Source organism: Bactrocera tryoni, chromosome 3 (genome assembly GCF_016617805.1).
Source record: "Bactrocera tryoni isolate S06 chromosome 3, CSIRO_BtryS06_freeze2, whole genome shotgun sequence".
Taxonomy (NCBI): domain Eukaryota; kingdom Metazoa; phylum Arthropoda; class Insecta; order Diptera; family Tephritidae; genus Bactrocera; species Bactrocera tryoni.
Window position 1 is genome coordinate 34,897,143 of NC_052501.1, and position 144,179 is coordinate 35,041,321.

The window sequence follows — 144,179 nt, forward strand, 5'->3', positions numbered from 1 at the left end:
GAATCTATAACATCATTAATTAACGTTAAATATTTATAATCTCATATTTAAACCACAATTAACTTATTCTTTCAGCCTCCAGCAATTTGAAGAGTTCTATCTACTTCTAAAATTATTCGTTTCATTTATATTTGTTTATTGCAATTATTATCATCCGATTGTACGGCTCTTTCAGAAATTGTACTTTCACAACGTGTGTAGTTGCTATTATGAATTCATTCGTTCTGTTTGTTTGGACGTAGTTTTTGCTGTCAATGCAAAATTTGTAGATACAAATAAAAACACAAACACAGAGGAAGATATAAAACTGGCGGGCGGGCATTGTTATATTTAATTTATGTTTTGAACTAAAAAAAAACTATTTGATGAGCACTTCAAGAAATAAAATCAAATATGTTTTCGCCTAAAAAATGTTTAGATGCTCCGAATGATTATGAATTTCCATTTACTCCTTACGAAATACAGAAGGAGCTAATGGAAGCCGTTTACGATACTTTGACCCAAAAGTCAATTGGTATATTTGAGAGTCCAACAGGAACAGGAAAATCATTGACTTTAACGTGTTCTGTTTTAAAATGGATTGAAGATCGTGAGGTAACATATTTCGTAATATATTGTTGTCCTATTAATATTTTTTTTTAAGAATTTGGAGCGAAAAGATTTGGCAGAACGTATTTCTAGCCTAGACCTAGAAGTTAAACGTATTGGGAGTACTGTTGATGTGGTGGAAGATTGGATAACTGCCAGCTATGAAGCTACGGAGAAAAAGAAACAACTTGCGATCCACCGCCGTTTCCAAAAAATGTTGCAGTTACATCATGACCGATTGAAAGAAATGTATGAGCATCAAATAGAGTTTCAAAAAGAACGCCAGAATAATAATTCGAAAAAAATGGTACTAGTAAGTGATTTAAACCAAGAGGATGAGCTGACTGATATCGTTGATTGGGATGAGCACTCTGCGAATTTTGATAGGCAAGACCAAGATGTCCACGATGAAGAAGAAAAATATCGTCCGATTCAGGTAACAACCTCATATGTAATTGTAGAAAATTGTTGCATTTATTTCATAGAATGCATAATTTATAATATCCTATAATATCATATCATTTATATAAATTATTTTTTTTAATTTGAAATTCATTGGATAAATATATATAAAACAAATTAATCATTGGAGCCCTAAGATTCAAAATATCGGAGTATGAATCGCAGATACAGTCTTTTATAGAATATGTTTTTCTCTCTACAACATAAATCAATTGCATTTGTTTTCCAGGTATTTTTCTGCAGTCGTACTCATTCTCAGCTAGCGCAAGTCGTAAGAGAAGTAAAACGCACGCCCTACGGCCGCCGAATACGATGTGTGTCCTTAGCATCTCGACAGCAATTATGTATAAATCCGCAAGTGAAAAAATTGCCTAACGTAAGTGTCATTAACGAAAAGTGCTTAGATATGGCTCCAAAAAATAAAGAAGGCAAAGAGAATGTAGGGACCAAATGTTGTAAATATCGCAAAGTTAATTTGATGCAGAATCTAAGCGAAACTGCTCTGTTTAATATAATGGACATCGAGGAGTTGGTGACGGAAGGTGAATCAGTAAATGCGTGTCCATATTACGCGGCAAGAGAAGCTGCGAAGTCAGCACAACTTATAATGCTCACATATCAAATGCTTCTGCATCGGCAGACGCGTCTCCAGGCAGGCATCGACTTGCGAGGTGCCATTGTGATTATAGACGAGGCACACAATTTGCTAGATACAATTGCTCATTTGCATAGCTGCGAGTTGACTTTGCAGCAACTATTATTAGTACAACAACAACTTACTAAATATAAAATGCGGTACTTAAAACGGTTCAGTGCAGTCAGTTTACTTAAAATCAACCAACTGATATTCATTGTAAAACGACTTGTAAAAATACTACAAACTGACACACCTGTCTCTGCAGGAAAAATGTCACCAATTTCTAGAGTTCTTCGCACATACGAACTTACTGCAGAAGCTGAATTTTATAACATTGACTTATTTACTTTGCTACAGTTTTGTGAGAAATCCCGACTGGCCCAAAAATTGCAAGGGTTTTCCGAAAAGCCAGATTTTTCAAAAGCATCAGTAGATGAACAGTTGGAAAGTTCAGCTACAAAACAGCTCCTTAAACAAATTGAGACTTTGCAAAAAAATAATCTTAAGAATAAAACTGCCTTTGAGAAAATAGATGTTGTAAATAAAGTAAATAATAAAAGAAGTTTCAATACCGTAACACCAATTAGCGCACCATTCCGCGCTCTCCTCACGTTTATTCAATCATTAACTGAAAAAGCGGAGGATGGACGTGTTGTTTTAAGGGTCGATGGAACTGGTGTTGTCGGCAACAGTACGCTTAAGTACATTTTATTAAATCCTGGTGCTCACTTCGCCGATGTTATCCAAGATGCTCGCTCTGTAAGTATTTCTAGCAATGTTTTTTTTATATATATTTAACATTTACAACATAATAAATATTACTAGATAATTGTGGCTGGAGGCACAATGCAACCGACCAGAGAACTGACCGAGCAATTATTTAGTGCATGTCCCAATCGAGTTCGGGAGCATTTTTATGATCACGTAGTGTCATCCGATGCAGTACTACCTCTAATAGTTGCACAAGGGACAACAGGTCGCCGACTTTGTTTCAATTATACTGAGCGCAGTACTAAAGATATGGTAAGAATTCAATTAATTGTTCATATCGGGTATCATTGGGTACAGAAGGTTAATTCACGTTGGTTTGTCAGAAATGAGAAGAGTATTAGATACGTTGTTTTCAAACGAATTATTGGTTTTATCTGAAATAAGTAATTGTGTCGAAGAATTTAATCGGCTGCAATATCGTATATATCTTTAGAACACTTCTTTCGGAAAACCTGTATGGTTCGTTAGAAGAGTTTAAGGATGAACTCAATGGAACAACGGTTGAAAACTATAAGTTGGTAAAAATGCACCGGTACATAAATACATAAATTTGTACTATTTGTAGTGAACAAGCGCCTAGTGACACTGTGACATTTTAGGTTTGTGGCAAAAGCAATGTTTTCGTGTTTGTAACACCTTTCGGTCATTGACGGGTATAACCACGATTATATTTGTTTACTAAGATTAAATAGTAGTTCATATAGTAATACGGCTAAGCAAATCTAATAGGATTGACTAAATTGGAAGTGATCATTTGCAAATTACACTTGAGAGCCTATTTGAAGAAATTCTAATACGGTTTATTAATCTTATAGATACATTCCTATATGTACTTCAAAACATTGATTTCCTTACGTTTGTATAACTAACTAATGAGACGATTTGTTTTTTAATTATTGTAGCTTACCGAATGTGGCATGATTATTCAAAATGTTTGCAATGTAATACCAGCAGGAATTGTCTGCTTTTTTCCTTCGTACGAATATTTAGACCTAATATATAATTATTTGCAAAAGTGCGGCATATTGGAGAGAATAGCGACGAAAAAACGTGTATTTTCCGAGACTCGTGCAGCTGAGGCGACAGGCTCGTCGGTCGAGAAGCTTTTAAATGACTACAGTGCGGCGATAAAAGCGCAAGGTGGTGGTGGAGCGCTTCTTTTCAGCGTTGTCGGAGGAAAATTGAGTGAGGGCCTTAACTTTGCGGATGATCTGGGAAGGTGTGTTATTGTCGTGGGCATGCCTTATCCAAATCGTCAATCTGTTGAGTTACAGGAGCGTATGCGGTATTTAGATGAGACACTGGGCCCTGGTAACGGCAATGAATATTATGAGAATCTTTGCTTGAAAGCGGTTAATCAATGCATCGGAAGGTCTGTGCGGCATATCAACGATTACGCTTGCGTTTTGCTTTTGGACGAGCGTTATTGCAGGGCTGATATTCAAGCGAAGTTGCCACAGTGGATAACACGTAGCTTGCAGATACCGAAAACTTTTGGCGCAGTGCAAGCGGCAATGGCAAGATTCTTTAAAAATATCAAATCTAAAAAATTGGAAACGGTATAATATTAGATATAATAACCTTTATCAGTATTTCAGTCTTAATATTACATCTAAAAACTGTTGAAAAGTATTAGTATTTATAAATCTTCGTAATAAGTAATAATTGGATGTGAATAACGCTTTTGTATTTTAAGTTATTTTTGTATTTTCTTCGGTAATTTTATATTGTTTTTTGTCTTTATTCTGTCTTAAAATCATTGAACATTTTAAAGGAGAGAAATTTAACGGTTGTTCAATTCACAACCTGTCGTAAAGCATTGTAAAATCGTAAAATTATAAATTTTTACACTTGTTTTTTTTATAATTTTACGATTTTACGATGCTTTACGACAGGTTGTGAATTGCTCAGGTATTCTTTGTCGGTTCATTTGTACATGGAAGTAAAAAAATACTATGTGTTTTTTATATTGGATTATAATATATGTATGTCAAAGTATTAAAAGTTATTTATTTAAATTACAATTATTTGGCATATTTTTATAGATAAAAAATAAAATTTAATGTACATACTATGTACTTTTTAAGATATACCAAGGCTTAATCGCGCAGGAGCTACTTTTCTCATTTCGATATTTCTATTTCAAAGTTTTATTAAAGAAACATGTTATACATTAACTTTTGCTCTGGGAAAAATTTTTCTAAACACACACAAATAGAAAAAAACTGCAAGTTTTTGCTCTTTTGTTATCACATTAATAAAATACTAGGAAGTATTTTTAAGAATAATACATACCAATTTTAAAAGCAATCATAAAATCAGTAACATTTAAAAATTGCCTCAGCATTCGCTGAAATCAGCTTTTGAATCATTCTCCACAAAAACCACTTCTGATTTTTGTCCCGTTCGAATGCCTTATATTTTTGAATTATTTTGAAAATGAAAATTGTTGCAAAATCAATCATAACACTGTATACATACATAATAATTGTAGGATTTTTTTTTTTGTAATAATTGTAGGATTTTTTTGTTTTTTTTTAATAATTGTAGGATTTTTTTTTTGTTTTTTTTTAATAATTGTAGGATGTTTTTGTTTGAATAGTTTTAGGGCTTTGTTGAAAAGAACTACTCGTACGGTTTTAATAAGTAATTTAGATCCAAAAAATGGTTTCTTAAATTTTTTTTGTATTTATTTAACTTTCGATTTATACAGAACATTAGTAATTTTAACCAAGTTTTATTATTCAACAGATGAGAATGGTGAGAATGTCAATTGCGCCTAGCCGAACAAACCCCATTCGATGGGATTACGAATGCGTTGAAATGTTCTCTCATTAGAATTTCTTTCAGTCTCTGGTTGTCGGTGTTACAGTTAAAACACGCGCGCGGGATTTCCTGTCTGTTCGATAAGCGTTGAGCGAGCGCAGCAAATCGCAGTGAATTTTTTTGGGACGTTGTGGCAGACGTAATGAAAATTAACTTACATAAAAACTCGAATTTTCAATAATTTTAAAATATTAAAATAAACGGAATTGGATACAATTATCATGAAAACAATAGTTCAAACCCATATACCTATGTATGTGTATGTTTTTGTACAACGGACACAGAACATTAGAGTAGCTTGAAAGAAAAAAACAAGAAAAGAATGAAATGCCTTTAGATATAGAGACCTACCAAGGAAGCAACAATTAATTTCACTTTTAACAAAGGGAATATCATACAAAAATATTAACGGTGTGTGTGACTGTGAATGTGGATTTGGGGGAAGAACAATAAGTGGGTAACTTTCACAAGCCCATTCTTTGGGGTGGTTGTATGTGCGTATGTGTGGTTCGCCTAATTTCAGTCTGTGTTGTCAGAATATTGATTTTCTTAAGTCACTGTTATACATACACAAACAAACATTGTAGAGCATGCACGTAGTGACAATGTTTGTAGAAGTGTAAGAGTAGGTTACATACATGCTCACCTGAAATTAATGCAATAAAAAGAGTTTTGGAAATGAACCCATCAACGAATCTATAGTATAAATTCATAAATCGTTTTTAAACCAAAATATATACTTTTATCTTAAAGTTGATTTTAATAGAATATTAATTCTCTTTTTTGACAACTTAACACTTTGGTGTGTGCAGTGAATTCAAATCTATTTCAACCCACATTCTTTCACACTGACTTCGATTTGGCGCGTACCGATTTTCAAAGTACATATGAACTGGTGTCTGATAAGCTTATAGACCAATAATAGGGGCAAGGGACGTAGTCGTTTCTTGATATAAACAAATAAAACCGATATTCATGACCCAGAGCGTCGAGCTGTTGTGGACTAAACGCGTATGCATGCAAGTAACTGACTTTGCCTTTAATGAAACAGTGACCGAAGGCATGAAAAAGTCGGTACTTCTGCAAGGGATGACGATTTCCAATTTGGGTAAGTAGTAATAATTCTTATTATTTCAAAAGTATCTCACTATTGCTTAAGAATTTGATTGTTATTTAATTTATAACATTTAAGTACTAATTTATAATCATCATAAATTTATATACAACTGTTTCTGTAAATTAACAAATAACCAGTGTCTGAATTTGAAAACTTAAAGGAGAATTTTTTTTTCAAACAGATAGTTAATACATGATCTGGAGTGTATTTTAAAGCTTAAAGTCCACTTTTGCTGTTAATGTAGATTATATTGCTTCAATTGAATCTTTCGGATGATTTAAGGGGTAAGGGGTAGTTAGAATTTTCAAAAAAATATTTTTTTTTGCATTTTCGTTAAGTGTAATATCTTAAAAATATTCCCTGAAAAATTCACGTTGATCCGATAATTAGTTTTTGAGTTATTCGACAAATAACAAAGAGAGCTCGAGCACTTCAAAGCGCTAGTGTGAAACTTTAACGCGTTTTTCTCAAAACTATGTTTTTTGAACCGGTGACAACTGCAACTCGAAAACCGTTTAGTAGATTTTAATGAAATTTATACAGCTTTTATAATACATAATAAACTCGGGCCTGATCGAAGGATTTTTATTTTTTCGAAAATTTCGATTTTTTAAGACCAAATTCAATTCAGTTGATATTTTCGCAAAAATTTAGAAAAAAATTTCCTAAGGCCGCCATTTTATTAATTTTGAAAAAAAAATCCTTCGACCAGGCCCACGATTATCTATTCATAAAACTAATTTTTTTTGTCCGACTGATTTTAGATGAATCTCCAAGAACTTATGCTTGTCACCGCAAGTACCTTTTTTTGGAACAGGGTCAACAAAAACAACTATAACTTTGGAAATTAATGTTTTTTTTTTAATTTTCGTGACTTCAAGTCAACACATCCTATAATAATGCCATATTACTACTTTTGTAAAATAACATGATTTAATAGTAAAAAAAAAATTACTGAAAACTCAAATTTTTTCTTGCCTCTGACTACCCCTAACCCCTTAAGTAGATGTATGAGAAATCTATTGTTCGGCTACAAATTTCTCTTGACGCTATTTAGCACCTTGTTTTGGGAGACTGCACTTGTATAATTTCCGGATATCAGTATATAGTATAACAGATTTCTATTTAAAAAGGATTTATTCTATTGAAATTAGTGTCACGCTATACACATTCGTCTTGTTCATTTTCTATTTCACTTATTAGATAGCCGGAATATTATGTATACTAGAAGGGAATATTCGTCCATAATTGAGTCGCATGCAGTGTTCAGTCACCAGTTACTACATATGTAAGTTTATTTTATTTAATTCAGGTTAATTTGTGCAAAATTACAGAACTTGTAGTTTCAAATTCAGAACGTTTTGATTTATACATGCACATGCATGTAATGTATGTATAATATACATTTGAACATATACACCCAGTAATGATACCTTATAATCTGAGCTTACGATCGATAGTAGGAATTTATTTTCTCAGTAACAGTTTAAAATATTTAGTTTTGTTTTTAAATTATTTTGAATTTTACATATCTGGGAATCGATATGTCGATATGTTAAGCTCAAGTAGGGAACTAACAATGAATATCGTTCGTAGGCGTGTCTGAACAGTGAGTCTTTACATACTTACATATAAGAAGTATAACCTCATACTGAAGATGTTACTGGTTTTCTGTAAGCGTTGGCACAAAGGTGGATGAAGATGGAAAGAAGTACGTATGTAGATAGAAAATATAGTCAAGGTCTCAAAAGTAGTAGTACATTGCGGTTAGTTTTAGACCGCTTCCGAACATTGCTGAATTTTCATTGGAAGTTTGAACATTTCACAACTAGTCGTATTAGCAGTCGTGCAAGTCTCTTCATCCAATTTGGATTTTCGGTGTGTGGTGTTTGTAGACGTACTTGCATGCATTTTTATTCTAGCATAATAGGTAGATTTATATTTATATGTGCGATTTGTGTACATGCATCCGAATCTGCACGATTTCACATACATTTCGCCTCTGATTGGGGCTTTATTCATATGATCATTAGTTAATCACATCTCCTCCGCTTCAACTTGCAGGCATACAATAGAAGTGAATTGATTTAGTGACAGGCAGCTTCCACGACACGACGGATTTAGAACGTGAATCAAATTAACAGCGCGGGTGCGTGCGAGATCGCTTACATAGTAGTAAAGAACTAAATAGTGACAGTGCAAAATGGCGGTGGCGACAAAAGGCAATGTTTTCGGCGTTACCAGTGGCAGCCTCTTCGTATATGGCCTGACGTTTGCGTTTTGGGCGCTTTCACTTGGAATACAACAAATTGACGCCCAAAATCCACCGCAACAACAGGTGTGTCCCGAGCAGAATGATATTGCACCCTGTATCTGTACGGTGAAGAAGAATGGTTTGGATATTTTGTGTGAAACCACGGACTTGGTACATATAACAAAATCAATGGGCACCTTGAAGGGGCAGAGTCCCATCATTTTCTATTTGAAATTACGTCACAACAACCTACCTAAACTGCAAGGATTTGTTTTTCTTGCGCTTGACATCCGCCATTTGACAATTCACAACAGTAGTTTAGCAGCCATTGAGGAAAATGCGCTCAGCTCATTAGGTAAGTGCGAGCATTTTTCACCTATAACTATTTACAATGTTGTGGAAATATTTCTTACAGGTAACGGACTCACACAGTTGGATATTTCGCAGAATCAAATGAAGACAGTACCATCGGCAGCCTTAAAGCATCTTTACCACTTGTTAATACTGAATTTGAATCACAACAAAATTAGTGTTATCCATAATAATGCGTTCGAAGGTTTGGATACTTTGGAAATACTTACGTTATACGAGAACAAAATTGTCACCATAGAGCCCGAAGCTTTCCGAGGACTTGAAAAGTAAGTGTGTTTAGTGGTGCGTTTGCATTAAACATAATTCTAAATAAGCATCGGTCTTCAAAAAATTGCGACTGTAATTCAGAGATGATTTCGTTATATTTTGAAATTTGTACCCCAACGAACAAGTTATAGCAATATTTTATAAAATTATATATTGCATTCCAGGAATTTTGAATAAGTTGAAAAAGTTCTTCAATATTACTTGGGCACTTTTCTCTTAAGGAGGCTTTGACTGTATTCTTTTGTACACTTGGCCGTGTTTTTAGGGTCGTTGTTCTGCATAAATATCAACGTAAGTGGCATATTGTCTTCTGCGTACTGTAGTATCAATTCTTGTAGTATTGTAACATAATCGGTTGCCTTCATAGTCCCCTGTATCCTATGCAGCGGCCCCAGACCATTGTATGAAAACTATCCCTAAACTATAATGTTTCCTACACAATGCTTAACGGTCTTTATCGCATATTTAGGGTTGTAGGCTGCATTCTACGGTCTTCTTACATAATAAATACACGATCAGAATTTTGTTTTGCCAGACGAGATAAAGTTACGCCATTGCTCTTTAGGCATGAAGAACATATCCTTAAGCAAACTTAAGCTTTCGTTGCACGTTCAACATAGGCACTTTTCTCGGGCTTCGGTTCTTCAGATTTTCCTTTATAAGTAATTTGCGGATAGTAGATGGGTCAACATCAATATTCAATCACATTTTATTTATTTTGACGAAATAAATGTATTTTTCTTAACATTGCGAAATTTTTTTTTTTTGGACAGACATCTCTCTCTTAACAACTCATTAACAACTCTTAACAAGTAACATTTAATAATTATAAACTTTAATCTAATTCTTAATTTCGGCTGTTGAAATTTTCGTTTCTGTAGCTGAGCAGCTTAAGATCGCAACGCTTAAAACTCTCTTGCCTTTTATGACTCGGCTAACTCCGCTCGTTCGCGGATTGCGCCCCTCGCGTCGGTTGGGCGGGAGGAGGGTAATCGTTGGGTATTATTATTATTATTGTTATATTTGACTTCCTACCGCGTGTTTCAATCTGGGGAACACATTTTATTGCTTGTTCAACTATGGTTTTGGATACATTCAGCTAGTTCGCTACTTTTCTGTCCGAATTTTCTTGTTTCACTAAATATTTAATCTGTTCTGGAGTTTTCGGATCGTCGTGCTTATCATTTCCCATATCTATTCTATAAAAATTGGTTTTAATTGATTAATATTAAAACTAAAAGTATTATTTTTGCCTTATCTCTGCAAAAAAACACGTTTCATTAAAACAAAATGGCTTTTTACTAAATGTGTGCAAATACTTTGCATTTGTCTAACCGAATTTATTTTTATAAATAATGAGTCATAAAAAATGTGGTTTACTGGCGGAAATTTTCATGACTTACTACAATTTTATTCTTGTTTTGTTTTTATGCATCCCTGTCCTTATTATTTTTCACATAACTGTATGCTCTTTGGAGCGTAGTAATGCTATTTCTTTCCGGTCAACTGTTCGTATGTCTAAATCGACTGAAGAAATATAAATAGAAGTTTTAATTTAAATGTTATAATTTAAATTTCGCTGTAACATAAACATACATATATGATAATACTACTACATACATCCATAATTAAATAAAAAAACGCCTTTTATGACTTTTTATTTAATTTAGAAAACTGAAACGTTTAAATCTGGGAGGAAATGATCTTACTGCGGTACCACAACAGGCTCTCTCTATACTTGACACCCTGAAGAAATTGGAAATTCAGGAGAATAAAATCGGAAGCATTCGTGAAGGCGATTTTGCAGGTGTTGTATTATAATAGAAAACCGGTTTTGGAATTTGTAAAATGTTTAAAATACTTAATAACACAATTTAAGGAATGGAAAGTTTGGACTCTTTGATTTTGGCGCACAACATGATCACCACTGTACCTGCCAATGTGTTTTCCCATCTAAGTATTTTGAATTCATTGGAATTAGAGGGGAATAAAATAGAAATCATAAACAAGGATGCTTTCAAGGGATTGGAAGGTTGATGTTATTTTATTATATGCATAGTGTATTTTTAGTTTTCAATATAAACTTTTAAAATAAATATTTTAGAAAATCTACAATATCTCCGCTTGGGTGATAACAATATTCAGTCTATACCCAGCGAAGCTTTGCGTCCACTGCATCGGCTGCGTCACCTAGATTTAAGAAATAACAACATAAGTTTTATACAAGAAGACGCTTTCGCTGGTTATGGAGACTCACTGACGTTCCTCAATTTCCAAAAGAATGAGTATGTTGGCTACTAACTACATAAATTTGCTAACGGTACATATTTTATATTTTTTATATTTTTAGCCTGAAAGTTTTACCGAGCATGATTTTTGAAAATCTGAATTCACTCGAAACCCTCAACATCCAAAACAACAAGCTGTCGCGGATACCTCAAGATATCATGGAGCCAATCACCGACACGCTGCGCATAATTGACATCACAGGTAAACTCACTTGAAATACCTAAAATGCTGCTATTTATAATATTAAACACTCCAAACCGTGCATAGATAATCCGTTGGTTTGCTCGTGTGAGCTCACCTGGTTCCCGAAGCTTTTGCAAGATCTGAAGAACAGAGATGACGAAATGGCACAAAAAAAGAAGCCCACTTGTCTCATGCCAATAGAAAATCGACAATACTATGTACAAACAATGCCATTGGAGAAGATGCATTGTGGTGGCAAAAACTCTGCTCCCACCGTAGTCAGCAGTGCAGTGCTCACCAACGTAGCCCTCAGCATATTGGCCGCAGTGAGTAGGTTTTAAGTTTCCACGCTAAGTCGCCACGATGAGGAGCAAGTTTACTGGAATTTAAAAAATTATTGCAAAAGATTGCATTAGAAGCGTGTTCGCTATTACACGCAGGGACGAAATACATTCATACATAAATATATATACATACATTGGTACCACGCCACAAAAGTGGTACTGTTGAAGAGTGTCATAGATACGCGCACATACATAATTGCTGAGAAGAATTTGAGTACATTGTTGAAAATTGTATATGCATACATATCAAACGGATGCCATTAGGCTCATACACACATACATATCAAATAAGTACTAAGGTTTTGTGAAAAGTTTACGATAGCCTGTAAGAGAAATGCATTAGTTATACACTGACGGTTACTTTTTGACACATTTTTTTGCCGTAAGGGAGAACAATTGAAACTAAACAGCTACATGAACTGTATTTATTGCAACTAAATATAGATGTATGTTTACGCCTATTATTCCTATTCTAATGTTTATGAAAAAGTATTTGCTAAATATTTGCTGAAGCTATACATATGTTATAATTTTTACATCATATACATATGTACATGTATATATTGGATATACATACTATAAAACGATTTAATATCAAAGGGAAGCTACTAATGCAAAATCAATGTCGTCGTTGTGAGATACAATCATTTTTGGGTTTGTGTATATTTAACAAATGAAAACTATAAATTTAAAATCTAAATTAAGATAGTTCACTTCAAATTCTATGCTTCTTACAAAACATAGCTAAGTGTGTATTTACGTTTATCACATTAAAAAATAAGAAAATTTCTAAAACTAAAAAGTTTTGTGCGTGTTAAATATATGTAAATGCACCAACATGTTATAAGAACTGATTACGGAATAAGTAGTTTGTGCTCATAATATGAGCATGAGAGTTGGAAAAATATATTATCGAGCTACATACATACATATGCATTTTAGAATCGGAAAAATGCATTTGGTGAAATGTGCTCCAAGTAATCTCAAAATTTCATTTGCTAAATTTACTTAAAATAATCGCTTTAATTTAAATTATTACGTAAAATGCTAATTTGCTTTGGCTGTATAAAATACTCGAAACAACTTTGTTAAATTTTATTAATTTTTTTATTTTATTAAAGAAAGCGATCAAATGTTTAATTGTAATATTATATTATTGTAATTGTATATTATTCCATAAAAGGATGTAAGTTATACTCATTCGTAACTTGTATATGTTCCTATGTAATAACTGTTTATTGAATTATTTACACTAGAAATGCTGTTTGCGAAATGTTACAAAAATATTTTGACAGTCTGTTTAACGTATTAAAACTCTCTGGCTTCATTAGCTTTTTGTTAAGAAATAAAAAAGTTATAAATACATACATACATATCAGCATGCGCCATGCAGTTGTAAAGTCGAGATTAAAAGATGAAAGTACGTTTTCATAAACATTTTCCAGATGAATTTATTTTCGTGTAAAATGCAAAATCAGTTGTTGATTGTTTGAGATTATATTAATGTGTACGAACACATACATATGTAAGTAAATACAAACACATACTCGTATGTACAATTAAAATATAAGGCAACACATTTTTAGTATTTAAATTTTTTACGAGTAAGCTCTATAAAATATATGCATTGTAATGAGTAATGGCATAGAATCTTTGAGATATGAAATTATGAAAATATTTTCAAAACAGTTGGGTCCATAATCGAAGGTTGTATGTTTGTACTCAGAAACATAATTTTATTATACACTCAAATATACAAGTGTAGGAATTGAAACATATTGAAACTTTTTGAAATTTCGTTTAAGTAAGATTTATGAAAGTAAAATTCTTAATTTGTACTCACATTATCATTTCATTCATCCAATATACAAATGTATTAAGTTATTATCAAAAGTTATTTCATAATTACGAAAAATCGTATATCTTTAATTTCAAACTTATCTGAATTATTATTTATTTTTTGTAATTAGAGTAATATATTTTCTGTATATGCTACATGCTAGCAAACTTATGAGCAGCTTTATCAAATAGGGTCAGATTTGGCAGCTCCTAGTTTGATAATGTGATAAGCATATTCCTCGATTTCCGTTCCGTTTTTGAAATGATAAAAATATACTTGTATTGAGTTAAAGAATAATAAAGAACAGCCTGTTTAGTCTTAACAACAGTTGTGAGCGTTTTATTCAGTCATTGTAATATAGGAGATTTTGATAAATCCTCTATAAAACAGCAATAGCATAATTGTTTTTATATTCACGAGTTTTGTTCATATAACGGTTACATGTATCACGTAAAACTCGTCGAAATTGATAAAATCAAAAATTATCAGAATGGCGAGATCAGAGAATCAACCTATATCCTTCATGTTATAATTGGGCGTATGCATAAGGTAAGTTGAGGAATCGACTTTCTTTCTTAGTACTGTAAAAATAAAGTTTTATTTTTTTCATTAAATTGTATTATATCCATACTTGTATATTTTGAACTGAATGTATTTGGTTGTTTTATTAAAAAGATGTTTTTATTGAAGGTAAAAAAATTCATTCGATTTAAAGAAGTTTTCTAATCTACGAATAAGATTCGTTATATTGGGCGATCACTGCAATGAATTATTTGTTGATTGTACTCTATGAAATACTCACTAAAAAGACAATTCTCTTGTTTACTGATCCTGGGCGTAACTCGGCCGATATTTGGTATATTTTTTAACTATAATAGTAACCTGCATTATATGTATATATTATTAATATCACTAGAACAACCTTGCTCTGCAATATTAAAGCAGTGACGTGCTGTGTATATTTAACCTTTATACAGAATCTAAATATGAGCTTCGATAGAAAATTAAGCAATTTTTAATTAAAATAAAAGGAAGGATATTGTGGTTATTATATCAAATTGCTTTAAAATATAATGTCTTCGGCACCATGAATCCATTAAAGGGGCTTGCGATCGGCACCGTATATGCGCCCATATTTGGAAAAGCAATCAAATCTCCACACGATAGATTTGGCAAGTACGCATCCTCAATGATCTGTGTAATTTCGATAAAGAAGATAAGAATGTTAATTGATTTATGTTTGGTCCGAGATGTTTTAAACTTAGAATCGTTACACACCTTGTCTAATGCATCACAGGTGGGACCCCATATTAAAGTCTTAAACTTTTTAAGATTTTCGTCTTCCTCCTAACAATGGTATATTAATTCTTTAAATTCTATTATGAAATCACAATGAAGACTTTTCATACCAAGAAGTGTTCCACAGTGACTTCCTGATGATCATACAAAACACAATTGAACGATCCATATACACCGTCATTTATGTAGTACATTTTCACATCCACCTTCTTACCGGCTCGCACTTCTCGCTTGGCGTGAATCTTACAAACCAGGGTGTAGGCTGAAGCTACGAAAAAGCGACCAGGCTCGGCAATTATTTCAACCTTTTCGTCCGGAAAGTATTTATTCAAAGACATGTTGACAATTTCCGCAATCTTGAAAATAAAGAATGGATTAGTATTAATAAGAAATTGAAAAGTAATGATAATGTCTAGCGCTTAGTCACGGCAGTTGTAGTTATCGGTACTCACGGTAGCAAATTTCTTATCGTCAGCTCCTGGGAATCCACCGCCAATGTCCAACAACTTCATGTCGAAACCAAGCAATTCTCCGAACTTGAACAAATTCTTTGCTGTAGCAATGGCTCGGTTATAGGCTGGATAGTCACTGCAGCCGGAGCCAACGTGAAAACTGGTTCCAATCACCTGGTGTATGCGATATTAATTTTTGGTTGGTATAGTTTTGAATTTAGTTTCAATTTTATACTCACGGAAAGCCCCAAACTTTTTGCAAGGAGCATCAATGCCGCAGCATCTTCTTCAGCATTACAGCCGAATTTATCGCCCAGTGGGCATTGTGCTACTTTGGCCTCACACCGAAAACGTATCACCAAACTTAAAATAAAATTGCTAGGCAGTTAGAAAATTCTTTGAAATACTGAGGTAGTATTTAAGGTTATTTGATGGTTTATACCAATTTTTTCTAAATATTTCAAGTTTATTGGGTAAACAGTACGTTAAATTTTCTTTCTTGACTATTATTGAAACAAAAAAATAAAGCGGAAATTTTGTAAACTTATAGAGGGAAATACAGAGACTGGTATAATATTATTAAAGAGTGGAGTTGAAAACCTTCAAAGTGCATAACTTAAATGGAAGCCTACACACATTAAATTGTGTTTATTTAAACATTCCACAGGATTTGGAATATTATTTATTATGTTGGTCTATAAATATATTCGTACAGTTTACCATGGGATGACGTAACTTGATTATTATTCTATTGTTCCAATAACAATAACATGCCTTGGAGAGCGAATGTCTTTAAGCATCCGTTTCAGTATACTACATTCATCAACACCATTTTTTAATGGTAAACTCATACTCAACTTTTACAAGCTCAGAAAATAAAAAGATAAAAAGTTTCATATTGACGAAAGATTTGATGAGGTTTCGAGAACCACAATTGAACTGTTGAACCACCGATCCTTTGTGGTGTCAAGAACTCCTAGATATGGATTCAAAGGCGTGAGTCTCTTCTTCTCATAGTTGTTATCCGAGTTATTTGATACACAAACAAAAAGTATGACGTTGTTGCTCATTGTGTAAGTATAAAAGAGAAATGATTAATAAAAATTCAAAGTGTATTAAAAACTTTGTTAAAACCATTGACGTTATGCGTAAAATACCAAATTCTACAAATTCTAAGCCGATTTTGAACGCATCGTATACTTTATGAGAAACTTTTTCATTTTTGAATTCTCTCTAAGGTTTGACCTTGCATTTCCGCGACGTCAGTTGAAAGAAAATAAAATACCATTTTAATACTTAAAATTTAGCTCGGCAGAGATTGGATCTTTGTAATGGTAGTCAGTCACTGACCCATCTGTGTACAGATATATGCATGGGCAACAAATAAGCTAGAAAACTGAAGTGTTCGTAAGAGTTTTAGAATGTTGTCGGCCGTGTTCTTTATAATTAATACTGTAGGAATATGTTTATAGAAATATTTTCCTCAAACATACTATAATCACATTGTTTATAGACATATTTTTTATCGTATAAGCAGACATCAGACTTATTGCCTTACTTTGATTCCGGATAGTGCTCAAATATTTTATAGATCTCGAATTCCGTGTCCACAGTGCTTGCCATAATATTTTTCTCTTTAGCATACTGGAGGTGACTCGGTGGCTTGCAAGGATTGGCAAATATGATGTCTTCGGATTTGGCACCCGCTTCCAGGGCCTATGTCAAATCTTTTTAATATATTTATTTAGTTAATCGGCATTTACTTACAAGTTTTATCTCATTTTTGGAAGCGCAGTCAAACCCGGCCCCCAAATCAGCTAGCTCCTTCACAATCAACGCATCGTCATTGCACTTAACAGCTGTAAAACAAAACTGAAGATGTGATCTTGTCTCTTGACATTTTCAAGTAAAGAAATAAGCAATTTTCGACGATATTTTGTACCTTGTGTTTTAAGACACCTGCCATAGTTTGGAAACATTTCAATGATGAGTGTAGAAGTTTCAAAAATAATATAAAAATAATAATTGGTGTGTATGAACCTTAAGTTTATTTGAAAAAGGCTTCATCCAAATACTATTAAAGCGTTTTTCACAAGCAATCAATGAGAAATCTAGAAAAAATGTTATCTAAACTAAAAACTTTCAAATACTTAAGCTATAAAGAACAAGGCACGTTCGCTATGGGCGATTTAAAGATACTATGACCAACTTATTCGAAACTAGACCGCATGTATAAGATTTTACCCAGACATATGATTTTAACTTAAGCCATTTAAATTTAAAATTTACATAAATACACTTATGATTTAAATATTTTTGAGAATATGTATGACTTTGTAAAACTGTTTTTCTACATATGCAATTATGGGTATTATATACATATGTATGTATATGTATGAATTTTTATGTACAAAATTGTGATCTTTCATCCTAAAATTCATATGTTTGCCTATTTTTGCTAAATTACACAGTCGCTGCTAAACATGTAGTAGTATTAAATATTATTTGTTGAACATTATTCGTAATCAATTGTACATAAATGTACATATATATCTATTACATCAAAATGCCCGTGCTTAGCTCACCATAGTAAGGTTTGACACGCGGCATGTGCTTAATCCAGGTTTTATACTTTTGGGAGAGAGTAGAAAGATTGCAGATATTTAACGCCTCTTCCATTTCTTCAACGTCAACTTCCTTAACGACTCCTTTAAGGTCTAAAACTCCCTCGTATGAGTTTATTTCCCCGAATTTGTACATGATTGCTGCGTCAAGTCTGAACAACGCACAATATGAACGCGAACTGATTAAACCTAGAAATTCAGTATTAGAAACAAGCATTCTTATCACTTAAATATTTTCAATATTGAAGACGCATATATTAGCAAATATGCCTATATGTATTTAATAACGAATGCATTCCCAATAGGAAATGTAGAAGAATGCTAACAAAGGTAATTGCATTTCTTTTCGTGTTTATACACTGAGCAGGGTACATTAGGTTTGCGAAGTTTGTAACACCTAGAAGGAAACGTCGGAGACTTTATAATGTAGACGCATAATGTACAATGACGAGCTGCGTTTATTCTATAAACTAAAACTTTCTATAAACTTGCCTTAGAGAATATGGATCTAAAAATTTGTTCTGGAAAAATCTTTTCGTACAATGGAAGTAGCACCGTCCACATTTATGTAGGTGAAAACCTACAACAACTTGGCCAATTTCAATTGAATTATGGGCTGAGTTGAAACTCGAAAAGAGTATTTCCATGACAACTATGTGTAAAATCTGCTTAATACTTCCTCTTGCCCCCATTCACCTAATACGAGTATGTATAAGAATTGTCGAACTTCCGCTTGACTTTATACCACATAGTGGCCAATATTCGAGTTATCTTAATGAAACGAAAAGAGCATATTTTTTTTGGTAATGGTATGTTGTATTGTCAACAATGGTTAAAATCGGGTCAATATGTATGTCCATAAACTTACGGGAATTTTAATTTTTGTCAAAAAATATTTATCCGTTTGTCTACATTAATGTCGTCGTTTTCAAAATCCTGTAAAATGACGGACGTTTAAGGTTATTTTTATTTTTGGAAATACCATATGGAGGCTGGGTCATCGTTATACTCGTAGTATTGGTGCTGGCCAAGAATTCCTGAACATATTATATGATCTAAACGAAAATCGCCAAGCTCATAAAAACACGTCACACATTAGCGGCTACTACAGCAAAGTTAGTAATGAATACAGCTAAAAATTGTATCGTACTTCAGTAGCATGTATCATATGTATATAAACATAATAAAAAAAAATTAACGATTGGACACTCCAACACATCCCTTACTACAAAAACATTCAAATACATTTTCAAACAGGTTATGGATGTGGAGCTCATAATGATTACAATACAGTTGTGAATGAGATATGCCAGATCGAATTCGCAAATATTTATTGAATTAGCTAATTTTGTCAAATGTGCGAAGTAGCAAAAGAGAGTAAAAATCAGTGTTAAAAATATTTTAAACTTATACATCTATAATTACATACATTCACGCATATTACATACATAAATAACCGGAATATAATAATAGCCAAAAATTTTAAAAATAATTTCCTGTACTAAGTTCAGTTCAGTTAGGAAGCTTTAAAACAAGCGTTTCTCGAGTGTTTTCGTTGTGGCAAAGCAGTTTCTTCTTCCTTACGTTATTATGATGCGTACCTTTATGCGTCTGCGCTGCAACCAAATCATATAAATATGTATGTATGTATATGCGTGTCATGCGAGTCTGTCAATGAAGCACAGTGACCATTATGTGTCAGTGGAGTCCCTTTTTAACAGCTTTTCTCACCCACAGCTCCATGCATTTATGCGTGCCAAAATGTCGCCGAAGGCATACGACTACGCAATGGCCTCGGCCTCAGTGGCACCAATCGGTTACAGGCGGCAGCATTAGTAAATATTTGCTCAGACTTTGCGGTTACCAGCAAAGCAATCGTTAAGTCGTGATTGGAATTTCGGAATATTTTCCTTGACATTCATGGCTCCTTGCCGGCGCCTAATGCTTTCTTAGTCTGATACACTCAGACCACGAGGTTTAACAAAGTGCAACAGAATCCAGATCCTAAATCGAGGATACGAGAGGATATGAAGATTTGGAAGTATGTATGACAGGTGTTCGCTGGAATGTTCTTGTTGCATACTGTCGATTAACCTAAGGAGATCCAAGAATGGCACAGTTACTGAAAATAACAAAAAAGTCATGTTTGAAGGTGAGTAATTATACAATAGTTCCGATAGGAAAAAGTGAAAGTTTAGTGTCTGTGAAAAAATCAATAATAGAAAAGCAGCGAAAACGAAAACAAAACTTTCAGGATGTGCAATAATGAGTCGGGTGGACGTCTGTTCTTTAGTATCCTACTGAACACCTGTATGTAGGTGCGCATGTGATTGTATGTGTTATTTGTAATGAATGTGCAAATCTCACGTGTAAAATATAGTAAACAATGAATTTGCATGCACGCCTTGACCGCAAACACAAATCAATAAAAATAATAAGAGCAGAAAAATAGGGTAAATTAAAATCGAGAAGTAAAATTGAAACATAGTTTGTCTTACCTAATCCCCGCTAACAGAATGAATTTAACGGTTTTTTGAAAATTTCGGAAAAAATTAATAAACTAATTTTCAAGTTTAAAAGATTATATATAAGATAATAGATTATATAATAACAAAAACATTTCGAAGAGTTAAGTGCAAGCGGAACCAAACACTAAGCTTTGCTATACCTATTAATACCCTTCGTGGTTACAAAGTGCTGCTATAATAGCACCCTTAACTGCAAGGGGTTAAATAGACCTGAGGGCTTAAAACAATGTCTACTAATTATTTTGAAGTCTTTCTTCACAGTAGCAAACCATGCCTCGATTATACAACAAAGTCTTATTGTATAATATTGAACTCCTGTTTTGATAATGTCAAAACAATTTTTAGTTAACTAATCTCTTACATGGAGAGCCTATGGTCCAGTATTTGGTCTAATATATAATTTTCCCAAGTTGATAATATAAGGACCCCAAAAATGGTTGGCTAAAACATTGCTGACTGACTATGTATTGTGCCGATTGGACTCAGATGTGTAATTACGTATCCATGTTTCATACTTTGTCACAAATAGAGAATCTCCTTAATTAAGCGTTTGATCATTGTCAGAGTTTCTTTAAAGGCCGAATACAGTCGTAATTTGAAATTCCACGACTTTTATTCAGGTTCTTTGACTTAACTGACTCTCGTGGCCTTCCTGACCAGAACTACAACCACTAAATACAAGTAAACACGCTAGAAGCACTATAATTCACACTCAACATGATACAAAAAGCCACATAATGTCAAAAAGGAATATTGTGCTTGACAACTCCCCCTTTTAGGTGAAATACCATAGTCTAACAACTACTCAACTAAATTTCATACTTAGTCATTGGTGGCGTAAACAGTTAAAATTGGTCCACGCATTACCAAGCTCGCTTATACAAGGAGCGTTCCAAAGTAAGCAGGACTTTTTCGACTGGTGCGTTAGAATCAGCTATCTTTATCGCTTGTCCAGTGAGAATTTCTAACATTTCATTGATTGGAAGTGAAGTTATTGCGTTTTAAGTGTCAGTATGTTTGTGAGACTTCTTCCTTTTCGGAAAAATGCATTTACCCATGAAAGGAAAGCGTTATGCAGACGTAGAGGCCTTTCAAAAGGCTTTCATCGGCATACTGGCGGCCATACCGGCCAACGAGCTAAAACACTCGTTCGACATGCTTTTGGACCGTGCAAAAAACTGTATTAAAGTAGAAGAAGACTATTTTGAATAAAATAAATTGATTTTGCCGAAAAAAACATTTTTTATGTTTTTTTAAGTCCTATTTACTTTGGTAAGCACCTTGTACTTCATAAAATGATTTTCGGTTCTTCCACCGAACTCGATGCCGAGCATGTGGTCAATTTTTGAGTTATCTTAATGGATATCTGTGTATTTGAGTCGAACAATACTTGACACGGACAGTCAAAATCACGTAATTCCTATTAGTGTACGCTGTATTAGTTTGGCTCGGAGAAACGCCCCGAAAGTTTAACAAAAAAAAAAATCAGTTATTGATGCTGTCATTTGAATTTACACAAAACGATCTTTCAAGAATGCGAAAAATTGCTTTAATAAATATTGTGTGGATATTATATGTATATCCGGTGCAGCCAAAGTTAATATTTTTATATGTGTTCGTGTTCTCATGAAATTCAAACAAACTCTTGTATGTACAGAGAAAGTATCAACTGTTTATAGTTACCAATGCCTACAAATCTAAAAGTGGGCACATAGCCGAAGGACTAAATGAACTTAAATTAAAAAAGTAAGGAAGGGCTAAGTTCGGATGTATCCGAACATTTCATACACCTGCAACTTCTAAGGACTAAAGCCAGGGAAGTCCTTTCAGGGTGTAGGGCGAGTTTTCACCTGATTTTATTAATTTTAAGCACAAAGATGCACCGTCATAAGAAAAACACGATCTCTCAATTTCATTAAGATAACTCACATATTGGCCGATATATGCGGTATAAAGTCTCCTGGAAGTTCGAAAATCCTTGTATTAGGTATATGGAATCTAAGGGAGGGACTCTATGGAAGCGATTCATTCGATTTAATACACTGACAAAACCTTTGTCAGGAATGGATTATCACTGCATTTATTTATATATCTCATACTTTGACCAATATTTGTCGTAAAAAGTCAACTATAGGGACTAGGGTCCACATATTCGGATACCTAGAGTTTTGGCCTGATTTGGATCACTTCTGGTCATATGGTGGCATATGTACTTCAAAGGCTCTATTCGTGCAAAGTCATTATGAATAAGGTTTTTGAGGAGGCTTTCTTAGAGGTGTCTAGGAACCTATTTTTCAGAGTATCAAACGAAAAAAAAAAATTTTTTTTTGATCCACCTTAATGGATGTTTGACGATGGATATCTCGTAAACGCTTAACTTAATCGAAAAATCATAGGAGACCATTTTTATAGAGCAGTAAATTTCCTACAAAACTCTGAGTTTCATCATTCTTAATCATTTTTTTTCATTGAGTTATAAAATTCATAAGAAATAAAAAATTTTCCCACAAATAATCAAACTTTAACTGTGAATATCTTTTAAACGTTTGGGTTTACGAAAAAATCGTGGTGACCGTTTTTGTAGAGCATTCAATTTCCTACGAAATCTAAGGAACAAGATATTTTTTCAAGTAGTTGGAAGCGAGATATAAATTTTTCTATCTGATAATAAGAACAAATAGAAAACTGTATGTAGGAGGACCTTCCCGTTACAATTAAAAACTCATGTTTGGAGAGGCATTCTTAGAGGTGTCTAGGAACCTATTTTTCGAAACGAAAAAAAAAAAAATTTTTTTGAGTCTCTCTAATGTACATATGTACGTGTATGAAAATTTAATTTTTTTGATTCTGAAAATTTTCAATTGATAACACTATAAAAAATAGTATTGGGATACAATTTTGGCGTTTGAGAACTCGTATAAAAGGGACATTTCGAAAAAAAAATTTGACATTGCTAATTTAATAAATGCATTATTAAATAAAATTAACTTCATTTAAAAATAATATTGATTTATAACGGTCTGAATTTGTAACAGTACCTATGACTGTACTAAATAATTATATAAATAATCCAACTTTTACAGAGTTTCGAAATTTGTACTTTGTACGTTCAAAATTTACAATTTTTTTTTATAACGTGTAAACCGACCTTACAAACCGACCGACAAAATGTTAAAGCTTGTTTAATTTCAATTGTTTGATGAGTAATTTGTTTAACTTTTTTCAATCCATTCTTTTTATAAATCGATGCATTTTCACTAAATATACTTGTTGTTTTAGATATTTCGCAAGATGACACCTTTCAAACCGATGTCTGCTATAAAACTTGAAGAAGAAGACGAAATATTCAATGATAATCCCGACGCGCCTTCGCACTATGAAGAACCGTCATTACGAAAAACGCAATATACCCAGGAAAACGAAACTAGTAATCAAAAATGCAATTTCAAGGAAAATAATCCCGTCCAAGACTACGAAACATCATCGGCATACGAGGCTGACGTAGAAAATTTAAGTTTAACCGATATCGAGAGTAACACGATGCTGCAAAGTCTGACGACACGCTTGTTTCTAACCTCTGACGGCTATGAATTTCAACGATTAGAGCAACCGCGCGGCGACACTGTTTCTGATGAAATAGTATATGAGCCCGAAAACGCTACACACTCCATTGTCTTCGAAAAAGTGCGATATAAAAAGCATATACGCTATTTCCGTCGCACTCCGTCCAATTTGAGTTTAGACAACGTTGATGATAACAAACACAATGAGAGCACACCAAACGCCGATCCGCTCACTGATCCACCAAAACGCACTCGCAATGCCGCCGAAGCAAAACGCAGCCACAACGGCGGCAGCATGCGTCAACCACCAGCCGTCCAGTCTTTTCCACAAAATATACCCGCATATGTGCCTATAAATGTAATGAAATTGGAAATTAAGAATCCGGGGAAATTCGAAAGCGTGGTTATAGCAGAGCAGCGTGACCGCTTTGATAAATTGATGCCCGTTGTTAAATGGGACATCAATGGCAACTCGCTGGACGATGATTTTTACATCGATGACAGTTGGAATGATTCCACGGATATGAATTGGAATAATTCAAGCGAAAAACGTGTTTCCCAATTTAAATTAGATAGCGAGTCACAAAAGTCTAGCTTTCGCTCCAGTTCGACGACACTGGAAACATGGCTGGATGAAGACTTGCTGGGCAGCTCCCTCAACGAACGACGCCAATTCGCTGGTGGCAATCTATGTCGGTCCAAGGTTTAAAGCAACGCTGCATTGCATAATCGTGAAGTTGTGAATCCAATGTATTATTACAAGTATTTAATAGTATTCCATTTGTTAACATTGTTCATATATCTACCTGCAACGGATATACTCGTATAGCTTATATTTACATGCATACATAAAAACTTTTTACCTAACATATAGTACATACATATGTATCTAAGAATGAAATTGTGTCTTAAATTAAGCAATAATATGTACTTATTATTACTTTATTTGCATTATATAGTATGTATGTATATACATATTTCATCTCAGCGCTCCTCTAATTTATACCACCACTATATGAATACACATATATATACATACATTCATATACGAAATATAATATTTGAAATTTCATTTGTCTTTAGAAACGATCTCGATCTGATCTTCAGTATATTTAAACCGTAAGCAGGCTAGTCCATATAAACTTCGCGCGCAAACCCAATCGATAAAGATTTATTTCCCAGATTGGTGCAACTTTTCTTGTGTTCGTGTGGAGTTTGATCTCTATATGCGATTTAGTGTGTACTTGACCGATTTCGAACACGTAAAAGAGTTTAAAACTGACGTTGAGCAACACGAAAAGCTCCGTCAGGATCGGGAAGGACCTCTCCGAGCCGTTCGATACCAAACGAGGTTTCAGACAAGGCGACTCCCTATTGTGCGACTTCTTCAATCTGCTGCTGGAGAAAATAGTTCGAGCAGGTACAATCTTTTATAAGAGTGTGCAGATGCTGGCGTATGCCGATGATATTGATATCATCTGCCTCAACTCCCGCGCGTTAGTTCTGCTTTCTCCAGACTGGACAAGGAAGCAAAACAAATGGGTCTGGCAGTGAACGAGGGCAAGTAGAAATATCTCCTGTCATCAAACAAACAGTCATCGCACTCGCGACTTGGCTCTCACGTCACTGTTAACAGTCATAACTTTGAAGTTGTAGATAGTTTCGTATATTTGGGAACCATCATAAATATCACCAACAATGTCAGCCTGGAAATCCAACTCAGGATAACTCTTGCCAATAGGTGCTACTTCGGACTGAGTAGGCAATTGAAAAGTAAAGTCCTCTCTCGACGAACAAAAACCAAACTCTATAATTCGCTCATAATTCCCGTCCTGCTACATGGTGCAGAGGCTTGGACGATGACATCAACTGATGAGTCGACGTTGAGAGTTTTCAAGAGAAAATTTCTGGGAAAGATTAATGGTCCTTTGCGCATTGGCCACGGCGAATATCGCATTCGATGGAACGATGAGCAGTATGAGATATACGACGGCATTGACATAGTTCAGCGAATTAAAAGACAGCGGCTACGCTGTCTGGGTCATGTTGTCCGGATGGACGAAAACACTACAGCTCTGAAAGTATTCGACGCAGTACCCGCCAGTGGAAGCAGAGGAAGAGGAAGACCTTCACTCCTTTGGAAGGACCAGGTGGAGAAGGACCTGGCTACGCTTGGAATATCCAATTGGCGAAAAGAAGAAACGACTGGCGCGCTGTTGTTAACTCGGCTATAATCGCGTAAGCGGTGTCAACGCCAATTAAGAAGAAGAAGAAAAGAGTTTAAAAACTAGTTTGCTAAAAATTTGTGTTTCCAATGATATCACGGTAACGGTTGGAAATGGAACCGACGTGTTTGAGAGTCTACTCGTTTGTTGGAATTGCCGAATCTAGTGATCATCTCCAATTTTCATAACATATTGAACTAAACAAATAATAAGGACTTTTGATGAAATGTGTATCGTTGCGGATTTTCAGCGAAATACGTTCCTATAGTGTTATCTATTAGGTTGCCAATCTCAAGTAATTTATGTCACGATTTTCAGCGAAGAAGAAGTGAAGATAACATTTAACCCAGTCATAATTATGTACATATATACGAACAAGTAAGAAAAGGCTATGTTTCATATTCTTACACTTGCAGAGATCAAAGCCACGAAAATACCTTCAACTGCAAAACGTCAACCAAAGGATAGGAATTCAAGCAATTTTATATATACATATGTAGATACATACATATATAACTCGTACACTGACCGACATATGCGGAATAAGATTTGTAAGAATAAGGAAAATCTGTATATGTGGTATAGGGGAGTTGGGCTAACAGTGAACATATTTTCGGCTTTAACAACCGTACATATATCCAATATAATACCTTGAGTTAGTTTTGCTAAGATAGTTATATTACATTTTGACCACTATATATGGTATAAAGCCAACCGAAAGTTTGAAAATCTTGCATTGGGTACATGTAGGTAGGGTTGGTAGTTCGTGTATTTTTGGCACTACTACATATTAATACCGGAAAAAATGCTCTCTGAGTTTTAGTAAAGTACCTCATATACTATTACCAATCTACATACGTAAGTAGTAAAGTAAACCAAATAGAGTTAGGGCCAACTCACATATTTGCCGATATACAAGTCAGCAGGAAGTTCAAAAATCTTTCTATTAGGTATATGGGGGCTAAAGAAATTATTGTTCCAATTCATCCCATTTTTGACATACAAGCTTAATATTATCAGAATAGTAAAAGAATCACATGGATTTAAAAATTGTGTTATATGGTAAGAAGGCGTGGTTGTTATCTGATTTCGCTCATTCATAAGGCAGCATTTGAGAGTTACATGCGTAATGATATTAAAATGTAAAAATTGGTCGCTGCAAGCTCAACAGAGACTGCAGTGGACTTTGGTATAAAATATGATGATACCCTAATCAGCAAATCAACTCTTGTAAGGATCTTAGAAACAATGGACATCCATTTTTATGTTATTAACAATCTAGAAAACCTAGTTCTAACTTACGTAAAAGAGAATATGCCATTGCGATGGGTCTATCAACATGATAATGTCCCAAGACATATCTGGAAAGGATGTCAGAAGTACTAGTTTCAGAACAAAAATATTAATATAATGGATTAGTCGTGTGGTCCCACTTACTGCCGCGCTCACTCTCTATGTACTCCAGATGTACCAAAGTAAGTAAAAATCGTGGAGGAACACTTTATACCAAATGTAAATTTCTCCACAGCAATTAAATTTTCGTATAACTAATTATATTTTCTTATATTTTTTCGAAACGGTTGTTTATAACCAAGTTGTGAATTTGTTAAAATCTCGAACCATTCACAAATATTTGTCGAAAATAAATTAGAGAAAAATACTTTTGTAAAAATTGTATGCATACATTTCTGTGTTCGATATGGTTGTTTTTAGTATTTCGAACACGTCTTTATATACATATGTACATACATACTTATGTAACCCGTTGATGGAACGTCAAAGTAGACAAAAAAAAATACTTTAGTTTTAATTTAGAATTAACTGCGGACAATCGATCTGGTCTGCAAAGCTTCAGAACTACACCTATCTTTTAGAAAGAACTTTCAGATAGAGCGCATAGGTATTATTTCCTTAAGACATGGCGAAATCATTAAATATATTCCTGATAATATAAATTGATCTAGACATCTCTATATCTCATTTGAAGACGTGATTAATATATTTCTGACCAAATTCTGACAATTGATTCTTCGGAGGGCATAAGTACGTAAAAAAGACCAGTTGAGCTTATCGTTCATACTTGGTCATTGCACTCATGTATCTGAGTATTTATATTTTTTAAAGGACTACGCGAGCGTTGCGTTTATGGTTGGGTATACACGGGTGATTCTAGTGCATAGCATACCAACTTCGCTAATTAATAATAATTGAAAATATATGCCTCTAGAAAGATATTTACATATCTAAAGTGAATATATGAAAGTATACATACATACATACATTTAGCGCAAACTAACTACAAAAGTGGCACAACTCGAAAAAGGGAAAAAGCACAGTCAACACAAAAGTAAACCTAATGGTGATTTTACTGTTAAGGGGGTATTCTGGTCTAGAAATTTTAAAAAATCGAAATTTATTTTTATATTTTCAAAGTTTAACTATTCAAGATATGTGCACAAGAGGATTTTTCAAAATTCAAATTATTTTCGGAGATATAGGCATTTTTCTGAACCGGCATCCAAACTGGTGCGGCCGGAACTAATCGAACAAAAGACTTTACGCGAAACTTTAAACGCGTTTTTCTCAAAACTGACTTTTTCGGAACGATACCCACGATTTCTCAGATTCTACTGGACCGATTTACTTGAAATTTTTATAGAGTCTTCTTTATAAACTTGTCTATGGTTGGAACTAGCCCCATCCCCAATTTTTTTTTTATTATTTTTAAAATATTCGAAATAGTCAGAAAAAGTGATCCCAAAAAACTTTTTTTCCAGGCAGTCGCCATTCTGTGAAACAATTTTTTTCCCACTTTTCCGTAGTTCCGGCCATTGCGACATTATTTTGGATTAATAATCTTTTTTTTTGGTTTCAGATAACTAGGATGAAATCATGGGTATGGTCACGTGGAAATTTTTAGAGACCCCCCACTTCGTCAACTCATAATTTTTAAAATTTTTTACTTACTCTTCTAAAATTAACAAATAACTAATAAAAAAATGGATAGTAAAAATATTAATTGCCTTTTTTTACGACACTTTGAAAATTAACTGAAATTCATGCTTCTAGACCAGAATACTCCCTTAAGTGTGATAGTGATGACATTAAAATTTCTTGGGTAGATAGATAAGTTTACTACGAATTGATATATTGAAAAATGTATTTCGAAAACTTTTGAGTTGTGACTCTTTTATATTTCACGTACGACATGCATGTATACACATATCTATCTACAAGTACATACATACATATGTATGTATGTATGGACGTTTTAATGTTGTAAATCATATTAAAAACTTCCATATATTTTTTATATGAGCAAAGTGGTGCACATAGATATCTTGTTTGTAATAATGTATATGTACATATCGTCACCTGAAATGCAAAATAACGTATCATCAAAAAATTCGAAATTGAGTATCTTATTGATTACAATTCACTACTTCAAATTACATACATAGTATTACATACATATGTCCAACATTTTCAGGTTCTGCGCTCAGCTATAAACCAGTTTTAACCAATATTAAAAATTGTTTTCACTCTTGTTCCATTTTATTTCGCGTTTCATTCACGCCACTGTAAATTTTCGAAAATGTTGTTACGTTATTTTGCATTTTAGGTGACGATATGTCCTTCTGAGGACCATTACTGCCAAAAGTTATTCGACGTAAAAGCAAGACGTAGTAGCCACGACACACGTACAAACCATACATACAAATATTAATCATAAAGCGACGTAAAAGTGCGCCCTGCACGTGCCAATCGCGCGTGAGAAACGTCTGTTCATTGCCTTTCCCACGCTTACAATTATTTTGTTTGAGGTTACTTGGATGCGTTCAATATTTTCGTACTGCTTTTACCGTCTTGCCGTGGCCCTAGGCGAGAGGCAACTTGGTTTAATTCAGCAAATGTTTTTTGGGGTGGCTCGTCGCCTCGACAATACTTGTGCCTGTATGTGTTAGTGTGGTATTATTTGATTTTGAACAAATAAAAAAGCGAATATGCACTCATGGTGATTACTCAGAGATCACAAACATCACAAGTCCAGTTGGGGGTGTTTGATGCACTTACTGTGTGAACATAACAAAAAGACATACTCATACATATACTACGTATATAAGTGGTAGTAGCTCACGAGTGAAGAGTGTAAGTCATAACTGGTAAGGTAAGGATCAGTTGAAAAAGAGATTATCTTCATTTATTTATTGTTCTTTTATCGGATGCATACTTGTTGACATACACATACTTATGTGTATATGTAAGTAAGTATGTATGTATGTATGTATATGTTTTGAGTGTAAGTTGAGTAAAGCGACAAAATGGTGGACCTGTTGTATAACAGTAAATAACTAAAGTAACACAGGGCTACAAAGCATTCGCTGGTAACCTTATAAATTTAGCGATAATTAACATTCGATATCGAAACTACTAATTTTCACGTTTTATCTGATTCATGTTCTCAACAGAATGATAAGTGCAATATGTGCACTTCATATAAAACAAGCTGACGTCACAGATTTCATTCATAATTACAAGTGCCTTTCTTTCAATGGATAAGAACTTAGAATTTAAAATTTGAACCAAATAAACTAAATAATTAACGCAGCAAAACGAAGTTACAGAAACAAAACTCATCCATATGCTTTCAAATAAAATAATATTTTTTTTATTTTAATAATAAATTATTTTGTTAAATATTATTGTTATTCTAAGCGTTTACAAAGCGAAGCATCGAAACCAGAGCTTTAACTCATTAATTCACCTTTGGACTCTTTCAATTGCTGCATTCACGCTAAATTTTTTAACCACATTCAAAGCTAGACCACGTTTTCAGGGTTTGGATCTGTGTATAACATCTTTCCCAAACACTACATTTTATTCTCAAATATTTCGTAATCTTAACACAATATTCTGTAGTAATACATAAGTATGTATATCTCCTGTTGTCTTATTGAGTCGTTTTAAATACACTTCAAAACAAGTAAGGAAGGGCTCAGTTCGGATGCAACCGAACATTTTATACTCTTGAAACTTGGAAGAATCGAAGCCAGGGAAATACTTTAAGGTGTAAAAACAATCATATAGAGTAAAGTCAACCGAATGTTCGATAATCCTGATAAAGGTTATAAGGGGGGTAAGTCAAGTTTTCGCTCAAATTTATCCATTTTAGGCACAAAGATACACTGTTACGAATAAAACACGCTCTCTTATTTTCACTGAGGTAACTCACATTTTAGTCACCCTGCAGCTCGAAAAACTTTATATTAACTACATGGGAACCAAGGAAAGTATTGGTCCGATTCAACCCACTTTTGACAAACAGACATACCATTATATCAGCAGGATTATCCCATAATTTTAGTTATATAAATCACACATTGATCGACATTTTCGATCAACCATAGGTACCGGGGTCTAAATATTCAATACCTAGGGGCTTGAACACTGTTTATTGAATTTTAACAATTTTTGGTCATAAGGTGGTACACACAAAAGACATTATTCTTGCAAAGTTTTGTCCCATTACATTGATTGCTTTTTGCTTTGTGTACTGGAAACTAAACGAATCAAATGGAATTTTAAATTGTGCTAAATGGGAAGTAGGCGTGTTCCCATAAACAAATACCATCTCGGTGGTAAAATTTAATGTTTCTGGTGTATTTAGTTATTGATTTTTCGCGCTTTTAATGGTGTTCAATAGTACCGTTATTTCGGGAGTAAGCGGGGTTATCCTCCGATTTCATCCATGTTCACGCTGCTGGTAGAAGTTGTTATAAATTTTGTACTCAGCAAATTTGGTTATTGTACCTTAAGTGTAAACTTAAAAGAAGGCGGTGCCGCGCCCACTTAAAAAAAAAATTGCCCAAAGGTGCCCCTCGCTACTGTGATCCTCTGTACCAAATTACAGCTTCATATCTTTAGTGCTTAGTTATGGCACTTTATATGTTTTCGGTTAATGGCAATTTGTGGGCGTGACAGTAATTCCGACAGTAATCTACGAACTCGTAATTTTCTTTGAGCTGAGAAACCTGTATACTAAGTTTTATTTGGATATCTCAATTTTTACTCAAGTTGCAGCTTGCACGGACGGACGGACAGACAGACAGTCAACTGGATTTCAACCTTTTCGCCATCCTGATCATTTATATATGTATATATAACTCTATATCTATCATGCTTATTTTTGGGTGATACGTACAACCGTTAGGTGAAGAAAACTATAATACTCTGTAGCAACTGGTTGCAAGAATATAAAAAAGCGGTGAGAGAACCAGTGAACCTCTTCATGATAAGGATAAACCCACTTTAAGGTTTGGTAAGTCTAATGTGCTTTACTACTTTCATCCAATTACTACTGTCACGTAATACAAGTAACTTTCTGTGGGTGCGTGTGAGGATATCTAGAGTCATATATTTGTAGTCCTAACTACCGCTTCTCGGAGAAATTATCTCAAATTTCGTGTAAAGCAGTTACACACCAAATTACAGGTTCTTAAAGCTTTCCACTAACCCACTTTTAAGCACAACCTTAAATTAGCACATAATTCTTTTATGGTTTTAACCGTGACAATTTACTACATGTGCATTTCGATAGAATAAACAAGAAAAACCCAGCTATGTACGTACATATGTATGTACAGCAATTTCCAATCGGCTGCGATGTCTGGTCGGACCCGATTGACCCTCTTTTGAATCTCTTGAGGACTTCCACGTGAAACTCGGCGTTGACGGTTTGTCCAGGAGGAACACATTCATAGCGGACGATGCCTTACGTACCTCTGCTCTAACGAAAGCTGCATTTTCGTCGCGCGAAAATGTTTGTCCTGACTCTCCAGGTGCTCGGAGACAACTGATCAGCCGGTAGGTTAGTTAGGATCGCCCTCTACCGAATCCAGCCGGTGCGCGCACGCTGCGAAGTAGAACAGTCGCGGCGGAAGTAAATCAGTCCTATTACTCTCCGGATAAACCCTGTATCTGCTATAATGGTCCTACTCAAAAAAAAAAAATCAGGATTGTAGCGGTGCCTGGATAATAATTCGTACCAAACTTTATGAAGATATTTCGACAAATACAAAAGTTTTCCAAACAGAACATGATTTTATGGTTAATTTTGAATGGCAGCTATATGCCATAGTGGTCCTATATCAGCGGTTCCGACAAATAAGCAACTTCTTGGAGAGAAAAAGACGTGTTGCAAAACTTAGATCAATATCTCAAAAGCTGAGGGACTAGTTCGCTTTTATACAGACAGACGTTCGGAAAGACGGATAGGTCTTAATCAATTCAGCTTGTCATACTAATCATTTATATATAAATATACTTCGTAGGGTCTTCAACGATTCCTTCTGGACGTCTCAAACTTCGTGAAAAACTTAATAAACCATGTGCAGGCTATAAAAACCTCAAATATGTGATATGTTTATTTTGGAATAACGCGCATTGATGGCACGACAGTGTTTGTTCCTTAAAAGTGACTTTAGCTAGTAATTTCAATGATTAACCAATATTAATAGGAACTGGTTGGATTATATAATTAACAAGAGCCATCCTTCGATCAGCGTATGTTTAGTTTTAAAATCGGCTTCTTATTAGCTATAAATATCGCCAAATTCTTTACGAACCGTTCCCATTTAATTACTTCATGAAGTTAAGTCTGAATGTACCAGAAGATTTCAAGAATAATGGCCAGTAATTTGCATTCTAAAACACCGTCTAATATTATCTACCTATCTTAATAACTATTCTTGTGAAGACGTGGAACTGTAAAACATATTTATGAGCCTATTTAGATCGCACTCATATTTCAGTATAAGACTGCATTTTTGAAAATATATTTACGAAAAATACATATATCTGTTTGTATCATCGAGTAAAGTTATTTAATAACAAGTGTAGCCAGAGTTATACTCTTGAAAATTACAAGGATCAAAGCACGCGAAATACGCACAGTTGTTAGCAAAACTTTCTATTAAACAAGTGAGGAAGGTCTATTACTAGAAAAACATTTTTAGGGTTCCTCCTAAGTGAATTTGTTTATTGTAATTTATGAGATATGTACATTAAACCCATTAAAATTTAAAATTTTTAGCCAAGAGGTGCCCTTTGCTACTACAATCTCACGTACCAAATTACAGGTTTATAATTAATTTAATGCTTAGTTATGGCATTTTTTGAGTTTTCGATCAATGGCGATTGTGAACGTGGCAGGCATCCGATTACGCCTATCCACGAACTCATGCTCACTTTTTTCTAAGGAATGTCCACGGACGGAGTAACAACCACTTAGATCTAAACTCGTCTCAGAATCCAGATTTTTTATTTATCCATAACTAGATTACCGTTACGTGAACAAAACTATTGTACCCCGTAGCCACATGTTGCAAGAGTATACACATTTTGGTGGATTATTATTTTAAAAAATAGATAAAAAAGAATAGGTTTGATTCAGCAAGCAGACTTGGTCACCGTTGTAGTATAGTCTACTGTAATGAGGAAAATAGATTATACATTTAACTAAACTAACCATTCTCCATGATTAATGAAAGCTGTGAATAAACATATACATATACATATATATACATATACAGACACAGGGGATCTTACGAAAATTAAACAGCTAATTTGCATAAATTTTTCTTATAAAGGGCAATAGTTTGACTACAGACTTGATGACATTTGTAACCACAACACAATTAATCTCAGAGACACGTACATTACCTAACACACATATATGAGGCATCAGGCTCTTCGGAGTCATTTATTTTTTTCAATTTAAAATTCCAATTGTATGTACATATTTTCGAATGTATTTCCAATGTAGAGAGGATACAATTGGTAGTGAAAAAGAAAAAACTTGTTTCAAATTACACTCCAAATGAAATGGTTCTTTGTATTCAATTAGTCACATCACTCAAGTTGGAGAGGGGCGAGCTGCGGCTGTGACCATTATTGTGAGACTAAAAAACGTTTAAAAGGTAAACTGTGCTAAATTAGGAAAACATGCATTAACAGTTACTTCACACAACATATCTAGCTATTAAGTGTTGAGCACTTAAAAGCTGAAATGCGTAAATGCCCAGATTAAATTGTACACAGAAATAAGATTGTGTGGGACCATTTCAATTGTGGCATGTGAAAATTGATCACTTAATAGCTTTTGAGAATCAAAAGTAATCAATAAAAAAATTATTAACTTCTGTTCAACTCCTAGCTATCCCAAACATAGAGAACAAAGGGACCACTAATAATTCAGCTTATTCGTCGTAGCAAAACTGCATACATACATGTACTACATGTTCATGCTGATGTTATGATTTTCCGAAAATATTTTCGTAACTTTGATTCTTGAAAAGTAAAGAGTTGATAAAAATTAGCAATCAACGTCCTGCCCGTTAGAGTTTTTTACGTATGTATCGTACGGAGTGATGCAGCGAATTGATGAGAATGGATGAGGCAAGGAATAGCGATCATCCTGTTCAAGTATTCCCAAAACACGAAGAAAGAGCTTCGGCAATTATCGAATGATTGATACGTTCGATGCGATTGATTCAAAATGCTTTCCACTGACAAATATGTATGTATACACACACATACATACATACATGTGCAAGTGGATATTGTTGAGCCACTCAAAGGCTCGTTTGCACACGTTTCGCCAATTTGATTTTAATTTTTAATTGCAAACGAACACGTCATTGTTTCGTTAACCGTTCGTGAAACCAATGACAGTCGCCGCTTTGGCTTTGAAGTGTCATTGTCAAGGTATCGATTCCCTCCTATCAGCCACTCCACACAGATGAACGAGTGGTTGTTGCTATTGTATGCCCTTGCACTGCTCCGTCGCTTCGTGGTTGCGCGTGACACACAATGACCGCAGATCCCCTGCAGCGCTAAATTTTCTTTCTATCGACATATTTGTAACTGCAGAAAGGCTAGTCGCAAGGAAAATGCACACAAACAGAGTATTGTCACAGAATCTCTAATTCTAAGCGCATCTGTATATTTATACACGAACTGCACTTGTGTTCATAGCTACGTATGTTCGTATGTGTATGTACTTGTATGTGGGCACTTGTAGGCATGAATTTCCAATGACCTTAATTTACATTTTATCACATTTACATTATATACGTTTGTTGGTGTGTATGAAATTCGAAACACATTGACAAGTGCAAAAAATTAAAATTATTTATGATTGCAAATATTGTGTATAATAAATAATTCAGAAACTGTGACCCAAATCGCCAGCGGCTCTCTGCTTGCGATCGTTGCACTTTTGGACATCGCACCCACTTAAATGACCTATTTTAAATGGACGTGACCCGAACATAATTGCAGCGATATATTTAATTAGCGTGCATTGTTCGAAACAAATGCTTTTAGCGGGATGGCTGTAGAGAATATTTTAAGAGATTTGAAATTTAATTGAGTGCTATGGGGCACCGCTTTTAACATCAATATTTGATATATTTAATTGTTCACCAAAGAATATACATATGTACATATACTTGTATGTGAAACGTATGACATTTTAAGCAAGTTTCAGTTCATCTTCAAATTTTTCTGGAAATCTATCTATCTATCTATATATGTATATAAAGAAGAAAGTATGTCTGTATGTTCCGGGTAGGCTCCGAAACGGCTGGAACAATTTTAATGAAACTTTCAGGAAATTTTTAGATTGACCTGACGAGTAATCCTGTAAAGTTTTGGTGACGATCGGAGCACTTTTTTTTGAACTGCCAAATACAGTTTTTATTTACTCGTACTATGATGATATTCTATTGTTTTATAACCCAAATTTGTGTTGACATATGTGTTGTGGATATACATATGTATATGTCAATATGAAACATATTTAAGTACAATGGAGTATATTGAAATATACTGAAGTATATTAAAGTAAATAATTAAGGATTTTTAGGAATTCCAGGTAAGTTGCAGCGCCGCGAATGTATCCGTTTACTGATGCGTTTTCAATTGATTGTTACAACGGAAAATTGTAGATTTCTTCCCCAATCATGTTTCTTCACAGACTCATTGTAATAAATAGAAAATGCCACCCAAACAAGCAAGTATTGGTAAAAAAAAAACCTCCGATTCATAAAATGTTAAGGAAAAACAAGTAAGGAAGAGCTAAGTTCGGGTGTCACCGAACATTTTATACTCTCGCATGATAAAGTGATAATGGAGATTTCATTATCCGTCATTTACATATTTTTTCATTTTGCTGTAAAATTAATTAGATTAGTAGTTCCTGAGATATACCATATGCAGCTTCCTTCTGCCATTTCTTCCGTAAAATTTTGTGATTCTGACGTTTTTTATTAGTCGGTTAACGCACTTATAGTGATTTTCAACATAACCTTTGTATGGGAAAAAAATTACTTCCAAATATGCCTCTCCCTAATGCGATCCTTTGTGCCAAATTTCACTTTAATATCTTTATTTATGGCTTAGTTATGACACTTTATAGGTTTTCGGTTTTCGCCATTTTGTGGGCGTGGCAGTGTTACGATTTTGCCCATCTTCGAACTTAGTCTTCTTATGGAGCCAAGAAATACGAGTACCAAGTTTCATCATGATATCTCAATTTTTACTCAAGTTACAGCTTGCACGGACGGACGGACGGACAGACATCCGGATTTCAACTCTACTTGTCACCCTGATCACTTTGGTATATATAACCCTATATCTGACTCTTTTAGTTTTAGGGCTTACAAACAACCGTTATGTGAACAAAACTATAATACTCTCCTCAGCAACTTTGTTGCGAGAGTATAAAAATATTCACTTTTAGACAGTAATTTCTTGTTATTTTACATTTATATATTATTGTTTATCACACATCTTGAATAAAAACGGTTCTTGTATCTAAAAAAAAAGTTTTCTAATTATAATCTATAGTGAAATTGTAGAAAAAATATAAAAATCATCGAAAAATTGCTCTATTTTCTTCGAAAGCAAACTTTAACCGGAAAAATAAAATTTTTCCTTATTTTTGCCACAGGAGAAACTAAAATTTTACATGTAGATGTCAGACCCAAAAATCGTGTTGACCGGTGTCATCATTAAAAAGTAATTAAATAGAAGTATTATCACCCTAGAAATGTCATATCAATAATTTTAAATTATAGATCAATGTTCATTTTTTCTAATATTTAAAAAAGAGTTGCTGGCGTAGTTTCAAACATCTTTGGCTTGAGAACATCTGGAAATACAAAATATTTTATGTTTACTGTCGAACGTGATCATGTTGACTACTTGAAGATGTTGAGAGATTAGTCTGAATTGTTCATTTTAAAATTTCATGCACATCAGGTCATTATAATTATTCCTTATTTGTAATCAACATTAATAGTTTAAAAATACCTGTCGTTTCATAAGTATTTATTAATGTCCTTAATTCACAGATAATTCACATTTACGATGCCCAAGCCATGCGTCGTACTTTCAATTCTGGCATTAACTTGAGCCTGAAATCCTTTATATCCATGATAAGAACGATATTCTATTTACTAACATGTATAGTACATAAATGGGTGTAGGTAATAATCTTCACCCGCTCGAAACGAGAATAGAAGAAAATGATTATGAGATAATTGAATAAACTAATATAATTAAGAGATAAATTAAATATTTAATGTTGTAATTTTATTGTAAAAAAAGAAAAAACGTTAACTTCGGCTGCACCGAAGCTAATATACCCTTCACAGATTACATTGGTGCCTTAGAAAATAATTTATACCAAATTTCGTAAATATATCTGGTCAAATGCAAAAGTTTTCCATACAAGAATTTGATTCCGGTCGTTCAGTTTGTATGGTAGCTATATGCTATAGTTAACCGATCTGACCAATTTCTTCGGAGATTACATTGTTGCCTTAGAAAATAATCTATGCCAAATTTGGTGAAGATATATTGTCAAATGTGAAAGTTTTCCATACAAGAATTTGATTCCGATCGTTCAGTTTATATGGCAGCTGTATGTTATAGTGGTCCGATATCGGCCGTTCCGACAAATGAGCAGCTTCTTGAAGAGAAAATGACGTTTGCAAAATTTCAAAACTGAGGGACTAGTTCGTATATATACAGACAGACGGACAGACAGACAGACGGACATGGCTAAATCGACTCAGCTCAAAATACTGATCATTTATATATATACTTTATAGGGTCTCCGACGCTTCCTTCTGGGTGTTACAAACTTCGTGAACAAACTTAATATACCCTGTTCAGGGTATAAAAAGCAAGATCTAACCCGGCGAAGCGAGCTGGGTACGTTAGTATACTATATAATACATTTTTACCCAATAATTATTGAATAATTAAAAAATAGCTGTAGCGCCACTCTTCTATTCACTTTACTACCATTTATGAAATGTACGATTCGTAGTGTTCCCAGATCATAATCGAATATTTCCTTTGGCTCAGAGTGTATTTTTTTCCTTTTGGAAAAAATAACGATTTTTTTCAGTTTCGGACTTAATTTATAGTTTCTTCTTAAATCTAACTCAAAAAAGTATGAAAATTAATAAGCAACGAACAGACGGGCACAACTAAATTGACTCAGCTCGTCCCGCTGATCACTTACAGTACATAATTATGTATATATTTTTTTGGGGTTTCCACGATTTTTCAATGACAAACTTAATATACTTTATTTAAGGTATAATACTCGTAATATAACAATTTAATGACGAGGAAAAAAATAACACGTTGTTCTAGAAATATATCGTTATTTGAAGCGGAGTAATGTTTAAGTCGAAGTGATTTATTTTTATTTCGAAGCTCTAGACTAAGATTTTTAGAATTCAATAAAGGTATAAGCATTTGGTACATTTCCAGGTCTAAATAAAACTAAAGGCAGTACGAAATGCAGAATCTAAGCGAGTTTTGCAAAAATTAAAAGCTGTGTTATGCATTGTGTGCAACTGGTGGTCTCTAAATTATGTCAATACGAAGTTACATATACATATATTAGGCGTACGAATTTCACAATCTTCAAAGGCAAAAAAAAATAGCTATTCCTTAATTTTATGAGAATAATGGGAATAATTTTCAACAGAACCTCCTAAGATAGCAGCCATGTAAAGTAAATTTGAAGTTCAAAAGGATTTATATTAGACGAATGGTCGGTTTAATTGGACCCAATTCAATTCATTTTTGAGATGGAGACATACTATTATAAGAAAAGTGTTCTCTCCAAACTTCACAGTGACCGATATTTTCGATAAAATAATAGTAGGAACTGGGGTCCACATATTCAGTATCTGGGGGCTTGAATAGTTTTGGTACGTTTGGACAATTTTTCGTCATATAGTGACACACCTCAAAGACACTTTTCGTGCAAAGTTTTATTCGTTTATTGATTTATTTTTACACCGTAATGTCGGAATGTCAGAATAATATTGCATACCAAAATTCGTTGTAATCGGTTAAGTCGAGATAAGGTTTTTCACTTGAATGTAGGCGGGGTCACGCCCAACTTTCAAATTTGAAATCAACTCCTACAAGGCCCTCTCTTATGATCCAGAAAGTAATACGACTGAGTCGATTTAAACAATTTATTGAATCAACCGTTACAATTCTTTAAAAACTTTTAAAGTAGGCTCCTTCTGCAATTTCCAAGCATTGAAGGCGTTACGCAAGGCATTCCCCGGAATAGCCTTGAGAGCCGAGATGCATGCTGCTTGAATCCCCCTCTCTCAAAAGGCCTCTTTGTCTCGGGATCATACTCAAAGATCCATGAATCGTCACCTGGGATTAAGTTATTCAAAAATTGGGGCTCACTTTCACACATATTAAAATTTTCTTGGCACACTTCCACTCGCCGAAATTTGTGGTCGTCAGTGAGCACTTTTGGAACCATCTTCGCGCACACGTTGCGCATGTTCAAGTGCTCCGTCACAATGTCATGAACCTACGATTTTGATAAATTTAGCATCTGAGCAAATAAACGAATACTTAGTCGACGGTCTGAGTTCAAAACTTTATGCACACGAATCACATTGTCGGTGTTTGTCGAAGGCGAAGGTCTCCCAGCTCGGTCTTCATCAGCGATCTCTTCCCGGCCCTCCAAAAACACCTGGTGCCACCGAAACACACCACTTCTTGCTAAAGCAACATCTGGGTAAGCCTGCTTGATCATACGCAATGCAGATTTATCGAGTTTCAAACAGAATTTAATCACGTACCTCTGCTCTAACGAACGATGCATTTTCGGCTTGCACCACTCACAGAAACACGTCGCGCGAAAATGTTTGTCCTGACTCTCCAGGTGCTCGGAGACAACTGAGCAGCCGCTCGTTCGTTCGCTAGATCCAGACTGGATCATCCAGTCAGTGCGCGCAAGTTAATACAACCAGTGATATGTACATGAACATATCTATTATTTGTCATAAATGTGTAACATGACACTTCCGACCCATATAGACCATTCCTAGAATGTAAGATTAATATTTGAATCTAGGCTTAAGCAAAATATTGTATTTAAAAAGACGAAATAAAGAAAACGAGGCAGTTTCCCACGAGATTTGGCGCTGTTATTAATTCGCACGCTGCGAAGTACAGTCGCTGTGGAAGAAAATCAGTTGTTTTACTTTCCGGACAAACCCTGTATAACTCCATATATGCTTATCCTGATTAGGTTTAGGTGATGCAAACAACCGTTAGGTGAACAAAACTGTTATACTCTGTAGTAATATGTTGCAAAAGTATAAAAATTAAGCTACCAATATATAGTATGTTCTCTTTGTGCGCTGGACTATTGGTTTACTTAAAAAAAGTTTAGTGTAAAATGTAGTAAAATAGTGTACTTACAAAGACAATTCGCTTAGCATTATAAATACTACTTATGTCGAAAAATACATATCAATATCCAGGTGAGTCTGACTACTGAATGTTAAGCCGTTCCCACGACAGTCCCGTCGAAGTAACCGGAACGGACCTGGATTTTTATCCGGCCAAGGACTGTCAACTCGGCATCTCGAAAGTACATCAGGAATGTTTGTCTGCCGCTAAAGTAGCAACAACAACCGGAAGCTAACAACAAGTCTTTCTAGCTCCTCCTCATACGCTGTGAAAATTGTCGAAATTAGAGAAACACGCGAACACCCGATATAACAGTTATTTTGAAAACTATTAGTGCAATAACTTACTCACAAGGCTTTAAACCAGGCCTGTCCAACATACGGCCCCCGGGCCACCATCCGGCCCGCATAGGCCCTTCATCCGGCCCGCCATCTCTTATAGTCTTTGGGCATCCCAGTTGTATAGGCCTGAAACACGTGATGGATAAAGTAGAGTAAGTAAATAAGACAGTTAATTTTATACGCGCAAGAGGGCTTAACCACAGACAGTTCCAGGCTTTTCTGGCTGATGTCGGTTCAGATCACGAAGACATTGTGTACTTCAGTCGCGTTCGCTGGCTCAGCAGAGCAGCTACACTAAAACGATTCTATTCCCTGCTGGACGACTTAAAGATTTTTCTTGGCAACAAAGACTAAGAAATTACTTTCCTTACTGATGAGGAGTGGTTGGCTGATCTGGCTTTCCTGGTTGATATAACTAAATATCTTTCTGATCTTAACTTGAAACTGGAAAAAGGGAAAGACCAACTATGCACACAGTTATACGAACACGTTCTAGCTTTCACATAAAAGCTTTTGTTGTTGGAAAAGCAGCTGGAACAAAAGCAGTTGATTCATTGGGAGACCTTATCTACAAGAAAGCAAGATACCTTGGATTTTGACAAGTACGTGTTGATGTTACAAAGATTAAGGAACGAGTTTGACGACAGATTCGCAGACTTCAAATCACAAACTCCCTGCATGAAAGTGTTTCAAAATCCATTTGATGTTGAAATTGAAGGCGCTGCGCTGAGTTTACAGCTGGAGTTAATAGAATTGCAAAGCAGCTCTGATCTAAAAACAGCATATAATAATTGTCTTCCAAACTTAATTGAATTTTACAAAAAGTATATTACACCCAGTCAATACCCAAACCTTACTAAGCTGGCAATTCAACATATTTCTTTATTTGGTAGTGCATATGTTTGCGAGCAGCTGTTTTCTCGCATGAAATTTAACAAATCAAAAACCAGATCATCTTTATTAGATAGCCATCTTAAAGGCATTTTGCGCATAGCCACTTCCAAAACTCCAGCTCACATAGATGCGCTGTGCAAACAGAAAAAATTTCAGACATCTCATCAATTAGATTTTAAGAATACGAATATCTTTATATGCTAAGGCCATAGTTACATTAATAATAATATATTAAGATTTATGTGATGTTGCTTATTATAAATAAATAAATATACCAAAACTGAAGGTCATATTTTTTTTTTGGCCCGCTACGGTTATGAAAATGCTAAACCTGGCCCTTCACAAAATTATGTTGGACGGGCCTGCTTTAAACCGTTAATGTTGGTCAATATATGTATGTACATATGTGATGTGTTAATGAAGTTAAGTTGAAAACTTTTCGTAAAAATTGTGTGGCACTGAAACTCTCTTACTTGTTTTTACTTTATTGCTCCTAAAGGAGAACAAAAGGAGATCAATACTAAATTAAAATATAAAAAAAATCACAATGGAAGTATAAAATCTCCTTTTTTGCTCCTAAAAGATGACAAGAGGAGGTCAACACTAAATTAAAATATAAAAAAAAACACAATGTAAGAACAAAATTAAAAAATATCCCTTACTGCTCCTAAAAGAGATCAATAGGAGGACTCCTTCATTCCTCCTTTCAGGAGATCTCGCTTTTAAATCTGCTGGGATACTTGTAGTATTACCTACAACTAATCGAGATAGATATAAGGTTTTGTATATGTATTATGTATAAACGATCACGATGATGATACGAATTTAAATCCACGTAACTGTATTTCTGTCCGTCCGTGCAAGCTGTAACTTGAATAAAAATTAAGATATCTTGATGAAATTTGGTAGACATGTTCCTGGGCATAATCGAGTCCCGGCCACTCACAAAAAACGCCAACATTGGAACACGTATGTATAAAGTGCCATAACTAATCAGCAAATTTAGATACCGAACAAATTTGGCACAACGAATCACATTAAGGAGGGGCACCTGTGGTTTGAAAGTCTTTGAAAAATGGGCGTGGCTCCGTCCCATAACATATGTAATGTATTTGTACATAACCCTAATTTACACAAGGTAAATTCTTTTAATTCTTGTTACGATAATGTAAAAATTGGCGAAATCGAATGACAACGCCGCACACTCCCCATATAACGGTTTCCTTACAAACTATTAAAGGTGCCATAAATCAATAACTAAAAGCGTCAGAGACATTAAATTGTACACATTGTTTGAATGCGGTATCCTATTTCAAATATAAAGATTTTCGAACATGCGGGTGACCTTATACCGGTTATTTCGGTCAATACGTGAGTTATCTCAATGAAAATGAGAGACCGTGGTTTATTAATAACAGTGTTTTGTTTATTAATTTATAGCGAACATTTTCAGTAAAAGTAATAAAATAATATTTCGGGAATATATTTGCCAATTAAGTGATATAAGTATACAAAAAATCGCTGCTTGATACAAGCAATCACAATTTTTCCTTTGAAATTATAACTATCTGTGTAAAATCCGTTAAGTTGTCACAACGTTCCGTTACATGCGATTCAAAATGTGCACTGAACGTATGTCTTCTGTATAAAAGGGGAACTGAGAATAATAAACACATTTGTATGTAAATGTGCTTTTTGGTTGACCTACATAGTCGCTCGACATAAGCACTTTAAGAAGAGAGGATACTCTTAATCGCACCCATAAAAACGGATATACAGACACCTGTTTGGAGACAGGAAATCCACAAGGCCTTTGTAAAGAGGAACACGACCTTGAAAACGTGGGCAACAGATGTAGGCCAATTCACTTGTTGGGGCCGCACACGACCGGCGTTAGTTCAAGTCGCGTGCTCCACGCGTTTGCATGTGGCCGGCGGCAGGAGACAGATAAACAGAACAACACAGCAGCACGTAGGCAACACAAGCCTAGTCTTTGTTTTCGTAGAAATGTCAAGTGGCTACCACGGCTGCAGCATCGATAACGGAGAGGCCTGCGTGTATCTGGCTTGCGTTGTGTCAATCACGCAGTGTCAATTATTGCTTGAATCAAACACATTTATAGATACAGATATAAATATATTTATTAGTACAACAATGAAAGTAAACAATATCAGAACACCTTGTAACTCGTTACGCGCTTAGTTGGCCTAATGCCACCCCATGCAGCCGAATGCTCCGTTTACAACCAAACAAATGCACCAATAGCAAATTGACACTGAGAGAGCATATGCTCAGCGCTCTCACATTGTTTGCTCGTCGGTGAGGATCAACATGCTCTCAACGCAAACCCTTTGCGCTTGGCATCCTTGCGTGACCTTCTCCGACGCTGAGGGCTGTGACGTGTGCTCAATGCCATTGAAAGTTGATTTACTATTTAAGCGTATGTATGTATGTATATGTGGATTTGTATATACATAGATAGTCGGGCTTTGGGCTTGTTGTCACCACCTTTGTCAGCAAAGCCGACACTGGCACATGCTTGGCTATAGCCAGGGGGTGGTTTGAGTCCAGATTTTTATTGGCGGCGTTACAATGAGCTTTGTGCAGGATTCGCTAAGCGGGACAAGGGTTCAGGATATGCCGGCACATGCAGGTCGCACGTTGGTCATGCGCTGCAAAATCAGTCGAACGCCGTTCGTACACACGATAAGTCACGTGTGGCTCTAGCTCTGGTAATAATTAAGCAAAAATAAATACATAGTTGGTTTTTATATAGGCATCAAGTTGACCACACATCTATAACTCTAACCTGTTCATTCAAAATAATTGTGTATTGTTGATTTCTACTACGAAAATGGAACATAATCTTCATAACAATACGCCGGTTCATTGGGGCTACGGAGTGGCTCCTGTGCCGACTACGCCGCACAGTCAGTGGGCTCCGCCACCTCAAAGTCATAGCTTGAAGCGAGCATTGTCCGAAAGTGATTGTGATGAACTCTACTCTGAGGAATCCTCAAAGGAACAGTAAGTAACTCTCTTTTCAATTGATAGAAAGAAGCTAAGACTATCTTCTTCTGAAAATCTAGAGTTTCTCCCAGCGAAACTGGAAGTTGTCAGTTATTGACACGTAAGAAAAGACGAGGTGTTATTGAGAAGAAGCGACGGGATCGCATAAATTCTTCGCTCACCGAGTTGAAACGTCTCGTGCCAACGGCTTATGAAAAGCAAGGTTCTGCTAAATTGGAGAAAGCTGAAATCTTACAATTAACTGTGGAACATTTGAAAAATCTGCAATCAAAAGGTAAATTAATCGAAATGCACTCATATAAGCTTCTTTAGTGAACATACAATCGTACATACACAATTGTCGCATGGATATTCGCATGCGCATGCTGGATGTGCGAAGAAAACAGAAATGTGTTAAAATACAACTTGTTGAAGACGAGGATTTCATTCGAAATTGAAGGTGTTTTATGAGAAAATAAAAGTTTTGTGAAGTGCAAAAACAAATTTCTATTAAAAGTAACAAGACTCTAGGTGTCTGCATTTGTGACTAAGTTGAATTAAAATTGATACGTATAAAATATTCAAGCGTTTGCTAACGGAAATCTTCAAACCCAGCGATTCGTCCAAAATCTAAGTGATCTAACGAAAAATATAATCTTAATGAAATAGGTGATCCACAATTAATTCTTATCGTTTATGATTTTTAAATAATACAATGTTATATAAAAAGGAATGATAATTTGATCTTAAGCCTTAAACGTCTGGCAGTTCCGGGAACTATTACTGTTTTGTAAAATTTTCATGTATGACGGTGCATTTTTAAATATTTATAACATCACATCACATGTTGCTTTGATATATCCGTTATATTTTAGCTCAGTCGCCACTTGTGTGTGAGCTTTGCAGTCATTTACGTTTTGACTTTAGTAAGAGTGCTTTGAAAAAATAATTTCAAGGAAATTTTTTTATTTTCAAGTGACTTTTGCAAAAGTGATAATAATTCTTTGGTGCTGAAAATTTGGAATATTCATCGTTATTATAATTTAATTTGATGTAAGTGTTGATAAAAAGTTTACAAATTCAAATATAAATTTTATAAAATAAAACTTAAACGGTCCCTTGATGAACCATCAGGTGCATGGAGGAACCGCCGGGCGTTTAATTTCGCTGAATCAAAGAAAACCTCTATAATACAGACCATAATAATTTGTTTATCATTTCATTTATTAAAAATTTATAAAAAATTTAAAATATGTTAAACTTTTTCAAATTTTAATTTTAGTTAAAAAACTGTTGTATTTGCCTGCTGCCTACAAGTGAAAGCATTTTCGGGCACTCATAAACTCCGTTATGTCAATTATACGCCTAAACCGTATGCGTGAATTTGGTTTTACCAGTTTTCCCACCAAAAAACGATTTCCCACGCTTTCAATTTATCATTTTAATCCGCCAGCCCAACTATCCCATAAACCACCACCACCTTGGTGCCATTAGTAGGATCAGCAGTCAATTGCCAACAGCAAAGGGAATTGTATGCAAGTTAGCAAGTGCCTTTGTCGCGCTATTAATTCACCCGTAATGCAAATAATTCTGTACGTTCCACCAACTATGAGCATACATACAACCATTGTCGAGACACCACACTAGCATAAACTCACCCTCTCACAGGGCAAAGGGGTTATTACACTAGGGCTATGAAATATGCTCTGTTGTGGGAATAAAAATAATGATAGTTTTTATTTAGTATTTAACATGTGAACAATGTATGTATCTAAGTATGTACGAGTATATGTGTAACTTAGTGAGTTTATTGATTCACAAAGCCAGCGCTATTGTTTGCATACATGACTGACTTTAATGATTTATTTATAACTGTATTTATTTATTGCAGGTATTGAATCGTTCAGCTATGATCCTCAACGCTTCGCCATGGATTACCATATTATCGGCTTTCGAGAGTGCGCTGCCGAGGTGGCGCGCTACTTAGTGACCATAGAGGGTATGGATATTCAGGACCCACTCCGCCTACGCCTCATGTCGCATTTGCAGTATTTCGTGCAACAGCGTGAACTGTCGGCCAAGAGTTGTGCCAGTCCCGGCGGCTGGACGTCGGCGTCCGCATCCAGTGGCTATCAGACAAACTGTAGTGCAGCACCTTACCAACCTTACCCAGGCACACCTACTGCTCATCCCAGCCTCAATCCCACGTATATGCCGACACCAATACATGCCTATCCCACGCTGAGCACCTCGCCAAGCAGCACTACGCACCTTCAGCCGCATCCGCACCACCTTCAACAACACAGCACACAACAGCAGCAGCTGCAGCAGCAATCTCAGCAGCAAGCGGCGTCTGGACAGGTTAACCGAGCTTCTTCGGCCAATGGAACAGTGACGAGTGAAACGATGCCTATCATAAGTCACGCAACCAATCAGCCAAATCAACAACAACAACAGCAGCAATCGCTCTCAACGCATCAAACACAGGCAGCGTCATCACAGTTGCAGCAAACACCTGTGTCGCACGAATCACATCTTCAACAGCAACCACAACAGCCACCACCACCTCAAGCGCAGCCGCAGCCTCAACACTACACGCAAGAACACACGCACACCGATCAACAAGTCGTCACTTATGCGGACTTATCCAACGCCCAGGCTCACATTGATCATCGCAATCCCACAGCGGCCATTGCCGCAACTGGTCTGAACTACCCTGGCTCCACACATTATCCGGTTGCAGCTGCCCAGGAGTACAATTCAAATTACGTGGCCGCGAACGGTTCCAAGCCTTATCGACCATGGGGTGCCGAAATGGCCTATTAACGGCCATATGCAAATGTATAGCAATAACTTATGCTAACTGTTGTTGAAAAACGGAGTAATGATATTCATAACCTAGTCACGAAAGATAAAAGAATTCAAGTCCAACTTACCTAATTTATTTGTAGAAATTATGAAATAAGGAAATATTAATGTTAACATTTTCTAACTGTTGTATACTATATGTATGTATGTGAAATCTACTTACATATACATATGTATGCATACAGTGATCCAACATGTACAAATATACACTTTAAGGGTTTTTCCGGGAAATAGGATTAATTAATTTTAAGCTTTAATATACACTTGGTAAACGTGAGAATATAAATGGTAAATATATTTTTATACAAAGTTATTGTAGATATACTCGTACTTGTATAAATAGTATTAGCGTGCTACCAACATTTTTATTACCTTTTAAACCACGAATATTTTATATTAAAAAAAGGATTTTAAATATAAATAAACAAACCGTAAGTAAATATCAATAATAACTTCATCTCTGAATCTGGATGTACCGATTAAAGAAATATTCCAATTTTACAGAATTTTTATAGTGCGATTGATTATTTTTTGCTCAAAGGAGGTTTCAATAGCGCGAAACAGACGATTCTACTGAGGTCTGAGGACAGGAATCCACTTGCCAATTTTACATAGAGCTTACGCATACAATTATCATAAAATATATGTCTAACATGATCTTGATATCTATATAGCGCCAGCGACATCGATGAATTTCATTTAAAGCTCATTGGAAATCATTTTGTGACTTCTCTTGGACGTCCACTGTTTTCTTCGACTTTGGTGCTGATAAGATGCAGAATTCAGCAAACACTATACAAGGTTAATGATAGTAACCCTGCAGAACTGGGCGCTAGTTCGAAGCCGGTGAAATAAGCGTTTACCAATAGACCACCCCTACTTACTTACTAGCCCTAAACAATGCGTTTTTATACTCTCGCAACAATGTTGCTAACGAGAGTATTATAGTTTTGTTCACATAACGGTTGTTTGTAAGTCCTAAAGCTAAAAGAGTCAGATATAGGGTTATATATACCAAAGTGATCAGGGCGACGAGTAGAGTCGAAATCCGGATGTCTGTCTGTCCGTCCGTCTGTCCGTCCGTCCGTGCAAGCTGTAACTTGAGTAAAAATTGAGATATCATGATGAAACTTGGTACACGTATTCCTTGGCTCCATAAGAAGGTTAAGTTCGAAGATGGGCAAAATCGGCCCACTGCCACGCCCACAAAATGGCGGAAACCGAAAACCTATAAAGTGTCATAACTAAGCCATAAATAAAGATATTAAAGTGAAATTTGGCACAAAGGATCGCATTAGGGAGGGGCATATTTGGACGCAATTGTTTTGGAAAAGTGGGCGTGGCCCCGCCCCCTACTAAGTTTTTTGTACATATCTCGAAACTACTATAGCTATGTCAACCAAAGTCTACAGAGTCGTTTCTTCAGGCATTTCCATGTACAGTTCAAAAATGGAAGAAATCGGATAATAACCACGCCCACCTCCCATACAAAGGTTATGTTCAAAATCACTAAAAGTGCGATAACCGACTAACAAAAACGTCAGAAACACTAAATTTTACGGAAGAAGTGGCAGAAGGAAGCTGCACCCAGGCTTTTTTAAAATTGAAAATGGGCGTGGCGCCGCCCACTTATGGACCAAGAACCATATCTCAGGAGCTACTAGACCGATTTCAATGAAATTCGGTATATAATATTTTCTTAACACCCTGATGACATGTACGAAATATGGGTGAAATCGGTTCACAACCACGCCTTCTTCCAATATAAAGCTATTTTGAATTCCATCTGATGCCTTCTCTGTATAATACGAGTATAAACATTAGGAACCAATGATGATAGCGGAATAAAACTTTACAAAAATACGGTATTTGAAAAATATGTAAATGACGTATTATGAAATCTCGATTATCACTTTACCATGCGAGAGTATAAAATGTTCGGTGACACCCGAACTTAGCCCTTCCTTACTTGTTTATTTCCATTTTTGTATGAAATTGCCGCAAATAATGTCAATCACCACTTCCTAGTTTACACGGGAACTGGTGAAATAGTACCTTATATTAGGCTCCAAAAATAGTAATTACAATGTAGGATTCCAAGGGTAGATAAAAAGAGTACTTACATAACACCTTATGTAAGAATCGGTAAAAAGAATATCCATGTTAGAGGTACTTATGTCCGAGAAATCACTAATTATAATAATGAAATAATAACACTTACGACTGTTAAATTTTTTTTTACTTTATTTTTAACTTTTCTTGCTGAGAATACCATAGCTCAGATTATTCTAAAACCTTTTTTCCAACTCTATTTTAATTTTATTGTAGCTGCAGTTTTTAAAGTAGCGCTTCATCCACCGACTAGAATTATTGCATCTGGGAATAAGAAAGATCAGAAAAGTTTGAAATTAATGTTGTTTGTTGATTGAAATAGGTTCATTTAAATTGCAATTAAAGCGACTAGAATTAATTGTTTAATCAATTGATCAATCGATAAAAATAATAATTTAGAGAAGCCCAACGAATTGCAATGAACTTGACAATTAGCCATATTATTGTTAGAGTTTTTTAAAATTTCGCCTTTAACGGTAAGGCTTTTTATTGCGTTAGTGAACAAAATAAGTAATAATTTGTATTAAAAGAACAATTTTGATACGGTTTGTAAGTTATATGTGGTCTTAAACAAGTTTTCACTCGATTTTATTCAATTTAGGCACAAAGAAGTTCCGTTATTAAAAAAACATGCTCTCTCAATTTTATTAAAATAACTAACATATTTGCCCTATACATGCGGTATAAAGCCAGCTGGAATTTCGAAAATTTTTATATTAGGTAGATGGAGGCTAAAGAAATTATTGATCCAATTCATTAATTTTTTCACATACAGGCATGCTACGAGTATTAAGAAAGTATTCTTTTCAAATTTAAATATCTCACAGTTTGACTGATATTTTCGATAAAAAGTTCGCAATTGAAAGTTTGATCCACATATTCGGTAACTACGGACTTGAATAGCTTAGGTCGGATTTGGACAATTTTTGGTGGTCATCTCTTAGCTCGAATTGTATTCTGGGAAATGCATGCCCGATGGAACTTAAAATTGGATTATATGGGAAGTAGACGTGATTGTGGTCCGTAGTAGTTTGTTTTCGCACTAGAACATCGGAATGTCAAGATAATACCAAATACGGTCGATATCGTTCGATTGGGTCCTGATATATGGTTTTGACCGAAATGTGGGCAGTGTCACACCCATCGTCCAATTTTGACCTCGGCTCCTATAAAACCTTCTAGTACAATCTGGAATCTAAAATTTAATGCCTCCGACGTAAGTATTTATTTATTGATTTATCGCACTTTTAGTAGTTTTTAACAAAGTCGATATGTGGGGAGCGCGGGGTTATCACCCTTCTTAGGGGTTGTCGGTTAAGGTGACTTGTTCTGAGCGAATTTACTTTTCGTTTAATGGCATTTTGTGAGAATAGCAGTGAACCGATTACACCCATCTACGAACTCGTCCTCACTTTTTTGCGAAGGAGCATCATCCGTATCAAGTTTCATTAAGATATTTAAATTTTTACTCAAGTTATCACTTGCACAGACGGACACATATAACCCTATATTTAACTCGATTATTTTTAGGCGATACAAACAACCGTTAGGTGAACAAAACTATTATACTCCGTAGCAACATGTTGCAAGAGATTAACAAACGGTTTTTGCTTTATAATTGTTTTTGTAAATTCTGGAACCAATGCACCGTTCCAGAATTTACATATGTGTAAACAAACAGCGTTCGAAGTTTTGTTTTCAATTTCACCTGCGCTCTTTCTACTCTTCCTCTTCAAATTCGATGCTTGACTGTTGCGTTCATGCGTGTACATTTTTTCACTAGGTGGTTCCGCGTTCTTCTACCATACCCCTTTTAAATGATTAGCTAAGTTTTTTTCCCAAATAATGTACCTAAAAAAGCATTGACGCTATTAGAATTCAGTTCAGTATCTTCGTGAATTACTTTGGTTGTCCAATTAATAATCATCGGGACCATTACGGATCTGTTAAACACATTTATTAAGTGTTATTATATTTGGCAAAGTTTTCGCCAATTTTCCGTATTACCAAGCACTCCAATTCATTAAGATTTTTCCATTTTTCTATCTTGCATATGAGAGAATGGTTTTTGCATGTTCTTCATGCGCTTCTCGTGGTGTTGCAATACCAATTATAATTGTAATTAACATACATACATATGTATGTACATACATATATATGTATGTTAAATACATACATGTATGTATGTATGAAATCTGCTGTGTTAAAGCAGTTAGACTAATATTCAATTTACCTTTCTCACAAAATTTTCGAAGTTTTCGCTATTGAGGAGTGGAAGCAGTAGTTAAAACGTCACAGTGTAAATGACAACCCTGCTCACCATGCACAAAAATAATCATTATACTTCACTGAAATGGAAATTTCGCTCATGAAGTTTTCCAAAATACTTGCTGTTTCAAAGCAATATGTACATAGGTTTCAAAGTAGATTTGCATATTATTCTGTTTCAATAGCTATTGACCACTGGTCAACTCAATTTGCATATGCACTGCGGTAGTAGCTAATGCCGCAGCCGCAGCCATAGTCAAAATATGGTATGAGTATTTAAATGGAGGTATTAATATTTACAAAAAAGACACGTGTTTATTTTACGAATACGCAATAGTTAGTGGACTAGAACTTGAAAGTTTTGCATAATCCTTGCTTAAGGAATGGTCACTAATTATGTGCATAGTTGTATGGCTGTAGGTAAGCATATTGTGGATGCGAAGGGTTTGTGATAACTGCTCTGAATACTTTTAACCGAACTTGTATTCACAAAGGTTCATGAACATACAAACGTATGCAAATAGATGGATGAGTATATAAGTATGTAGGAACATGTTTGTTGCTTATTAGGTAGGTAAATGTCGCCTTCACAGATCATTGAACACACCTTATTGCACATCCCAGTTTTACGCAATCTCCTCATGCGCAGATACAAATTTGAATGAAGAGTTTCTACTCGCAGCATAACTGCATATAAATGCAAAAATAACAAAATATTGTTTTCAAGTAACACATACTTACTTTCATTCAGCTCAAGTACACTGTTAATAATCAGCTTAATAAAGTTTTGAAGTTTTCATTTAATTGATTTGAAAACTTCTCAACGTCACAAAATTCCGGTAAATGTGATATTTTCTATTCTTTTTGTACTCATGGTTATATACTATACATATCTCCTGACTACATTATTTTTATTGCTACTTTTAGCCGTAACATTTATTCACTTTTTTCAGTTCGAGCACTTTCAATTATAAATGTCCATAAGTGTGAATATCTGCGAACAATAAGTCACTGCATTGATAGTAGTGAAGTGCGAGTAGCTCGTGTTAAATGTGAGAGACCTTTTCGACTCGACTTCCCACGCTCCATTCAGATCAATAGTCACACACCCCTGTTGAATCAATCGCCTCTATCGCAACTTTACTCAAAGTTCGCACTCAAATTCGACAGGCTTTCGAAAACCAACCCCAACTCACATGCGCTTAGAAATCTATCTACTTTCTATTTAATTTCATATAAACATTCACACACATGCATGAATGTTGGTAGGTAAATATTATGATTTGTTATTGTAGGTATGTTTCCCAGTTGCCTTCTCGGGGTGGTTCCATGGGTAGCAAATTCACTGCTAAGCGTTAATTGCTGTATGATTTCGACAGCAACAGGTTCCTCAGCAGAGCTCCGAATGTCGATCAAAACGATTTGAGGTTTTTATTGTCAACATTTTAATGCGGTTAAGTGCAATTAAGTGAATAATGTTTTTGAAATGTATTTTATGTTATTGTCATTTTTATTCGAAGTACAATTTATTGTCATATGTGAGCATTTGCATGTGCTGATCTATTAAAAATTGCGAATAAATTGTTAATATTGAAACCATACCAAATACGTAAATATGTATGTATGTATGTATGCATGTGGTGCAGTCGATAATTTTTCATATTTCATTCTCCAAATGGCAGACACTTATAATATAATATATGCACAGGTGGCCCACATGTTATACGTTTTAACACTCGGATGATTAAGGGAATCGATGCAAATGAACACTGGCCGGATCAACGTGCTAAGGAGTTATTTAATTTGTGTATTTCATCAAAATATTTTAACAGTAATAGTACTGTATATACATATATATGTACATAAATCAAGCTTTGCGGAAATAGTGATCTTCAATATACACCTGTCACCTTTTACGCAAAATTGCCGACTATGCCCAAGATACCGAACATGTGAACATCAGCACTTTCAGGCTCCTTACCGAAAATATGCGAAAAATTATGCGAAAGGTTTTAAAGTTTAAATAAACATCAAACGTGAAGATATCAACGCTTACATTCACAAAAAGTTCTGTTTTACTAAATGAAAATCTCTAGTTCGTTTCAAAATTAATTTGAATGGATTTCTCAGATAAAATGAAGACGCCAAATCCACAGTAATCGGAACATTCTATTAGTAAAAGTTAAATATTTTCTCAAAATGAATTTAGTAATTTAATACTTGATCACGTTAGGAATGATTTTTCAAATTTTTCACAGCGGTGGACGAGGTAGAATCTTGTTGTAAACATGATTGTGTTCAAAAACTTGGTTTGGAAAAGTTGAATGGTGGACTAATAGTCCTCAAATACGACGATTCATGTTCCGGAAAGTAAAGCTTGGAAAAGTTTTTTTTAATAGTCCAAATTATCCTAGTTAAAAACCTCCAACATATAAAGAAAGTAGTGACAAATTTTAAGATTCTAAGAGCAAATACTCGCTTCATCTGGATAAATGTTCGGGTAAGTTACATTATTATAGTGAGAAAAAAGAGAGCGAGAATGGTAGCAATGTTGGTGGGATCATTCATTTATATCAGATTATTGCTGAAAAGAATGAAAAAAGAAAGTCGACCGGAAAATTATAAAAGAAAAGCTTATAAAAGGCTTTATATTGAAATATAACACATGTTCTCGACATTTGTCTCCCCATATACTAGATTGTCAAATATCTCCTTTCCACCTTTTTGTCTTTTGAATTTCGCGGCTATGTATAAAGCGCTACAGAACTCGTATCTAGCTATACCATATATCTACAACATACCTACCTACAAAACGACGCTATGAATGATTAGTTTGGATATTGCGTTCAACAGTTATAGACGTGTAACATGGAGTTCACTAACGCCAAAATTCACGCTATTTTAAAGATTTCCTTCGTTAAAGGCAAATCCGCTAGAGAAACGTTCTGTGAGATTAATGGTATTTTGGGGGATGGTACTCTATCACTTCGAACTGCGGACGAATGGTTTCGACGATTCAGAGCGGGTGAAAACGACACCATGGATAAACCAGCCGGCGGAAGACCAGTGACGACACATACCATGAAGAACATCGAGTTAGACTGGCATGTGGCATGTCGTGAAATCGCACAGAAGATGGAGGTTAATCGCCAAACCATTTTAAACCATCTGCAGAAGGTTAGATACACAAAAAAGCTTGATGTTTGGGTGCCGCATGATTTGAGGCAAAAAACCTTCTGGACCGAATCAACGCCTGCGATATGCTACTGAAACGGAACGAACTTGACCCATTTTTCAAGCTGATGGTGACTGGCGACGAATGGATCACATTCGACAATATCAAGCGAAAACGGTCGTAGTCGAAGGCCGGTGAATCGTCCCAAAGAGTGGCCAAGCCGAGATTGACGGCCAGGAAGGTTTTGCTGTGTGTTTGGTTGGATTGGAAGGCAATCATCCACAATGAGCTGCTCCCATATGGCTAGATGCTTGCTTAATTCTATCATCGTCCCAAACAGTGGCCAAGCCGAGATTGACGGCCAGGAAGGTTTTGCTGTGTGTTTGGTTGGATTGGAAGGCAATCATCCACTATGAGCTGCTCCCATATGGTCAGATGCTTGCTTAATTCTATCATCTACTGTGAACAACTGGACCGCTTGAAGCAGGCGATCGACCAGAAGCGTCCAGAATTGGCCAACAGAATGGGTGTACTATTCCACCATGGGAGGTTTTATCGCATCCACCATATAGCCCGGACATAGCGCCACGTGATTACCCCCTGTTCCTGTCCATGGCGAACGCCATGTTGGTGTAAAGTTGAACTCAAAAGAGGCTTATGAAAAGTGGCTGTCCGAGTTCTCCGCAAATAAGAAGGGGGGGCTTCTACGAGGGGGGTATTATGAAGTTGCCGTCTAGATGGAAACATCACTGTAACACTTTTTATTAAGCATTGAATAAAGAGCAAAAAAGCAGAAGGGAGGTATTTGACAACCTAATACTTCTATTCATCCTTATTTCATCCTGAATAGGTAATATTCAGTTTGCCATGAAGCTTGTAACATCCAAAAGAAAACGGCAGACGCTCTATAAAGTATAGGGTTTCTAAAAAGAATGAAATGATTTCTTTAAAAAAAAAACACACGCACATTATTATGCTAAATGTCCTCCACGGTTTCTTTTGACGAAACGAATTCGATGAATCCAATTTTCGAGTACGTTTCCACTAAAGTCATATGTCATGAATAACACGTTCCATATTAACTTATAAAGCTTGAAGAGAGTCTGGTTTATTGCTAAGAACTAATGATCAATAAGAAGCAGTCTAATGGTGCTAATGATGTTAAATCACAACTGTCTACAAACTTTTCTCTCAATGATTTGGTTATTGCACATGCTGTGTGGCTCGTAGCCCCCGTCTTGTTGAAACCAAATGTTGTCATGTTCAACTTCTTCCAATTATGGCCATAAAAAGTAGGTTATCATAGATTTATATCATTCTCCATTGACAGTGACGGTATCACCAGCTACTTTTCGAAAGAAGTACGGACCCATGATTCCACCAGAGCAAAAACCACACCAAACTGTCAATGGTTGTTCATAAATAATTTATATTTTTTCTTCGCGTCAGAATCGACAGTTTTTTTTTTTATTTACCGCACCACTCAGATGAAAGTGAGCCTCATCGGAGGAAATGATTTTCTTTAAAAAATCTGTATCGTTTTCAAATTGTTCTAAGGCAAAATCAGCAAATTTACGAAGTCCAATGTCCCAGTTCTTGGGACCACAAATTACGGTCTGCAGTCAGCAAAATGTTCATTACTTCTTCCAATGATGAAATTGTAAACATTACTGAATACAATGAAAAAAATCATGACATACTAAAATTTGACGAAACGACACTTACAAATGTATGTATATGGTAAATGATCAGCGTGACGAGCTAAGTTTTACTTTTAGCCATGTCCGTCTGTCTATCCGTCCGTCTATATACTTATACACGAATTAGTCCCTCAGTTTTTGTGATATCGATCTGTACCATCCTTTTCTCACCAAGATGCTGCTCATTTGTCGAAACGGCCGATATCAGACCACTATAGCTTATAGCTGCCACACAAACTAAACAATCGGAATCAAATGTTTGTATTAGAAACGTTTTCATTTGACGAGGTTTCTACATCAAATTTTGGTATTGGTTATTGTCCAAGACAACGGAATGTCACTGTAGCATGTAGGTGCCATTCGAATTGGCCGATCAAAGTTATTGTGAGTAATCTTTTGTATTTCTGAATGGTTAAATAGAAAGCAGCGTATAAAATTAGTACTTTGTAGTTAGACCTAAGCTTAAAAATGTGATTTTAAGGATAAAATGCCAATGTTACCAAAAGGAATATGCACCAACCATTATGAACCAATCAACCAAATCCGAACGGTGGAGAGACACGTAAGTCTACTGCAAAAGTTATGAGTCTATGTTTCCGGATGTACATGGTATGATTCCAAGACTATAAAAAAAATGAAAAATCGTCAGTCGAAAAGTTGGAAGATCTCTATAATCTGAGGTACATATGTATGTATATTGTCCCAAATGGAAACTAGGTTGAAAAATAATGCCGAACTTTGCCGAAATAAATTATATTTTTTTGAACGGTACGAATTTTCCATTTTGGTTAGTACTTAGTGATTCCTGTATTGAGATAACTAAAATATCTGCTTCAAGTGAACGAGGGGTACAAGTAATTACGTACGAAAAATAAATATTCAATTCAATATTGTTTTGTTTCAGTTCTTAATCAAGGATTTGACAGGGTATCATTGTTGACATAAACGGAATTAATCACATCAACGATACGCGCGATTTGATGAAGCTTAGAATTTTAGAATAGATGATTGTATAGTATCAAAATATATAGGCGGCAGAAGTAGAGGCAAAATTACGATTATTTTCGGGTCATGCTGGACATATATGTATGTGGTATGCCGAGATCCATTCTGCATAATTAGGGAGTTCAACTTGCTACAGTATCCAACTCGAGGCAAATCCTCTTCACCTCGTTCGGCCAAAGACGGCCGACGATATCTGTACCCTAGATATCTTCCTTTTCGTATAAAACATTCTTCAAATATTATGCTCATATCTAAATCTTTAAAAACAATTCGAACAGAGTTAGATATAAAACAATCTCTCTTTATTTAAATTTACAAATCAATATCTTAAGTTTAAATAATTTCTTAGACGTACTTTCTAAATCAACATTAAGCAAATCTAAAATTCATTCAAACTAATGCCATGGCACTTGATTTGGGTTACTAATTGAACCTTTTTTATAGTATTTGGCAGTTGCAGCAGCAGAGACAGTCATTACAGGGGAATTTAGACTTGGTTCGTAGGACGGATAACTTCCTTCCGCTTTTATTACGGCGGCACATTTCCAATCCTTGGTATAATTTTCTACACAAACATAAAAAAATTTTAATATTTATGGTATCACTCCATATATAAAAATACTTCTCCAAATTCGCACACATCCATCATCACCAGTTGAAATTAACATTGTCGCTAACATATTCCAACAAACTCTCCAAACAGGACAGTTATGATCACTAAATTTGGTTGCTTGTATATCAAGTTTAGTGTTTGCGGATGCATCTCTAAATAAAAAAGTTTTAATTAACATAAAAACAACATTTTGGATAATGATCTAAATACTTACGTCACTCCTCGGATATTGACAATATATAAGTCTTTACTTGCAACCGCGAGCATATGAAATGTCCTACCAGGATTAGGTGCAAACGCTAAATCAGTAACTGGTTGTGTGATTTCATTAATTGCATCAATTTTAACCCATTTGCGATTTTCACTATATGCAAAAATAAAAACTTTTCCGGTATGTGTAGCTGTCTCGTCACTTCCCGCCTACAAATAGTTTGATATATTTCAAGTATTCATATACACACATAAGTATATACAAGTATGTACACATTATTACTGCTTAAATAATAATGAAGTGTTATAACTCACCGCTAAAAGTTGTGAAGATAACATGTATGTTGAAGTATTCCATGATATGCAACTCAATGGTAATTTATTAGCAATTTCATGCAAAACAGGCCATTGGGTGAGGTTCATTATATCTGGTGCTTCATAAATCCTAATTATACCATCAGCCGATGTTGTGGCCAACATTAGTCCCAAGTATTTAGGAGCGAATTTAACATCAGAAACGCTTGTACGTGAATCATCCAGTGTCATTCGACGTACCCAACGACGTGAAGGAGTCGATAGGGATGCAACTTTTTCTCCAACTATTTCTTCCCACACAGACGCCGTTCGATCAAATGAGCATGTAACTAGGACTTGCCCAAATTCTGGATGAGCCCAGGAGATTCGCCAGATAGAACCGGAATGTGCTTTCCAATTACTGGATTCAATCCAATTGCCTTTTTCGTCTTCATCCCAAACCTTTGGTAATAAGAAAACAAAAAACCCAAGTCTTAACAAGAATAGTCGGCGTATATAAATCTTTTGGAGTACAAACCTTTACGGTTTGGTCACTAGAGCAAGTTGCCATTCGTCGACCGTAATAATCAAATGCGACATCGTGGATGACATCTTTGTGATCTGCTGATATCAGTTCAACTTCAAACATTTCCACAATATAAACAAAGTTAAAATGTACAACTTAGCGCGCGATGTACAATAAATAAAATGTAAAATAATTGATGAAAAAAATGAACTCGAATATCACGGCATGCAGATAACACAGGGTGACAAAAATAATGTAAGCCACAATAAGAAGACTTTTTTAACCCATAGTAGAACACGAATAAGTTATACGCCAACGGTATTTAACTTCTATGCTTTTATATTGGCGGTCTAGATCCTAGGTTAGGCAAAAGTTAAATATATACAATTCTAATAATATTGGAAAAAACAAAGTAGTATATTTGTGTTATTTATGCATGTCAACATATAAAATCATACTATGAGAAATAGTAGCTTGCTGTTAATACTAATGCAATAAATAAACAATGTATTTCGTATGTACATATATAGAACATATGTATGTATGTATTTATAAGCATTATCCCATAATAGATACAATTCAATTGGTATTTTAACAACTTTAAACCAACTATCCTATTAACGAAGCCACATTACTTTTTTTTCCTTATTGAACTACCTACATACTAACTAAAAACAACTCGATATAAAACTACCTTAAAATATATTTTCTGTGTTGTCCGGCATACACAGTAACATATTTTTTATACATTTATGTTAATGCCAAGGAACTTGGCTAGGATTGCTAATTGTTCCTTTTTTATAGTATTTCGCAGTAGCAACTGCAGCGGTAGTAAAAGTCGGAGAGTGAAGATTTGGTTCGTATGGCGATAAACTTCCTTCCGCTTTTAAAACGACAGCGCATTTCCAGTTCCTTGTATAATTCACTACAAAAACAGAGGATAGAGGAGGAGAGGATATAAAAAGTTTTTAGTATTTTCAGCAATAAACTTACATCGCCAAATACGAACGCAACCATCATCACCAGTAGAAATCAACATCGTTCCCAGCATGTTCCAACACACTCTCCAAACGGGACAATTATGGTCACTAAACCTTGTAGTCTGGGTTTCAAGTGTCATATTCGAAGTAGAATCACTAAATTGATAAAAATTTTTATATTAAATATTCCATTTCATCATATAGTTATATACTTTTGTCCGCGAATGTTTACAATGTATAGATCCTTACTAGCAACAGCCAGAATATGAAATCTCCGACCGGCAGCAGGGGCAAACGCCAAATCAGTTACTGGTTGATTTATTTCACTTATGGTTTCCACTTCAGCACACTTTCTTGCGCTTTCATTGTATGCAAATATAAATACTTTACCTGTATTCATTGCTGTATCATCACTACCAGCCTGTAAAAACTTATTTAATATACAGAATTTTACCCTTTTCCCTTAACTTACCGCTAAAAGATGTGATGAAAGTTTATATGTAGAAGTATTCCATGATATACAGGTTAAAGGCAATTTGCATGTTATTTCGTGCTGAACAGGCCATTGCGACAGGTTCATTATATCCGGAGCTTCGTATATTCGAATAATACCATCAGCGGATACTGTAGCTAACAAAAGTCCTAAGTATTTGGGAGCAAATTCTATATCGGTTACACTTGTGCGTGAGTCTACAAGAGTCGTTCGCCGCACCCAACGACGTGCTGGTGTCATTGTGGCTGCTACTTTTTCACCAGCAACTTCTTCCCATACAGAAGCTGTGCGGTCAAATGAGCATGTAGCTAAAACTTGTCCAAATTCGGGATGTGCCCATGATATACGCCAAATAGAACCAGAATGCGCCTTCCAGCTACTAGAAACTGTTAACTTTCCGGATTCATCTTCATCCCATATCTAAAAAGTTATGTATTACTTAAAAATAAAATAATTTTCCAACCTCTTACCTTAACTGTTTGATCACTTGAACAAGTACCCATTCGTCGACCGTAATAATCAAATGCGACATCATGGATTACATCTTTGTGATCAGCAGATATGGGATCGACTTCAAACATTTTGTAAATTAAACGAATATGTACGTTTATTGACAACAATCTCAAATTATCGTAGCAATGTTGCAGAAAAGATACAAATTTAATCTGTGAAATCCAACACAGGGTGCCAATAGACGCAATAAATTAATTGGGAAATTTTGGTTTTATAATAAAATGATGTAATTTATCTAGTATTTATTAAATCCAATATGAAAAAATAAGCCAATGTATACCAGGTTATTTCTTCTAATTATTTTAAAAATATATTTGATTACCTATTTTAAAGTTTAATATATAATAAATATTCCGATAATTCTGTGTTACAATTCTACCATTTGTCAACGACCCATTACAGTTTCACGTAAAAGCAACTATTCCTATGTGCAGGTTCGGTCCTTTTAAGTTTTATTAAAAGTATTCATAGAAGAGCTTACATGATTGGGAAAAAGTGCAAACATGAATATAAACTACAAAAACGTATAAAAAGTGTGTGCCTACTTTTGACGCATTTTAGAGAAAATTATTAAATGAACAGTAGAAGGTAGAACAAAGCAAGTTTAAGACCACTTAAAAAAAAAAAAACAAAACGGAAATATATCTTTTATTATCGCGAAAACAATTACAAATATACATAAAACAATTAAAGCAATATAAAATGAATTTGTTACAGAATTTTCACTGTATATGAGCAATGAACAAAACACGTAATTTAGCAATAGCTTTAAACAAGTCTGTCGCATTGAATACTACCCCGCAAAGAATACACTTTACCCTTTTGCCCATCGCTTTGACAAAGTATTGCATATACAACACAAATCGTGCACCACCACCAACGTTTTAACAGCGATCACAGTCAGCAGCTATAAGGCCCTTGATGTCAATACAACAGATAGTGGTGGTGATGATCTTTATTTACTAAATTATCACTTTGATTTTGCAATAAAGATTGTTTGAAATATTCTGCTGACAAATACCGTGAATATAGATAAATTTTATACTGCAATCCACAATGTCAGCCGATTCTGACATGGAATACTCTGACAACGATTGTGAATACGACGATTATTATAATTCAGGTGAGTAAACTTTTGAAAAATTTTAATACAACTTCTGTGTTAAATATTGCATACATTTCTTATTTTCCAAAATATACATACATATGTTTGAGCACAAAACAAAGTAAATCAACTTTATAACATCATGAGACATTCCCGAAATTGTTGTGGTGGCAAGAGTCCTGGTAGAAACTTTTTGTAGATCCGACTGTTGGAGAAAAGGATATCTCAGGATCTAAAAAATATGTTTGACCATTCAAATAGTGGGTGATTTAAGTTTAGATTTGTTATCGGTTGTTGTTTCTTAATTCATATTTTTCTGATTCTTATACATACAAACTCAATATTATCAGTTATTGTAAATATTTTGGAACACATTGATTTTTAGCTTTGTGGGCTGTGATAAGAGAATTTAATGTTTGCCTTGCTTTAGAGCAGGTATACAAAGATCTCATTATCTTATGTTTCAATTTGTAAAGCGATGTCTGATTTCAAATTAAGGTTAAAAAAGATGTACATATATACCTGTATTTATTTCTGTCACTATATCGATTTTTTTTTTTCGAAACCCTTTAAATTTTTGTCTTCTCTTCATTTAATATGAAACTTATTTCCTTTATATCATTATAATAACAGTTTATTTCTACAATTCTCATTTCCCCCTTCGCTAAGATTATTGTACCATTTGCATTAAAAAATTATGCTACATTTTTATACCCCGAATGAAGATTGTAAAATTTGTCCCGAAATTTATAACACAGAAATAAGAGTCTAGGACCTTATAAAATATAATACATATACATAGCAGATCCTAATATAGCAAAGAAACCCTCAGGTCTCTAAAATTTTGCGCATTACCTTTTTTCCCTAAGAATATAACTGGTATACAAAGTTATCGATCGACAGGAGTTGTCTTGTGGCGCTTGCCCGAGGATCGGTCCGGGATGAAAGTTGTGTTAGAGGCCGGATTGATCAAACTGGAATTCATACTGCCTAGTTAAGCACCGCGGGACCGTAAAAGTTCTTTGTTGACACTCCACTGGAGTGGCAGTGCATTGTCATCAACTGTTGCTTTTCATCAATGGTCGAAGTCTTTGAAAGACATACTATATACGATACTTTTTATCTCTTTATGTTAAAAGTCAATAAAATTCATAAATACCAGGATTATATTTCAAATCATCAGCATGTGTTCAAAATTCTTATTCGAATCATTTGAAAATTGTATTACTTCAAAAAAAGAAAGAAATAAATAAAAAAAATAACACCACAGAGCTAATGTGGAAGAACTTAGAATCAGCAATCCGTTGTTATTGTTGGATTATGAACTTCACCTTCCTCATTGTCCTCGGTGCTCATTTCGCCTCTGTCCAACTTAGCAAATCTATGTATTTTCAGCGGTGCAGAACGCAAATTCAACAGTATTTTCCGCCTTTTACTTTTTGAAAAATTTTTTGTAAACTAACACAAGTTACTTCACCCAAAATGCTCTTTCTCATTAACTGATAGTTCCTCAGTTGCCAAATTTGTATACATACATAAGTATCTTTTAAAGGTAAGAGCTGACTAAAAATCATATTAGTAGTATCATCTATGCATCAGCCACAGTAAAGCGTGGTCGGGTCCTCTAGTACTATATAGTTCCGTTATTTTTTTCGCTTATGAGCCTATCTTCACGTTTAAACTTCATATTATACAAACAAGCCTAAAAAATGAAAATGTCGATGTCAAAAGTAATGATTTCAAACCGTATACGAATAATAATTGTATGTAATGCATATAGACAGTTTTTTGATCAAGTTCCAAAGGACTAAGTGACCCAAAACTCGCATGGTACACACGTGCATCAGAATGTTCGTAAGCAAAATAATATACATACAATGGTACATACCTATCTAACCTTTGCTGTCTTCACTCATAATGACAATATATACATACATATATGTATATTCATATATCGCTCATTTGCTGCAAGACCGGCATTAGTCAAAAAAATCGATTTGCCAGAAAACGCGTTAAAAGTTTTCAACTGACTCCAACCTTACACGGAAAACAGGAATCATATTCTCTTCTCAAGCGGAGCATATAAGAGGTATTCATATGAATTTTTCACTCAACATCAAGTATGATATAACGAACAATTCTGCATCATTAACTCAAAAATCACGTTTTTTGATTTATGCCGGTCTTGCAGCAAATGAGCGATATATATATAAATGAATTTAGATGAATACTTGTATATACGAGTAGTACGTGCTACGAGTATGTGATTAAAAATGCAATGAACTGCGTATATCAGCTCGCATATTGTTTAGTATTTCTTATGAAAATACAAAAGTCATGATTTTGAAAAATAAGCATAAATGTACATACATATATACAGTTGAACTTCCATAAGTCAAAGTTCTCCATAACTCGAACTCTTGAATTGGCAATAGAGGTCAAAATTCTTACAATAACTCGAAATCTCTCTAACTCCACGTTCTTTTGTGGATTATGATTCGAGTTAGGGAAACCCCACATAATAAAAAATCTGTCAGCCAAAGTGTACTCTTAACCTAAGTTGTATTTGTTAATCTGTGACATTAAGTTTGAAGTCTAAACAATGTTTTATGCCTCTGGCTGCTTTGAAAAGAATTACGTTTTACCCTTGATTTTTATATGTACTTATATCTATCTACATTCTTTGTATTTACTAATTATACATTTGCTATTTTACATTACCGGTAAACGCTGGCGGAGACATAACAAATTGGTAAAACGATTGTAACGAACAGACTATATAAGTTTTTATACCCTGCCACCGAGTATAATAGTGTTGTTCATCAACCGGTTGTTTGTATCACCTCAATATGAATGGTATGAGAGTAATTTAAAGTAACCAGAGTCAAAATCGGTCAATGGGCGTGGCATCGCCCCCCTTTAAGTGAAATCAAATACCGCGGGACTTGTTCGACCGATTTTCACCAAATTCACTACATAACATTCTTCTGAAATTCCTATGTCACAGAGTGAAAATGAGTGAAATTTAGCTACAACCATACTTCTCATATAACACACCTTAAATTTTATTTGATTCTTTCAATTTTTAGTTTACATACATATGTATATGTATGTATATGAAAATGTGTCCCGTATTGATTTCCAAAAGTTTGTTTAATCGTCTGCTCATGCAAGCGATAACTTAAGGAAAACTTGACATTCTAATGAGGATGAAATTAAATCACGTTTATGACTATTACAGCTAAGTATATCTTATTTAATAAGTAACAGATTTCATTAAGACTCGTTATACATTTTTAGAAGCCGATTTTATTAAATAGCTCAAAATCTCTTGTCGAAATATTATACTAAGGGAAATATAAATATAAATTAACTCCTTCTGCTCCCACAAATACATCGGAATATATACTATAATTTTGTTTTAGTCGGAATTTACTTTGTTAGTTTTGCTTCGGCTTTATTTGTTATAATTAGTGCAATTTTAAATTCGAAAATCTAAAAAACTTTCAATTTTTAGGTGAAGACTGCGATGTGGAACGGTTGGATCCAAAGAAAACTGATCCTGAGTACTTCGAATTTGTATGTCTAACTGTCGAGGAAGTGGAAAAACTGCTCAACGAGTCTGTGGAAAAACTGAACACAATTCTTGAGATTACTCCTTCACTGGCGAAAGTGCTACTGCTGGAGCACCAATGGGACAATCAAGTGGTAGTGGATAAATACCGAAAGGACGCAAACGCATTGTTGATAACAGCTCGAATAAAACCGCCGAATCCATTTCTCAGTATACCTGATCCGTTGGCGCCCTCCACCAGCAAAGACGCAGTTGTATTTGGTACCAGTAGTAGTGTTAGTAGGAGCAGTAGCTGTAGTAATGATGACTCACCACCCAACGCTTTGATCTCATTAGGTATATGCAATACATATAACACCGTGACACCTGGCGGTGGCATGATCTCACAGCGCTGTCAAATGTGTCCAGTCTGTGCTAGCTCTCAGATGGGTGATAAATTCTTTAGCCTCTCATGTGGCCATGCGTTCTGCAAAGACTGTTGGTCAACGTTTTTCGATACGCAAATATTTCAAGGTATTTCCACACAAATCGGCTGCATGGCCCCCATGTGCAATGTGCGAGTTCCAGAAGATTTGGTCTTGACCTTAGTGACACGTCCAGTAATGCGCGACAAGTATCAACAATTTGCGTTCAAGGATTACGTAAAGTCGCATCCTCAGTTGCGCTTCTGTCCCGGACCGAATTGTCAAATTATTGTTCGCTCTCCAGAGGTTTGTGCAAAACGTGTCATCTGCACTTCTTGCCATACATCGTTTTGTTTCAAATGTGGCATGGATTATCATGCGCCCACTGATTGTGTAGTTATAAAAAAATGGTTGACGAAATGCGCCGATGACAGTGAGACAGCCAATTACATAAGCGCCAACACCAAAGACTGCCCGAAATGCCACATTTGTATAGAAAAGAATGGAGGATGCAACCACATGCTTTGTTTTAACTGCAAACACGACTTTTGTTGGATGTGCCTGGGTGATTGGAAAACGCACGGATCCGAATACTATGAATGCTCTCGTTACAAAGACAATCCGAACATTGCCAATGAATCGGTGCATGTGCAAGCTAGAGAAGCGCTCAAGAAATATTTGCACTACTATGAACGGTGGGAAAACCATTCGAAATCTTTACAATTGGAGCAACAAACCATTGACAGACTACGTGATCGTATCAATGAGAAAGTGATGAAAGGAAGGGGCACATGGATTGATTGGCAATATTTGTTCAATGCGGCAGCTCTACTAGCGAAATGTCGGTATACACTGCAGTATACTTATCCATATGCTTACTTCATGGAAAGTGGTTCGCGTAAGGACCTTTTCGAGTACCAGCAGGTTAGTTAAAACAACAAATAAATAGAACTTTATGTAAATATAATTTTACAATCTATTTAAAGGCTCAACTTGAAGCTGAAATAGAGAATTTATCCTGGAAGATAGAACGTGCGGAGACCACAGATTTGGGTGATTTGGAGAATCAAATGGATATTGCTGAAAAGCGTAGAACAACGCTGCTCAAAGACTTTTTTCCCGTGGACTTTTGAGTGCCAATTAAATGACTGCAGAAAAATAGTGAAATTAATGTATATTTAAGTTTATGTTTCAATGATTAATCCTTATGCCATTATCTGGTGAACATGGCTGCTAATTGGAATGGATAAACTGCAATATAACCACAATGCGCTGAATATTTTATAGAATATTAAAGAAATTCACACGCATATACAAGCATTAACGTATAATTGCGTAATGTTTCCCATATATTATTTAAGTAGAGTATAAAATGTATATATTTCTAAAGCGATATTACCTCTTGGCAATATCCAAATGAATGTGTATCGAGTTGTGTTAAATATTGACGAATTCACAACAAAAACACTAACACAGCGTGTTTACACTTCGGTTAGTTAAATATCATTCAAATAATATTAGTTTTTAAAATACCTGAGAAGTGTAATACACAAATTTTAATGTGAATATCGGAACAAATTAGTAGTTCGATCAAAAGGCGTCAACTTAAGCCAATAAAGAAATGATTGGCATGTATTAGCTTATTAAAGTAACAGTTTAACAAGAAACTGATTATCGAACCCAGTAAGCGATTTAATTACGAAAGACGACATAGGTGCACTCTATTCGTTTCAACGTTCGTTCAACGAAACAATATATGTATAATATATACAATGTGTTTCAGGTATACATATACATATGTATGAAAATGTGTAGTGTAGTACACTCTTATAAAAAATAATCTTTTTAACATTTTTGTTTATATATTTTTGAGTGATTTGAGCGACTAGTAACTTTCCACAAAGTTTTCCATGCTAAATAGAATCCAATATTACATAACATATACGGTACCTAAAGTTATCTGCTAAAGCTTTTTTACCCAGTATTAATTCCAAAATATGAATTAAATTTTACTATTTGACGTTTTGATAAGACTAGTGTGATGGAATGGTTTTGAAATCAGCGTAAATGTTCCGTTGGATGTGACTAGTTACTACCCAACAACAGATTTAGTGTCTCGCAATCTATTTTTATAGTGTATATACAATATGTGGTATTAAATTGGCTTTAGATCTTTGTTTTGTTTTTATACTTGGTTATTTTATTTTATTTTATTGTAAATTTTACTGTGTATAGTTCGACTTACACATTTTGACTGAATAAGTAATATTATGATATAAAATAAGTGTAGAATAATATGGAGCTCTAACCTGAGCTCTTCAATTGTATAATTAATTATAATTAGTTAACGTATCCCATCAAAGAATGCGGAATATATATAATGAAAACGACCATACTACGTCCCAGATGAGAAGCTGGGACAACATGATATTTTCAATTTTACTGCTATATATATTCGATCGCGTTTTTATTTTAATTACCTTGTAAATTTTATCATAAACATGTAACCACCCTTCAATTGAAACAATTGATATAAAAAAATGCTTTTTAAAACATCATGCGTATAAAAGTGTAATAATTAGAAAATAAAGTACATTAATAGCAATAGCGCCAGTCACTTTAATTTATTTTCTTTTGGAGAGTATTGACAGTAGTTTTGTTTGTATGTACGGGGATTAAATATATATTTGAGAAAAATGTAAAACCTCCTCTGTTGCATACCGAGTTTTGTTTAGCATTTCGATTATAGTTACGCTTTGGAAAGTCGTAAATTTATTGACGAAGAACATTTCAATTGTTATATTTTGGCGTGAGATATTTATCAAAAAAATTAGTGAGAAACATACAATAAATGACGTTGTTGTTTCGGACTCGTCCCGGTTACTTAGACTCAACTGTCGTAGGAACGGATGCAATAAATGACGTTCAGCGTCGTCAAAAAGTAGTATATCACAACTTGTTGCACAGAGTATTATAGTTTTGTTTAGCTAACAGCTATTTAGAACAACTGAAACTAATCGACATAGAAATAGGGTATGTATAGTACAACTGTATATAAAAATTATGAGATGACGAAACAAATTGAATTTCGGATGGATGTCTGTTCCGTCCCACCCTTAGCCCTTCTTTACTTGACTTTTAATAAGCTTTTGTAATTATATTTTGTACACTAAAAAATTGCAATACAACTGGGTACTGGCTGGAAATGTAAGCCAGCATTAAACCTACATATATATAATCTATATAAATAAAAATGAATTGTTGTTCGTTAGTCTGATTAAAACTCGAGAACGGCTGGGTCGATTGAGCTGATTTTGGTTTTAAAATGTTTGTCGTAGTCCAGGGTAGGTCTAAACAGTGAGCAAATAAAGAAAAATTGCGAGTAAGATAGAGTAAGACGACAATTCCATTTTACCATATAAGAGTTGACCACTTACTTTCTGTCAAACATTTGACGGTATTTGTACTCTCAGTTCTACTCGAATTGAAGAACGCATTAAAACAAGACTTTTGAATCGACAACATAATATCAACTTTGCTCATAACATCGTGTATTTAAATTTCAAGGCACAATTCCGATTTCTTTGGCGCCGCGATTTGAAGGTACCGCAAACGCTTAGTTTACGAGATATTCGACCTTAAAGTTCAAAAATTCCCAAAATTCGAGCACTTCAACAAGCTATTTTACCGCATTAAACACACTTTACTCACATTTTTCACTTCAAATTAATTAATTTAAACTATAAACTTTTAAATAAATCCACATTTTACACTTTTAACAGTTTTTTTACCGAAAAAATCTTTATTTTAAAAATTACATTTTACACTCGTAGTAACATCATGTGTGTGCTAAAATTACGACGAAATGGAGCGCTGCCATGTGATAATAAGGAAATTCGCTCAAATGCCTTTTTCCCAAAAATTCCTCTATCCATTCATATGGATATGTTCTTTAATTATTATATAATATTATATAATAATATTTAACCATTTTGTAATGAAAACTCAAACTTTGTTTGAATATTAGTGCAAGATAACCAAAAAATATAACCACTTTATAACGAAACTCAATATATTTTTTTATTTTAACGCAGAAAGGAGTACTATGCGAAAGTACTTCAGTGACCCCGGGTATTCGCTCGACCAGGGTTATTTTTTTAAAGCGCGGCCGAACGCCGCCAACGCAGAAAGGAGTATTACGCGAAAGTACTTCAGTCACCCCGGGTATTCGCTCGACCAGGGTTATTTTTTTAAAGCGCGGCCGAAGGCCGCCAACGTAGAAAGGAGTACTACGCAAAAGTACTACAGTCACCCCGGGTATTCGCTCGACCAGGGTTATTTTTTTAAAGCGCGGCCGAAGGCCGCCAACGCAGAAAGGAGTACTACGCGAAAGTACTTCAGTCACCCCGATATGATATAAATTTTACAATATTATTATAGATTTTTACTTATTTATTTTTATTAAACATAAATCGCATATTATACATATACATACATACATATGTATAGTATATATGTATACACATGTATATATACATGTGTATATGGAACAAGTTTTCACAACTCAATATTATAACTGAAAACTGTTGGAAAGTATTTTTTATTATAATTAATATAGAAAAAAGAATCACGCAAAAGAACAAACAAAGAAAAATCGTTAAGAATCCTACAAGTTTGGTGTTTGAGATGTGGCAACGCTCGTTTTCCTCATAATTGTAAACAATCTAGCCTTTGCAACGATGAGTGTTCTTGATGATTTTTAAATTAATAAATATAGGTAAAATATTACAAAATAAAAGTGAAATGTGAACTTATTTCAATCTTTAAAGTGTATATTTAAATATAACAAGAGAAAAATGTGAAAAAATTTAGAGAAACATAGAGAAATAACATGTTTTCTTAGTGCTAATTTTTGAATTTTTAAACGTGAATATTTCAAAAAATATTAGTTATTTTTACATTATTTTTGGATATTCCTCCTCTGGAGAAGCTACCCTATCCGCACATACCCCATTTATATGGAAATTCGTTTTTTTTACCCCGCCGCCAAAGTAATCGGAATGGTGCCTAACGACGTAATATGTCTTTATGTAAAATAACAGCTAAAACAGAGTTGCAATTATATTTTTACGTGACATTGCATGCAAATATACATAGGTTTTGGTCTGACATATTTTACAGCCATTGCGAATAATTTTCTGCGTGTATTTGTTGTTGTGCTGGTGCACCAAGAGGAAATATATGCAATTCTTGCACCGTGCAAGGGTTTTGCAAGAGCAAGAGAATACCCCTAATGGCTATTTATACAGGTAAAACTACTTTTTCATTAACGTATACGCAACCGTGTTATACAGTTTCACCTTAATGGATTATGAAAAATTCGTTAATTAATAACGAGTTGAGCTGTCAAAAACTGGCGAGTTTTCGTCGAAAATACTGTCAGATTTTTTACCTTGTTTTTTCAGCTATTAAGAAGATTACCGCTGTTGTTACAGACAAGAGAATAATTTGCGTTTTTATTTAGCAAATGCAGATTGTGAAGTAAATTACATAAATTTGATAACAAGGTGTTTTTTATTTTAGTTTTAATATATAAGACCTTTAAAATACGTATTTTAACAGTGCGAGTTATGTATTTCCACTCTTCCAGAATCGCTAGCATGCGTTCAGTTTGTTATGTTGTGAGTTATAGTTAATTGGGTAGTTTTATGGACTCTATTCATTTCAATATGTCTGCAGCCGACGAATTTGAGGAACCAGCCCCTACGCCAACATATAATTGTAAGAGGTGCAAAAAGGTAAATAAAGTTATGTGCTAATGTACATCAGACACACACAACCGTGTCATGTTCAATGGGTGCTTGTATTAATAAATATTCTTTCTGAAATAGACTTTCTCATGTAAAAGGGATCAGCTTCTTCATAAAAAAGAAGTACATTTTCAAGCAAAATCATCTTATGAATGCAAGTTGTGCTCCAAATTTTTCTGCAATGGTGGCAATTTGGAACGCCACATGAAGGTGCATAATGATGTCCGCCCATTTGTATGTCATATATGCGAAAAAGCTTTTGCCCAAGCTGTAAACTTACAACGTCACTTTTCGGTGCATAATGGCGAAAGACCGTATCAATGCAACTTTTGTACCAAATCCTTTACTCAACAGAGTAACATGCATCGCCATCAATTAACTCACACTGGGGAAAAACCATTCCGTTGTAAGCGTTGTGGTCGCTATTTCTCTCAGCGTGTTAATCTTAAGAAGCATATAATGGGTCATTTGAATGCAAAACCTTACGCCTGTGGAATATGTCAAAAATCATTTATTCAACTTAGTAATTTCAAGAAACATTTGCAATCTCATGTAAAAGAAGGTGTTGAAGTAGATATTGCAGCTACAGTTGCAGCAGCTACAGCGGCAGCGCGCCAAAGTATTGAGTTGGCATCGCAACCTGTGTAAGTAAACACTTTTAATATGATAAGTGTAACCCCAATTGTTTGTTTTTTTTTTTTCTTGCAGAGCTTTTGAGTGTGCAATTTGCCGAAGTATTTACGATAACTTTGCAGATTTTGAAATGCATGAGAGTGCCTGTACAGGTGCAGTGCAACCGAAAGTTGAAGCTCTGGACACAAATACCTCCGTTGACATGTACTCTCCAATGAAGTTCGAGGTTGCACATCTAGACACTCATGAGATAATTATTGAAACCACCCGATAAAGTTAATGTATTGAAATACGTAATATGCAAGTAATGTGAGAAATAAATTTAAATTGACCTAAAATAGGCAAGAATCATTAATAAATATTTTTTGTGTGCATGTTGTTGTAGCGAAAGAAAATATTGCTCACATAGTTTTTAGGAATGTAGTTGGTAGCGCTTGAATGGACAACAGTATGGGTCGGTTCCGGATACGTGTTTTCGAATTTCGTGGGACGAAACAGATGTTTTTATTAGTAGGTATTCAGATTTATTCGAAGTAGTGAATATAAGTCTAGAATCGCACTACGATTTGTAAATACAATATTATCAAACGATCGGAGTAAGTTAGAAAAAATGTATATGTGTGTACATAGCATATTTAGAACTATAATACGTGAATTCTCCGGTATATTTTCACATAAAACGTTCTGTCATAAGCAGAATGCTTCCTTTATAACCCAGATGTTGCAATGTCAAGAAATTACTTTCAAGTTGCAATATGCTCATATTTTTCTACTACCTCAATCTCACTCTGTCGTAGGACAAGTTGACGATCAAGTTAAAACAGCTGATGCCTAGTTTTGGAAACAAATGTCATGCAATTTTCAGAAATACATATGAGTATTTCGTTATATTCATGTATTGATATCAAAATATATGTAAGTATATCATGTATGTAATTTCATACAACATTTTCAAAAATTTTTGAGGTTTGCGTCATAACGGCATCTTTAAACTAGTATTGTTATATAAAGTTGTATCAAGTTGCTTGCAGCCTACGTCACCGGTGTTAATTTAAATCAATTTTGATAAGTAGTTTGTGTGATCAACATGACAGCAAGTTTTTGATCGTGTAACTGCAGCGTAAACAAATAAAAAAAAACTTCAATTTTGCTAGACCTATGACATGAACTTCACGACGAACATGATGCAGATGATTGAATGGCTGTACTAACAGTTCTAACTTCAAAATGTTTCCGTTTTCATCACTTAAAGTATATTCCTACACCACGACAATGGATAAGGATTCGTATTTGGACAAGGGCTGCTTACTCAACAACGTTTCTAAAAACACTTATGTGCTGAACACATAGAGAGCGACGTTTTTAATGATACAGTTAGGTACTCATGGAGCTGTCAAATTAAATGTCTGACGCAAAGCGAAGCGAAATTTCTTTGTGAACCTGACATCTTGATATATGCTTTTACTCATATTTATACAACTGAAATAAAAGCATTCATCGAACTTTTCTATCAAAGGCTATGTTTGAAGCAAAGCGAAGCAAGAGCAGAACATAAAAACACCTCTAATTTCAAAGACTTGATTACCCTGTACAAACTTGAAAATCAGCTGGTTTTAATGATTAACATTACAGTTGGAAGATTATTATATTGTAAACAATTTCATTTCCAATTCAAGCATAGACTTTAATTATATTGGATTGAATATTAATAATGACAAAAGTTGAAAATGGAGGAAAGCCCGATGTTAAGTCTGGAAAATCCGAAAAGGAGCGTACCAATAAACGTGCTCATAAAAAAGAAAAGCAAAAGCCGCAAACGAAGGTAAGTTTGTTAGTGCCTTAGATTATATTATTGTATATATATATATTTGGTATATATGTATATGGGACTTTACTAATATCATAGATCGTTATTCGACATTTGCCACCTACTATGACTGAGGAAGAGTTTCTGAAACAAATAGATCCACTGCCACCACATGATTTTTACTATTTCGCTGCACCCGATTGGTCTTTGGGATATGACGCTACCTGCCGGGCCTATATAACAATGAAGAACTATGACGATGTGTTTTTGTTTAGAGATCGATTTGATGGATACGTTTTTGTAGATTCGAAAGGTGCTGAGTATCCAGCTATCGTTGAGTTTGCACCATTCCAAGGACTCGTTAAAAATAAATCACGTAGAGTTGACAGTAAAGTGAACACCATTGAGCAAGAGTCGCATTATCAACAGTTCCTAACAAAGTTAGAAGAAGACCGAGAAGCTGCAAAAGGTGGTGAAAGCAAATTAGAATTTAGTTTGGATCGCAAAAAAGAAGAGAAAATCACTTCAACACCATTACTTCAGTATCTAGCCAATAAAAAAGAAAAGCGACGTGAAGAGGCCAAACGGCGACAAGAGGAGAAGCGTCGCCAGCGCGATGACGACAAAGAAAAAAGAAAACAGGCACAATCTCAACAACAAGTAACAAAAATTATATCAAATAACGAAGGAGGCGGCGGCAAAGGTGGAAATAAGTTGGCCAGTGGCAAGGAAAATATTGTCGGTGAAAAGAACAACCAGCAACAACCGCATGAAGAGGGCAAAAGCTCACGTTCCCAGAGACGAGCTGAGCGCAATCAAAGAAGGCGAGAGGAATTTGAACGTAAACGACAAGAACGGGATCAAAGAGATAAAGGCGGCGAAGGCAAATCAAATCAAACTAATAATGTCGAATCTAATTTGGCCAACGATAAAAAAAGTCGAGAACAGCCACAACGTGAAAATAAATCAGATGATGGGAAGCAAGCACAACGTAAAGAAGGTGGAAAACGTTACAGTGAACGTCGAGAACGAGATAGAAATCGCAACCGCAAAGATAAAGAAAAAGAGAAGGCCAAGGATTCCTCAGTTGGCGATGAAGTGCTTAAAACCGAAAGTACAGCGTCAGAAGCTATAAGAGCTGCAGCCGCTGCCGCAGTTGCTGGCGGAGAAGCTATTGTTAGCGAGTCTGTTATGAATTTTATACGTAGTGTAGCAACCGCCAAGGAGTTTGTCCCCAAACATAAACAACAAGAAATGAAAGATAAGCAGAGAAAATTGTCTGACGAAAAATTATCCGAAAAAGATGACGAAAAGGAAGCTGAAACGAAACCGTCAATGGAAGGTCTGAAGAAATTTGATTCGAATGTAGAACTTGATACTCGTACGCCAAAACAAAGGGCTGCTGATGAACAGCGCCGTATTAGAAATAAGGTACTTGCACTATAGTCTTTAATGTACAAGATTTATTTTATGTATATATTTGCATTTCAAAAAGGATCGTCCTTCGATTGCCATCTATCAACCGAAAGCACGTTTACGTATTTCGGAAGAGCGTGATCCCAGTACATCTCAACCTCTAAGTAGTGGGAAGAGCGACACTCGTAGCAATCCTACATCTGATTGTGAAAGCGTAAAAAAAGAGGAAACGAGAACTAAAAAGGTGTCTCGTTATTCAGAGCGACGGGCAGAAAGGCGTAACAATAAGGACAAACAAAAAACTTCGCCTGATCCCATTGAATCCGATCAAAAGGATGAAATGGAACTGTCCAAATCAATTGCAGCTGAAAATGAGGTTATTGAATCCCAAGATGCAGCAAAATGCACTGAGGAATAAAAATTGTTTGAGTTTTTATCGGAATTTATAAAAAACCTCTAAATTAAAGTTTGATTTTTTTACATGTGATTTTAACTTTTAATTTTCAACATTGGCGATATCTTTCACAAATTACATTGAAATTTACACTTTTCTGTATTGTTTTATTTTGATTAATGGTTTTAATTTCAATTTCGTTTACCGGGATTTCCATCACTCAAATAGTGCCAAGTTAGCCGGCTACTAAAGTACTATGGTTTACAATCATTTGAATATGAGTAATATATGTACATATGTATTTATTATTCGTAATATATTAAACATTTTATCTGAAGAAACATAACTAGATATTATTGGATTTATGAATCTGTAATAAATAATTATCTTATTCGTGCTAATACTTCTATTTAACAATTGATATGCATTCTAAAGATGCGTTTTCGCATTATCACCGTGTAGTGAGAAAGAAGTTAAAGAAATTGGCAAGGGCTAAGTTCGGGCATAACAGAACACTTCATACTCTCGTAATGTGCAAAGCTCTAAGAAGGGGAATAATTTTCTCAATTTCATTCTCGACTAATGAAAATCATTTGACGATCGATATCGCACGTTTTCTCATTTAACTATAACATAGCCAATATTATACTATACTTTGTTTATTTTGCAACGATATCGTATATACACTGACCGATACCGTATGTAAGGTATGTAACATATGTACATGAGGGCTTAAGAATACTTTGCCCCGACTTTATACCGTTTTGGATTTAGGAGACATCAATACCAGAATTAGAGGCTCTGAATTTCATTAAAACATCTCAGAGATTGATGAATATATATAGTATATGGTTCCTAGGGGAGGTATTGCTCAGATTTCATCCATGTTAGTCAAGAAGATACTCTATTATTAAAAAGACATAATTCGAAAAGTGGCATCGATAGAAACATAACTTGCTGTGCTATATTAATAGAAATAATAATAATAAATTGAAGTTATTGTGCTAAAGTAAGATAAAAGTGTACAACAAAATGGAATCATCTACGAACAAAATCCCCAACATAAGTACATATACATACATATATAAATCCATATCTATCCCGATTAGTTATACATAAATATGAATAAACAACCGTTAGGTGAACAAAATTATAAAAAAATTATATATAAAAAGCATACTGAAGCTTCAATAAAGATAAATGTAAATTGGTAAACATATATGTAAGTACATATCGTCACCTGAAATGCAAAATAACGTAACAACATTTTCGGAAATTTACAGTGGCAAGAATTAAACACGAAATAAAATAGAACATGATTGAAACAAAATTTCAATATTGGTTAAAACTGGTTCATATCTGACCGCAGAACCTGAAAATGTTGAGCATATGTAATATTATGTATGTAATTTGAAGTAGTGAAGCGTTATCAATAAGACACTCAATTTCGAATTTTTTGATAATACGTTTTCTGTTTTCTCTCCGCTGCGACAGGCACTCCTCATCGTAACAGCTGTTCTTTCGCATTGTCCGAAAACCAATGGTTTCACTCCATTCATATTCAGCGCTAAACCATTAATATAATTATATAACTTTTAAGAAAAATTTTGCATTTTATTCAAAAATCAGTCATTTTGAACAACCTAAACGATAAAGCTGAAAGTGTTCGACTCAATACCCACCGGGGTAAGCAGATGAAGAGGAAAGAAGAAACGACTAGAGCGCTGTTGTTAACTCGGCTATAATCGCGTAAGCGGTGTCTTCGCCAGTAAAGAAGAAGAGGAATCTCCCATTGCCTTCATTATACAAAGCTAAAACTCTGTGAATTAATATTTGAATTAAGATTTTCTAATCCCAAATACGGGATTAAAAAGAATTTAATCTTACATACCCAATTAAAAAATTAGAAAAAAATTGAATAACACAAACCGAATAAAAAATGAAAAATTTTAGGTTTAATCCAAACCATTTAATTAATAATTAAAAAAATGGAAATTGTTTCTGAATTAACATTTTTTCTCGTCGGCGTCATTTTATCAAGAAAATTTTCAATTTTAAATTAAGATGTTTGGGATTAAAACAAACTTTAATTTGTTGTATTAAATCAAATGCGGGTTGCCTTCGTTTATCGTACAAGTTTTGATGGTAACTAGAATTTATCAGCCATCGAACATAACATCTCCCTACTTTTCTGTTTAATTTTTTGTTTTCTCTTTAGGAGCTTTTTTCAAGGAAGAATGGTGATAGTTTTAAGGTGGGTCAAAGACATAGCGTCGACATAGAAACAGAAATATTTTTAGTGAATTTTGTATACGAATTCAATTACCACAAGTCAATTTGTACATACATACATTCGGGCATCATTTCTATTGTGTGTAATTGTATGCACACAACTCTATTGTTGATGGAAACAATGGTTTTTACTAGGACGACGTTTCCGAAATCGAAACGCATCGTATTTTGTGGGGAGTGAGCAGATTTCAGATTCTTCACTTTCTCTTTACATATTTCACTCATTGATGATTACCTCTGATCGTCTTCAATATATCAATATTAATTCATTCGATTTTTACAACTTTTCCCTTTGAGAAATCTACTCATTCATTGAACTAGAAAACATACCCTTATACTATAACTACTCATATACATATATACATATGTATGTATACAGGTTCTTGCAAAGTCATCTGCCATTTAATTTATTTTGCGTAACAGGCTCACTATTTTTAGATGTCACTCTTGACAGCCAATTTTAATGACAAGTTTTTGTTGAGTTCAACTACTCACAGACTTGCGCAAACATATACTAACATACACATACAAACTATTCACTTTTACGTTCTAGTCGAATGAATGATCCAATAATATTAAAATTTGTGGGGCCACTAGAAAAAGTTAATACCTTGTAATTTTTTTATGCTTTTTCGTGCAGTTAATGACAGTTACTATTCGAAATGTAATACAGTTATAGGAGTAGAAGGAACAATTGGCACAACAAAAAATTCAGTTTTATGAAAATGTTAATATAAGTATTTAAACTTTTTATTTGTATGTGTATGTACATATGTATGTATGCATGAGTTCATAAGTATATTTGATAATTTTCGTATTGAGCAAGTTGTATAAAATCGAATAGTAATGTTTGAGAGAATATTTTACATATAAAATATGTTTCTTAAGTCAATATGAGTTATGAGATAGCTAAGGTAAAAATTAATAAAGCAAATTGGAAGCCTGAAAATCGGCTGCGCAAAGTTGTGATCCTGCATAAGTTTTATTCAGTCACAAGCCATGTCGACTTAAAATTTAAATGTTATTATTGCTTTGAAAGACAAAAATATGTTTTGTGATACACATGAAGGGTATTTAACTATACGGTCTGAAAGAAGATCAGCAATAAACTGAAGTGCTTTTAAATGAAAATTTTTTGAAAAGTTTTTTTGGTATACCTTCCTCTGTCTCTGCAAATCACAGGTACGTTGACGTGGTGCAGGGGCTTAAGTCAGAAGGGATTTTCGGTCCCCCCTCAACCTGCATAGGGTGCCGCATGGCACTCCTCAAGTTGATTACTTAAGGCCGCCTGAGTGTGATAACCAAGAACTGGCACCTCCTAATTCAGGGCGCTATGCGACTCGCGCCAATTGGATGATTTGCAGCCAGGAGGTAAAGTCGGCTGTATTCGCACGGAGCACCGGACCGCCGCAGCGCTCTTCAGGCGACATCCGCTGAGGCCGGAAATGTTAGTGCAATCCCCACAACAACTCCTCCTGCCAGGCTCTGCTGCAAAGGAATTGTACCGGAGGTGGGCGCAATAAGAAGAGAGGAGGGAGGCAGATTGTCACCTCAATCAGTAGCTAGTTGTCTTGCCAGCCCAGACTATCTGAGTTGGGTTGGTGTGAGTGGCGCCAGCCTAAACTGGTATCGCAAAAGCTATCCCGAAACAGGGTGAGAGGTAGCAATTCCAATGCAGCTTCAGAGAGACCGAAGGGTGCAAAAACCGTGTCCGTTGCAAAACGGGGTAGCAGGACTCAGAGGCGACGTCCAGTTAACGCGGCCCCGAAAGAAAGGCGAGGCAGCAAAAAGGCAGCGCAACTGATAACGCAAGTAGGACAAACATAGAAGCGCAAGAGCGAACAGATAACGCCACTGTTGTGACTGTTGTGGAGGGTCAGCGCAAGTATTCAAATGCTCTAAAAGGTATACGATTGGCTGTAGTACCTCTCAACTATCCGCCGTCTATTCAACAAGGCCAAGCGAATTGGGAACCGGGAGAAATACAAAGTCACACCCCTCTAGCTAAAAATACAATTCTTCCAACGAGAGCAGAAGGATGTGACACCGAGGGAAGGTAATCTAGTCCTAGTAAATGAAGGTCTAATGTGATGAAACACCAACGGCTCTTCTCACGAGGGATAACATTACCAAAATGGTAAACTTCAGAGGGAAGTTTAAAGTTACTATCGGCAGTAAGATTTAATAGACTAATTTCACGCCTCATCTACTGCTAAGGGACATTGTGGTCGGTTCATTGAAATCACTTCAAAATTTTTGGAATATATCGAGAAACAATTACTCTGTTATCTCACCCAAAACTTGTTTTCGCAACATTTGTCTTGGAAAAGTAAAATTTTTATCTTATCATCCGATTTATATTTTTCTCTAAAATAAGTAATTATATAATTAAGCAAGCAGAGAAGCGCAAATTCGAGTGTAACCAAACAAATCATACTATTGCTACTTCCAAAGATCACGAGTTTATTTTAAAATAGTTGCATAAGTCAACAGTCATTAAATTGTGGAACTCCTGTATTAGGTACATGTATGGCAGAAAGAGATAGTATTGATCCGATTTTATCTATTTTGCATTACCACATAATGTTAACCGAAATAGATACTCTCCAAGTTTTATTAAGGTATCTCACTAATATATGCGGCTAAAGTCAGCGGATTTTTTATAGTCCTCATATTTGTTATATGGCAACTAGGGCAAGTTTTCATTCGATTTTATACATTTTATGCACAAAAATATATCTAAGGTGTGTTCAAAATTAAACAGGACTTAAAAAAAACAGAACAAACAGTTTTCTCAGCAAAATCAATTTATTTTATTCAAAATAGTCTTCTTCTGCTTCCATACAGCTTTTTGCACGGCCAAAAGTATGTTGAACGAGTGTTTAACTCGTTGGCCGGTATGGCCGCCAGTATGCCGGTGCAAGCCTTTTGAATGCCCTTTTCGTCCGCATAACGCTTTCCTTTTATGGGCAAATGCATTTTTCCGAAAAGGAAGAAGTGGCACGGTGCCATATCGGGCGAATACGGGGAGTGGTTAATGGTTAGATGTGATTTTTGGTCAAATAATCATCCTTCGAATGTTGGATTCTGAGCAATTTTTGGGCGTCGGTCAATTTGTGAGCAACAAACCGTGCACACACCTTTCGTAAGCCCAAATGTTCGATCAAAATGCGATAAATCGATGTTTTGGAGATGTTCAATTCCATTTCCATGAATTCGTGCACTCTGCTACGGGATAAGCAATCATCGCCATAAACTTGCTTCATCAATTGAAACGTTTCGGCAAAAGTTTTACCAATTTTAAAACAAAATTTAATGTTGACTCTTTGTTTGAAGCTCATTTTCGCACCGATAACACAAACATACTGACACTTAAAACGCAATAACTTCACTTTCAATATATGAAATGTCATGAAATTCTCACGGGACAAGCGATAAAAATAGCAGATTCAATCGCAAAAAGAACTGGGCCCTTGAAGATTTTTGTTCCGATTTGGATAGTTTTTGGCCATAAGCTAACACACTTCAAAAGCATTATTTGTGCAAAGTGAATTGTAATGTAGCTTTAGTGGTTTAGGAGATATCTCTATTAAATATTTTATAGGACGGGGCTAGGCCCGCTTTTTAAAAAATTTTAGTTCACAGATACACCTTGCTAATTGCTTGCGATCCCCTGTGAAAATTACAGTTCTGTAACTTAATTTAGAGCTGAGTTACGACACTTTATAGGTTTTCAATTAGGTCCGATTACGCCCATCTATGAATTCGTTCTCAGTTTTTTGCCAAGGAACACCTGCACCAAGTTTCTCAACTTTGACTCAATTTACAGCTTGCACAGATAGACGGATCGATCTGAAAAATTTCTTCGGAGATTGCACCAATCCTAAGCCATTGCTTAAATCCATCTCGTTAAATGAAAAAGCTTTTCATTCAGGCACTTTATTCCGATAGTTCAGTTTATATGACAGCTATATGATATTGTGGTTCGATATAGGCCGTTCCGGCAAATGAGTAGAGTCTTGGTGAGAAAAGAACAGGCGTAAATAAGCAGATAGATTTCTCAAAAATGAAGAACTAGTTCCTATATATGTATGTACTATATAGACGGAAGGATAGACAGACGGACATGATTAAATCGATTATCTCCGCACGCTGATCATTTATTTATAGACGTTTCTTACGTTTCTTTTTGGGAGTTACAAACTTCGTGAAAAACTTAAATGGTCCCGTTAAGCGTATAATTATTTCGAAATTCACAATTAACGACCAACTCTTTTAAAAATATTAACAGCATTCCTACACTGAAGTGCTGAACACATAGAGCGCGACACGACATGGCAGCACGACAGTGAACTGTAAATGGCGTCGTGAATTCTTCTATATGAACATTTGTAAGAAGGCAGCGACATAACAAGGGCCGGCATGTACACAATTTCGTTGTGGCCATACTAATACCTTTCACTTCAATAAAATTTTAATATTTTGTTCAAAGTGAAATTTTTTTGTGCAAAAAATAAGTAAATAGGCAAATTTATTTGTTTTAAATTATAAATTGTTATTACAAATGATATAACAGAGCTATTTAGTGCTTTTATTTGTAAAATAACGTCAGGGTTGTTAGAGCTTTGAACAATTTTACATTTTACATATTAGTGGCATCACTCCTCTCTACTGTCAACTTTACTGCCGTCCTACTGTCGTTGGCAAATATAAGAATATTTGGAGGTTAGCGAGAGCGACAACTGTCGGCCTGCAGTCGTGTAGTCGTGCTGCTGTCTAAATAACTGTGTCCATTAGACAGTCATATCTCATTTAAGGAATAGCGCATTAAAGATAAACTGTTAGATTTCAAATACAGAATAGCAAAGAGATAAGTAAACATAGCGTTTAATGTAGCATAAACTCAAAATAGATTATAAAATATATTTTATTAATTGATAATGTTCTATATCGGACCTTCTTTCATACCCATAACAACCACTTTATACCAACATCGATATATTGAATGAAACATGAACAATAATTACACTTCTGAAATAATGGGAGAGTCAGTAGAAATAAAAATCATCAATCGGCAATGAGTTGTTGCTGAATACAACCCGAACGTCGAGAGCAAAGATGAAGACGTTTCCACCGTCTGGCTATACTGAAATTTTATTGCCAAACTATTGGCGCTTTGCCGTAAAAAGCCGATCAGGTGGCGCCTAAAAAGCCGCCTGTGTAAAATGTTCAAAATAAACAAATACCGGCAGACTGCCAAATGAAACAGCGACGAGAGGTTGTTTGGCAAGGGGGAATCTTCAAACTAACGTTTGGAGCAAGAGCGAAGGCCAATGTTCTCACAAAAGCTCTAAATGGGAAGCTTTTCAATAAATAGAGAGGTTGTTAGTTCGGAAAAGCATTTCTAGGACGCATGTCCTTAAGGCAGCACGAACAACTGCGTTCATATTCGTGTGCGGAAACAAAGAAATGTGGATGTGTATAAATGAAGCACATCAACAGCTTTCGATTTCAGTTCGTGTTGCGGATTCGAGCTGATCGGTTAAAGGCGTAGAAGTCGAATAGTGCAAAGTGTTATGTGAACTTAAGAAATTAAAGAAGATAGAAAAATTTCTTGAAAATTAATGGTAACCAAAAATTTGGATATTCCCATTATCAGCCGAATCTCAACCTGAGATGAGAAAGTGAAATAACTACGTATGTGTGTGCGGGTATGGAAAATATGGATTAAAATAAGAAATCATTATATGTTATATGATGAAGAATGAAAATAAAAAGTAAATTTCCAACTTTGGTGTGTGAAAAAATTTGAAGCATTCCCTTCAATTTTCCTGCGTTCTTTGCTTTTGTATGTTTCTTCCTACAATAAGAAACTGGAAGCAAATTGCAGCAGCCATAAAATAATAGGAATAAAATCCATAAAATTACATACAACATTTACTGTTATATACACAAGTGAATATTTGATGAGCACATGCATACATGCGTGTACTTGCATGAGTATATGTGCCCTTTTGTATAACAACACAGGGAAAATATAAACATATGTACATGTACCGACATATACATATATTGTATATATAAATAACAAGTGTGAATTGTGTTTCGAATTTGTTTGTAACTAAAGTGGATTTTTCCTTTGTTTCGGGCATTTCTACATCACCGCGTATTTCGGATATGCGTGAAAGTCTGAGTGTGTGTGAGCAGTTATATTCACTCTCACAAATCATATGTGCGCCAAGTTGTATAACAATCAACACAGACGCTTTACGAAACGTTTAACATTAAAGCATACTTTTAGGCACTCGACCATTTCAAGCGGTAAACCTTTGGGCAAACAAAGCTAAAGAATTGATTGGGATATCAAAGCGTCGGAATAATATTAAAATATGTTATAAACTAGTACCACTGCATTTGTGAATTATCCGAAATTCACTAGATCGTTATATGTATGTACAAACTTCGTTTAAACAAATTAAAATTATTTCTGTGAGATTCACTAAAAACTCTTTGAAGAAATTCCCTTGATAATTAAAAGACGTACATTTTTCTGCCTTTATAATTTTATGTGGAACTATTTTGCTTGCATACAAACTACTAGACGGGTATATTGTTGTTTCAAGAATTATCTCTTTTTATCTTACGAATATTATTTAGATTTGTAGCAATTAATGCGCAGAGAATCATAGACTTACTTAGCCTTTAACATAAACAACGACATTTTTAAAGCACAAAAGTTGTTGCATTATAAAATATCGTAGTCACAAAATAACACAACAACCGCATTTTTTTCCTAAGACTTGAACAAACCGTCAAATCATTAATAAACAGGAAAAAAAGTGAACTTCGGTTGCACCGAAACTACAATACCCTTCACCAATGTAAAAGATTCCATTTAAGAACCTGATTTTGATTTTTAGTCAGTTCTATGGCAGTTATATGTATTCTATGGTGGTCTGACTTCTGCGGATATTGTAAAGTTGCCCTAGACAATAATCTACTTAAATTTTGTAAAGACATATATTTTCATGTGAAAAAGTTTTCCATACAAGAACTAGATTTTGATCGTTCAATTTGTATGACAGATATATACTATAATAGTCCGATATCGGACAATCCGCCAAATGATCAGCTTCTTGGTGAGAAAGGGACGGGTACAAAATTTCTTATCAATAACGGACGGACAAATGTATTGACTAAATAGACTAAGTTCGTCACGTTGATCATCTATATACAAACATATATGCTTTATTGGGTCTCCGACGTTTCCTTTTGGGTCTTAGAAAGTTCGTGCCAAACCTAAAATACACTGTTCAGAGTATACAAATACTGTGTCTGATAAAATATAAAAACAAGTAAGGAAGGGCTAAGTTCGGGTGTCACAGAACATTTTATACTCTCGCATGATAAAGTGATAATCGAGATTTCATTATCCGTCATTTACATATTTTTCAAATACCGTATTTGTGTAAAGTTTTATGCCGCTATCTTCATTGGTTCCTAATGTATATATTATACAGAGAAGGCATCAGATGGAATTCAAAATAGCGTTATATTGGAAGAAGGCGTGGTTGTGAACCGATTTCACCCATATTTCGTACATGTCATCAGGGTGTTAAGAAAATATTACATACCGAATTTCATTGAAATCGGAAAAGTAGTTCCTGAGATATAGTTTTTGGTCCATAAGTGGGCGACGCCACGCCCATTTTCAATTTTTAAGAAAAGCCTGGGTGCAGCTTCCTTCTGCCATTTCTTCCGTAAAATTTAGTGTTTCTGACGTTTTTTGTTAGTCGGTTAACGCACTTTTAGTGATTTTCAACATAACCTTTGAATGGGAGGTGGGCGTGGTTATTATCCGATTTCTTCCATTTTTGAGCTGTATATGGAAATGCCTGAAGGAAACGACTCCCTCTATAGAGTTTGGTTGACATAGCTATAGTAGTTTCCGAGATATGTACAAAAAACTTAGTAGGGGGCGGGGCCACCCCCACTTTTCCAAAAAAATTAGACACTTTAGAGGTTTTCGGTTTTCGCCATTTTGTGGGCGTGGCAGTGGGCCGATTTTGCCCATCTTCGAACTTAACCTTCTTATGGAGTCAAGAAATACGTGTACCAATTTTCATCATGATAGCTCAATTTTTACTCAAGTTACAGCTTGCACGGACAGACGGACGGACGGACAGACAGACACCCGAATTTCAACTCTACTCGTCACCCAGATCACTTTGGTATATATAACCCTATATCTGACTCTTTTAGTTTTAGGACTTACCTACAACCGTTATGTGAACAAAACTATAATACTCTCCTTAGCAACTTTGTTGCGAGAGTATAAAAATAATAAGGTGACTTTTGAATTAAATATATCCCTAAAAGCGCAGGCGAAATAAAAATACCGCAAATATCTCTGTGCATAAAATTGCGCTAAATTATAGTTTGTGTTTTATTTTTCGCATATCTGCCTTACAATGTAGTCACAAGAACGTTATAATTACCCTATTTATAAATTGTTCAATTCGTTGTATTATGTGCGTGTAATTAATGAAGACACGGACAACATTCTATCTCTTTAGCCGGTTCGGTTTTCAGTGCTTTATTCAGCTATAAATGTCTGAAGTAGGATAAGTGAAAAAAGCGAAAATATATAAAAATAATTTTTTTTAAAACATCTTTAGGCTATTAAATGGCTGTAAATAACAAAGTGTTATATAAAAATATTCTTTGCAAATTCATACTAAGTATGTAAGCAATATTATCGAAAGCAGATAATATATATGAAGTGCGAAATTCTTTACACTGCAGAAAGCTTTTGTTAACTAGAAACAAAAAATGTTATCAATAACTGCACAAGAAAGTTTGCAACACTTGCGGCATAAGCCGATGTGGATACTTTTTCTGCTGATTTTCTTCGTTATTGCTTTGGATAAGACTGCAACCGCGACGACCGAAAATGAACAAACAACAACACCAGAACCAGGTATGCGAATTAGAAAATAATTTAATAGAACTCAAAGCTTATTCGATGTAAATAGATATTTTATTTTAATTATATTTAACACTTATACACTGAGTTTATATCTACAGCGTCTACCAATAGGGAAGACGTGATGTTAACGGCTCCGCCATGTTTGTTTCCGGATTTGTGTCGAATGTTTTCGGTGTGTTCAGTAAGGTTTGCTATTTCATTGTGTCACGTTGCACTTTGATACAACGCTTAGAAATTATCCCAGAAAAAGGGCTTAATGGCTTCGTCAACAAACAAAATTGTCGCTATTGGAATGAGTCCAATTGGCATGTGTTTCAGAAAAAGTAATTACATCCCCAAAAATTAACTGTTTGGTGCGGATTGTGGTATGGCGGCAAATCCATGCTTCAAATCCATCCATCCGGCTTATTTCTTTAATGATTCACGATTAAACATGGACACATTGCGTGCAAAGCGCGTCAAGATCATGCGATTTAACGCCTCTAGATTAATTTCTCTAGGAGTATGTTAAAATGAAATGTATATGCCAGTCAAACAGCAACGCTGGAGAAGGTCGAAGACAACACACTACAGCCGAAATGCTGCGCCTTGTCATTTGATGTGTTGGCCGACATTTTTTTCCAATCATAAATGGCATACAATTATCTGCATAACAAAATTTTTGACCAAATTTGAGTGTTTTATTTCATTTTAACATCACATCGTTCTTGTTGGTAGATACCTTATGTGTTTTCGTACGGTTTGCCAAGAGATGGCTCAACTTTATTATTATTCCATAGTTCCAATATTCCCAACATGTGTTTGAGAGCTAACGTCCTTGTGGATATTTCGCAGTATCTGTCATTGATTTAAAGTACTATAAACAACAGTAATTTTTTTTGTTTCATATTTGAAAAATTAACAAAGTGCAAGAAATTTTTTTACTCTCAGCTCAGCGGCAACATAATTATCATACCATTTGGTTACAATCTACTCACAGATAGCATAACTATCTTCGCTCTTTTCGAAGATCTAACTATTAAAGAATGTAGTATTCATGGACTGAGAACCTGTTTACCATTTGACTTTGTTACCACTAATTTTGCTAAAATTAAGCTTTTTATGAACTCTAAGCAATGAAAGCTATAACAAACTCGGTTTTTATATTAATTAGATTTGATATCAAACTGATTTCTTGCAAATTGTCTCTATATCTGTCTAAACGTTTTCGTGACAACTTGACGCCATTGGATTGAAACTTTGCAGGAGGGAACCGAAATCACAGCAGCACCAGAGGGTAGCCATTTACATTTTCTGGCTTTCGTAATGCTTAACTCACCGGTTCTACGGATTTTTATATTACGATTATATCACGTTGGAATAACTATAAGAATGAAAAAATACTGCAAAGATTACTTATTCTTTGTATTAATATTCCTTGATTATGTAGAAAAAATATTCTGCGCCGATGTAAAAACAAAATTAACACAATTCATATGCAGGTACAAAGCAGTAGTTCAGGCAGTACTCCATTTTTGTTCATTACTTTGATGAATTTTAAAGTGCGTAATTTTTGGCGGTTTGCATTACGGCGTATTCATAACCGTACTCTACTACCCATACAAGAACAACATTGAAATTTAATATGATGGCGCGCCGTTGCGGCTCATTCACGGCACGGCTAGGAATTTGCGCTCTCACGTAATTTGTTTTCTAGTTGTGTGCGTGCGCTCATGCGTTTACATTTCGTGTGTCATGAATGCGTAAATCACTCAAAATGAAATTAATATATTAATATACGATAGACGATAGACGAAGGGTAAATGTACATTGTGACTATCGACCAAACAACGGCAAAAACGATAAAGTTATTATTTATGATTCGGTATTAAGAATTATTAAATTATACAAATTATTATAATGTTAACTTTATTTGAGCTCACCATTTTATTTACTGACAGAAAGTACATGATGTGTCCATCTTTACAAAGTGGCGCAGAAACAAAATTTCACAAATTTATTTTCTAGCGGTACTGTCTTTTGAGATGCAGTTGCGACCATAATTAGCAAACCAGTGTTTGGCCTCTGAATTCAACAAACCAATATTTAAACGCTGACTATAATGTGGCAGATTTACCGTAACTCTTACCTAGCTATTTCTTTACATCAACGGTGTCTTTCTCCATCAGGAAAATATGTCTTAGCAAAATACAAATTTCGCTTTTTATATTTTTACAACATGTCGTCACATAGTATAAGAGTTTTGCTCACCTAACGGTTGTTTGTACTATCACCTAAAACTAATACCGGGTTTACCAATAGAGATTATATGACTTCTAAGTGTCGTTTCGGCCATGTTTAAAATGACATGGATATGTATTTTTTTCCATTGTATTTCGTAATGCTTACAATTTCATCATGGAAAGATATACACAAGAACAAGGTTTACAACTTATTTAATTTTTTTTAGCAAAATAATCGTTTTCCAATTGCAACATTTGCGCTTTTCCACACACAACACACACAATTTTATTGGGGCCAAGGGATATTAATTTGAGGACGACACAAATTTTGAAGAATAAATTAAGAATTTTAAAATTATGAACAAAGTCTTACTATTTTTTGCTCATAGTAGTATATTAAGAACTTAATTTTATCGATTGTACTTCACAGTAAATAAAAAACATTTTGTCACCTAAAATGCAAAATAACGTATCATCAAAAAATTCGGAATTGAGTATCTTATTGATTACGATTCACTACGTCAAATTACATACATAATATTACATATGTCCAACATTTTCAGGTTCTGCGCTCATATATGAACCCATTTTAACCAATATTACAATTTGTTTCCCTCTTTTTCATTTTATTTTGTGTTTCATTCACGCCACTGTAAATTTTCGAAAATGTTGCTCGTTATTTTGCACTTTAGGTGACGATTTGTGTTTAATTAACACTACTTTTTTTTTGTTTTAACAAATCATATCACTTGGGAAACCGTGTATATATAGGATAATTTTGACGAGTTGAAATCCGGGTGACTGTCTGTCCGTACATCTGTGCAAGCCGTAACTTCAGTAAAAAATATCTTGATGAAACTTGGTACTCATATTTCTCCATGTAACGGTTTTGTTTAAAATTGGGATAAATCATGCCTCATTGACATTAAATTTTATACTGGAGAGGGTTTTGTAGAAACAGGTTTCAAAATTGAACGATGTCAGAATCGAAATTGATCGTCTAGGACTCGGTTTACCGAGTTGAACTATATTTTGTATATAAGACTGCCCTTACATCACTATTTTACAGTGCCGAAATGGGCGAAATCTCGCCTACTTTCCATTTAACACAATTTTAAATTCGATCTCTCACTTTCCAATATTCCAAGCAAGTACAATGAATGTATCGGGATAAAAGCTTGCACGAAAAGTGCCGATTTGGACCTTTAACTATCCAAATACCCAGAAACCTGCATGTGGTTCCCAGTATCTATTGTGAACTTTTTACCGAAAGTATAGAGATTCGAAAAGAATCCTTCTAGTATGCCTGGGTTGAATCGGATAAATTTTTGCCTTAGCCCACATACATACACCTAAAATAAAGATTTTTAGTCAATATGAGAGTTATCTTCATGAGTTTGACAGATGGTGTTTTTCCAATAACACTTTATCTTTGTACATAAAATTCATAAGGTATCTGGTAAAAACTTGACCTATCCCCCATGTAACTATTATCAGAATTTCCAAGCATCCGGTTGACTTTACTCCTTACATATAATGGTAATGCTATTTGAAGTTCATTATACTCAGAAAGCATCATTTTCGTTTAATATTAAGTGGTAATGAAATAAATAGATAAAATGGGTTCTACCCCCTTCTTCAATATAATTAACATAGATTTCCCCACTTCCGATTGTGTTTATACAGTATACATCGGTCAATATGTAAGATATCTTAGCAAAATTAACTGAACGTTCAATATTAGATATACTATAATTTAATGGCAGAAATATGTGTAATTGGCCTACGAATTACCCCAACTCGCATTAAGGAGGTACTCTCATGTGAACGCATACATTTTAACACTTTTTAGGGAAATTTTTTTTATTACAACAAAATTCAATCATTTTAACTTTTTAATATATTTTTATTTGAATTTTGAAATGTACAAAATTTTTTTTTTCGTTTTTTACATTTTTAATATATATATTTTTTTATTTAAAGTAGTCCTCAACAAAAAAAAAAGTAGTTCACTGGTCATGGTGATAGCAGCTGTTCATGTTGTCTGAAATAAAAGAATCGAATGGATTATTATTCAGTAGTTCTGCGGCTATCGTCCCTACCAAATATAATCAATTTTATTAAAAAAAATGTCGAACTTCAAACAAAAGTCACGAAAATCTTGTTTTTTTCGTTAAAAATCGTTTTAAAAAAATATGAAAATATTTTCGAAAATAAACAATTCTGGTAGGGACGATAACTATAAATGAGTAGAAGAACATATGTAAATTTTAAAGCAATCGGTTTGATACATTTTTTTTAGGAAAATGACAGTTTCAGAAAATGATGATTCGAGGAAAATGCGTTTAAGACAGTAAGACAGGTAGACAGTCGCTTACGACATGTCGGCGACTATGAGCTGTAACTTATCAAATACTATGAATTTCGGTCTGAATTTTTACAGCATGTTTTCAATAGGTTTTACTCTCAAAATATAACAAAAAAATCGATTTTTCGAAGTGATTACATGAGAATACCCCTTAACTACAAATAGTGATGTTATTATATTTTATTGTGACAAACCTTAGGCAGAATATGTCGGTCAGTGTGTGAGTTATATGTATGAGTATACTTGAGCAAAGTCAAAAATTGGCCCAGATCTTGGTCCAAATCTCATATCGCCAATATAATTCTATTGTTGACGTTTTCCACATAAACTCAATATATTTAATGTAACGTCTTCGGTTGAGTTTCTGTCACATATATCTCATTTGAGGATGATTGTTGAAATATTTTTGAACACGCTGAATGCTGAAGCAATACAAAACATACATACTTATTACATAAGTAAGCAAACATTTGAAGTTATATGCATTTATGTACATGCAATACGCATGCTTACATGCTTACATAAGTAAATGTATGCATTGTTAAAATAGTGTTTCTAAAATCCGAGTGACTGCCCGTCTATCCGTCCGTGCAAGTTGTAACTTGAGTAAAAATTGAGATATCTTGATGAAGCTTGGTGTGTGGGTTCCCTAGTACAAAAAATATTTCGAGATCCACCTCCACAAAATGCCATTAACCGAAAACACATAAAGTGGCATAACTAAGCACTTAATTAAGATATAAAACTGTTATTTAGTACAGAGGATCGCAGTAAGTGGTACCAGTGCGGAATTTTTTTTGAAAAAGTGGGCTTGGCCGCGACCCTATAAAGCTAAAATCAGGATTTTTTCGAATCCGGCTGACTTTACTCTATATGATTAGTCTTTTAGTATTTGGTATGCTAATAGTATGTGATATTAAGAAAAATAGATCAAGTCGGGTGGATACTACCGAAAAGCAATAGGACTGATTTCCTTCCGCCGCGACTATACTTCGGAACGTGCGCGCACTTACTGGATTCGGTAGAGAGCGTTCCTAGCTAACGAACGAGCGGCTGGTCAGTTGTCTCCGAGCACCTGGACAGTCAGCATAAACATTTTCGCGCTACGTTTTTCTGTGAGTGTTGCAAGCCGAAAACGCAGCGTTCGTTAGAGCAGAAGTACGCGAATAAAATCTGTGTGAAACTCGGTAAATCTGCGACAGAGACAGATGATCAAGCAGTCTAAGCCAGTTGTTGCTTTAGCAAGTAGTGGTGTGTTTCGGTGGCACCAGACGTTTTTGGAAGGCCGGGAAGAGGTCGCTGATGAAGACTGTGCTGAGAGACCTACGATTTCGACAAACACCGGCAATGTGTGCGCAAAGTTTTGAACTCAAACCGTCGACTAAGTATTCGTTTAATTGCCCAGATGTTAAATTTATCAATATCTGTGGTTCATGACATTGTGACCAAGCACTTGAACATGCACAAGGTGTGCGCGAAGATGGTAAAAAAAGTGCTCACTAACGACCAGAAATTGCGGCCTTTCTTGTGAACCGCTACCTAAACAATGCTTGCATCCCATCGCTCCGCAGCCGCCCTATACCCCAGGTGTGTACCCACCGGACTTTTTTGTTTCCTTGCCTGAAAAAGCCGATGAAAGGCAAGCATTTTGAGACGACAGAGGGGATCCAAGCAGCATGTACCTCAGCTCTCAAGGCTATTCCAGAGAAGCATCAAAATAAATCATAAAAACAATTAAAACCCCTAACTTTGGTTTCACCAAAGCTAGAATACCCTTAAACAAATGAAGAAGTTTCCATATAAGAACTTGATTTTAATCGTTATATATACATACATACCATACATACATATTTTATAAGACGTTTCCTTCTAGGCGTTACAAGTTTCGTGCCAAACTTAATACATATACCCTGTTCAAGGAATTAAAAACATAGAGCGTTTCACACTGATTTAAAATTTTTTAATTAATTTAGCAAAACAAAATGAAGTGAGTCTGTCTAGGTGAATGATATATTATACTAGTTCAATTGCAATTTTTGAGGCCAAAACGCAAAACTTCAAATTTAATGGGGAATGTTTACAATCATTCGAAAGAAGATTCTTTGGCATTTATTTTTTGAATACTGCCTCTTTCAAATGATGGCCGCGGCTACGTCTGAGATGGTTCATTCTTCTTCTTTACTGGCGTAGACACGCTTACGCGATTATAGCCGAGTTAACAACAGCGCGCCAGTCGTTTCTTTTTTTCGATATGTGGCGCCAATTGGATATTCCAAGCGAAGCCAGGTCCTTCTTCATCTGGTCCATCCGATGGAGTGGATGTATTCCTCTTCCTCTGCTTCCCCCGGCGGGTACTGCGTAGAATACTTTCAGAGCTGGAGTGTTTTCGTCCATTCCATGACCTAGCCGCTGTCTTTAAATTCGCTGAACTATGTCATTGTCGTCGTATATCTTATACAGCTCATGGTTCCATCGAATGCGATATTTGTCGTGGCCAACGCGCAAAGGACTATAAATGTTTCGCAGAAATTTTCTCTGGAAAACTTGCAAAGTCGACTCATCAATTGTTGTCATCGTCCAAGCCTCTGCATCATATAGCACGACGGGAATAATGAGTGACTTGTAGAGTTTGGTTTTGGTTCGTCAAGAGAGGACTTTACTCCTCAATTGCCTACTCAGTCCGAAGTAGCACCTGTTGGCAAGAGTTATCCTGCCTTGGATTTCCATGCGGACATTGTTGTTGCTGTTGATGCTGGTTTCACGATAGACGAAATTATCTACAACTTCGAAGTTATGACTGTCAACAGTGACGCGGGTGCCTAGTCGCAAATGCAGCGACTGTTTGTTTGAAGACAGGAGATATTTCGTCTTGCCGTTATTCACGGCCAGACCCATTTGCTTTGCTTCCTTGTCCAGTCTGGAGAAAACAGAACTAACGGCGCGGGAGTTGAGGCCGATGATATAGAAGATTGTACTTGCTCGATTAAGTTCAGCAGCTCGAATTATTTTCTCCAGCAGCAGATTGAAGAAGTCGCACGATAGGGAGTCGCCTTGTCTGAAACCTCGTTTGGTATCGAACGGCTCGGAGAGTTCCTTCTCAATCCTGACGGAGCTTTTGGTGTTGCTCAACGTCAGTTTACACAGCCGTATTAGTTTTGCGGGGATACCAAATTCAGACATGGCGGCATAAAGGCAGCCCCTTTTCGTGCTGTCGAAAGCAGCTTTGAAATCGACGAAGAGGTGGTGTGTGTCGATGCTCCTCTCACGGGTCTTTTCCAAGATTTGGCGCATGATGAATATCTGGTCGGTTGTTGATTTGCCAGGTCTAAAGCCACACTGATAAGGTCCAATCAGTTTTTTGACGGTGGGGCCTTAATCTTTCACACAATTCGCTCGATAGAACCTTATACGCGATGTTGAGGAGGCTTATCCCACGGTAGTTGGCGCAGATTGTGTGGCCTTCCTTTTTGTGGATTAAGCAGAGCACACTTAAATTCCAATCGTTGGGCATGCTTTCGTCCGACCATATTTTACAAAGAAGCTGATGCATGCTCTTTATCAGTTCTTCGCCGCCGTGTTTCAATAGCTCGGCCGGCAATCCACCGGCCTCCGCCGCTTTGTTGTTCTTAAGGCGGATAATTGCTATTCGAACTTTTTCATGGTCGGGCAGTGGAACGTCTGCTCCATTGTCATCGATTGGGGAATCGAGTTCGTCTTCTCCTGGCGTTGTACTTTCAGTGCCATTCAGCAGGCTGGAGTAGTATTCCCTCCATAATTTTAGTATGCTTTGGGCATCGATCACTTTTGGGGGTTCTACAAGAGTATGTTTCGGTCTTGAAACCTTCTGTTAGCTGCCGCATCTTTTCTATCTCTGTCGGCCAGTTCTTCATACTTACGCATTTTGGCCTCTTTCTTTTTCTGTCTGCAAATGCGTTTCGCTTCCCTCTTCAACTCTCGGTATCTATCACATCCCGCACGTGTTGTAGTCGATAGTAAAGTTGCGAGGGAGACAGTCTGTTCTCTCACTCCTTGTCTGCGACACAGCACTCCTTGTCGTACCAGCTGTCATTTTGCATTTTCTGAAAGCCAATGGTTTCGGTTGCAGCTGTACGTAAGGAGTTTGAAATGCCGTCCCACAGTTTCCTTATGCCGAGTTGTTGACGAGTGCTCTCAGAGAGCGGGAGTGCAAGTCGAGTAGAAAATCGTGTCTGTTGTGATTTCAGCTTTTCGACGTCGAACCTTCCATGTGTTTGTTGACGTGCATTTTTTACTGCACAGAGGTGGGTGCGAATCTTGGTTGCAACAAGACAGTGGTCCGAGTCGATGTTAGGACCTCGGAGCGCATGCACATCTAAAACACTGGAGACGTGTCTTCCATCTATCATAACATGATCGATCTGGTTGCTGGTTTTTCGATCCGGAGACAGCCAGGTAGCTTGATGAATTTTCTTATGCTCGAATCTAGTACTACAGATAACCATATTTCGAGCCCCGGCGAAGTCGATCAGCCTCGATCCAAACGGTCATCCTCTTCCACCACGAATCCCACACCAAATTTGCGCTCTTCTATATGGCCACTGTAGTAAATGCCCCAAGGACCTACTCGCCTCAGTACTTGTCCCGTCCATCACATTTCTTGGACGGCGGTGATGTCATCCTTCACTCTAACGAGGACAGCAACCAGCTGGGCAGCAGCACCTTCCCAATTAAGGGACCGGATATTTCAGGTGCATGCCCTCAAATCATAGTCCTTATTTCGTTGGCCATGGTCGTCATCAAAGAGGGGGTCTCTCATCCGAGGCTGTCGTTAGTTTTCATTGGTACTGTTTTTTACGTGGCGGGTCCCAAACCCAGCGCACAACCCTGTAGAGGGGATGTTTCGCCTTCTCACTTTAGCTTCAAACGAATATTCTTAGGCTACCCAGAGGATACTTGGTCAAAGACCGGAAGTCGTGAGCTGCTTGGGTGAACTTCTACACATTCTCCAGATGGTTCATCCGTTGAGTTCAAATTTCGATGGCTCGTTCGAGCATTTGGATTGCTAAGTGGCGAAGGACAAACGAGATGTTTTGTTCCAAAGCCTAAATCGAAGCGGGATTGTCCCCAGACTAGACTTTACATATCCCGACAGGAAAAAGTCTAACGGTTTGATATCACACGATCTAATCGACTGGCCCAAAACGTTAAATTATCTGCTCACCGAAGTGATTTCTTAATAAATTCCTTGATTGATGCGATGTGTGTGAAGTGGCGCCGTCTGGTTGAAACCAAAAGTTGCCGAAATCACGAGCTGCAATTATAGGCATCAAATAGTCGATTATTATGGCTCGATAAAGTTCTCACCGACATCATTTTTGCAGATACATGGATCGATGATTCCACCCTCCTACAAATCACACCAAACTGTTGTGTTTTCTGGATGAAATGGCAGCTCTTGAATTTTTTAGATTGCTCTTCGTCCCGAATGCAGCAATTTTGTTTCTTTGCATACCCATTAAGCCAGAAATGGGCCACCTCGCTGAATAAAATTGGTTCGAAAACGTCGGATCTTCTTGGGAAGATCGAGCGGCTTCAATTTTTGCACAAACTGTATTTTTTAAGCTTAAAATGCGCTAAGTCGTTCCAAACGTCAGTCTGAGTTGCTGCGAACGGCGCGAATTGACTCTCCACGGTCTTCGATACTATTTAGAAAATAAAAATTAACACGTAAGAAAAGGCTAAGTTCGGGTGCAACCGAACATTTTATACTCTTGCAACTTGCTGGAATCAAAGCCAGCGAAATGCCTTCGATGTAAAACGTCAACCAAAGGATTGGAATCTAAGCAATTTTATACATACTTACACCATATATAACTTATACACCGACCTAAATATATATTTGTCATAAGATTTGTTAGAAAAACCAAAACCATTATACTTAGTCATTATACAAAATCAGCCGGATGCTTGAAAATCCAGGAAATGATTATATGGGGGCTTGGTCAAGTTTTCGCCAAATTGTATCTATTTTAGGCACAATGATATACTGTTATGAGTAAAATACGTTCTGAAATTTTTACTGAGATAACTCAAATATTGAATATATCCAGCATAAAGTCAGGAAGTTCGAAAATCTGTATATTAGATATATGGAGCTCAGGGAAGTATTTACCTGATTCCACCCATTTTGGATACACAGAATTACTACTGCAGGAAAAGGGTTCTGTCTGAATTTCTATTGCATATCTCACTCATTGACCGATATTTTCGAACAAAAGTGAACTATAGGTACTGACGTCCACATATTCGGTACCTAGGGTCTTGAACAGTTTTGGTTAGATTTGAACAATTTTTTGGTACAACTATACACTATAGAGCATTATTCGTGCAAAGTTTAATCCCATTATATTAATTGCTTCTTGGTTTGTGTACTGGAAAGTAAATGAATCAAGTGGAATTTAAAATTGTGCTATATGGGAAGGAGGCGTGGTTATTGTTCGAGTTCACTCATTTACACAGAGTGACATAGGAATATGAAAAGAAAGCCACTGGCCAAATTTTGTCGAAATCGGTTAGTCGGGTTCCGAGATATGGGATTTTACCAAAAAGTGGGCGGTGCCACACCCGTTGTCCAATTTCTACCTTGGTCTCTATATAACCTTGTCATACTATCCCTGCTTAAAATTTTTACGTTTCTGGCCCATTTAGTTATTGATTTTAATAGTTTTTAACAGTACTGTTATGTGGGGAGTGAGCGAGGTTTTCATCCAATTTGATCTATATTCTCACTATCGGTAGGAGTTCTTTTAATATTCCTGCTGGGCAAATTTGGTCGTTGTAGCTTTAGTGGTTTAGGATATATGCACATTAAACATATTAGGAGGCGGGACCACGACCACTTTTTAAAAATTTTTTATCCACAGGTGCCCCTTGCTGCTGCAATCCCCTGTACCAAATTACAGTTTGATATCTTAGTTTAGTCCTTAGTTATGACACTTTATATGTTTTCGGTTACTGGCGATTTGTGGGCGTGGCAGTCGTCCGACTTCGGCCATCTATGAACTTGAATTTTTTTTATACGAAGAAATTTATGTACCAAATTTCAACAAGATATCTCAAACAACAAAACTATAATTGTCTGTAGCAACTGGTTGCAAGAGTATAAATATTGAGTTAGCTATACTTTCTGTGTGTCTGATATTTGAAAGAGAAAATTATATGATGTATCAGCGTCTGAAACATTCACCCACCTCTTGCTAAAAAAATGTTATAATTTTCATACTTATAATATATGTACATATATGTAGTACGCTATACTGTACTTTTGGCATAACTGGAAAATACACAATTTCAGACACATATATTTTTCATTTAAAAAATAGTGACATATATGTACATATCTGTAAAACAGAGGCAAAATTGTTTTTTTTCTGTTTCGTCTTTCGTCACCTAAGTGTACCTCTTTTTACACATCTTTGGAGATTGTAATGTGGGCATTGCAGCAGAGGTCTTATATGTATTATAAAGGACATTAGTCCACATACATCAAAAAGTAATATGCATATAGTATACATACATGTGCATGCATATCTGTATAGTCTAGGAAATAAACTGTTTTACACAAGTTATACAAAAAGGTATTCAAATTTCAGCCCCACTATCCCTTTTTGTAACTTTGATTCAATAGAAACCACTTAACCTAATTTTTTAATTTAACACACCTCATAAACCGTATAAAAGCAGGAGATTCTTGTTTTAAATGCAGCATAACATTTGCAAGTAGTAGAGGATCTCTAGTGGTTTTACTTCACTCAAAGGCAAGTGTTTAAGCGTTTCAACATTGACACTCGAAGCTAATCGTTGGTACTTCGGTTAATTGCACTTTGGCTCTACATTTCAATTAAGTGCCAATGAGAACAATATTACAATACTTTATACATTGTATCGTGTTATTTTATTCCACATGTAAAAAGTGGCATTTTAAACTAAGATTTCTTTGAACTTTTTTACAGATGCTTCACCGGGCTGTAAGGCGCCTGATATACGCTTTACAGTCATACGACCGGAAACAACCACTGAACAACCGTATGCGAAATTCGAGACAACTCAGATTTATTTGCCAGAGGACTTTACAACGTCCGATGCAGAGTTCGTTGAAAGGATTAATATTGATCTGACCGCCCGTCAGCCTGGCGTCAAAGACAATAAGATGAGCGCTATCGTTAATCCCTACCAAGTCGATCTGGATGACCAGCACGGCCTGGCAGGGGTGCACGGTGCTGATGACACACTCGCCGCCATCGATGACGAGGAAGACGAGGCGGAAGACTCCGAAGATGGCACACCCAAACGGAACCAGAATCGGAAATTAAACAAGAAGCGGCGTTCTGGATCAGGACGTCGTCGCCGTATCGAAAACGAAAATGGACAAACACGCGGTCGTGGCAGCCGATACAAGCGTCAGGTGATCCATCATGATCCTGACGCCTCTTCCGATACGGACAAATGGGGCGGTAGTAAATTAGCTGCTGAAGGCGATGTTTACTACGTGCATATTGATGACATACTGGAGTCGGGTACACCCAACGCCGAACTCAGATTAAAGTTGCATAAATTGAAGCATAAAACGAAAGCAAAGAATTCCACATGCACTGACGTCGGAAACAAAGAGCAGTGCAAGCAAGCTTTAGCGAAGAAGAAAAAGAAAAAGGCAAGCTCCAACAACTTATCGAAGCAGGTAGTAGAGAACAAACAGATGCAAACCAAAGAACCCAATGCTAAACATCATCGTAGACGCGGTGATAGTCACGAAGAGAAACGAGGTGAACAGCGAATGCTGAATGGAGAGCTAAACCCGAGTTCACGTTATCGACGCGCTGCCTCAGGAGCATTGAAGCAGAAAACTGATATGACAGCGAGTGCTTCAGGCAGCTACAACGATTTGGTAGCGAATGTAAATGCGGCAGAAAATAGCGACTTGGAAACGATAAGAATTGGACGGGACCATAACAAAACTATCAAAAATATATTTAATAAAAAAACTGACGAGCAGCTGCTGGACGATAGCGATGTGCCGGCGGTGTATGGCAATGAGACGGGCGCAGAGGCGCTGCAGCGCGTCAAACGCAAGTCCGGCAAGACAACCGGCGCATTGAGTCGTCCCAAAGGCGGCGGAGATTCTAGCTCAAAAACAACAAGTCGCAAAGATAAAGGTAAGCCAATTAGTCATGAATCATCCCACTCTAATTTAAGTGCGTTTTGAGAAGCATACATTTTTCATCCCTAGTTCATAAGTGTCCTTTAAACCGAAAAAAGTGTATCAATGGTTACTCATTTAATATAGAATTTATGCGGAAGTATTACAGAAATGACATCGAAACTATTTTACAACTCTTAAAACCTTCTTTTTAGGCAAATCGTTAGTTTTGAAATAAAACTTAATTGATTTTGGTATTCATGGCAGCTTTCTGATATTATTAAAGAAAGTGGCGATCGCTTTGAGAGCGGTTGAACAGACAAGCAACGGTAGTGGAGAATATTTATCGTTGCCGACGACTCTATATGTACATATACTTTCCATTAAAACATTGTATTAAATTAAAAATTACTCTTACTGCTTACTTTGAAGCAAATATTTCGTTTGTTTTCTCATATTGCGAAAAGTTCATAATATTCCAAATTCTCATTACTTTCCACTTTAAAATTTAAATAAATTTTGTACTTTTACATAGGTATTTACGATGAAGAAGGAGGTTATTCTCCCGTACATCCCGATGAAACCGATGAAGAAGAGGAGGAGGATGAAGAGGAAGAAATTGACATTCAACAGCAATTCACTGAAGTATCTGAAATACGTTTCCCGGGCGAAATTGGACCATTGGGCGATAGAAGATTGTGTAAAATACGTTGCGTCAAAGGAAAATGGGTTGGTCCATTATGCGCCACTAATGAGGAGGGTAAGTGGTGAAAAGGCCAACAAAGCAACATTCACTCACACAGCTACATCAAAGTATCGAAAACATCATGGACATTACCAACTCGAATAACGTTACAGCAAATACACAAATCATTAAGCAATATAAACATACATACTTAGCAGTTAACACGTGGGAGCATAAGTAGATAACATACATTCATATACAATATACATATGTTCCAATAATAACACATTTTCACAATAAAAATATTTATACGCACTTTAAAGAGAATTTAAGGTAAAGAATTCAAAGAAAATAAAAAAACAACCACATGTATACCCACAAAGATTCTAAACCATTTAATATTATATGCGATTAAACAAATATATATGCGTACATATAAGCATAATTGTAGCAAATACAGCATTTAACAACATACATGCATACTTATAATTCAACAACTTACATAAATACATAGAAACATACCTATTTACAACTGCAGTAGATGGAATAAAGCGATGGAAACCAAATAAAAATGTTTTATGAGTACACTGACCATGCACACGTTTTGTTTTAATTTTTCAACGATAAACTTCATATCATACATACCTATATACTTATTGCAAAACTCTGATATATGTACATATGCTCACTTGGCTCCTACATTCAGCAACATACATACATACATATGTGTTTTTTCTATAAAGGTCTGAAGCAGTTCACTCAATATGTAATTTATTTTGTAAAATTTCTCACAAATTTGTAACCCATTCCTGCAGACGATAATGGAAATGTGAAATTTCAGCCTCTGTACAAGAGTTGCCATGTGAATCGAATTCCGCCGCATTTGCTATTGAGCTATCGAAACATTTCAGTGGTAAGTTGAGAACAATATCCGCAATACACAAGGACATAGTGCAAATGAAAGTGTTCTTTGGCACATTTTCAACTGTCGGAATGTTATTTTTACATATACATATACAAACATACACTCGTCTGACTCTTACGCTCATTCGCAACCATTTATGGGGCATTTCAGAAATTTTTCACAGTTTCGAATGTTTGAAAGTGCAAAGATTTGCAATTAGTATTGCTCAATGAACATATTCACACACAATATACATGTATACTTATTTATTAGAATTTATTCATTGTTAAAAGCTTTTGAGCGAAAGTTACTTAGTATACTCTATGTCAACTTGATTAATTAAGCAAAGTGGGAAATCATAACATTTTTGAATAATATTAAAATCTCTTCAAACTCTTTTGCTTATATTTGCACTCACCCTATATATGAACTTTTTATCCACACCATATCTTTATCACTCGCTACTTCTTCTATATATATATGTATATATGTATGTATATAAATGTTGATTCATTGTATGTACTTTTTGTTATTTCTAATAAGCACGCTCCGATTTTATCTCACCCATTATAAGTACGTTCTTGCGTTAGTCTTGCGTATTGAGCGCAAACCAAAATTTCCTTTTCGTCTTATTTAATTTTCTTTCTTGCAGACCCCGATACCGTCCATAAGAGGGTCGCGTCGCAATCGAACTTCCAAATCGACTTTTATTTCCAATACACAAATTGTGAGTTTTAACGTCTTAAAACATTTCGAGTGAATCGTTGCAAAACGCCTATTCTACACTCGCATCTTCCGCATGCTTCCCGCTACTCAATGGCTCAATGGCCGTACATGGCAGCGAGTCACGTGTGCTCATGTGTCTTGCGTGACCACTGTGTGTGTACGAGTTGAGCTTGGAAAAGGCTGTTAAGCATTAATGAGCACCCTTGTAGTGAAATGAAAGTACTTTAAGTAGATTGCCTGCATTGGGAGGGTACAATGTAGATGATGCTTGCATTTGGTAATGAATAATACTATTAGTTTAGCTTTGCTTTTGGACGACTTTTTTGATAGCTGACAGCACAAAGCACTTCATCTCACTTAACATTTTTCAAGGTCGCCGCTTAAATAAATAGACCTGCGCCCTCAGACACCCAAGAGTTCAACATCGTGCCGAGGTGCTTAGGGCTCTCTTTATTGACTTATAATAAAAGTTTACACTTGTACGAAAGTTCGCACTACATATATCTTTTACTTTTCTTTAATTATATAACTTTTGTGATAAGAATTATTAGTGGTTGACATAATTTGAGGTAGCTAATGCAAAGTATTATAGCAAAAAAGAGCTTACTCTGTGATTAACGCCGCATAAACGGCGAAAACTTTTGCGAAAAACACAATAAATTCAGGGAGTATTTCAGGGAGTATTTTTTATGAATATTTTTAAAAATAAACTTACATATGGACATTCAGGTTTTAAACTTCTAAGGTCTGAGTAAAATTAATTAATAGGTGGCTTGTTCCATTTGATAAAATATGCCTACATACTTAATTATAATTAGTAAGTTATAGGAGAAAATGTACGTATGTCAACCACTGATTTTTACTGAAGATTTAGATGCCCAAAATTTTCACAACAGAATAAAGCACCAAACACTGACACAATATTCGATTACCGAGTATGCTTTTCTGTCACATAAACACCTGCAACACTGTCTCGTAAGCCATCCTGTTTGGCTATCGTTTGTAATTTGCATTTTGGCTCGTATTTTTGCTCATCTCTATATCTTTTTTCTCTCTATCTGTCTGCGCCTGTTACTTTTTGTGCTATATTCTTCAACTTTATAAAATCAATGATAAAACGACAACATTTCTACTACATACTTCTAATGATAAACCCTGTATATTATAAAAACAAAATGCAATTTGTCAAATCGTTCGCCACTCTCAGAATGTTGGCTGGGACTTGCCACATGGACACTCATTACAGGCTCGCTGTAAAGATCTAGGCATGTATAAGCTTCTTGGCGAATCTCGGGTGCTTTGCTCAAACGGGCTATGGGCACCGCGTATGCCCTCCTGTGTGCCCACAACATTACTTACCAATTTCTCCGATGACAGCGCGCCCTCCATTCGCATTAAGGTTTCCAATGGTTCGGGTGCATTTGAGCCATCCGGCGTACTGGCGGTACTGCCACAGAGTTCGATCTTACTGGATTGTATGTATCCACGGGTGCGTGGCATCCCCGATTGGACATGGACAAGTTGGTACAGGCAGTATATAACAGGTAAGTAAAAATGTATAGGTAAACGTGTAAGGAATATCAAACGTTTAATTCTTTTTAGGAACTTCATTGAGCTATTCTAGAAATTTTAGTTTTTTTTTTATTGTTTTTCTAATATTATATTTGACGACCTTTGTCCTTTTTTTAGGCTGGTCTCACGAAGACAAAAATTTACGATATCGCTTGACAATTAAGGACATACAAAACAGTGATTCGGGTACATTTACCTGCACGTCACCACGGGGCTTAACCAATAGCATTGCAATTGTTGTGACCACCTCGACATGTCCGCAGCTACCAGAACCGGTGTCGCCGCTCACGCTACGCTTGGAGGGTAATAAGCTCGGACAGCGCGCCATGTATCGCTGCCCTCCAGGCTATCGCATAGATGGTGTTGCGAATGCAACGTGCTTAGCCTCGGGTAATTGGTCATCGCCGCCGCCCACTTGTCAGGCTGTGCAGTGTCCCCGTTTGGCGTTAGACGATCCACATTTGAGTTTGATCGAGCTAAATACGTCGGCGTGGGGGCGGGCGATGTTCAAATGCCAATGGGGCTTCAAGCTGACCGGCCCGCCGAGACTGGACTGTGAGCCGACGGGCGTGTGGAGTGGCCCAGTACCGCGTTGTAAAGGTGAGTAATTGTCACAAAGTGTTTAAAAACCTTTGACTTTTCAAAGACGAAGGTGAACTTTTTGAAATCTATATATTTTGCAAAATTTAATTTAGCTTTTATTTATTCCACTAAAGAAGCGACGGGTACCACGCGTGTAAGCATACACATCTAATATGTATATAGTATGTAGTATTGAGGGGATTAGGTAGCTAAGTCAGCTATAAAGTACACAGTCTTCACCGAAAGTTAGTCTGCGTAAATTGTAAAGAACTGTGCGTTCCGAGAAATGGAAGCAACAAATTTGTTGTCTAAAGGCAACCTTCCTTAAAGGAACCTTTAATTTATCATTTAATCCGAAATTGTCTGGCGCTCTTTTTCTTTTAGAATACTACTATAGGAACAATTTTTAAAAATTTAGTTTGGTCAATTTTGAGCCTCTTAGAGGTTCTCGCTTAAATTAATTAGCTAATATAACGGCATTCAGTTTATAAAGTATAGCATCACATTTGAACATAATGTGTCGATAAATAAAAAAAATTGGGGGCAACTAATCAAACCTGTGGGTAATGAGTGACTTAAGTCCAAAATTTAGTTGAAAGAAACCAAAACGTATTTGAAGTGGGTTTTTAATGAGACTCGTATTTATCAATCTATATTTTCATGTAATTTATAAATGACCGGGAGGGTAAAGTTTTTAAGTAAGATTTAAGATTTTAAGGGTTATTTAAAAAGGCCACAGACATCAATTTATTGGCAAAGAAACACAAAAGCCGAAACACAAACGCGCAGCGACATTGATTCCTGCCTACACGTCAAAGGAACCAACTAAAACAAACAAAAGCACTGCCGAGTAGGGACTGCTGTTGGCGTTGTCAGCATCATGCAAAGTACGAGAATAATTGAATTCTTTATTGACAACTCAAACAGGCAACGCGAGCGGTGGATGCTGTTCAACAAGAAATAACTAGCGTCAACGTCAGCAGTGTTGAAAGTTGGAAGGCGACAAAAACCATTTTACTCGTACCACATTTTCACTTTACTTAACGCGGCCAAGAGCTTAATGTTTTCCATTTGTGATTACCCTTTTTGTTATTGTTATTTTGGTTGTTTTTTAGTTCTGCTGTAGACATGTATTTTTTTTTTTTGCAGTATAGTTGTAAGCCACTTTTCCCTCATTGTTTTGATGCGTTTTTGTTCGTTTTTTTTGTTCAAATTGCAACATACATATTTCACTGCATCATCGTCATCTGCTCTCTTTCTTCTCGCTTTGCTCTATCTTGCACTCGTCAACCCCATCATCTACCCCATCAAAATGAAAAATCACGCGCATGAAAAATTTATAATGAAACAGCCATCCAATGTTCGACGCCGGTGGCGCCGCTAAATGGACGCATAGGCGGCACAAATCTCAACCAGCGCCGCCTGACTGTGGGCGCTTTGGTCACATTCAGTTGCAATGAGGGACACACGCTGGTCGGCGAGCCGAGCATCATTTGCACCGAAACTGGACTCTGGTCACATCCGCCACCATTTTGTAAGTAATACCGCTAGCAGTAAAACAATAACCAAACCAATCAAACCGAAAAGAATGGTGTTAAATTGAAAAAGTAGAAGAGACGCGAATCTGTTCACACTCACTCAATACTCACACGCATACACAAACACGCACACACACATAGACCTATGTATGCAACCGTTAACCTTAAAGTACACATGCAAAGCTTAGTGGCGTTGTGTGTGCGTGTGTGTGTATGTGTTAAAAATAATTGGCAGAAAAAAGACAAAATATAAGAATTACGAACAGGCGAAAAAGACGCTCAATATAAGCACAGTTGGGCGGTTCAAAGGAAAATTGGCCATTTACTATTCAAATTCGCCATTTCTCTTCAAAAATTTTAAACACCAAACAGCTGACAATTCAACCATCAACTAATGAACCATAATAAAAAGCCGATTACTCGTCCATATGTTTGTACTCACTATACGAATTTGCATATGTACATACAAACATATGTATGTGTGTTCTTAAGTTAGCTCAGTATGAATATACCTGATCAGATTCATTTAGGCATCAACTTCATTCTCATTGCTTTGTACAAATCTGTGTATCTTTTTCTGCTCTTGCTCTCCCGCCGTCATCTACTCCATCGACTGTGCAGGCAAATCGCAATGCCCCTATCCCGGCGATCCGCCAAATGGTTTAATAGCGCCGCTCAAATTCAATTACGATTCCGGCGATTATCTGAGCGTCCAGTGTCGGCCCGGTTTTGTGCAGTACAGCGAGAATGGTCCGCCAGAGCGTCCAAAATGTCAACCGGATGGAAATTGGTCCGGACCGGTTCCCAAGTGCCGCAGCTATGAGGAAGTGTAGCTAATCAAAATGGCGGACATGATGATGCCGGAATCATCTGACGAGTCCACACAAATCCATCACCCACACGAAAACAGCATGCTTCGTTACTAGCAACACAAGCAAGAGCTTCATGTAGAGGTACAAGGCAGAGACATAACACCAACAAATGAATACAATACATATGTATGTATGTATGGCCATAATAACAGCGCACCAGGAATAAATAGGCGGACAAATTTATGGCGACCCAAACAGCAGCACATACACGCACACACATCGTATTATGTATGGAATAGTGTAACTTAGGGTAAATGGTTGGGACATATACGATGCACACACATACACAGACACATACATGCATGGTACATTAGCAGCTATGCAAATATCCACAAATAAGTATTTGAAAATCTCGAAACTACTCTGCAGGAAATATAGTACCAACTGTTAGTTTCTTTAATGCTTACTGTTTTATATGTTCATGGTATGTAAGACTATACAAGTTTTTACGAGCATCTTCAAGCCATTCGTCCAGACATCTGGTCTTAGTAAACTTACTAATTCCATTAACATAACCGGTTTCCACGAAAACAAAAAAACAACAAATAAATATAGATTAACTAAATAGGATTTGAATTTTGATTTTTTGTTTTGTATCCGAAAAAAGCCGAACCAAAATTTTTAAATTACTTAACAACATCATAATACAACTTAATCCAAATCTGAATTTCGTCTCTTTGCAATAGCTGCTTTTCAAAACGTTGCAACTGGGTTCATATTTCGTAAATTGTTTGATCACACTGCTTGCAATACCCACTGATCCATTGATGAAAGCAGTTAACCAAAATATATGTTTAACATATACCAAACAGATAATTACATAATGTAAACAACTATAATACAAAAACTGATTTATTCCATTGTTTTATTGGTCATAAGTGCTCATTAACCTAATTCATGTTCCTAGTAGGAATAGAGAAAATACGATTTTATAAGATCGCATCATCTATCTGACATATTTAAAACTTGAATTTCATGTGCGATTTTGAGATTCAATTTTGAACTCAATCGGTTGTTAAATATTGAAGCCCAGCGCCACTTTTCGGTCATAATTTAGGTCTGTATAGTCTACTTTATGTGATTCAAATATGCATTCAGATCGATTCTAAACACCAGGCTTCAGCCCACTTGACGAATCGGAAATACAACCTAAGCTACCCAAGTTTGATTCACGTCCGTATTTGAAGTAATACTTTCTGTTGTTTATAATGTGTACATATGTATAATGACTAACACGTGTGGAGGATGTCATTTAAATTTAGTTTTCAAACACCAATATTCGATGCACTAGGCTTCCTAAACGAATTAAAAAATCGTTTTGCAAATATCTTACTTAATAATAGAATGGAATTCATCGACAACACAATTTTCTAATTAAAACGTTTTTTTTTTTATAATTATTATTACCGGATATTAAAAATTTTAGATTATTTTTTTAAATTTCCTGCAGGGTACAAATTTTTTCCGAAATACAGCAAAAATACTCATACAATTATTGATCTGTAAAAGTTTATATTACAATTGGTCTGTTCTACAACAATTATGCATACAGTTATGAATTGTAAGATTATTTGTTGTGTACTGACCATTCAAAACAACAAAACAAAAAATTTATAATACTTCAGTGAGCGGGTTTATGCCATTTAAAGAAAAAATCAAATCTTAAAATGTATCTGTGTATTTGTAAAAAACTGAGCGTTTTGGGCAGAGAAAATGTTAATTCTTACAAAGAAACAATTTACTGCTCCAGTGTATTAAAGAGGATAATATTTATTAGGATAAGCGTTGTTAAATTTAAATTAAAAGATACTAAAAACTTATATTGAAAACGGATAATTGCTGATATATTTACAACATTTTAAATCGTATAATAACAGAAAAAGAAAAATATATATGTACAAGTGTATTGATTTGGAATATATCTAATGTCACATTTGTGATGTGCGGACAGCTTTTCATTAACAGGCCACAAGGCGGGTATTGCATATAGTATTATGTCCCTTATATTGTATAATAAGATTAAATTGCAAACCAAATTTCCAACTAATGAAATGCCTATCAAACGAAGAGAAAGCGGAAACTTTAAAGCTCTAATAAATTTGTTCGATTAAAGGAATATTTTTCAATTTATGAAATCATAGTTATGTATGCATGCCTCAATGATGATGCACCCAACTGTATGGTAAACTCTCTATTTACTCAAACTTGAAATGAATTAAAACCCAAATGAAATTGCAAACTTTCACTTCGAAATTAATTAATTTGCTGTTTCTTGAATAATATAAGCAATAATGCTTTACTAAATAAGAGCATTATTGCTATAAGCCTCCTAAATGCATACAAATAAAAACACCATTCGTATATACAAATATACTTATAATATATATGCCCATAAATAAGTAACAAAACTTCCACATGTTGCTTATGAGTGCTGTAAGTAGACCACATACTCGTATTTCAGCTAATTGAACTTAAAACTGCACAACTTAGTAAGTTTTCTTTTCTCTCAAATATTAAAATATTCTATAAATAAATACCTACTTATGTACACATATACGTATACATATATATAACAGTTAAATTGTCCAAATAAAACCAAAACCAATTGTATTGTATAATATATTTAAGCTTATTTATGTATGTAAGTGAGTATTAGTGAAATTTAAGCGAAAACGGCGAAGAATCGTAAAAGTTTGTGATCATTTAAAGGCAAAATATTTAAAAAAGTAATAACAATGTATTGTAATAGAAAGACAAAATGAATTATAGCGAAACGAATATATATTGAAAATAAAGTGCATATCTGAGGAAAGTGAAAGGAGAATTCGGAACGTGTTTCATTTTGCCGTGTGAAAGAAACCCGAAAGAATGGGTAAGTATCGTGAAATGAAAGGAAGCGTACTTTTCTGTATACGTAGGTTGTCGAATGGTAAACAAATAGTTATGTACACTGCGCGTTGTTCCTGTGGTATGGTTGCGATATCCAAAAAACTGCAACCGTTTGCTCGGAAGGGTATCGTGCGCAAACAAATTTTGTTGGATTCGATTCATTTTTAAATACCCATACAGTCAACTGATGTTTTCTTTTGGGTTCATGATTTCGTAGACGTGTTTCGAAGTATCGCTACTGTGTTTTTTAACATTTCTCTCAACCGATACGAGCCTTTTCTCGAGCGATTAACAAATTGTATGGGATCCGAGATGAACAATTTCTTTTATAGACAAATGGCCATGCTATATGAAATTTATGCCTACTAATGCCTATAGTTGTCTCTCGCACGGCATCAATAGTTTCCGGAACTACTATTGATTTTAGACGACCCTCACGAAATTCGTCTTTTAGTTATTTACGATCTGTATTGAATTCTTCATATCATGAATAAACACCTTCATTGTCAACAGTGGCGTAGATAAGGGGGGTGGCGAAGGGGGCCGTCGCCCCGGGCGCAACATCTTGGGGGCGGCAATCTTCGCTGTTTTTTAATATTCAGAAAAATACTTCAACAAATTTTAAAGATAAAGAGTTGTACACTCACAATGTAATAATCTGAACAACAATGAAAAATATTAATTTTTACTCGAATACTCTTCAGTCTTTGAATTTGTCTTATATCTTTTGGCTTATATCTTTCTTAAAAATAGTAGGCAAAATAGGCAAAAATTCCTGCAAATTGTGTCAAAAGTGTACAAGATATAGGGCGAAAATGGGTTTTTTCTATGGCTTTTAATAAGATGTCTTGTAAATTTACTATCAATTTCCTCAAAAACCATATTGTGAGAATTTTGGAACTTCAGATTTTGCGTGGCTTCTAGTTCCTAAATTTTATATACTTAATACCGAAGATATTTTGTAAAAATTCACTTTTGTTCGAACCACCTCATGAAACTTGTAGGTAGGTAGATAAAGGGGGTCGGCAGAACATCCTTGGCCGCGGGCGCCCGAAGTTGTAGCTACTTCACTGATTGTCAAAGTTGAATTCGGACATTCCATTTTAATTTTTTTAGTTAAAAATCTAAGTAAGTTAGGTGTTCCGCTAGGCTACACTAAAACGTACCATGTGCCACATTTTTGATACCGTTTATATTTTGAATTAATATTTTTTGATAAGTTACTGCTTGAACTTTGTGGTATATATTTTTTTAAACAAGAAACATTTTTCATGTCTTTTATACGGAGAATAATTATTTATTATTTAAAGACTTTAACGTTGCCTATACGTTTTATTATAATTCATTTTTTACTTAAAGTTTTCATTAGTTGGACTTTCATTTCATCCAGAAAATGCAGGACGCGACGAGAATGTGTATTACAGTTTAATAAATCGTTTCCTTAACACAACAAGTTTAGTGGGGAAAATTTCAAACAAGCACGCAACCAAGAGAAGGTCAAACCACGTTTTTCTTCAACTTTTTACAACCACATATGCATGTAAGTATTACTTATTACTATGTAGTACGAATTCAAAGAAAAGAAACAGCCTGTGTATAAGTAAATAAAAGTGAACAAGGCTATTTTAGCGCGACTGTGAAGTTAAGCGCATTAAATTAGATCCACTCAACCTAGTTTACATCACCAATGACCCTGCCCCACTATAGCAGCGGCGCTATGAAGATAAGCGAAATGACGTGTCCCAAAGGTGGGATTTGAGGTCTCAATTGCTGGTGTGGCAAACCCATTTGCATTGCATTAAATATGCGTGCCACGTGCATGTCCTTACGTTGTTGGACGCTTAACGGCGATGGCGGGTAGCTAATTAGTGGCCTCACTCTTCTAAAGCGTGTGGTCAATAAAGCATAGGGATACCATACGAACTAGATAATTGGGAATGATTAATTTGGTTAAGCCACACAAGTTTTAAATATTTATTACAACTTTTTAGAAATTAATTACAATTAATCGAATTGGAGGAAAATTCATAATTTTTGTTAATAGTTCATTACAGAAGAGCAATATTTTGATGAAAATATTTTCAAGTTTAAACTGCATCGAAAAATTTCTTAGTTTGCTTACGTTAAATGGAACGTTTTGTGCATTTAGTCCGCTATTATACAAAATCACAGTTCGCAAATGATTTGCGATTTGCCTCAGGTCGAATATGTCCGCAAAATATGGTGCGGGTATATGACAAATTATATGTATGTTGCACATGTATCATATTAACAAGTAGTATTTAATTTATCAGAGCACGATAACACATTTACAAATTTTGTAACCACATGTCATATGGGTGCTGAATTATCGCAATTTCGTCTTTGTATTCCCTAGGGGCATATCCTACCAAATTCTTACATGCCAAATTTAAATAAATAAATTTACATTTTCCCTTAAGAAATAATTATTTCTTTATTTCCATTTTTGATGAGAGTATTATACCGGTTTCGCCAATAGGATCATATTATCCTATGAATATAATAAAAGGTTCATATTAGCTACAAATCATCATTTGACTTATAGAAGTACAAATATTTAGCAAAGATTCGATCAATATCGTGCAAAGTACTTTTAATATGGAGACAATTTTGCGGAACAAATTAAATGAGGTAATAATACTTATATGTATGTATGTATATGCATATAGGTATTTGTAAGTAATGGCAAGCTAAATCTATGACAATGGTGATTGTAATTACAAAACTTTCATTAATTATTTCTACCTCTTTAACTTTTGATTAAATTTCTCCGAGCTAAACATCAAAACTAATTTATTTTTGGTATCACATTTAGGTATATACGCATATACTACATTAGAGTGTCCGTTATATTCCAAATAGATTGTATTTTTACGAGCGCCACCTGAAGTCTCCGAATTGCCCCAAAAATAAGAATACGAAAGAAACCAGCTAACCGTGCCTAAATCCTAAAATAGGCAACAAGTACTATGTAAGCCTACACTCGGGAAAAAGCTACTAGGGCACAAAACTTTCGCTCTGTAAACAAAAATCTTAGTGATTTTGTTCATAATAACATTCCTTTATCAGTTATATGCAGTTAAAGTTATACATCAAATGATTTGGGCATTCATACAAGTATAAACGATTTATACATTCTGCGTTACTCATACGGCATGGCATACTATGGGAATCTAATACATATGATGCATAACTTTAACTTCGAATAATTTTAATTTTTTAAACGAAGGATTAAATGATGTATATAGAGTGGAAAATTTTCAATTAAAATATCAATTCTTCAAAGTTTTAGATTTATTTACTTTGGAAATAAAAAATATATTGCGAATGATCCAAAAATCGCTTATAAAATATTTGGTTAAAGTAATAACACCCTAATACTACAAGTACATGCACATGTATGTACATACACCAGCCAATGACCATGTCTGAGATACATACATATATAAAGTTGAATAAAACAAATAGCTTTCAACAGCGTTTTGTTGAGAAACTTTCTGGTGATGGCGTGGCCTTAAGTAGGTGCTGCGATATTTGAAACAAACTAAGAAAATTTCCAAACAACAAATTAAGAACTAAAGTGAATTGTTTTCGGTTGGCTTGTTGAACACTAAAGCAGTATGAACTTTCACCCATTTTCCTCTGTCAGAGTAATTTTCTCCTCTAAGTAGCTGCATTGTTGCCACAATTTTCCGAAAATATTTTGTATATACGGTATTTGTGAGTACATATAAAAATGAATCGACCTTCAATGGCCGACAGTTTGGCCGCAAAATGTTGAGAACTATTTGCTCTTCCGCCATTCGAACTTAATGCAAGTATTCCCAGTGAGCATTTCTATATATCACACGCATTCATACCTGCATTCATATAAACATCCGCATTCGATTAAAATAAAAAAACAGACAACGTGAATTAGCTTGTATATACTATGAGTACATACGTACTTAGGAAAATACATAAGTATTTCCTTCAGGAAACCACAAAATTCGTACCAGTCTGCAAAGAGCAGATTATGAATTTCAAGTAAAAGCTATCCTATTGGATGCCAGTTAGTACTTCCTGGGGCCCCACATTAAAAATACAAATATGTTGCTTGAACTGTTGAACTATTCTAGTGCATCAGAACTGAACTGGTAAATTTGCATACAGGGCGCTTTTACAAGTTATATCGAAATACCTATGTATGACTTTCGATTCGATTACGAATATTTATAAATTATAAAAAAATGTTTTAATGCAAATTAAATGCTAAGAAAATGAATAGTTTACAGACGTATACGAATGAAAAAATCTTAAATCTCAACTCGTTTAACTTTTCACAATTTAAATTGATTTTTGGAATAAGCTACCCGGTCAAAAACCGCACACACCAAAGTCTGCAACATAACATAACATTGTGTTCTACATATCCACATGCATACAATCTATGTACTATATACAATATAAAAATGTTAGAACCTGAACACGACAGCCTAGAGGAGTCTACGTTCCACCCAAATTTAAGTAATTTATTCTTTGGTTTCACATAGGCATTTCTGTGCAAAAGTTTATTTACTTATTCAGATGGTAGAGTCTTAGTTGTGGCTTTTGTGGTGGTTCCATGGTCAAAGTTATGATTGGTAATCGGCGCCAATGAATGGTTAGATGTAGCACCTATATCAATATTAAATAGATTATTTATTGCGAATATTTTTAAAAACATTTTACAGTGTATTCATTCATTATATTATATACACATACGTTTGTGTATGGACTGAAAACATGACCGAAAAACTTATTGTGAGAAATTACTACTTTTTGTTATATTTCTGTTACTATTAATTTACGTTCTGTGCTTGTACCAATACCAAGGTTGGCTATGATCTCTACAACTTCAAAGTTATGATATTTAACAGTGAAGTGTGAATCAAGATGTGAAGTTGACTGTTTATTTGGCAGGAGATATTGCGTCTAGTCCTGGTTTACCACTAAACTCATTCTTCTGCCCCTTTTTTCCAACTAAGAGAAGGCTGCGCCGAAGTTCATGATGTTGCCGTTATCAGTTGCCATGAGTTGACGCTCAATTTATTATACGTTTCTGGACAATTGAAGACTTCCTTGGTTAAAGCTTCAAGTTTGTGGGATCATTCACTTCGCGGATTAGATAGAACACGCTAAATTTGCAACCGCTGGACATGCTTTCATTCTATCGTACTGACTGAGAACGGTCCTATTATGATATCGCCGCCATTATTGATTGACGCCAACGCTACAGTTCGGCTTTGTTGTTCATTATACACTCTATTATTACTCGAATTCTTTACGATGGGTTCCATTGGTAGTTCTAGTAGATTATATTCTCCATGAGATCAAAACTTCTAGCATTTAGACAACATCCTCATCCCCTTTTCACCGCAGCATTATACTCTTTTTAATAGTACATGATTCGAGCGTTCTGAGTTAAAAATTCAAAGCTATAGAATTATTTATTTATTGAGAATACAACGTTCTGATGCAGAGAAGAGCATTCGTCTCTTAACTGCGATAAAAAATGCTCGGTGTCACAACGTGATCCTTGGTGTTTCTACAGTTACTGCAAAGATACATTTTTTCGGTACAAACGAGAGCAATAAGTAGATTTTGACATCGTGATGCAGATGCAGATTTCATGGTGTTATTACTTTTTCTTTTCTTGGATGTCTAAAATCCACGTCTCGAACCGGTCTTAGCTCGTATTACTTCCGCTGGTATACACAACAAATACATACATATGTATGTACATATGTACATTGACATAAAAATATCTAACCGCATGTGCGTGTATGATATTCGTGATACTGTGATAAAGCGCTGCGCCAAATGTCGCTTTGATTTTGGTTTGGCGCTCAGCCATTTTGCGCCGAAGGAAAACTGTAATGCCAATTCTTTGTCAGAGCATTCTAAATGGAAAAGTGCACAAAAATCCAATTCTAATCGCAGAAACGTAATGACTAGACAAAGCCCTTTTACGTTGCTCTTCCAAAGTTCACAAAAATCATATACATACATACATATGTTATCTTTACATACGCACATACATATTTATTAATAAAGGCAATGTATATATGGGACACAGCACTACACATAGTTACAATAACTGAACTGTAATAAATGCTGATTTTTCATCTCATTACACTTTCTGAAAATCACCTTATTCTTGTGAATAGCCTAAAGATAGCTCGAATTCAAAGTAAATGATTCATTTATTACGTAGCACTACCTGTTCATAGAGAAAAAGGTCCGAGTTGTTAAAACTGAAATTATACTAGTAAAGTAAATTTTTTTTGTTTTGTAGTAAAGGATGTAGAAGTCAAACCACCATGGAACATTTTTGAACTCAAATTAGTATTCAGGACACTTCAAATACCCCACAGACCTCTTAGCACATCAGTCGCAAATTTTTCCTTCAGATTTGATGAGTAGTGTTACTGGCGACGAGAGCTAATATCAAATCTTTGCTTCAGGTTGAGGTCGTATGATTTGATGGAATTCAAATGAATGCAAATAAAAAACATTAAAGGAACGCAGAAAATCTGCCATGATGTGGATTTTCAACTTAACTCAAAGATTCAGAAAACAAGTGATTATAGATAAAATAATTAACAAGTTGCCGTATTTGATTATTTTCAAAAATTGCGTCCCAGCCTGTCTAAGCGAGTGTTTTTACAGTACGACAAGGACCCAAAACAAAAGGCGAGCGAAGTTCTAAGTGATGCTATTTTGTTAAATCATATACGAAAATAAACATATTTATTGATGGAGAGAGCTCCTAAAAGTTAAAAGTTATACATTATTTCCAGTGAATTTTAGATTTATTGGATTAAATTTTAGTAAAATGAGTTTATGCTGTAAAATAAATGTTAAAATCTGTATCAAAAATAAAATTATAATCTACAGTTACACATCACTCAAATCAAGTACAAAATTATATAGTTCCCCCTCTTTACCTCCGATGTCTCTTAGGATATCGCCCTATTCAGGACCTCAATGGATTAGATAAAATATGCCATACCAATGCATCATTTTTGATAGGGTATGGCATGGTACCGTTAACTCTTATATGCTTATAAACTTAATTTTTAATCCTGAAGGGGGGATTGAATTGCGATATTTTTGTCTTTATTGTAAAAGGACAGTCCGTCTCTTTCTAGTCGGTTCACGCAGATATCAAAGTCCGAGATACAACACTGAGATTCTTTCGTCAACAAAGTACACTTAAAAAATAAGTAAGGAAGGGCTAAGTTCGGGTGTCACCGAACATTTTATACTCTCGCATGATAAAGTGATAATCGAGATTTCATTATCCGTCATTTACATATTTTTCAAATACCGTATTTGTGTAAAGTTTTATTCCGCTATCATCATTGGTTCCTAATGTATATATGTATTATACAGAGAAGGCATCAGATGGAATTCAAAATAGCGTTATATTGGAAGAAGGCGTGGTTGTGAATCGATTTCACTCATATTTCGTACATATCATCAGGGTGTTAAGAAAATATTATATACCGAATTTCAATGAAATCGGTCAAGTAGTTCCTGAGATATGGTTTTTGGTCTATAAGTGAGCGACGCCACGCCCATTTTCAATTTTTAAAAAAAGCCTGGGTGCAGCTTCCTTCTACCATTTCTTCCGTAAAATTTAGTGTTTCTGACGTTTTTTGTTAGTCGGTTAACGCACCTTTAGTGATTTTCAACATAAATTTTGTATGGGAGGTGGGCGTGATTACCGATTTCTTCCATTTTTGAACTATATATGGAAATGCCTGAAAAAACGGCTCTATAGAGTTTGGTTGACATAGCTATAGTAATTTCCGAGATATGTTCAAAAAACTTAGTAGGGGGCGGGGCCACGCCCACTTTTACAAAAAATTACGTCCACATATGCCCCTCCTTAAAGCGATCCCTTGCACCAAATCTCACTTTAATATCTTTATTTATGGCTTAGTTATGACACTTATAGGTTTTCGGTTTTCGCCATTTTGTGAGCGTGGCAGTGGGCCGATTTTGCCCATCTTCGAACTTAACCTTCTTATGAAGCCAAGAAATACGTGTACCAAGTTTCATCATGATATCTTAATTTTAACTCAAGTTACAGCTTGCACGAACGGACGGACGGACGGACAGACATCCGGATTTCAACTCTACTCGTCACCCTGATTACTTTGGTATATATAACCCTATATCTGACTCTTTTAGTTTTAGGACTTACAAACAACCGTTATGTGAACAAAACTGTAATACTCTCCTTAGCAACTTTGTTGCGAGAGTACAATAACATTTGATTTTATCGGAAAATAGTCAGTCTGTTAACTAGTTGTGTTTGTATTTCATATCAGTTGTTCATACATAAGCCACTTCTACATATACATTTACAAAATAGTAACAAATCACCTGGCATTAAATAAATTGAAATCCTGCAAAAGATAATAAATCAATTTGATTAAAATAAATTGTATAAAACAAACAACTAACTATATACAACTACACATACATACAGATTTAGCGGATTTTAGCTGTATTTCTTTGTATATGTATACATAAGAGCACTTTCATGTAATTTATCGTGTATGCAATATGTGCTAAGAAATATGGAGAATCGACGGAAGCGAAGTCTAAATAAAGCGTGCAGAAGCAAAGAAGGAAATAATTTATTTACTTGGTCAACAGTTGATTGTGAAAATTGAAATAAATTAAATGTGAGTCAAAGTAAATTCGAGCTCAAAGATGTATTGGCTCAAAGAGCTCAGCAAGCCCAATCGTTGCAGCAATCGCTGATGAACGGTATACATATAAAGGGTGGGAGTAATGTCTCTATTTATTTAGCAAGTATATACATATATACGCGGAACAAGCGAGTTACCTATTACATACTTCTGCGGACTTTTTTCTCCAACACGAATCTGAAAGTAAACATCTGAGATCAACTAGGCTTACCTGTTACATGTAAACGTTGATAGGAACAGAGCGGATAAGTAGGTTGCCGTATGTATTTCGGGATTAGGGAACAAAAACAAATTTCAATCAGCGAAAAAAGCTTTATTGTTTTTCAAAATATTCTTCAATACATTTGTATGCGTTTGAACTAATTTTCGATGCACTTTTGTCAGTCCACGTTCTGAGCGCATTAATCGCCTCTTCAGGTGTCGAACACGTAGACCTATTTGTTTACCTTTTAAGTATGGAAATAAGAAGAAGTCATTCGGCCACACGTCAGGACTATACGGTGAAGGACTCAACAAATTGATGTTTTGAGTACTCAAAAATGCCGTTGTTTCAGTCGATGTGTGAGCGTTTGCATTGTCTTGGTGAAGGGTGATCCATCTACGTTGGTTGTCCTGATTTCTTGAAAGACAATTGGCAAACAGTTGATTTTGCTATATATTACTCAGAATTTACTGTTCCGCAGTTTTCTAGTCGTAGGATTGAGATATATCCAGTTCTTCAAAAAAAACAAGCAACCGTGTGCTTCGAAGTGCGTTTGTTGCATTCGGCTCATCTTGAAACATCCATACAGTCGACTGCTGTTTATTTTCGGTACATACGCGTAAATGAACAATTCATCACCTATCACGATCATAGACATGTTTCGAAGCACCGTTATTGTATTTTGTCGAGCCGTTTTATAAACGAGGGAAAAACTGTGTGTGTGAACAATTTTTTTGGTGTGTGTGTTAACAATTTTTTTGGCCGAGATGCATATTTAAAGTTACTGTAAGCAATACAAATAGCGCTCATATGTCAAAATATTCTGAGTATTTGTAACATCAAAAATGGCGAACTTTACGGTGATATGTGATATTATCTCGACCGCAGAGGCTAAATTTAATATATTGTGTTTTTGTGAATTTGTTTAGGCCAAGAACTAGACAAGTTCCATTATATGTTAGCGCTAAACACATAATTTTTAAAAAGCGTGTCCATTTAGTTTCATTAAAATATCACCAACCTGAACGGTTTCTATACAAGTGGGATGAGGAAATCATTTTATGGGGTATGTCGGGGGCCGATAAAGGAAGCCCGTCCCTTTATTGCTTTAATTTTGACTCTTTTCAGGTATACTCGAGAACTGATTTTGAAGCAATTTTATACTTAAACAAGAAAAAACTTTAACTTCGGTTGCACCGAAGCTAAATACCCTTCACAGGTGCATTTCTGTTAGTAACTATGTGTTCAGTTTGTATGGAAGCTATATGCTATAGTAATCCGTTCTAAACAAGTTTTTTAGAGATTACATTGTTGCCTTAGAAAATAACATATATCAAATTTCGTGAATATATCTTGTCAAATGTGAAAGTTTTCCATAAAAGCATTTGATTCCGATCGTTCAGTTTGTATGACAGCTATATGTTATAGTGGTCCGATATCGGCCGTTCCGACAAGTGAGCAGCTTCTTGAAGAGAAAATGACGTTTGCAAAATTTCAAAACGATATCTTAAAAACTGAGAGACTAGTTCGTATATATACAGACAGACAGACGAACATGGCTAAATCGACTCAGCTCGACATACTGATCATTTATATATATACTTTATAGGGTCTCCGACGATTCCTTCTGGGTGTTACAAACTTCGTGACAAACTTAATATACCCAGTTCAGGGTATAATAATACTCATGAACTGACATACTCATCGGCATAAAACTTGATAGAATAAAGAAAATCATTTAAAGTAGTATATGGGAGTTGGATAGTGTTGATTCGATTTTATCTATTTTAGCCAATACTCCATACAATTAACATGCCACAGACTAATAAAATGCTCCCTGGGTTTCATTAAGCTACCTCACATGCAATCACCAATCATATGTAGTAATGTCAGCCGGATTTTCGAAAATCCTGATATTAGTTATATGGGGGTTTGTTCAATAGTCACACGGAAATACGTAAATCTTTATTTTTAGTATTTGGGGGCTAAGAGAAGTTTTAACTGGATTCATTCCCTTTTGGACACATTATATATCTCATTGACCAATATTTTGGGTCAAAAGTGAACTATAGATACTGCGGTCCACATGTTTCGTACATAGTGCTTCCGCTCCTATAAAGCCTTCTTATACCATCTCGGGGTAAAATTTAATGTCTCTAGCGTATTTAGTTATTAATTTATCGAGCGTTTAGTAGGTAGTTATTAACAGTTAGCTGTTATCATCCGATTTCATTTATTTTAACAGTGTCGGTAAAGATGCTTAAGTGATTTGTTCGGAGCGAATTTTTGGCATATGTAAGTGATTTTGGAGATATATACAGAAAACCCCTTAAAGGTCGAGGTGACGCCCGTTTTTTCAAAAAATTTTAGACCACATGTGTTCCTTACTAATCTGGTCCCTTTTGCCAAATTACAGTTTTATACCCTAATTTAGTGCTTAGTTATGTCTATTTATTCCTTATATATTGGTGTTGGTCTGTGAGATACCGGACGGATGGACAGAGAGTCCATGATATAACTCTTTATCCATCTCGATTAGTTTTAGGTTATACAAGTAACCATTAGATTCACTAAACAATTGTATCTTGCTAGAGAGTATAAGAGAGGGTTGATCCTCTTGAGGTCTGTGAATATGATTTGACTGATAATACTTGTATGTGTTGCCGTGGGATCACTCATCATAGGTTATGTGAACAGTCACCAAATACTACTTGTTTGCTTCAAAAGTGATAAACACCAGTTAAAAGGGGATAATTTCTTTAATAACCGCTTTATTTCTAGTGAATAGGTTTCGTTATAACTCTGTGATTTTACGATGATCCAATAAATATTTATTCACTCCTCTCATAGGCCTTTGAAAAATCAGCAAATATTATTGCAGAGCTGTAACTTTTTCAAGCAAACTGACGTAATATTATATGAAACTATATCTGCTAAAGAGTGGTTGACTTTACAAACCAAAATATTATTGATTTAATATATGTACATATACAATATTTGTAATCTTTTATTGGTGGTAGCGCTTGCGCTCGGTTCTATTTATTTACATTGAAAAACTCATTGAAGATGACTTTTCATAACTCAAAGTTAAAATACGCAGTACATAAATATTCAAAAGCTCATTTGCACTAGTTAGATTCTTCAAGTTCTTAAAATTACTCTACATAGTAGAAAGAAATAGCACGGAGCAGACAGTGTGAAATGCTTTGCAGGATGGGCTGTCATAAATGGTGCATTGAAAACTTGGAGGCCAACTGTCCACTCGCTGTGGACTGCCAGTCGCATAATATGTATATACAAATGCGTCTTGAGTACTCAAGTGCCCAGCAGAATTAGCATTCAAATGCGATGCTAATTAGAAATGGAAAACAACAGAAAACACGGGCTGCATATGTACTACATATTATCACTCTGCGGTTGGAGTGCTGCAAGCAGAAGACTAATTAATTTCATGACTTGAAAATAAACATAATTGCGTTTGTTCATCAAGGTACGAATAATGTTATTAAATCAGGAAGATAGTAGAGGTTTCGCTTTCGCATACACCTTTGCTTTAAGCCTGACCCAGGTTCTATTATTACGTAGTGAGTCTTTATAATATGCAACATTCCACGATTTCTGAAAATTGCATAATGAACTCGACACTGCCCATTGTAAAATGAAATTTTATAAACACACAAATTTTATTACAAACTACTTGATTAAGATGAACTAAATTCGGTTCATAACATTTTAATTTAAAACATTAACATTACACGTGTGAGCCTCTGACTGCAACCACTCTCACTTGTCATAAAACGACATTTTGAGTACCTTCGGCTTCTTAATATTCTCTAGAGTATACTTTAATATGACGCCAAAAATATATAAAATTGGTAGAGCTCTTCCCATAGTTTCTTTTTGCATTATTGGGAAATACGGAAGGTATATTAACTGAATGAGTACGCCTTTTTGAATAAGACCTCTTATATACTGATTACAAGTATTTCTCTTTAGTAAACCCTCTGTACATATTGTTTAGAGATGAAAATATCTCCATGAAAATGGTCGAGATATTTCGCTCACTCTCTCCCGCAATACTATTTTCGAGTTTTTACTATTTAGCAAGTATCAGCAACATATTTTACTGGAGGGGTTTGGGTACTTGTTCCAAAGAGCTTCTACTGTCAAGTGTTCCCAAGGGCGCATTTTATATAAATTGCGCTCTAATTAATCTTCTGCATATGAAGTACATACTTATTTGCGACCCAGAAACGCTCAAGCCAAGAGCGAAACTTCCTGCCGATTTCGGGGTGAATGCTTTTATGCGTCAATAAGCTTTTATGTCATGGAAGGTATAAGCACGCACGGAGTTTAACGAGAGTAAGAAGTGGTGATGGAGGCCATACAATTTTAGACACTTCATTATTCTTTGATGACAGCGCTGCTGGTTTTTAGGTGTTATACAAACGTGCACACATAGACGGGGATTCATAGGGGTTCATGGGAACGAACTTGGCTATAAGACTTCTGTAATATTAAATAAAATGCAAATTATCCACAGTCGAGAGACAAGTTAGCTTTGATGTTCGCTTTAAAGAATACGTGCTCCAATGCATTTCTTCAAATGTAAATATACTAATACATAGTCATATGTGAGTATTTATATATGTATGTACGTACTCTTATGGCACATTCACATACAACTTTCTCTTCTTCGCATTGCTTGACAATTCATAACTTAACAACCAAGCGAGGAAAGTAGAAGTTATCCCAGAATGAATGCTTGGCTTTCAGTGTTGGCAAAGTGTGAGAAGATGAGAGTGGCCCAACATTTTGTGTCGCCTTGCAGCGTGGACGTACCTATAATTATACAAAAGCATATAGGACATCGAACTTTTATATCAAAGCAAATGTCTGACGCAAAGGAAACAAAAGTTGTATGTGAATCAGCCCCTATTTGTACGACGAATCATAGGCTCATATTCATGTTATTAGGATAACAGATGAATCCAAAGAAGAATTACTAAACATATGGCGCATACTTTTGCACGTACATATAGTTCAATCAGTTTGCAGACTCAAATTACAGACTCAACACGTCTCGTCATCCTAACCTTATATATAGTATACATATAACCCTATCTATCTGATTAATTTTAGGTGATACAACAACCCTTCGGTGAACAAAACTATTATATTATACTCTGTAGCTATATGGTTCAAGAGTATCAAATGTGGGGCGTAAACGTTAAGCGAAGTGGCAGTCAATTCGTCAAATAATAGCGACTAATTTGTCAGATGATTTGCTTTTCTATATTCGATTAGACATACCTAAATCCTCACAGCACTTTCAGGTAGTTTTTAATAATTTCAATTCCAACTTTTATAGCACCAACCATTCATTAAATTAAATAGTTCTGACACTTTTCAAATAAAATTTATACGAGCAAATCTTTGAGGTAGAAATGCTTTTATATTGTAGTAAATTTCAAACATTATATTTTTACAATGGTTTCTTTTTTACCAGAACATACATATATTTGTACAATGGTTTCGTTTTTATCAGAACATACATATATACGTAGTAGGTTTTGTACCGGCCTTACCCTCTTTATTGGTCTCAAATTTCTAAAGAGCGACCTTTGAAGTTTGGAAGCAAAATAAAGTGGCACAAAACACAAATTTGGTGAATACGGTGGAAGGTGTTGCAGTATTATTCCAGCAAGCCACGGCTACCGAAGTTCTAATATATTGAAAGAATTAGTCCGGAAATTAGCATATATGTAGACACCGTGGCCTTTAATTACGAAAGGAAGTTTTGGTTAGCAATTTATATCTACGAGTGGTGCAGTATTTAATCAACAAAAAGTCCTCATTTGTAACATTCTTTACAGACATAAATGTCGATTATTTTGAGAATCAAGTCCAAACAAACAAATGCAAACTTAGTTTCGTTCCTGCATATATATTAGGTGAGTATTGTGGAAGATTGTGGAAAACCGAAAGTGAATCTCAATTTCCTTGAAAACTGGTTGAACTACATATATTTACGTGCAAAAGTATGCGCCACATGTTTAGTAATTCTCCTTTGGATTCATCTGTTATCCTAATAAAATGAATATGGGCCTATCTATGATTCGTCGTACAAATGGCGAAGTTTAATTACACACAATTTACCATATATATTTATTTATGTTTTCAAAAACTGGACAACTAATTCTTAAGTCATAATTACATGTTGAGATCTGGATGTATGTCTGTTCGTCTGTCTGTGCAGTCTGTAAGTGCAGTAAAAATAGAGATATCGTAATGAAATTTAGTACACATGTTCCTTGGCAAAAAATGGGAGAGAACGAGTTCATAGATACGTGTAATCGGACCACGTCCACAAAACGCCATTTAACAAAAAACTATAAACTTCCAGAACTCAACACTAAGTTAAGATATAGAACTGCAATTTGTAAAAGGGAATCGCGAAAAGTTGCATCTGAGGGCTAAAACTTTTCAAAAAGTGAGCGTGTACCAGCCCTCTACTAGGTTGAATGTAAATATCTCCTAAACCACCAAAGCTACAAAAACCAAATTCGCCTAGAGAAAATAAATTTTCTACCATTAGGGTGAAAACCCCATAAAACGGTACTTTTCAAAACTACTAAAAGCGCAAAACATCCATAACTAATAACACCAGAGACATTAAATGGTTCTGGCACCGCCCACTTTTTGGTGAAATCCCATATCTCGATAACCGACCCGAGGGTATTATAGTTTTGTTCACATAACGGTTGTTTGTAAGTCCTAAAACTAAAAGAGTCAGATATAGGGTTATATATGTATACCAAAGTAATCAGGGTGACGAGTAGAGTTGAAATCCGGATGTCTGTCCGTCCGTCCGTACGTTCGTGCAAGCTGTAACTTGAGTTAAAATTAAGATATCATGATGAAACTTGGTACACGTATTTCTTGGCTTCATAAGAAGGTTAAGTTCGAAGATGGGCAAAATCGACCCACTGCCACGCTCACAAAATGGCGAAAACTGAAAACCTATAAGTGTCATAACTAAGCCATAAATAAAGATATTAAAGTGAGATTTGGTGCAAGGGATCGCTTTAAGGAGGGGCATAGTGGACGTAATTTTTTGTAAAAGTGGGCGTGGCCCCGCCCCCTACTAAGTTTTTTGAACATATCTCGGAAACTACTATAGCTATGTCAACCAAACTTTATAGAGTCGTTTCCTTCAGCCATTTCCATATACAGTTCAAAAATGGAAGAAATCGGATAATAACCACGCCCACCTCCCATACAAAGGTTATGTTGAAAATCACTAAAAGTGCGTTAACCGACTAACAAAAAACGTCAGAAACACTAAATTTTACGGAAGAAATGGCAGAAGGAAGCTGCAGCCAGGCTTTTTTTTTTTTAATTGGGTGGCGTCGCCCATTTATGGACCAAAAACCATATCTCAGGAACTACTTTACTGATTTTAATGAAATTCGGTATATAATATTTTCTTAACACCCTGATGACATGTACGAAATATGGGTGAAATCGGTTCACAACCACGCCTTCTTCCAATATAACGCTATTTTGAATTCCATCTGATGCCTTCTCTGTATAATATATACACTAGGAACCAATGATGATAGCGGAATAAAACTTTACAAAAATACGGTGTTTGAAAAATATGTAAATGACGTATAATGAAATCTCGATTATCACTATATCATGCGAGAGTATAAAATGTTCTGTGACACCCGAACTTAGCCCTTCCTTACTTGTTCTAACATTATTTTATTACAGCACGAAAATAGGCGCGTACTTCCCATATAACACAATTTAGAATTCCATTTGATTCTTTCACTTTCCAGTACACAAATCAAGAAGTAACTAATATAACGGAATAAAATTTTGCAGTAACAAATCCCTTATATATCGGTCAATGCGTGAGATATCTAATTTAAATTTAGAGAAATCTTTTGACAATAATTTGTGTGTGTACTAAAAATGGGTTGAGTTGGGTCAATAGCTCCCTAACCTAACCTAATACAACTTTATACCGCATATATCGACCAATCTGTGAGTTATCTTTACAAAATTGAGAGAGGTGTATCTTTGTGCTTAGAATGAATAAAATCGGTTGCAAACTTGCTCTAGTCCAGCCTTATGTACATACCTGAATGTATTACCCCAGGTTTAATCTTTGCAAGTAGCAAGAGCATGAAATGTTTGGTTGTACCAGAACTTAGCCCTTCCTTACTTGTAATTGTTGGTTTCCTGTTTTTTTTATACTAACGGTGATACGTTCATCACCTAAAACTAATCAAGATATGTATATATAGGGTTATATATACATAAATAAATGATCAGCATGAAGAGAAATCCCGTTGACTGTCTGTCTGGCCGTTCGTCCGTACAAGCTGTAACTTGAGTAAAAATTGAGATATTTCGATGAAACTTGAGGTGTGGATTCCTTAGTATAAAAAAATTTCGAGTTTGTAGATGGGCGTATTCGGATTACTGCCACGCACGTACGTTGCATTCCTCTTACTTTCCTATGCCGTAGTGTAAAGATGGGCGAAATCGGATAACAACCACTTCCCATAAAGCACAATTTTAAATTCCACTTCCTACGTACTTAATATTTAGACCCCCACACCTATAGTTGACTTTTGATCGAAAATGTCGGTCAATGTGTGATATATTTAACTGAAATTAAAGGATAACCCATCTCTTATAATGGTATGTCTGCATGTCAAAAATGGATTGAATTGGACCAATACTTCTCTCAACCCTCATTTACTTAATATACAGATTTTCGAACTTTGGATGACTTTATATTCCCTATGAAAATAAGCGAGCGTGTTTTATTGATAACAATGTATCTTTTTTAATAGATAAATTTGAACGAAAACTTGGCTTAGCCCCTATATAACCAATATCAGAATTTCTGAAAACCCGGCTGACTTTTTTCTATATAATTGGTTTTACGCCTTAAGGGGTCAGTAGGGTAATCTGGTCTGTTTTTTTGACATTTTTTATAGAAATTTTTATTCTACAATAGAACTTTTTCTACGTATCATGAGGTATATCGCGGGGTGTATAAACAAACTCTTTCGGAATGTTTTGATGACATATGTCAGAGAAATGAAATGCGTTTTTCCACTGGCGGACACGATTTCTCAAGTTTGGATCATCTGAAGCACAAAAACCCAATTTATTCTTAAAAAGTAAGTGAATTGTTATCGTCTCTACTAGAATCATGAAAAAATATTGATAAATAAAAAAGTAATTAACGCTTTTTTTTAATTTTTCGCCAAATTTTTTTACATAAATTTTGTTATAACATTATCAATAAATTATAAAAAGTTATGAATCTAGTATGGACGATAGCAAGTCGTTTAGTGAACATTTAAAAAAAAGTAAGCAAATCGGTTGAGTAGTTCGACCGGAAACATGTCCGCCAGTTTAAAAAAGTGTGTTTTGAGAAAAACGACAACGCATTTTTTGTCGTCATTTTCCGTCGCACTTCACGATAATTTATCTCCAGAGGGGTGTTGAAATCCATTTATGAAGTGCAATGTGGTCTAAAAACAGTCCATTCCCCAGAAGGTGGCAATCACATTCATTGTAACAAAATGGAAAAAATTCAAACACAAAGTATAAAAAATTAAACTGCATACAACGCCCCTAAATTTTTACGTAGTCTATTGAAGACGGAAGAAAATGTAGAAAATGAAATAAGTTGGTGCTGCGAAGACAGCTGCTGAGTAGTTAGTTACACAAATTTATTAAGCGAACAATAAAAACAACAAAGAGAATACAACTAAATCAAGAACACAACTCCCACATACAGTGGCTGATTTTCCAGACACAGACTTCACCATATTGTTTGGTTTTGTTATCGTTTATGCTCCACACAGCCGGCATAGTCGGCTGAAGCTTGCTTTCAGTTTTTGCTGTTTTTGTGTTGGTGTCAACATTGGAACACCCGCTGTCAACACAGATGTAACAGCTATTCGGGAGCTTATTTTCACGATTGTTGAAGAAATTATGTTTTGTTTATGTTGCCTATTGTTGTAGTCTGCACTTGTTTTCGTTATTAATGTACACTGAAGCGGAAACGAAAGTATTTCTTTTTTGCTTATGTCATTTATTATATTGAAAATAAATATATTTTCGCTTCACATAATCGCCTAGTATAATTATGTGTGCAAAAAATAGCAAGACTTTTTAATTTGAATTTCACGAGAAACACAATCCGTTGAGTGGTCGAGAACGCGTTGGCAACGAACCACGGCCATCAACGTCAATTGATGATCAGCATGACAATAAAATAATTGGTGCTTGATAATCGACGATTAACAGTCAAAAATCGTACTGGCATCGTTGGAATATCAGAAGAATCAGCGAAACCATTTCGAAAGATAATTTGGGCCTAAGTAAAGTGAAAGCACGATTCTTATTCACCTTATTTAGCTTTGTGTAACTCCTGGCTATGCAGCAAACTCAAACGACCACTTCGAGGAAACCGAAGCCATTACTTTAAAAGGAAGGACATGGATTTTGAAGAATAAATTAAGAATTTTAAAATTATGAACAAAGTCTTACTATTTTTTGCTCATCGAATACATATGTATGTATGTGTTTTTTATGTGCATACATATGTATGTATGTGTGCTTAAAGGAAAGTTTAAATCTTTCAAAATTATACTTAAGCACTTCAATTCTGAGGTACAGTTAAAATTTAAGGTTGGATTGGTTGCATTGTAACTCTTACATCAGTGAGGCCTTAACTCTTTAATTTTAGTACATAGACATACCTTCGACGTCAATTATATAAACGTGTCTACTACTCCATAACTGAAAGTTTATTAAATCCATAACTAAAAGTTTATTTCATTCGCTCATCGACTCTCTGAGGTATTCTAAGGTCCGTCGCACTTCGAATGGAATGGCATCGACTTTTGAAAACTCTTCGAAGTGTTTTGTAGGTTTACATACAACTATGGTATATGTTTGGAATAGTCTACTAATTTACTGTTTATCTTTATTGAAGCTTGACTATGTTTTTATACTCTTGCAACATATTGCTACAGAGTATAGTAATTTTGTTCTCTTACCATTGTTTGTACCACCTAAAACTAATCGAGATAGTAATGGAGTTACATAAACATTTAGAGTTACAATATACAACTCAAGTATCAATGAATATATCTGAATAAAACTTTGCACAAATAGTGTTTTTAAGATATGAAACCTCGAGTCTAAGAATTGTCAAAATCGCCTTAGGCGCCATATATGTACCTAATTCAAAGATTTTTGAACTTCCCGTTTACTTTATACTGCATATATCAGCCAATATGTGAGTTATCATAGTGATAATAAGAGAACGTCCTTTACTCGATCTCATATAAACATTTCTGTCTGTCCCTCATACTTTAAACCGTACAGGCTGATCAATATGTTTGATATTTTAGCTTAATGATGATAATTTAATTTAAGTTTTCTTGAGTATTATGTGGTTTATCATTGAATATGAATATAATTGGTCTAGACCTTGATATAAACTTCAAACCTTTTCGGTTGAGTTTGTATCACATATTTCTCATTTATATATGATTTTAATATCTATTTCGTTGATGTGATTAAAATATATACATATAAAACTAACTAGCTGACCCGGCAGCCGTTGTCCTGCCTGAAATTATGTGTTTTGAAATGAAAAGAAAGTTGAATTTATATTGTGTAGAAATCTTTTATTTTCGATTATTCCAAATATTTTCAATTTTAACGAAGCTTGATAAACAATATTTTTTGGTTTCTGTTTCGGTGCGTAAATCTACAGAGCAGATGGTTTTCCAACTCGTGAGCACGCCACGTATATCCGTCCTTGTTAAAAACATAGCATTTCCAAATTTATGCCACACACTTCTAGCGACTATCCTTGTGTCCTACTGATTCTCATCTCAAATGCAATTTTCTCTTGAAACGGAATGCGTTGGAACTGATATGGAAAATTGTAGAACTCTTTGAAAACTGAAAAGGTTTGAATTGAAATGGCAAATCGTTGGAGCTCAGAGGAATTTGTAGAGTCAAGCATTCTGCCCCATTCTATAAGATGCTACGCTACAATCAGTCGGGTTGCATTACACAGTTTCGGTGCTTGAAGATTGCGAAACATAATAACGAAAGATCCAACTTTGAGACGCAAATAATGCGGTGTCATACCAAGCCTCTCCAAAGCACTTAGAAATTCCACTTGATAATTCGCGGCTTCGTCTCATTGTCAAGACGATCGATCGATTTGTATGAGCGCAAGTTTCCCGGAATTTGACTTTAAATCTTCCAGTTTAAGGAATCGTACTTACGATAATTTGGCCAATGTCCAAACATTCGTGATGTTCATCTTTCGTGAATTGATAAACGACAGATGTAATTGATATCGAACCACCGGAATTGATCCATTTCCAATTTTTAGACGCGGATTTGAAGGCTGATTTGTCTAAATGTTTATAGCGAAAAGTGTGCGTACTTCACAGTACGCAATGACTCAAATAAAGTTGAACCGCGTACATTAATCAATAGCAACCTAAGGTAGAAACAATCGTCGTTTATCGGGTGGATTGTGTAAATTTGTCCTAATGCATTAGTTGATAACACACCTGGATGTTAATCTACTGGTTGGAATTGCTTTCTGCGCAACTATTTCTTTGACGATGCATTCCAGGTATAATATCAAGGTATTTCCGAATAGAGCAAGGTTCTCGCAAACGGATCACTGACGAAAGTTGAGAAAAAACTCGTCAATGTTAATTTTGTTGCTGGCGGTGTTTCCACTGGCTGTACTGTATTCTCTGGGTTGAAATACACTCTCCAAAAAACGTTCATGAATTGCAAAAGTAAATATCCTACAAAGCGCTTTATTGCAGTTCACGTATCGACCGTATCGTTCAAGACCAATAACCGCCATGTTGCTTCCTTTGGTGACGTAATTACAAACGTATTTTATCGATTACACCAAACTGCAATACTCAACATTGTTATGAGTTTTGAATGTGAATTACACAATAATGGCGAATATGATACGATCCATGTGTTGTCAACTTCAATATTCATTCTTCTAAATTGAATGCTGAATGTTCTGCCATTGTCGTCTGGTGAGCCACGCCTATACAGTGGATATCAATAATTTCAAGTTTGAGTTTCCGAAAGAAAAGCACTTGGATAGTGTTTCGTGCATTTATTGTCAAACATACAACCCGAAGTGGGATTGTGGTGTCCGCAAGGTCCATGAACCATATTGGTTTTCACCATTTGGTATAATACTGTAACTTTCTCTGCATCAGGAATTTCCGCAGAAATGAGTTCATCAGTTTGATCTGGTGTAACCACCATCCAAAGAAGAATGTGTGCGTGCGGGTAACTTTTCTTTGCTACTCAACAGAATACATCCAGCATCTAACAGCACCATATACATATATGTACCATATGTTGCTTCAAGATAAAGTCCATCAAACATCGCTGCTGTTGTTTGAAAAGTCGTGCTGTGACATCGTGACGATCGCTTGCTGATTGACCGCGTTCCATAATTCCACATGTATGTCATCTAATCCTGGGAGTAGTCGTTCATGTGTCTTGGGATGCCATACGTTGATGGCAAACGGAACGCCGACCGATATTAGCGCGACCTCTTCGTGGCTTCGTAAGAAATTTCAATCTGTAATTGATCACTTTATGTGAAAAGTAACGTTTTCACTGAATAATTTTCAATAATTTTTCTTTTGAATAGCCGGAATAAAAAAAGCATGCGACCGAAATTGAATGATTCAAATAGTTGACAAATAAAAATATTGAAAAACAAAACAAACAAAAATTGAAAAAAAAATTTGTATGGAAAAATGATACTTTTTGGGAATTTTCCAATTTCCAATTTCCCTTAACATTTAGGAGGATGAAAAATAGATGTTGTCCGATTCTCCACCCTAGCCGATATGCACGCTAAGATTCACGAAAGTCGGTCGAGCGGTTTCAGAGGAGTTCAATAACGTACACCGTGACACGAGAATTTTATATATGTATTAGATGTTTTTTAACTACATATGTATACATACATATAAACAGAAGCACAAATGGAATATAATCATTAAAAGATAAAACTAAGCAGCTTTTTACCTCCATTACCTTCAATATAAGTTATTAATATATCAAATTTAGTTGTTGTCCCGATATTGTCGAATAATAAATGTTGAATTTTTTCGCAATATTTATCCGGCTGTTATCCTTACAAGTTACAAGAGTATAATATGTTCGGATGTGTTAAGATAGCTAGTGGATATTGTGGTTTTATAAAGCAGTCATATGTTATGTCAATTTTATTATGAAATGCTTCAGTTAAACTTATATAAAAACAGTAAATACACATACATACAAAAATTAACATTCACACGCGTATTTACCATATAAATACATACATACATATATACAAGTATAAACGTTTTTTCAACATATTTTCCAACAACTTTTCTTACACGCTGTCAATTGAATAGTGTGATGGGTATTGCAAACCTACATAAGTAAGTGAGCCGCACTAGGTAAACAGATATGCGGAGTGCAACGTTTTAATTCATTCATACATATATGATTCCATGGAATGCCTCTCTCTTGCCACCAGCGGAACCCCTCTAATTTGTTAGGTCTTTTGTCGATACTGCAGAAAAAATACGTAATAAAAAATTCGAAATACCATAAATCCTAATTAACTTTTACTGTTTATTGTACATAAATGAGTCTTAAACCCAAGTTTATATGAGGACGTTGCCCAATTTGAAGTGAAAGTCTTCTTCGAAATCACCCACTTTAAAGTGACGCAGAAGATAACAGATATTGATTGATATAAGTGATTCAAAGAGAGTCCAGATCGCGTTGACCACGAACCACATCCAGGACGCCATCAACATCAACTTATGATTAACACGTCAATAAAATTAACAGTCAGAGATCTTACTGGCATCGTTGGAATATGGGAAGGATCGGTGAAAACTATTTTGAAAGATTATTTGAGCCTAAGAAATGATAAAAGTATGATTGGTTCCAAAATCACTAAATTTTCTCGAAAAACAGCGTCGCATTAACGCCTATGAAACAATGCTTTTTGACTACCAGGATAGCATGAAACGTATTATTACTGGTCTGAAATCTCTATTCAAAAAAAGAGTGAGTTATCTTATAAATATAATTAATGCTTGTTTACAGTTGAGTTTCTTTCCCGAATCATGCAAAAACGCTGAAATCATTCCAATGAAAACGTCTAATAAACCATCAGAAGACCCATGTTCTTACCGTCCCATTAGTTTACTCTCATCGATCAGTAAAATATTGGAAAAGGTTATTAAAGAAATATTAAGAACTTTCGTGGAAGACAATAGAATTCTTCTAACTCAACAGTTTGGCTTTAGAAATGAACATAACACTCTTCATCCTCTAATTAGAATAAGAAATTTCAAAAGGATTAATGGTCAAGAAATCTGCTTTTGACACAGTGTGGCATAATGGGCTCTTTGCAAATAGAATAAATTTAACTTTCCGAGTGAATTAAGTAAGATCGTTCAAATTTTTTAAAAAATTGCAGTTCCTGACTTCATTATTGGTAGTAAACAGTCCACAAATCTCTAAAGGATGTCCTCCAGGCGCTTGCTTGTTCCTACTGTTATACCGGGGGCGGATCCAGAAATAGTTTTTTGGGGGGGAAATAAACATTTATTTGAAACATGAAGATTATTATATTAAATATAGTAGTCTGTATACAGTTTAATATCTCGGTAAAAAAGTTTCAAATCGAACTTCTAATATCAAATCCTACTAAATTGAAAAAAAAAAACACATAAATCGTGCACGTGCATACTTTATAGCAAAGCATAATGCTGTAGTCACTGAGTACCGTTATAACAACAATAACTGTAGTCAGTTTATGTGTTGAATAGAAAAATTTCACAAAACAAAACGATGTGGTGCAAGCTTTGAGAATCTTTCGAGAATACCTTCTGCAGTGACATCAATGTCATGCGCAGCAACACCAGGCCGATCAATCTATCTTGGAGCATGTTCATCCTCAGTCACATTTTCATGCGGGTTAGTGGCGAAAAAGAGTGTTCTTGGCTCGCATTCGTCACAGGAAGTGTGCGGAATATGCGAAGAAAACTATGACTTATGGGGTTCTTCTACGTTTCCAATGCAGTAGTCGGTGACTTGTTGCCTTTTGACTTTTGCTTCTGCCCCAATGGCGCTGCCAGTGATCAAGTTTAGCGTTGAGATTCCAACGTCGCACGACATTGTCATTATCCAAAAAGTGTTTGAATCTATCTATCAAGTGTCAATAAGATTTTCCATTTCTTTGGTTTTCAAAGCACATGCTTTTTCTGGAAGCAGTAAACTCAGTTGCAACCTATCCAATACTACTCTAGAAAAGCGCGTCCTCAAATCTACGCCGATTGTATCCAACAAAGGAATGTACACTGAGACCCTGTAGTATTCTTCTTCAGGTTCTTGATTTTTCTTCGTCAACTTTCCGCTCTGCCGCCATTTGAAAAACAAACTGCTAAAAAGGGTAGTGAACCTCCGCTGGCACCACTCCACTGTCAATGTGCACATTTTGGCTAATATAGAGCTGGTATCGGACAGACTTTATAAACTAACACAAAATTATAACTCCAAATGCAGTAGTTTAGTTAATCAACACCTATTTGAACATGTGTCATAACCCTAGTACTAAGCTTTATAGTATATACAAATATTCTTAATTTTTGTTTCTCCAAATTGGTTTTATTTTTTAACAGAGGGCAATTATATACTGGCATAATTATATGTATAATGTTTATATCATAATAATAATCATTGTTTTAATTAAGTAGATAAGAAAATTATGACTAAACTCTCGACACTTTTTTGTATACATAAATTTGATAAATAAATAAATAATTTTTTGTATTTTATACTTTATTAAGAGAGTTATGTATTGGCCAACTCAATAATGTAAAACGAAAAGTGTACCGAAATTAATTAAATTGTAAGAAACCTTTTCAATTTGCCCACATTTAAATTGTTGCTGTAAATTCAGCACACCCTATTGGTTTTGTTTTTTACATATTTCCGGTGAATTCATTAGATATTCCTTTTTTGCTTTATTTTTGTTTTCGTTTCTATTTATCAATTTATTTATCACGCTTGAGCGCAAATATTTTCTCACTCCGAATTCCGTTATTGGAAGAGGAAAACAGGAATTGGTTATCTTTCGTTTAGGGGAGGTGTTTTTACCGAATATATAAGTGCGTATCTAAGTGTGTCTGTAGTAGAGGGATTGTAACAAATTGCAATAAATTGCGATTTCAAGCGAACCAGCTGCGACGCATCAATAAAAATGTAAAAATGATGCCAATTCTCAAGAACTTTGCTGTCCCTGTGCCTCATACCATCTCATCCCTTCCTTCACTACAGCAGCACCTGCACTTTTTACAAGAAATATTGTTACCTTGTCGGCTTCTTCAAGCTATTTCCGTTTTTCATTTCATTTCAAATTTATTCCTCATCCTTGGATTCACCTGCAACCGAAGCCAATATCTGCCAATATACCCACAAGATTTTTTTTCACAAATAACATTGCGTTATAGTCAGCGGTAACGCACCAACTATCATTTTAAATTTTATCATGAACACACAAAAATACACCTACATACAATATTGATAGAAAATTTTGTAGGCAAGACCTTCCGAAGAACTCGTAAAAGTGTTGGTTTCATCCCAGTGTAATGACATGAAGCCAACCGTAAATAATTGAAAAATAATTGCAGGTGTGTATTCATTTTGTCTGAAGGTAGCAAGCAGAAAATAAAAAATATAAATATGCCCATATTACTTTTACATTAAAATGATAGCAATAAGTTAAGCCACTTCATGAAGTTGATTATAACATAGTAGGAACAAGAAAATGTGCGCTGAGTTGGGGTATAACCTAACATTTCATTCTCTTGCAACTTGCTAGGCTTAAAGCCGGGGTAATACCTTCAGGTATGTACATAAAGCTTGTTAGTTATATGGGTCTAGGGCAGGTTTTCACCCGGAACCCGGAAAGATTCAGGACACCACAGTCAATCCGAAAATGAAAAAGTATTCTGCTTTAGATTTGAATAGTTTCATGGTTCTCTGCATGATGTAAAAAATTTAAATCTCAACTTTCATTTTCGTAACTAATTTTCTATCTTATTTATCTCAGGTTTTATCGTCATTTGGAAAATAGGATAGGATTTTACAGATAAAAAATAAAATAAGAACCCCGATACTTATGTTAAGTATATATTGACAAATTACCATGAAAAGACTTACACTAATACAACGTTTAACAGTCCGGGAGAAAGCCAAATCACAACAAGAAAAAACGTTCACTTCGGCTGCACCGAAGCTAATATACCCTTCACAGGTGCATTTCTTTTAGTAACTATGTGTCCAGTTTGTCTGGAAGCTATATGCTATAGTAATCCGATCTGAACAATTTTTTCGGAGATTATGTTATTAGCTTAAGCAGTAGTCCATGTCAAATTTCGTGAAAAAACCACGTGAAATGTGAAAGTTTTCCATACAAGCCCTTGATTCCGATCGTTCGGTTTGTATGGCAACTAAATGCTATAGTGAGCCGATCTGAATAATTTCTTCCGATATTACATTATTTCTATGAACAATAACTCATACCAAATTTCGTGAAGATATATCGTCAAATCAGAAAGTTTCCGATGCAAGCAAGGAATTAAATATTCCGATCGTTCAGTTTGTATGGCAGATATATGCTATAGTTAACCGATCCAAACAATTTCTTCGGAGATTACATTGTTGCCTTAGAAAATAATCTATACCGAATTTCGTGAATATATCTGAACAATTTCTTTCTACATACATACATATGTATATTGCATTATTTCTATAAATAATAACTCATACCGAATTTGGTGAAGAATGATATATCTTCAAATGAGGAAGTTTCACATGCAAGCACTTGATTCCGATCGTTCAGTTTGTATGGCAGCTATATGATATAGTGCTCCGATATCGGCCGTTCCGACAAATGAGCAGCTTCTTGAAGAGAAAATGACGTTTACAAAATTTCAAAACGATATCTTAATAACTGAGAAACTAGTTCGTATATATACAGACGGACGGACGGACAGATAGACAGACGGACATGGTTAAGTCGACTCAGCTCAACATACTGATCATTTATATATGTATATACTTTATAGGGTCTCCGACGCCTCCTTCTTGGTGTTATAAACTTCGTGACAAACTTAATATACCCTGTTCAGGGTATAATAATTGTATTTAAGAGACGAGTACTAACGGATATTATTTGTTTTAGATATCCAATATTGTCATTATTCCAAAAGTATTTCTGGAGGTACAAAAACGAACAAAAAATATAAACTGATAATAAGTTCCAACTTCGCAGATGAGACTATAACGATACAAGTTTTCACGAATACCACTTTATAGGAGACGTATACATACATATAAAGTCTGTTAGGGTAGGTAGGTTTTACTTTAAAGTATGTTATTACAATTCTTTGGCCACTACTGTAAAATCGTTGTTTTAGCTGTCGCAACGTATGTTGATTGGATGTAATAGTAAATACATCATTGAAAACAGAAAAGAAAACGATTATCTTGTGTGTCTATTCACGGCTCATGCAACTCCCAATACACAAATCAAATAAATATAGTTTAAAAAATTAAAAACGCTTCAAAGCGCATTAAACTAAAAGTGAAAATTTCTGGAATGGTATTATATTCATTGGTATTTAATTTGTATACTGGCAGTGACATAATCAGATGGAGTTTTAAATTGTGTTATATGAGAAGTTCACGTGATTATGGTTCGATTTCGCACATTTTCACCGTGTTTGATATTAAAGGCTGGATAACCTTATATACCAAATATTCAATGTGAGAAATAAGCGTAGTTGACTTCAGTGATTTTAAAAATTATCTTTGTGTGGCAGTGGGCACAGTATCCTATTTTACTCATTTCCACACTTTGTCATGAAATTCTGGATAATTATTCAGCAAGTTTGGTTGATATAGCGCTCGTACTTTCTAAGATATGTCTCTTCCTCTTCTTTACTGGCGTAGACACCGCTTACGCGATAGCCCAGTTAACAACAGCGCGCCAATCTTTTCTTCTTTTCGCTACGTGGTGCCAATTGGATATTCCAAGCGAAACCAGGTCCTTCTCCACTTGGTCCTTCCAACGGAGTGGAGGTTTTCTTCTTCCTCTGCTTCCCCCGGTGGGTACTGAGTCGAATATTTTCAGAGCTGGGGTGTTTTCGTCCATCCGGACAACATGACCTAGCCAGCGTAGCCGCTGTCTTTTAATTCGCTGAACTATGTCAATGACGAATGCGATCTTCGCCGTAGCCAACGCGCAAAGGACTATAAATCTTTCACAGAACCTTTTTCTCGAAAACTAGCAAAGTCGACTCATCAATTGTTGTTATCGTCCAAGCCTCTGCACCATATAGCAGGACGGGAATTATGAGCGACTTATAGAGGTTAGTTTTTGTTCGTCAAGAGAGGACTTTACTCCTCAATTGCCTACTCAGTCCGAAGTAGCACCTGTTGGCAGGAGTTATCCTGCCTTGGATTTCCTTGCTGACATTGTTATTGCTGTTGATGCTGGTTTCAAGGAATTATCTACAACTTCGAAGTTATGACTGTCAACAGCGACGTGAGAGCCAAGTCGCGAGTGCGACGACTGTTTGTTTGATGACAGGAGATATTTCGTCTTGTTCACCTCGTTCACTGCCAGACTGCACTGCCATTTGCATTGCTACCCTGTCCAGTCTGGAGAAAGCAGAACTAACGGCGCGGGTGTTGAGGCCGATGATATCAATATCATCATACGCCAGCAGCTGTACACTCTTATAAAAGATTGTACCTGCTCGATTAAGTTCTGCAGCTCGAATTATTTTCTCCAGCAGCAGATTGAAGAAGTCGCACGATAGGGAGTCGCCTTGTCTTCAAACTCGTTTGGTTTCGAACGGCTCGGAGAGGTCCTTCCATATCCTTATGGAGTTTTTGGTATTGCTCAACATCAGCTTACACAGCCGTATTAGTTTTGCGGGGATACTAAATTCAGACATCGCGGCATAAAGGCAGCTCCTTTTGCTGGTGGTGGTTTTGTGGGCTTTAATCTTTCACACAGTACGCTCGATAGAACCTTATATGCGATGTTGAGGAGGCTAATCCCACGGTAGTTGGCGCAGATTGTGGGATCACCTTTTTTATGGATTGGGCATAGCACACTTAAATTCCAATCGTTGGGCATGCCTTCGTCCAACCATATTTTACAAAGAAGCTGATGCATACTCCTTATCAGTCCTCGCCTCCGTGTTTGAATAGCTCCGCCGGTAAACCATCGGCCCTCGCTGCTTTGTTGCTCTTAAGGCGCATAATTGCTAGTCGAACTTCTTCATGGTCGGGCAATGGAACGTGTGCTCCTTCGTCATCAATTGGGGAATCGGGTTCGCCTTCTCCTGGCGTTGTGCGTTCACTGCCATTCAGCAGGCTGAAGAAGTTTTCCTTCCATAATTTAAGTATGCTCTGGGCATCGCTAGACTAGATCACCTTTGGGGGTTCTACAAGGGTAGTATACAAGAGTTTTAAGATATGTCTGGTATATTAAATCTTTTCAAGCAATCATTTACACCATTGCCTCCAATAATGTGATCCTTTGTACCAAAATTGCCTTTTAACATAGTTTTTCGATTAACGTCTTT

At 35.4% G+C, this 144,179-nt stretch overlaps 11 protein-coding genes across 22 annotated transcripts; 8 read left to right on the forward strand and 3 right to left on the reverse strand.

The window, feature by feature from the left end:
* Nucleotides 1-281: 281 nt before the first annotated feature.
* LOC120772099 (ATP-dependent DNA helicase DDX11) lies at nt 282-4,459 on the forward strand. 2 transcript variants are annotated; one of them, XR_005705037.1, is made up of 6 exons: nt 282-594; nt 644-1,024; nt 1,280-2,446; nt 2,513-2,710; nt 3,361-4,247; nt 4,370-4,459. XR_005705037.1 is itself a non-coding variant. In XM_040100506.1 (5 exons), the coding sequence occupies exons 1-5, from the start codon at nt 394-396 to the stop codon at nt 4,021-4,023; spliced, it is 2,610 nt and encodes an 869-aa protein (XP_039956440.1). In that variant the 5' UTR covers nt 282-393; the 3' UTR covers nt 4,024-4,272. The 2 variants fall into 2 exon arrangements, 1 of the variants encoding a protein (XP_039956440.1); XM_040100506.1 differs by lacking the exon at nt 4,370-4,459 and having other exon boundaries at nt 3,361-4,272.
* Nucleotides 4,460-5,266: 807 nt separating this feature from the next.
* Nucleotides 5,267-14,277, forward strand: LOC120770347 (slit homolog 1 protein). 3 transcript variants are annotated; one of them, XM_040097749.1, is made up of 10 exons: nt 5,267-5,423; nt 6,097-6,392; nt 7,605-7,689; nt 8,466-9,010; nt 9,071-9,293; nt 10,965-11,101; nt 11,174-11,326; nt 11,399-11,579; nt 11,645-11,784; nt 11,851-14,277. In XM_040097749.1, exons 4-10 carry the CDS (start codon nt 8,605-8,607, stop codon nt 12,105-12,107), a joined length of 1,497 nt encoding a protein of 498 aa, XP_039953683.1. In that variant the 5' UTR covers nt 5,267-5,423; nt 6,097-6,392; nt 7,605-7,689; nt 8,466-8,604; the 3' UTR covers nt 12,108-14,277. The 3 variants fall into 3 exon arrangements, with proteins under 3 accessions (XP_039953683.1, XP_039953682.1, XP_039953681.1); XM_040097748.1 differs by lacking the exon at nt 7,605-7,689 and having other exon boundaries at nt 5,267-5,537; XM_040097747.1 differs by lacking the exon at nt 7,605-7,689.
* A 602-nt stretch (nt 14,278-14,879) lies between these two features.
* Nucleotides 14,880-18,531, reverse strand: LOC120770348 (ornithine decarboxylase 1). Its single transcript, XM_040097750.1, has 8 exons — nt 18,287-18,531; nt 17,469-17,560; nt 17,260-17,417; nt 15,941-16,064; nt 15,702-15,875; nt 15,360-15,605; nt 15,229-15,297; nt 14,880-15,144 (listed from the first exon to the last, which is right to left on the reverse strand). Exons 1-8 carry the CDS (start codon nt 18,459-18,461, stop codon nt 15,004-15,006), a joined length of 1,179 nt encoding a protein of 392 aa, XP_039953684.1. The 5' UTR covers nt 18,462-18,531; the 3' UTR covers nt 14,880-15,003.
* Nucleotides 18,532-19,810: 1,279 nt separating this feature from the next.
* Nucleotides 19,811-25,460, forward strand: LOC120772345. Its single transcript, XM_040100908.1, has 2 exons — nt 19,811-20,477; nt 24,133-25,460. The coding sequence occupies exons 1-2, from the start codon at nt 20,436-20,438 to the stop codon at nt 25,123-25,125; spliced, it is 1,035 nt and encodes a 344-aa protein (XP_039956842.1). The 5' UTR covers nt 19,811-20,435; the 3' UTR covers nt 25,126-25,460.
* A 21,086-nt stretch (nt 25,461-46,546) lies between these two features.
* On the forward strand, nt 46,547-49,850 carry LOC120771884 (hairy/enhancer-of-split related with YRPW motif protein). The gene is made up of 3 exons (XM_040100142.1): nt 46,547-46,719; nt 46,782-46,996; nt 48,593-49,850. The coding sequence occupies exons 1-3, from the start codon at nt 46,547-46,549 to the stop codon at nt 49,525-49,527; spliced, it is 1,323 nt and encodes a 440-aa protein (XP_039956076.1). The 3' UTR covers nt 49,528-49,850.
* Nucleotides 49,851-60,161: 10,311 nt separating this feature from the next.
* Nucleotides 60,162-61,691, reverse strand: LOC120772650 (nucleoporin seh1-like). Its single transcript, XM_040101376.1, has 5 exons — nt 61,485-61,691; nt 60,968-61,408; nt 60,657-60,862; nt 60,452-60,594; nt 60,162-60,394 (listed from the first exon to the last, which is right to left on the reverse strand). The coding sequence occupies exons 1-5, from the start codon at nt 61,593-61,595 to the stop codon at nt 60,225-60,227; spliced, it is 1,071 nt and encodes a 356-aa protein (XP_039957310.1). The 5' UTR covers nt 61,596-61,691; the 3' UTR covers nt 60,162-60,224.
* Nucleotides 61,692-61,982: 291 nt separating this feature from the next.
* LOC120772725 (nucleoporin seh1-like) lies at nt 61,983-63,583 on the reverse strand. The gene is made up of 5 exons (XM_040101487.1): nt 63,416-63,583; nt 62,925-63,365; nt 62,665-62,873; nt 62,466-62,608; nt 61,983-62,397 (listed from the first exon to the last, which is right to left on the reverse strand). Exons 1-5 carry the CDS (start codon nt 63,524-63,526, stop codon nt 62,228-62,230), a joined length of 1,074 nt encoding a protein of 357 aa, XP_039957421.1. The 5' UTR covers nt 63,527-63,583; the 3' UTR covers nt 61,983-62,227.
* Nucleotides 63,584-63,869: 286 nt separating this feature from the next.
* Nucleotides 63,870-71,146, forward strand: LOC120771381 (potential E3 ubiquitin-protein ligase ariadne-2). Its single transcript, XM_040099349.1, has 4 exons — nt 63,870-64,046; nt 64,176-64,581; nt 68,081-69,465; nt 69,528-71,146. The coding sequence occupies exons 2-4, from the start codon at nt 64,515-64,517 to the stop codon at nt 69,672-69,674; spliced, it is 1,599 nt and encodes a 532-aa protein (XP_039955283.1). The 5' UTR covers nt 63,870-64,046; nt 64,176-64,514; the 3' UTR covers nt 69,675-71,146.
* A 2,847-nt stretch (nt 71,147-73,993) lies between these two features.
* LOC120772644 (zinc finger protein 239-like) lies at nt 73,994-75,343 on the forward strand. Of its 2 annotated transcripts, none has more exons than XM_040101368.1 (4): nt 73,994-74,108; nt 74,192-74,339; nt 74,433-74,995; nt 75,060-75,343. In XM_040101368.1, exons 2-4 carry the CDS (start codon nt 74,250-74,252, stop codon nt 75,256-75,258), a joined length of 852 nt encoding a protein of 283 aa, XP_039957302.1. In that variant the 5' UTR covers nt 73,994-74,108; nt 74,192-74,249; the 3' UTR covers nt 75,259-75,343. The 2 variants fall into 2 exon arrangements, with proteins under 2 accessions (XP_039957302.1, XP_039957303.1); XM_040101369.1 differs by having other exon boundaries at nt 73,995-74,108; nt 74,164-74,339.
* A 1,264-nt stretch (nt 75,344-76,607) lies between these two features.
* LOC120771952 (regulator of nonsense transcripts 3B) lies at nt 76,608-79,004 on the forward strand. The gene is made up of 3 exons (XM_040100262.1): nt 76,608-76,806; nt 76,891-78,222; nt 78,287-79,004. The coding sequence occupies exons 1-3, from the start codon at nt 76,696-76,698 to the stop codon at nt 78,623-78,625; spliced, it is 1,782 nt and encodes a 593-aa protein (XP_039956196.1). The 5' UTR covers nt 76,608-76,695; the 3' UTR covers nt 78,626-79,004.
* A 7,397-nt stretch (nt 79,005-86,401) lies between these two features.
* LOC120772901 (locomotion-related protein Hikaru genki) lies at nt 86,402-113,350 on the forward strand. Of its 8 annotated transcripts, none has more exons than XM_040101780.1 (10): nt 86,404-86,604; nt 89,572-89,873; nt 102,464-103,663; nt 104,183-104,407; nt 105,148-105,245; nt 105,889-105,963; nt 107,170-107,506; nt 107,652-108,134; nt 109,468-109,650; nt 110,276-113,350. In XM_040101780.1, exons 2-10 carry the CDS (start codon nt 89,726-89,728, stop codon nt 110,485-110,487), a joined length of 2,961 nt encoding a protein of 986 aa, XP_039957714.1. In that variant the 5' UTR covers nt 86,404-86,604; nt 89,572-89,725; the 3' UTR covers nt 110,488-113,350. The 8 variants fall into 8 exon arrangements, with proteins under 8 accessions (XP_039957720.1, XP_039957722.1, XP_039957721.1 ...); XM_040101782.1 differs by having other exon boundaries at nt 86,404-86,590; XM_040101783.1 differs by having other exon boundaries at nt 86,408-86,520.
* The last annotated feature ends 30,829 nt before the right edge of the window (nt 113,351-144,179 follow it).

Excerpts from the sequence above, each read along its gene's own strand:
- LOC120772099 (XM_040100506.1), top strand. The coding sequence starts at position 394 with ATGTTTTCGCCTAAAAAATGTTTAGATGCTCCGAATGATTATGAATTT. Across the intron at positions 1,025-1,279 it reads AAAAATATCGTCCGATTCAG|GTATTTTTCTGCAGTCGTAC; the intron begins GTAACAACCTCA and ends TTTGTTTTCCAG. Across the intron at positions 2,711-3,360 it reads AGCGCAGTACTAAAGATATG|CTTACCGAATGTGGCATGAT; the intron begins GTAAGAATTCAA and ends TAATTATTGTAG.
- LOC120770347 (XM_040097748.1), top strand. The coding sequence starts at position 8,605 with ATGGCGGTGGCGACAAAAGGCAATGTTTTCGGCGTTACCAGTGGCAGC. Across the intron at positions 11,327-11,398 it reads TGCTTTCAAGGGATTGGAAG|AAAATCTACAATATCTCCGC; the intron begins GTTGATGTTATT and ends TAAATATTTTAG. Across the intron at positions 11,580-11,644 it reads CTCAATTTCCAAAAGAATGA|CCTGAAAGTTTTACCGAGCA; the intron begins GTATGTTGGCTA and ends TTATATTTTTAG.
- LOC120770348 (XM_040097750.1), bottom strand. The coding sequence starts at position 18,461 with ATGTACAAATTCGGGGAAATAAACTCATACGAGGGAGTTTTAGACCTT. Across the intron at positions 16,065-17,259 it reads GAGCACTATCCGGAATCAAA|TTTGGTGATACGTTTTCGGT; the intron begins GTAAGGCAATAA and ends TTTTATTTTAAG. Across the intron at positions 15,298-15,359 it reads TCACTGTGGAACACTTCTTG|GAGGAAGACGAAAATCTTAA; the intron begins GTATGAAAAGTC and ends TACCATTGTTAG.
- LOC120772345 (XM_040100908.1), top strand. The coding sequence starts at position 20,436 with ATGGCACAGTTACTGAAAATAACAAAAAAGTCATGTTTGAAG. Across the intron at positions 20,478-24,132 it reads CAAAAAAGTCATGTTTGAAG|ATATTTCGCAAGATGACACC; the intron begins GTGAGTAATTAT and ends TTGTTGTTTTAG.
- LOC120771884 (XM_040100142.1), top strand. The coding sequence starts at position 46,547 with ATGGAACATAATCTTCATAACAATACGCCGGTTCATTGGGGCTACGGA. Across the intron at positions 46,720-46,781 it reads GAGGAATCCTCAAAGGAACA|AGTTTCTCCCAGCGAAACTG; the intron begins GTAAGTAACTCT and ends CTGAAAATCTAG. Across the intron at positions 46,997-48,592 it reads GAAAAATCTGCAATCAAAAG|GTATTGAATCGTTCAGCTAT; the intron begins GTAAATTAATCG and ends TATTTATTGCAG.
- LOC120772650 (XM_040101376.1), bottom strand. The coding sequence starts at position 61,595 with ATGTTTGAAGTTGAACTGATATCAGCAGATCACAAAGATGTCATCCAC. Across the intron at positions 60,595-60,656 it reads GTCAATATCCGAGGAGTGAC|AGATGCATCCGCAAACACTA; the intron begins GTAAGTATTTAG and ends TTTTTTATTTAG. Across the intron at positions 60,395-60,451 it reads ATGTGTGCGAATTTGGAGAA|AAAATTATACCAAGGATTGG; the intron begins GTATTTTTATAT and ends ATGTTTGTGTAG.
- LOC120772725 (XM_040101487.1), bottom strand. The coding sequence starts at position 63,526 with ATGTTTGAAGTCGATCCCATATCTGCTGATCACAAAGATGTAATCCAT. Across the intron at positions 62,874-62,924 it reads TTTCATCACATCTTTTAGCG|GCTGGTAGTGATGATACAGC; the intron begins GTAAGTTAAGGG and ends AAGTTTTTACAG. Across the intron at positions 62,609-62,664 it reads GTAAACATTCGCGGACAAAA|TGATTCTACTTCGAATATGA; the intron begins GTATATAACTAT and ends TTATCAATTTAG.
- LOC120771381 (XM_040099349.1), top strand. The coding sequence starts at position 64,515 with ATGTCAGCCGATTCTGACATGGAATACTCTGACAACGATTGTGAATAC. Across the intron at positions 64,582-68,080 it reads CGACGATTATTATAATTCAG|GTGAAGACTGCGATGTGGAA; the intron begins GTGAGTAAACTT and ends TTCAATTTTTAG. Across the intron at positions 69,466-69,527 it reads ACCTTTTCGAGTACCAGCAG|GCTCAACTTGAAGCTGAAAT; the intron begins GTTAGTTAAAAC and ends ATCTATTTAAAG.
- LOC120772644 (XM_040101368.1), top strand. The coding sequence starts at position 74,250 with ATGGACTCTATTCATTTCAATATGTCTGCAGCCGACGAATTTGAGGAA. Across the intron at positions 74,340-74,432 it reads ATTGTAAGAGGTGCAAAAAG|ACTTTCTCATGTAAAAGGGA; the intron begins GTAAATAAAGTT and ends TTTCTGAAATAG. Across the intron at positions 74,996-75,059 it reads GAGTTGGCATCGCAACCTGT|AGCTTTTGAGTGTGCAATTT; the intron begins GTAAGTAAACAC and ends TTTTTCTTGCAG.
- LOC120771952 (XM_040100262.1), top strand. The coding sequence starts at position 76,696 with ATGACAAAAGTTGAAAATGGAGGAAAGCCCGATGTTAAGTCTGGAAAA. Across the intron at positions 76,807-76,890 it reads AGCAAAAGCCGCAAACGAAG|ATCGTTATTCGACATTTGCC; the intron begins GTAAGTTTGTTA and ends CTAATATCATAG. Across the intron at positions 78,223-78,286 it reads AGCGCCGTATTAGAAATAAG|GATCGTCCTTCGATTGCCAT; the intron begins GTACTTGCACTA and ends CATTTCAAAAAG.
- LOC120772901 (XM_040101780.1), top strand. The coding sequence starts at position 89,726 with ATGTTATCAATAACTGCACAAGAAAGTTTGCAACACTTGCGGCATAAG. Across the intron at positions 107,507-107,651 it reads GTACAGGCAGTATATAACAG|GCTGGTCTCACGAAGACAAA; the intron begins GTAAGTAAAAAT and ends TCCTTTTTTTAG. Across the intron at positions 108,135-109,467 it reads CCCAGTACCGCGTTGTAAAG|CCATCCAATGTTCGACGCCG; the intron begins GTGAGTAATTGT and ends ATAATGAAACAG.